Source organism: Stigmatopora argus, chromosome 1 (assembly GCF_051989625.1).
Source record: "Stigmatopora argus isolate UIUO_Sarg chromosome 1, RoL_Sarg_1.0, whole genome shotgun sequence".
Taxonomy (NCBI): Eukaryota; Metazoa; Chordata; class Actinopteri; order Syngnathiformes; family Syngnathidae; genus Stigmatopora; species Stigmatopora argus.
Window position 1 is genome coordinate 8467525 of NC_135387.1, and position 110207 is coordinate 8577731.

Genomic DNA, 110207 nt, shown 5'->3' on the forward strand with positions numbered 1-110207 from the left:
AATTTAAGACCACTGTCCTATAGAATGTAATCAAATGAAATGAAGAGGGAAAAAAGACATCATAACTCGTGCTTGAAAGGGCTAAATGGATAGTTTTTCCATTACTATATCAATACAGTCAGCAAAGTAGTGTGAGAATGTCAACATGAACTGACGTCACTCGTCCGGCAGTGCAGAGGCGAGACCTGCCGTCATAGCTCTTAACCAATCGGCACCGGCGAAAGGCGGAGCGTGAGGCAGCGCAATTAAACAGCGGGCAGCGCAAATGGGAATCGCCAAAACGTCCGTGGACGCCATCGGTGTGGACAAAACGCGCTGATTTCTCAGGCCTTTGGTGTGGGGACCTCGCTGAAAGTTGACAATGGAAGGCGTCTGCGTTCCTCTCACTTGAAGCTTCGCCGCCTCCGTAACCCAAACGTCCCGGCGACTCGACCAAACGCGTCCCGGGTTGATCTGAACCCCGCGGGGCTCCGTGGCCCCTCCGTCGCCGCGCAAAGTGCTCGTCTTCCGGCCACTTTCCTTATGAGTGCGGCGTCCGGCCCACCGTTCGTGGTGATGCAGCGGCCACTCGGAAGCAGCTCCGCCTTCAGCATCGACTCTCTCATCGGGGGGCCTCCGCCGCCCAGTCCGGGACACTTTGTGTACACGGGCTACCCAATGTTCATGCCGTACCGCTCGGTGATGCTGCAGCCGCCGCCGCCACCGCCGCCGCCTCCTCCGCCGCCAGCCTCCATGGGGCCGGCCGGACACCCGCACCCGCACCCGCACTCGCATTCGCACTCGCATCCGCACTCGCACCTGCCCATCCCGGCGCTGCAGGGCGGCTTCTGCTCCAGCCTGGCGCTCACCTCCACGCTCATGGCCTCGCTCCCCGGAGGTTTCTCGCCGGGCCAGCAGCACCAGGACGGGGGCCGCAAGCACGCCGAGGACGCCAAGAGTTTGGCCCCGTCCACGGCAAAGGAAGACGCGGAGGCGTCGGCGCAAACGGCCGCAGGTACGCATCATCATCGGCAATATTTTCTTCAACTTGAAAATGGATGATCAATTAGACAAATTGAACAAAAGTGATTGGAATGTGCATGAAGTCATTGGCCATGGATGTCTGATCGATATTATCAGCAAGAAAACTGTTTTTATTTTGCTGAATCACATCAGTTTTAACTCAATGGCTGCCATTGACGAGCATATACGTTCAATTCATTTTGGCAACACAAAAAAATGTTCTAATTTTAACATTGATTTTAAATTACTTTTTTTAAAACAGTGCTTGACAGCTATAGAAGGTCCAATCAATTTTGGCCACAATTTTCCCTGAAAATCATTTAAAAATCGCCTACCTTTGACTGCAAAACGCGTCCATTTGTTTTGCACAAGAAAAAATGTTTTCCTAAATTCTGAAACGAATCTTTTTATACGCACTGACGGCGCATGAAAGTAAGCATCAATTTATGAAGCACTAAATAGCTCTCTTTATTTTGATTCAAAATCATTTTTAATGATGGATGTAGACATCCAATCCGTCTACAGGCGCAAAAAGCCCTCTTTATTTATTTTTTACTAAAAGTTAGCTTTCTATTTTTTAAATACAAAAGCTGCCATTGACGGTGATAGACGTGGAATCCATGTCGACCTCGTGACTGGACGTCTATCGCCGTCAATGGCAGAGTAGACATTTACTATGTCTTAAACAGACTTTTAATTTTGACGAAAATGAGAGCAACATGACGCCACATTGCAGCATTGTAGTCATTAAATAAAATTTTAGATGAATTACATTAAAATATCATTTTCTCCCCACTGGCCGAGGCCTGCAGCCACATTGAAGTTAATATTCATGACTATTGTAATTAGTTCATTCATTCATTTTCTGAACCGCCTTATCCCCACAAGGGGTCGCGGGGGGTGCTGGAGCCTATCCCAGCTGACGAGGCGGGGAACACCCTGAATCGCAGGTTATTAATATTATAGTGTTCATCTAATTAGGAGACATAGTCTCCGGCCTATTGGAATAATTGTTGGAATGTATCATAAAAAATAAAATACAAAATCATTTGTTTTTTAGTCTTAAACTATGCGTGTGTTGTTCCCTCCCGTGGCAGCGCGAGGACACGCGAATCCGGGCGAGTCCAAAGAGGACGATTGCACGCGCAGGGACGAGAGTTTCTCCATGGACAGCGACGGCGACTACAGCTCGGACGACAACACGCTGGGCTCCGGAGCGGCCGCCCTGGACGAGGGCATGCACCTCCACGGTTCGGCCGGCTCGGGCTCGGGATCCGGCTCCGGCTCGGGTCCACCTGGCGGCGGCGGCGGTGGCAAAAACCGCAGACGTCGGACCGCCTTCACCAGCGAGCAGCTCCTGGAACTGGAGAAGGAGTTCCACTGCAAAAAGTACCTGTCGCTGACCGAGCGCTCTCAGATCGCGCATGCGCTCAAGCTGAGCGAGGTGCAGGTCAAGATCTGGTTCCAGAATCGGCGCGCCAAGTGGAAACGGGTCAAAGCCGGGAACGTCAACAACAAGTCTGGAGAACCCTCCCGGAATCCCAAAATCGTGGTTCCGATCCCGGTGCACGTCAGCCGCTTCGCGATAAGAAGTCAGCACCAGCAGCTGGAGCAGAGCCGACCCTAAAGAGAGAGAGGGAGAGAGAGAGACCCTCGCGCTGCGCTTTGGTGCTCATGAACACTCGATTAATCGGCTCTCCTCAAACAAACAAACAAACAAACAAACAAAAACAAATAAACAGACAAAACGGACCAGGCCAAAGCTTCAAAGTCAACAAATGTAAACGCGTAAGTGCATTTGGATTTCAATCAATTCATTAATGACAAAAAGGACAATAATGCTCGATTTGAAGTGACTGCGTATAAGTAAAAAAAAAATCCATTTTTTTGCTACGAGATTTCGCCGCTTTTCATTTTTTTGCCCCCCAAGACGCTGCTAGTTTATTTAAATCAAGTGTGCTAAGTGGCTTCCAGTGACAATTATTAAATACGTGTCAATGTAGTCTCTTGTTTTTTCCTCTATTGGCAACCGATTTTAGCTTTCGAATTGCAGCAATTTCTGAGTTAAAAAATAGAAATATACATTGAAAGACATAAATTGTGAAGGCCATCGGCTCTAAAGGCCCGAAAAAAAATCAAGAAAGACTTCTTACTTGTTTCACCCCAGATATGAATTCATCAAATTAATTGATGATTGATTAATTTAAGTACATTCAATTGATCGTGTGTTTTTGCTCATTACCCCCAATTACAATTAAGACCTGCCTCAACATGAGAGAATCGATTTTATATCAAGGTACATTTTAAAAAAAATCCAACATATTTTGGACTTTTGTAATTATTCCGAATGCATAATTAAAATATGAAATTGATGAGTGACAGATTTACGAGTTAAAGTTCAAACAGACAACTAATGATATGATAACAATAGAAGCGTGTGAATTTCAAAATAAATTCCATCCCATAAAATTAAAACGTTTTAACATAAGGTGCTGGCATATATTACAATAACATGCAATTTAAGTTTTGGACATTATTTGATTCCCCACTGTAATAATTAATAATAATGAAAATACTATTTTTTCATTGGAAGAGAAGACGTCGTTATTTCTGGGTGACAAAATGACAAAAGAATCAAAGATAAATATACTTAAATAGTTGCCTCATAATGATGTTCCTAAACACATGAACTAATTTGTTCTGTTAAATATATGCAACAGTTTAGGATTTAACATGTGACGTGCTTATTTAAAAAATGGGAGTAATCAAGCCAGAACATCAGTATGATTGGCTGCCATTGAGAGGTTTTGACGTCCAATCCAATTTGAACTGGCAAAAGATGGAAACATGATCATTTATTTCAATCCTTCCCAGTTCGCAGCTTCACTCAATAACAATGATGCAAGTAACCCTACTTACGAACTTTTCAAAATACTGCCTCGCCTCCTTTTTGATATCCTACTTTGACTTACGAATACAAATTCTAAGCATTTTAATGGCCTCTGAACCTGACTCACTTTACAACCTGGTGGAATTTGGCAGACAGCAAATTTAGGCAATCCAGACTGTTTATTGCCAATCCCACATCAGGTTTAATTCAGTCATTCATTCATTTTCTGAACCAATTTATCCACATTATGGTCACGGGGGGTGCTGGAGCCTATCCCAGCTGACTTCGGAGCAGAGGCGAGGGACACCCTGAAATGGTGGCCAGTCAATCGCAGGGCACAATTGAGACAAACAACCATTCACACTCACACTCATACATAGGGGCAATTTATAGTGTCCAATCAGCCTACCATGCATGGTTTTGGAATGTGGGAGGAAACCCACGTAGGCCCGGGGAGAACATGCAAACTCCACACAGGTGGACCGACCTGGATTCGAACCCAAGACCCCAGAGCTGTGAGGCTGACTTGCTAACCACTCAAGTTGCCGGGCCGCCTCACCTCAGGTTTAATGTAAAACTTAATACAAAAATTGGGCATTACGTAGAATGACATAATACTAACATGTAAGCATGTATTCTTTATCCTCTTTGAAGAGAGGACAATATATTTCCACGTGTCCATATGTAGTTCATATCTGTATTCTATTGCCCCCTGGTGGGCAATGAATGTGCATCAGAACAATGTACATGAAAAAACTTATAGATTTTGGAATGATTCAAAAGTTAGTGAGCATCATTCTGGTCTTTATTGAAAAGAGAAATTACAGTCAAGACTCTGTTTTATCTTACTGTACATCCAACTAAACAATAATAATAATAATAATTAGAAGCACAAGAAAACATCAATGTGTCCGAACAAGAAATAAGAATATTAAAAACAAGGATGGACTTGAATGAGTGGTAGAGGGGAACAACTCTCATGTTAGCTTACCTTAAAACTTAACCAAACTTTTCTTTTCCTTTTTGTTTTAACTTGTCATGACATTGTACAGAGGTTAAAAAGCAAAAAAATCGGTTGTACTACAAAAATTCCAGCCAACCACTAGCTGCTAATCAGTTTTGAGAGCTAAAACTCTCACGTTAGCTCACGTGAAAACTAAACCACAGAAAAAATGTTTTTTTACTGATTGAATGCTTTCATTTTTCATTTATTAAATGATTTTTTTAACCCGTGTTAGCCTTGAAAATATTTTTAAATGGCTTCTGAAGATATTTGGGGAAATGACAAGCCAACCGCTGCTAACCTTGGCTAAAATGTAAATAACAGCAAGTAGCCTCAAGGCTAATGCTGAGTGAATTTAGTGCATTTATGTCATAAATAAAATAGCATGTGTCATAAAAATATGACAAAATATTTTTTTTCAGGGGAAATAATCATGAGGTTTACACAAACACAGATTGAAAGAAGGCAGGTGTGTCACAACAAAGGCAAAGATGAAAGTATTTTTTTTCTTTTTAAAAAAGCTTAGATACACGCATAGTGATTATCTGACTCATTGCCACTGACAGGAATAAACATCCAGACCATTTTGACCAGGAGAAGCTCTTACAAATAATCACTTTTGCCCTCGCAGTCTGCAGATTGGATGTCTATCGCTGTCAATGGCAACCCCTAATCCATTTCCTTTTCAAAATCGGAATGCGTGTACCTAGCTAAAGTTTCATACAAATGTGAAAGAGGTTGGCAGACCGACATGTAGTGAGAAAACACAGCGAACTAACCGCACATTCAGTCAAATCAATGAGATATGCCACACTATTAGCATATTTTGTAGCCCTCAATCATCCACTAATACAGCCTCGCTTTCAAGTATCGGCCTTCCCGATGGCAGCCTCGACACTGTCAAGCCAAAGTAGAAAGAGTGTAAATAAATAAATAGTCCTCGGTTTCGAGCGAGGTCTAACTTGAAGCAGTGGAAAAAAAATCAGCACCGCCTTCAGTCGAGGAGGACCACAACATTATATTTCAACTATTTGCACAACAGGAAAAAAAACATCTTTCCTAGTTTAAAGTTGAAAAACGGAGGGGAGCTTACGAGTTCCTGGTGTAAAAACACCCGGAGAAGCGAGTTTCCCTTTTTTCCCCCGTCAGGGAGGAATCAGACAATTGGACAACAAATCATGTGGCCTCATTGTGAGCTTTAAAGGGACGGACGGTGTCGGGTGTTTGCAAGTGGGGTTTAAATGAGTTAGAAGTGGTTATAGCATTTCCTTCCCTTTGATTTCTTCGGACTTTCTGCTCGCTCAGGAGCTATTTGGACACGAACACACGTCTTTAAGCAGAGGTGGGAGGAAGTCACAAAAAGTCTCAACTCATCGGCCGCCATTGGCGTCGACAGACTGACTCTCTTGTCAATGACAGCCAATCGGTTCGACGGGTCCCGTCAAGTCATCATTTTTCTTGATCACAACATACTGTATTCACACGTTGCACTCTCTACCTCCACTCTGTTCTTGCACGAATTCGCAACACATTCAAAATCCCCCATTCCAAAAGCACTCTTTGAAAATCATCCATCCGGCTAGGAGCGCCCGTCACCATCCTTGCTTCTCTCCACACCGTGGCTCCAGCTTGGAGATGGTGGTTGAAAACTGAAATGGTCACGTTCGCTAAGTCCGAGTCAAGCGGAGGCTTTCGTGAGTCCTCAAATTTGAGACGTTCTGACCGACCGTGTCCCTGAGCCTGTTGTCACATTTAACACGGGTAAATTAGTTCACAAAAGTCCGAAATACGTATGCTTAACGATATGCTCGGGCCAGGAAAGTGACGCTGCCTGAGAGAAAACTGGCCTTGTAGCGTGAGAAAAAGAGAAGAAGGAGGACGCCAGCCGTCAGAAGTCTGAGGTGAACGTCACCCAGTACGGTACCCAGCATGCTTTGGGTATTTTTCGCGCTCGTCCAGAGTCGCGGCAGGTAGTGAGCGGTTCCCGAAAGAAAAGAGTTGGCTTCTCCCAATGAGGCTTCAAATGAAGGCCCCGCTGCCCGCGCTGCTGCAGCTGTTGTTGCGGTTGGCGTTGCGGCGCGACAGGTTGGGCGTGGCCATGAGCGGGTAGCGTTCGTCGGGGCAGCCGTACTGTGTCAGCGTGTCCACGCACTCCTGGCTGTTGGCCTGCCGGGCGTACGCCAGGGCGCTGTTGCCGTGGGTGTCCCTCGCCATCAGATCCACGCCGTACTGCAGGTAGATGGACAAAAAGTTAAATTGAGAAACCAGACCTAGAATGAAGGACTGGACTTCACGTGAAAGACGTTTCCGAAATTTTTTCGAGTGAGCAATTTTCAAATTTTATTCACCGCTGAGAAAATCATTTTTTTTACCCTAAAATGTGTTAAACACACGCACATACATAGCAATGGACTCGAGCTCACTTGCATGTAATAATTATAAGTATTAAGGGCGTCACGAGGAAGGGTGGTCATTGTGGGATACTCCTGTTTGATTAATTAAAATAGGAGCTGCAACGTGAGGGTGTTTGCCCTTATGTTGCATGACCACTTTCTAAAAATGCTAGCTTTTATTCACATTTTCTTAACGAATACACATCAGAAAAATGTAAATCTATGTTAATGCAATTTATGAAACAAGATTCATTGTGCTTGGACGCGCATGATAACACCTGAACCAGAAGTATACGGAATTAAAACAAATATTGCGTATTAATTTATTCAATATTTAGTGTTTGTACATTTTACATCTTATTTTAATATTAATAATAAAGATATGGCAGAAATATCGTTGTTGTTGTTTTTTAACCTCCAAACTGGTTTCAAGGACTCACATGAGTAACACTTGTTTATTACAATAACAAGATGAAAATGTATTTTAACATTACTGATGAAAACTTTTCTTGCCAATTACATTTTAACATTTAACAGTATTTTCTATGTTTTTCCACATATGTTACATACATACAGAAAATAAAGCCTGCAACATGCTTTTCAGTTAAAGAGTAGTATCGTTTAAATAACTGGTTTGGACTTTAAGTCAACGATGAAGTGGTATTGATGTTGTTATTGGAGAATTTCTTCCCCAATTCTGAATATTTATTAAAATATTTATACTATAGTTTACCAGAATTTGTCTGTCTATCTTTATTTGTCAAAGGAAGAACAATTTTATATATATTTTTTAAATGTGTTAAAAATAGTACTATAATCAGCAAATATGAATCGGACGCAAATAACTGTTCCCATTGCCATGGGAACCAACTGGTCCTCATTGATTGAAAGGACATTTTTTTATTTTAAGCATTCTGGCGCGCTAGCTTTATTTTTGTTTGTCTATAATGCTGCGGCAAAGGGGGGCCCACAGTTTGAGTGTACGGGCATTAGTTGCGATAATTGATAAGTTACCCAGATGAGAAGCTGTGTGATGACTACGTTGCCTTTGCGGCTGCCCAAGTGCAGTGCGTTGCGTCCGTCTCCCTCGCCGCAGGTCTCGTTGACCTGCTGCCTAGAGCCGTGCGCCAGCAGCAACACCACGGCGCGCAGATCCTCCTCCACAGTTGCCCTCAACAGCTGTTGGCCAAGCGAAAGCTCGGCGCACGGCAGCGACGGCAAAAACACGCGTTGCTCGTACTTGGCCCGGATCCAGCGTTCGCGTTCCTCCCTGTCGAGACACAGAGGCAAATGGCGGAATAATGTCATGCCCTCTTAAGAAAAGAAAGACGGCGTGATTGTGGACACCATTGTTAGCCACCTAAAGTCGTCAACTATGTGTTCAAGTTGGCTGTGATTATGTGCCCAAATCCTACCATGTAAACAGCCATTCATTCAAGCCCTTGGGATTAGTGTGAGGGCGGGCATATTGAGTTTTCCCCCTTTAAGAAAACATGTGCCCGCTGGGGATAATGAGACAACACTAAGTCTGCCAATTATTGTGTAGTCTAGATTTTTAATTTTTTGCCCCAAATGACAGGATTTTGAAAAAGGATTTGTCCCTCCATCCATCTATTGTCAACACCGCTTATCCTTGTCAGGGTCATGGGGTGCTGGAGCCTATGCCAGCAGACATTGGGAACAAGGCAGAATACATTTCACCCTAAACTGGTTGCCAGTCGCACAAACAATGACACCCCTAATGAGTGTGAATTGATTCCACGTTACCTTTGCCAAAGACAGGTCAATGTACTACCAGCTTTTGACTTGCTAGATTTCTATTCTTCCTCTTTACAACTACCTTACCAATGGTCCTGAATCGCTGAAGCCCATGAACACATCACTCTATTGGCCAGTTAGAGAAATGTTCAGAAAGCAGAACTGCTTAAAAATGATAAATATTTGGTGAAACATTGTGATATTTTGAGTTGAAGTGGGCATGAGTATACATTTTTGAGATGATTAATTAATTGGTTTCATTTTCATAAATTACCCCCTCTCCATCCCCCTCTCAGCAGTAATGAAGAGTAAAGCATCGTTTTTCATATTAAAGGTATTGCAGCATCGAAAAGGACACCACTGACTGAATGTTTTCACTGGATTATTTGCAATCAAAAACACGTAAACAACAGATGTAAATCAGAAGTCTTGTCACTCGCCTATCAGCCCATGCCTCACTCCCTCTTTCCAGTCACACAACCTAAAAAATACACGCAACACAATTTATTCCGGTATCTTTTTACAAAGTAGATCCAAGTGACGAAATCCCACAAAATGTAAATACATTTCCTGTATCCATTATTTTATTTTGAAATTGATGCGGTCACTATGCGTTCTGCTTGACAATCTCCCTACACTTCGCTTGGCTATTTAACAAAAACAACTATCCATGTTTTTTTTAAAATTTTATTTTGTTTTAGTTTTTCGAGTGTGGTTAAAGCAACTTTGTTCTTTATTTAAAATTACTAGTGGGAATGAAATGACGACCCAGGCCCTTTTATCCACCCTTGAGTGATATTGCAAGTTCTATTTAATGCTGAGTTGGTTTGAATTCATAATTTGAATTCCTTACAGTTGTACACCTGCACGGATAGAACATGTTTTTGCATGCTTGGTATTCATTTTAATACATCCTTTTCGTATCATTTTCTCTAATTTTTGTGTGTTTCTCACATATTTAATACAAAATTGCAACACTGATCATTTTTGGTAGTTTTTTTTAGGACACGAACGAATTAGAGAGTTTACGTATAAATTACTGCTCTATTTAATTCAAGTTACGAAACAAATTCTGGAGCCAATTAATTTCGTGGGTGGCGGTACCACTGTATATTGTAGAGTTGAGAACTACTATAGTCCTCTGCTTTACTACTCCATCTGAACCTGTCGCTGCCTGAAAAGTATCAACATTGGGACAATTTTTGAAGGACTGTTCAAAATCTGCCCGTATGTATGCATAGGGTGAATTAAATATGAGACACCTGATCTCCAAGGTTAATAAAAAACATGTCAGATCTTATTGATATATCCACTATATCACAATATCACTAATCGATCACTGGCTGAGACCAAAGTCTAGTGCCATTAAAACGTTTTTAAATACATACTAACTACTCCCAAAATACTCTCTTCAAGACTATGCCTATACCCAGGGTGGCAGTGAACGGAGGTAGTAATCCAAGAAGTGAGCTTGTTGACCTTCTCCATGTATAATGTGTCTTCGCATAACTTTCTTTGTTGACCGTCAGTATTTGACTCAAATTGACCTGACTTGTGGAAGCAACACTTAATATGTGCACATGCACAATTTGAGGTGACTTTACGGCAAGCCAAGACCTTGTGTGGGAACTTGCCCCAATCTCATTAACTTCCTGGAGACCAGCAACAGTGGCTAGCATCACGGAATGTCCCAGAGGCTTCTCTTCCGGACCAGAAAAGGCCGGCCAAAAGAGCACGGCCCGTGACCCCCGGACAAAGCCGGGAGGTGTCGCTCAGTGTGTGAGTGTGTGTGCACGCAGCAGGATGCCGAGCTTCTGTCCCTGAGAAGGGAAATCAAGGCCACTGGACCCAAGAAACGCATGCCTTCCTTCCCCCACCACCTCCGTTGCTAAGACTTGGAGTCTGTGTGTGTGCGTGGGTGTGTGGGAGTGCGTGTGTACACAGTGACTCCATCATTACTATCTAACGAGTCTTGAAAACACACAGCTCTCGACAGTGGAGAGGCTAATTGCACTAATTAACCACAGTGTGTGCGTGTGTGCGTGTTTATATATGTGTGTATCTTTGTGAATGCGGAGCCTCACATTTCTGTGTGCTAATGTGTGTCTCTTTTCACATCCCATTAGGCAGAGCGCTGTTTTCCTGCACTCAGGCATGCTGGGTAGATAATTAAACATGAGTACGGGTGAGAAGGCAAGGACGCACACGCACACAAACACACACTCACAGGCCCGTAGGGGTTAAAGTGTGTAATTTAAATTAATGATAAAATTATGTATCCGGAGGATAAACTCCCCATTTTAGGCATTTATTGTATCTTTAGTGAGTCTGATAATACTTCACTGAGTCTCGTTCTGGATCAATTTTTAATGTCTCTATTTTTTGGGATACATTTGTTTTTAGTAACCATGTATTGACTGACAGATTCTTCGCCCCCCATTTGTTCTGAGGAACCGCAATCCTATTTAATATTTTGGGGAGCAACAGTGGAGTCACCAAGATTTTCAGATTTCCTGTTTCTCACTATGTGTGTATGTTCCTTCTGAGCGCCTCTTTTGTCAGGGTGTGTTTATATGCATGCATGCACACACACACGGGCCAGAGGCCATTTGGCTACTCTCAGTGGAATTGAAGAGGTGGTCTATCCTTGACCCCCAATAAGACACTGATAATCACACCCTGATTATTGCCATAATTACACACTAAATTAATTTAACACCACTTCAACTGATGTTTGTAACATGGAGTTGTCAGGTGAGGATTTTTAATTCAAAATTCTTTCATATATATATATATAAAAGAAAAAAAAATCCAGGTGTATCAAACGCGGTTGAACATTTTTCAACTTTTGATATTTTACTCATTTATTTTGATTATGTCAATATATATTTCCTCTCTTGATTGCAAGAACAAATTTGAATTAAACAAATCTCCATAGTAACATTTTGTGAAAAAGCAAAAGCCACAAGGCAGCACGGTTTGGAAATCCTAAAAACATAGTTCACAAACTACATAAGCCCCCTATATATTGATTATCTATGTGTTTGTTTAATGCCGAGTCCATAGACTCAGCGAGTGGTGCGCTCTTAACAACTTGGCGCTGAACGTCTCCCAAAACATGGAACTCATCCTGGACTTCAGACGGAACAAGGCTGCTCCCCTCTGCTAATCTCACTTGGACTAGTTATTTATTTACTTCTTATTTATTGGTGATTTATTTTTCAGTTTGTTGTTGTTATTTGTGTGCTACGTGGTGAAAGCTTTAAATCTCATTATACTTGTATAATGACAATAAAAGCATTCAATTCAATTTCATGTCTTCTATAATTGCCCCTTCTGCCTTAAAATGAGTAAAGTTGTGGCTTTCTTTTGCAACAATGAAAAATAAATTCATCGGGCTAGGGAACACAGTAAATAAGCTTATATCCATCACAGTGTTAGATAAGCATTCAAAAAAAGGTAAATGACATTTTTAAAAGTATTCCTCCTTTCTGCTGCCTCCTGCGGTCTCCTGCCGTCAAATAAGGAATATCGCATAACATCGCTTTGAGGGGGCGACCCAGGGGCTGAGTGGTTAGCGCGTCGGCCTCACAGTGGGGGTCCTGGGTTTCAAATCCAGGTTTGTCCACCAGTGTGGAGTTTGCATGTTCTACCCGGGCCTGAGTGGTTTTTCTCCGGGTACTCGGGTTTCTTCCCACATTCCAAAGACATGCATGGTATGCTGATTGGATAATCTAAATTGCCCCTAGGTATGAGTGTGAGCGTGAATGGTTGTTTCTCTCTGTGCCCTGCGATTGGCTGCCCAACCAATTGAGGGTGTCCCCCGCCTCTGGCCCGAAGTCAGCTGGGATAGGCTCCAGCACCCCCGCAACCCTAATGAAGATAAAGCAGTTCAGAAAATGAGATCGCTTTGTGGACATGAAAAGACTTGATACAAAACTGAGACAATAATGCAAAAGAGAATAAATAATTATATAAAAACACCCAAATATCAATTAAATCATGGAACCCCATTACAAACTCTGGTCTTTAGGTTAGCACATGAAATACTCTTTCAAAGTAAAAGCAAAGGTACAGCTACTACTTGAGCTAATAGGGTTCTGTTCAAGGCGATCATTAATTACAGTCTAATAGGGTGTGTGTATGTGTGTGTCAGAGGTAATGAACGGTAGGAAACAGGGTTAAGAGTGACACAGTGTCAGTGGCTCCTCTTCTGGCCTAATTAGCCATCTAATTAATAGATTAATAGATGGGTAAGAGCATCAGCTAACTGCCGAGCTAATGTGCAGTCAAGATGAATCACCACATCACACTTTTGGGTACAAGGTGAGCTGCAGAATGTTCCACTGAAACCGACTGCACATCCATTTACGGCGCTGGAAAAAAGTCCAGACAAAGAGCAAGGAGAAGAAGCTGAAATCAATTAGCCTTTGCTGGACGGTCGTTAGCTGCCCTCCAATAGGCACAGATAATTAAAGGAGGTGACAGGGGGAGGGGGCCAGTCAGCCGCACGACTCGACTAGACAGTAGCGAATGGGTTAACCCATGCAAATGAGGAGAGACAGTTGAAGGGAAAAAAAGTAGAAAAGGTCTGAAACTAAGGGTCATATCGGCTAAATCTCTTTTAGGGTAATTACAGATGGATTAAGGAGAAACCTAAAACCTTTTGGGATCTGCCAGTGTGACGTGCCGGTGTTACAATTCAGTGCTATGACAAATTATCATTAAAATTTGACCACTTTGTTATTTAAAGTATTTTTTCCCTCTTGCAAAAGAACTAGATGGCCTGGCTAACTAACAAATTTGCCTAAAAGGGTAAAACGGCTAAATAAAAGTGTCTGAAAGGTTTATCAGCAGTGCATGAACCCATTCAATCCAAACATATTACCCACAGAAGCGAGGAGGACCACCACCCCACCACAGTTGTGCTATGAGCTACTCGTTGAGTGGGCCAATCAGCCACAGGGTGGGAGGATGCTAACCGGCGGCATAAATATTATATATTTATATATATAGGCATACATATTCCTATCTTCTCTAGAGGCATGCACGTAGTGACTTTTATTCACTTACTCATTATGATGCTGTGATGACTCAGGCATACAAAAAATGTGCTTTTAGCCTACATTAGCAGAACCTCTCGCTGACGACCAACCATGAAGGGAAGCTGATTGGCTCGTGTCAGCCGGTTTAATGTCAATAGTAAATTGGAGGGCTCATTAGGCGAATCGGAGGACGCGGCTGCGGGCGCCAGCGAGGCAGTCATGTAAAAAATAATGTCTATTAGGACTCATTTAATCAAGGATGAATTAGAATGTAGGCCCAATTATTTGCACTGGCCCGCCTGTCAGGAGGCTTCCTTCTGCCAGCGTGCGCTGCTTAAAATGCAGGCCGAGAGGACGCCACGCATCAGCAGGGGCTGCAGATAATGGCGAAGGGATTAGGGCAGTTGGGGTGGGCTCGGTCAACATTGGTCAAAACTGAGCACACAAGGGAAATGAATATGTTTCAGAAGAGCAAGAAACACATTTTGTTTGTAACTGACATCCTCCAGTGAATGTAACTCCAAATACCTAGACTTTACACGGGTTGCACTGTTTTACCAACTAAAAACCACTGAGGTCCAATGTGCGTTACGATTACAGAACCCGGCCACCAGCAGTATTTCCTCCCCCCCGACACTGTTCTGACCCTGGGGTGCAATTATCTTCTGATCTGGGCCCCCTAACCTTCCCCCTTCTCCTGGCCGCCACATCAAGTCCCTTGAGTCCAATCTCACTGCCCTGCCATGGCGGCCAGCGCACCTGACACCCCAACTCAGATTAAAAGCAGCAGGTCTCATTTGAAATCAGTTGGTGCCCGGCGGGTCTTTGGAGGATCTGGGGTGACGCGTTATTACCCTGAGCTTGTTTTCATCCCTTCGGTCAGAACCACTCTGAATTGATACTGTCTCTCTGTTAAGTGGCGTAGCTGTGTTTATGCCCATCCTTTAAGCATCATCCTTCCCATCTAGAGAGATCATGATCTTTCACATGGAAACTAAAAACAGTAAAAAAGTGTGGCATAATTCCTGGATCTCAGTCTGAACGGGCAAGTCTACGTGTCTGAAAGTGGATGACCTAGGTAATTTTTGTCCGAAATGAATAATTCAGGCAGACCTTAGGTCAAATCACGAGGTAATGTTGCAGTATATAATGACTGTAAGTAATCAAAGCTGCACATTTTCTGGTTTTGAAGCAAACATTTCAAAAGGCACTTGACACCCAAGAAAACATTAGCAGAACCAGGCCAAAGCCAGCCACTGGGAAAATCCGCCAAAGGTCATTATTTGAAAGGAAGAGACGCGGCCGCACAAAACCTCTAGTCTGGAGGCCAGGAGTGCCTTGGCGGCATTGTCACTTGTTGTCCGCCGAGGCCTATTTAACACGCAGCGTCAAGTAGAACTGAAATGGGCCCAGGGTGCTGGGAGTGCTGGTGTTGGCATGTCACTCTGCAGATAATTAAAACAATGAGCTGCGACGCCAACAACACAAGTAGGGGTGCCGCACTAGTGGACGACCCTTCCGGCTGTTCCACCACGGGCAGCGTGCCCAAACTTAGCAGTCCCCTGAGCTGTGGCATCAGCAGCGGCGCTGACAGCAGCAAGCATGCCAGCTGAGGTGAGGACGCTTGACCGTGGGCACCCGAGAGGTTAATGGGAACGTTTAGAGGATGGCTCAGACTTTTTGTGCTCTGGACTGAGACCAAAAATACTTGCAAAGAAACCCTAGGGCGGAGTATATCGTTGCAGCTTTAGCGCGACCACGTCAACAAGTATGCCTTCTCATCTTCGAGTGCTCCTGCACACAGCAAAAATCCTTAAGAGGCTAGCCCTGGTCTCCCTGATGTTAATGAAAGCTGGACTAGACAATGTTGTGGGTGGGCTCACGGCGAGCCGTTAACGGTGGGTACAAACCAGAGGTTGATAAAGAGATGATGACAACAGCTGGAGACTGGCCTGTCACATATCTCATTGGACAGGGGCGTGATCTCCATGAACATAATTCCTCCTTGCGGCCAGACCAGGCAGTCAGAAGGGGAGGAGGAAGTGTTTAATACAGGCGGCCATGCTAATGCACCTCTTTTTCCAACCCTCCTCCATTTTCCCCTGGGCTCCCACCATCCTCTCCCTTTTGCCATCCTTTCTTGCATCATTTAGTTCTATTTTCCCTCTTGCTCTTTCATTAGATGGCTTCTCTCCTAATCTCAGAGCTCTCTCCTTCTCTTGTTTCCTTCCTACAACCTTCTTTCATTTTCTCACTTGCTGCCTTTATTCCTCCCAACCTTCTCTTCCCCTTACACGACCAACTCTTTCCTTATTTTTGCTGAGTCTTTCGGTTTAAACACCTTTCATACCTCCAAACAGGAGGTGTTTGGGAGGTGTGAGTGCGGGGGGACAGACCTTGACAGACAGGAGGTCAGTGTAATTGCTGCTGGCCATATTTAACATTAAGATAATCAGGCCATTAATTACCCTTTGGATCATTAAATCAGCCACTTGCAAAATGAAATTTCGGCCTCTATTACTCACTTGAGAGACCATGTGGAGGGGTGGGGGTGAGCGTTCCATCTATCAGTCTCACCCAACTCTCCCCCCTCTGCCTTCTCTGTAATCCTTTCAACTGGCTGTAAAGAACTGGATTCCTCATCCATGATTTCCATCAAATGTGGCGCTCCAGCAATATGGCTGTGCCCCTTCATTTGCTGACACTAAGACTACATAAAATGTCAATGTGTCTGGTAGAAAAAAAAGGAAACAGCGAGTGCACTTTTTCAAAAGGAGAAATAAGTTCTACCTCCCTAACATATAGTGTACAAATTCAACATCAATGAATATTAGCAAATAAGAATTTGTTTGAACACTAAATATAGTTTAAAAAAATTAAAAATGAAATGACACTTCCTCCTAGGAGGAACTTGTCTGAATTAATCGTTCCGTGCTCGTAGATATTGTTATACACAAAAGATATGCAAAAAAGACCTGGCTTGGTCGCATCACGAAATTTTGATCGCATGACGGGCGAATTATTCTATCGAAATTTCCCTCGTAAGACGATAATTTTGTATGACGAGTGGTCGTATGACGAGGTACCACTGTATAATTATTATTCACTATATTATTGTGTTTTTTAAATATCATATATTAATTAATAATGCATTTAAAAATTAATTCCCTGTTCATAAAAACAATATAAGTAAAAATAGATTGAATAAAAACAGAAACACTAATTGGTTACGCTACCAAGAAAAGAGCCTCGCTTCATTGGTTTTGGGGGGAGGTGGACAGTGTTTCAAGAGCAGATTTCTTGCTCATTTCAAAGGTTTTAGTAGCTCGTAGTTGTGAAATGAGCATTAGGTTCAGCGAGAAGAGACAAAAGTCATGAACGGGGCGTGAGTAAAAATCGAGGCACTTAAGAAATGGTCTGATAAATACTATTGACGGGCCGGGGAGTGATGTAGCGGCAGTGAAGCGTCGCAGCTAAATTGAGATAATATTGACTTGCTCTAATCTCTTCAGGGGGAAACATACATCAGAATAATAAATAAATAGGAACATGAGCAACAATAAAAGCATTAGCACTCTGACGGACTAGGGTTAATGGCACGTCAATATGCTTGGTGCGTGTGTATGTGTGTGTCTGCGTGTGTGTGTATGTGCAGAGACGATGGCTGACTGATTTATGTTCATTTGCATTTTTACTGCAGCCGTTGCACTCTTGTGCTCATTTGTAGTCCTGCTTGTGTGAACATGCCAACACCTCAACATATGCTAGGATGTGTATTTTCCAGAGTTGAGAGTAAAAGTCAGGGATGACTTGGAAATGTTCTGACTAATCTCTTAGTGATGGTGACACAGGCATCTACCTTGTCTTTACCTCCCTGTCTTTTGGGGTTGGTTGGTGCCGTCTGCACCCCTGCACCTTCATGCTGATCTCCTGGCTATTGGCGGTGATGTTGAAAGCGGACCAGTAACTGTCATCATGGGACTTTTACTGTTGTTTATACAGCTGTTGTGGCCATTGTTCGTTTGTCACTCAACTCCTCTATCCTGTTTTCACTCTATTTATCTACCTTCTGTACCGCTCTACTCCACGTTTCAGCATCAACAGACATTAGCCCCCTGAGCCTCATGGTGGGGATGTCAAACTCATATTTGTCGCCCGCCACATCATAGTTTTTATACTTTGCAGGACCATTAGCCTAGATAAATATTTAACTCAGTCACTGCCATTTTGACTTGGAGAGGTGGCAGCGATCGTTCTACTCAAAAAAATGTACTGGACGTCTGGCCTGGCCGCTTATGGCAGTCAATTTGTTAATAGCATGCAGACGTGTGTGTGTGTCTCTCTCTTGAATAACAAAAAAATATGTTGCATTAAGAAGAGACTGATTTGCCATTTAGAGCGACAGTGGGTATGGCAAATGAGTTGACCTCGAAAAAGTTGGTAGTTTGCTATAATATGTTGTGATAGATAGCAGATGTCTTGGGCAATACCATCTGGGGAACAACATGCTTACCCAAACAATGCTCACATATTTGGGAAACTGCAGCGGTGTTTCCTACCTGCTGGCATCTGGACCAGGCTTCAGATGGCCCTGTGAGTTGGCCTCCCAAACGCTGTTAGCAAACTCATTGCCAATGGCCGACATGACCTTGAGGAGTTCAAGCGGCCACTCATCAAGGTCCAGCGAGCGCACCCGGGATAGGTGGGTGCCCAAGTTCCGGTGGATGCCTGAGCACTCAATACATATTAGGGCGCCGAGGTTGAGGCTGGCCCAGTCGGGATCTGGATGTATCAAAGCGACATCATTAGTGGTGGTGGTAGAAACACCTTCAAACATATAGTACAGTGAATCCCTTTGTGTCACATTTGAGACTGGAAACACGGAAACAGATACAAGCACACTTTAAACATCAACATTTAAAAACAATGGGAAAAATGCAAAAATCTCGTTCATTATACACATGAGGAAATTGTTCTCACAGAACAGGTTATCCATTTAAAGCGCAGGATAACATCTAGTGCAAATGTCTTTACCGCTGAAAATGGCTGCTCAATGTTTTTAAAGGGAAAGACAACACACCATCGTATCATGTCCAACACGGCAGAAATCTTGTTTCAATAGATTGAAAAAAAACAACCACATAATTTAATTTTTATAATGTGTAATAGTGGAGAAGAACCTAAATAAAACTATGGACCTTCCTTGTTTGAATCCGCCTTAAGTCAGGCAATACCCTCAGTCCCAACTTAAAATTGAGTCCAGTTTAGCTTGAACTAGTAAACTGAAGTCCAGTTTTATTAAAATGTTGCGTTTAGTTATAACCTGTGTGTTGAAAACAACCAACATTTGAAAATTCAAGTGAAATTGGTTCAAGTTTTTTTTGTACCTATATGTAGATTTATACTACTATAAAAGCAAGAGGTGGCATCTTGCACATAGAAAGACTCAAACAAAAGACAGGTAAAATCAACACAAAATGACTGGCCTTTATTGACATTTTCTCCACTATTACACACCAGAAGAACATAACTGTATTTTCCAATTTACTTAAAGGGTAGCGGCCCGGTGGAGCGAGTGGTTAGCGCGTCGGCCTTACAGCTCTGGGGTCCTGGGTTCAAATCCAGGTCGGTCCACTGTGTGGAGTGTGCATGTTCTCCTGGGCCTGTGTGAGTTTCCTCCGGGTACTCCGGTTTCCTCCCACATTTCCAAAAACATGCATGGTGGGCTGATTGGACACTCTAAATTGCCCCTACGAGTATGAGTGTGACTGTGCATGATTGTCCGCCTCCTTGTGCCCTGCGATCGCCTGGCCACTGATTCAGGGTGTCCCCCGCCTCTGGCCCGGAGTCAGCTGGGATAGGCTCCAGCACCCCAGCGACCCGAATGAGCATAAAGTGGTTCATAAAATGAGATGAGAATTAAAGGGTTTCTTCACACACTGATAAAGGTGTTGTCTTTCCCTCTAAGGTGCCATCTTTCAATCTATCTGGCTTTCACTGTGCAATAAAGGAAATATTTACAACTCACTTTGAGCGTCACAGTCGGCACAGCGGCTATTTCCACGAATATTTCGGATAGACTGGAGCGCCAAGGCCTCTGTCTGGCTGGTCAGACGAGACTGAAAACAGGACATCCCTTCAAATATCTCTACTCAAGATGCTAAGGTGGTCACACCTTAAATATGAAAAAAAACTCTAGCATGAGAGTGACATGATGGGGTACCCACCTTGTTCTTACTGCTCTCACAGGACTGGAGACTGGCCAGAATCTGACCCTCGATGACCTGCACCCAGGCGTCTCGCTCCTCATACGAAGTGGCTTCAAAATGCCACGTCTGACCCGTTAGCGATACAATGATGAATTCAAAGTTCTCCTCTTGCTCTGTTGTTGGTGACAGAGAGGAAAGAGAATCACTTAAATGTCAAACTGTTATTATCATGTAGCATTTTAAAAATATGATCAATACCTTTTGAGCTGTATGAATAATGTTGACTGCTGCTGTTGTGTTTATGTGAAAAAGAGGGTTTGCGCTCGGTGATCTTTAGGCATTGGTGTAACAATTTTATTTGATTCAGTCTGGCGAATGGTCCAAGTCTCTCAAACATAACACGAAAATAAGTTCTAAGTGGGCGTTATGTTTGTGTTGTGAGTGAATTCTCCTGCTTGAGACAGCAAAGCATATATGAGCGTATCCAAGCACTGCCAGACGGCCGGTCGCTTACGCGGTATTGGTAATTACCGCTAGCGCTTTCGGCTACTGTGAGCGACATTCACGCAGAGAGGCGGCGTCGAGGCAATTTGTGAACTCTGACACCGGCAACCTTTAGCGGCGCAAACAGAACAAACCAAATACAGGGGGGAGGGGCCAACATTCATACCACGCCTGTGTGTGTACGTGACAGCGGGCCGCCAGGTGCAATGAGAGGGGAGGTGAGAGGGACACAAACGGGGCCTCGGGAAACACAAATTAAAAGCTTAAATGTCAGCGCGCACAGTATTGCTTTGCGACACAGGTCATTACTCTCCATATCAGCAGCCTTTTATAACTTTAATAACCTGGAAAATGGTGCACGCCACTGTTCACAAAGCACTCTCGCACGGACACAAGCACACCTCGCATAATGTCACCTGACATTCTTGGGATGCCTTTGCACCTCTGAGGGTGTGGAGTGGTCAGGAAAACGGGAGGTGGGACCAATGGGTCAAGTGACTCAAGCTGGGCGATCGGAACCTTTCCGACAGCACAAACATCGTGGATCACGTGATAGTGAACATTTTTGCCTTGAACGCACTTTAATGCGTTGAGGCACAAGTGTCAAACCTAAATGTATTGGACGGCTGGCATTGTCAGTGGCATCCATTAATTTAATGCTTGTCCTATAAAAGGTTAGTCTGTCGCTTTAAGACAATTTGGAAACCACTTCCAATATTTATGCCAATTCCGGGGCAAGATTCCCAGACACTTATTAAAAGTAGATAAATCAGCAACTCCTAAAATTTCAGAAAATTTCTCAGACATAATTTTATGCAAGGGAAACTACTTTCAGAAAACAGGCTGTAATCATCCAAATTTAAAAAAAAAAACGAAGCAAAGAACTTCTCTACCTATGTGGCTATTCACATTGCGGGCGAAAGGCAGCAATCACTGTTGTCATTAGGATTGATTCCACAAACAGTAGAATATAGACAATCGCAACACATGTCACATCTAATGTTATTATGCTAACAAAATCAATTGTTAAGTTTAATTTTGCTTCAAGTGCTGTGGGTCCTATCAGGGGGAGCCGCGAGACAGAGGGCGTTTCTCCCTCATGAATTACGCCGGTCTTCACTCTGACACGGCGATACTTCAGCCACCTGTCCGCCCGCCCGGCATGACAAGCGGCGGTGAGCCGGGGGCCGCCTGAGTGCACTCGTTTCTTAATGGCTAAATTGGGAAGACTGTAACTAATCGCTTATTGAATAATGGAAGTGACAGCGCTGATAAAAGATTTCAATACCACAGATTATTTATAATATTTCACTTAAGCCTCTCTGGCTGACTCACGGGGGCAGGGAATGAAGAGTGGACTGATGAAATGAGAACAAAGAGCAGAAACTGGAGGAGGAGGCACCATGATGAAACTAGCAAATGATGATGAAGGAAGGAGATGAAAATAAAGAAAAGGCAAACTAGTAAATTTGTCTCTCAGACCATAATTTCGCTCGTCAGCTGCTTGATGGAAAAGCCAACGTTACATCTGCTGCGGCTGCTCGCACATCTGTTCTGCATGCGTGTGTGTATGTGTGTAACGGAGAAAATGTGTTTCCCAGGAATTGTGCCAAGCATTTTGAGCTTCATGACAAAATTTGCTCAACAACAATTAGGGACATTAGAGCTGGCGTTACCTTCGGCAGTACCAGAGAGGCCGTCTGCTTTGAAATTGCTGGTGCTTTTCTTCCGTCTATGTTTCTTCCGGTTGGCATGTGGCGATGGGGGTGGCTCCATCTTCGGACTGGTCGTGCTGGAGATGCTGGGACTAGAAGACATGGAGTCCCCCAGGCCTGCATCTAAGAAGAAAAAAGAAAGGCATTATTTGGCTGCAATCGGGTAGAACATTTACGATCAATTTTCATTGGGAGTTAAGCTGGCAGAGTTCCGAAACAAGCTTTCCATGGAAATTAACAGGAAATTGAAGATCTAATGCATCAATATAAAACATTTTGTTAAAATCAGAAATCCATGATATCAGTTTTTCCCATATCAAAAATAATTACAGAAGCCTTACTGCTCCAATTACAAAGTAGAATACAACGAAAAACTGAGAAACTATGCTTTTGATTCAAATTCTCCACAAATTGCTGTTAATTGCTACTAAAAATGTTGCAACTTTAAAAATTCTTGTAATACTAATAGGGAGCCTGGTGAGCTCAGTTCTGAGATCGAGGGTTAAATCCCAGGTTTGGCCCTTCCTGTGTGGAGTTTGCATCTCTGGGTACTCCGGTTTCCTCCCACATCCCAAAAACATGCAGGGTAGGCTGGTTGAACACTCTACATCGCCTCTATGTACGAGGATAAGTAGTGCCCATAATTGGCTGGGATAGGGTCCAACACCCCCCAAGACCCTTGTCAGGATAAGCAGTACGGAAAATGGATAAATGAATGTTATTCTACTTCTGCCTTGGTTCAAAACAATAAGAATGGCTTCAAAATGCTAAAAACTTCACCATAAAGCCACGACAATGTCCAAACTTTTCAACACTGTGATACTGATTGAAAGGTGAAGGTAGGACAAATTTGTAGAACAAGAGCAGCATCTCTCGCCACACTTCATCTCCTTCTCGGGTGCTGACAGCTGTGACTAGCGGCGGAATAAAATAACATTCACTTTCCATCAATATCACAGCGCAGCAGTGACAATGACATGGCCATACTATGAGGGCGCGGGCGTGTGTGTCGATGTAAAAACACACACATGCTCACTGGCCGCCACACGGCAGACAGCCCCAAGGACGGCCATAACTTATTTTACAATCGTTTAGTCTCAGCTCAAGTGGAAAATGTGACAACTTATCTCTGCTGACAAGATGCCATCCCCGAGCGCGCAATTAACGGGCATGGATTAACGGTGCTCCCATCTGCGCGCTGCGCTCCATCCACATCAAACAAAACCACCAAGCCCACCCCCCACACAAGCGGCCTGGAGACTTCCTTCTTGACTTTCTCTATGATTGTTTCCCTTCAGCCTGTCAACAGTTCGGACAAAAGTGGCTCGGGTTGCCATGAATGACCCACAAGTCTCACTAGTGACTTTACTATATCTGCTGTTTTGATGCACTATGAGGTCATAAATATTGGATGTAAAATGTTTATCAATTTGAACATTAGACATCTTGTCTTTGTTGCGCATCAAATTACATAAATGTAATACATTATGTGCAAATCATTGTATTTGTTTTGATTTTTTGTTTAACTCAACATATATGTATGTATGCGTATATATATATATATATATATATATATATATATATATATATATATATATATATATATATACACACACACACACACACACACATACACGCATATAATATGTATACATATATATATATATATTTCAGCAACACGCTTATTAATGTATTTATATATTTATTCATGTATTTATTTATTAACTTACTTATTACCTATCTATTTATGTCTAAAATGCCTTTCCTATATCTGCATTCTCACCCTCTTGCTACTGTGACAACGAAACCCACAATCCACCAGTCTCAAAAAAAGGTACATTTACTTTCAGATAGTCAGTGCGTAAGCAAAAAGGCTGGTGTGGTGCTCACACGTGTTTTCCCAGCACTCACCATCATAATGTGGACAGGTCACAAATAACACGCTGGGAAATAGAGGAGTGAAAGAGCTAAAGAGAAGGCACTCTTTTGTGTGTAAGCACCCTGCTGAAAGCGTTTCACAGCTTTAAACATGATTTGCAGAGGCTAGAAACACAACATTTAGGACATAACTGTCACTGTCAGGGAAGATGATTGTCACTGCAAAGCAACATGTCACTCTAAGCTTTTATTTGAGCGCGGGGCGACATTAAAAAAAGTATCACCATAGGGGGCATTTTAAATGATAATAATGATATGCCACAATATGGTAACTACTGTATATTTTCATTATCAGATGAAAAAATGTATGAAAAATCATTATTACTGTGATCCCTCCCTACTTTGCGGGTTACGTTTCACAAATTCAGTGTGTTCCTGGGGTTTTAAAAAGTATACATAAACAAAATAAATAAATTCAATTTAAAAATATGTGTTGTTTTGGAACATGCCAAAGATGAAAAGTGACAAAGAAACAATACCAATTAGAATATAGACTTATCCAGTTAGCTGATTGGCTGCTCATATCACAGCCTCCGCTATGGAGATGAACAAACAATAGAACCAATGACAGTGGATTTATTTTGGGAGCTGATGGGCTGCGCATAGCACCTTTCCTATATAAGTGAGAGGAGTGAGTGGGGCGGAAGATGATGGCCATTAGCCAAAAGCGGAAACTTTTGGCACAATAAGAAAGGACAGAAGGTATGCGTGTGTGGCATGCGGTTATGGTGTGAATGAATTGAGCTGCTGAATTTGGCAATTGTGTTGATCGGGTCATGTCCTGGTACAGAGGGATTTTGCAGGCAAAGAAAAAAACAAAGTGACAGGGTACCAAGGAGAGGACCTGTCGGAGTGGATGAGGAAGTCTGGGGTAGCATAGAAGTATGTCGGAGTAGTTCGGGACATATATGACAGTTGTACTACAGCAGTGAAGTGTGCAGTTGGCATGACAGAAGAGTTTGTTGTACCAGGGGTCAGCCCTGAGCCCCTTTTTAGTTTGCCATGGTGATGGATAGATTGACAGATACTGTGAGACAGAAACCCTCTTGGAATATGATTGCAGATGATATTGTGATCTGCAGTGAGACCAGGGGATGGGTAGATGAGCACTTAGAGAAATGTAGGTCTGCTCTGGAAAAGAGGAATGAAGATGAGTAGGAGTAAAACAGAAAATGTGTAAATAAGAAAATCCCAGGGGGATGTGAAGAACGTAGAGGACTTCAACAATGCTAATTGATGGAGGATGTGGAAAGGAAATTAAGAGGTTTTGGTCCCCATTATCCATGAAATATGAGGGATAATTTTTTATGTTCTGCCTTTTTAATTGTTTTTTTTTTCAGTGGTAGTCCAGAATCTTCAAATATTAAATTATTATTATTAGGAAAGTCCTAATTGTATTTGTCCTTGAATGTGAGTCTTAACTGCTGTTTGTCAATATGGTGACTCCATGAGCTTGGTGTGATAGACTTATCTTATCATGATGGCAATTATAAAAGCCGTGATGCACTGATAGTTACCCGTTCCAATTCCCGAGTTGGCGATGACGGTGGCATCGGTCCACTGGTCGGCACTGGAGACTGAATACGATCGCTGGTGCCCACTCATGCCGTCTGGGGCACGGCTGCTGAAGGACACCAAGCTAATACCGCTCGCCATCTGAGATACTGACGAGCTGCTGCTCACCGAACCTGCTAGGAGAGAAAAATCAACACGTGAACAAACTATTGATACTCTGAGTCTTTTTCCTGTGGTGATTTTATGGTCTAAAATCTAAATTGTAAAACTTATCTTCATCACAGACCACATCAAAATTCTGTTTTCCTTTGTAAGGCTGTTATGTATAGGTCTTAAGCAAATGGCACATGTGAACTTCCTTTGTAAGTCTAAAATGGGTGACTCCACCATCTCCATTTTGTCTTTAAGCCAGAACCTCACTCCCAGCCTCTCGCATAGTCGCCCCCTAACATCCCATTCATATCCCCCTTTCCTCTCTTGATTGCAACCATTTTGGTAATGGTAGACTGGATTCTCTTTTATTGCATGAATATTCATGAGAATAATTAGTACACGAGTACGCCTCACTGAATATTCATGATATTAGGTAGGCCTCCTGAATGTGTGTGTGCAACAAACAGACTCGTATTTAGTTTATGACATGTTCTGTCATGTGTTAATCAGCATTCTCTGCCTGTCCCCGCTACATTTCATTGTAATCGTTGATTGCACGGACAGTAAGAAATAAAAATGTTGATACATTACGATGTTAAATAATTATTCTCAAATTATCCTGCTCACCTGGATTGTGTCCCAGCTGCAGGCTGCTCAAATCCTTGGTCAGCCCATTGGTTTTGGGGATGACGGCGGAGGTGGACACGGCCCGTGGTGGCCGTTTACCTGGCACCTTGACCGTGGTCCTGAGTAGGTCGATTTCTTTGCCGTGTACGTTCTGCATGTAGTCCTAAGAAGAATTGAGAAAAAAATTAAATACATAAAGTGCTACGGAAAACACTTTTTGATGTAGGAGTATGCAGACAATGATGAAGTAAGCCTTTTAGACCAAGTGGCATGTAGACTCAGAACTGGACTGTAGCCTGTGAATATGATGTAGGAATAAATAGTATATACGGATGAACAACAGGCACTTTTGAAAATCACACTCATATCCCATGTATGATTTGCGGACAATATATGACTGTTCTCAATACTTTCATCTTCTAGGTCTGGGTGAAGAAAATATGATTTATAAATAATTTGGAGTTTTTTTAGTTGTGGATAATTGAAAAAATATTTCAAAAAGTGTTTTGGTTGTTGTTTGTCAGGTGACTTACTATCAGCTACGTGGACCAAGCTCTGAAACTGGTCATACAGAAATCAGAACCCTTGTATAAGGGGTTCTGGTACCCCACAGAACAACCCCCCAGGACTTACTGGGGGGGACAGGTGAACTTTCTCCAAGTCCACAAAATACATGTAGAATGCTTAGGCGAAATACCACGACCCCCAAGAACCCAGCTGAGGGTATAAAGCTGATCCACTGCTCCGTGGCCAGGACGAAAACCATACTGCTCCTTCTAAATCCAACATTCGACTTCCTGATGGACCCTCCTCTCCAGTACCCTTGAAGAGACCTTGAGGAGTGTGATTCCGCTATAGAGTAAACACCCCCTCCAGTACTTTTTAAAAAGTAGGCTGATTTCATGTATTTAAAAAAACTCTTAAAAAACATGATGATTATGATATATTTTCTCAGTTTTCGCCAGGCTCATTAATTGAACCACTTTTAACGTTTTTTTTCCCAGTGCTTTGACTGCTTTAAACCTTTAATCCTCACAGGCCGACACACGCTCCTTTTCTTGTCCAGGCTAACAAAAGGCCAATTCAAAGCCAAGTGCTCTTGATGGTGTCTTAACAAGCCACTAGAGAGCTATTGAGCAGGCAGCCCACTGGGTAAAACCTGAACACACACATTCTCACTCATACACATTCCCCCAACAGATTGACCGAGGTAATTGAATCTCGATTTGCATTGGGGTGCTTTCATCATCGGCCTAGTTGTCCTCTCCTCGTGTGGCATCCAGGACATTATGTCTATCGACTGAACGCTTCCACAGCAGGTGGCCACAGTGAATGAAAGTCGGAAAATGTGTTTTAAGTGTGTCTGCGCAGCAAGGAGTGCTGGCAGAGATGTAAACAAGAATCATACAAAGGATGACTGATGAAAATATCACAGAAAAGATTAGTTAAAAAAAAATACAATTTTAAGAAATTGTTAAAAGACGTGTGTAAAGCTACAGGTGAGGACCAGGGGCTTTTTAAGTGACAGTATCAGGCACTCCAGTTGGCTGCTGCTTAGTGACACAGAAGATAGGAGAACGGGGTTGGTGGTCACTATTTTTACTCTTTCTACATCTTCGAATAGTCATTCACGCATTAGAAAGAATTCTAATGTATTGGGCATGAGTGTACCTCCTTTTCATTCTTTCCCCATTCAAAAAACTCATCGTATTTATTGACTTTTTTTAACCCCAGTGTACGGAACTGAACATCAATATCTTGCACGACATTTATTTGGGGTATAAAAAATAGTGACATAACAGAATTCGGTTTAAAGCGTTTACAATATGCTGCAGAGGGTTATATTGAAAATATGAAAAATAGTAAGCAGCCCTCCATGTGTGGGCTTGCGTGGGTTTTACCAGGTAGTCAAATTTCTTCCCACATCCCAAAAGCATACAACTTAGGCTAGTTGAACACTCTAAATTGCACCTAGGTATGAATGTGAGTGAGGCGTTGTCTGCAAGGCACTTATCAGGATACTACGTTCACATGAAAGGAGGAAGCATCATTTTAATGTGAGTGCACTCAGAACTGACTGAGAACAAAGACCTGTCACAGCCTCTTAGCTCAAGGTTTTGAGATACTAAAGTGAAGGCAATGCAGATTTATTTTTACAGAAATTCTGATGAGTTTGAAATTGATATAGCACAACACCGCGCTGTCATGGTCAAGTGTGAAAACCAACCCCGTTCTACCCTATGACGAAGGCAGAAGTTGGTATATTCTTTCTTAGGCAATAAGGCAGCATTATTTCCATCCACTTAATTAGCGACATTAATGTGATTTCTTTGCACATAGTGTGGCAATTAGCAGCGCTGATTGAGTTTCATCCGATTAGCCTCCGCAAACACGCTAATTGACGGCGAACTGCTTAGGAAAACCAGTGTTTTTGTGCTGGAGGCACTTTGCGTGTGCTCATGTGTTAAGTGATGACTTTTTGCACTAATTTACTGCATCAGCTGTTCTAATTGCTGATGGATGTGCGAGCTTTGCTCAAGTGTGTCACAAGAACTTGCCGGAAGGAATCAAACCCACAACCTCAGGGTGCAGCTGCTCTGAAGCTCCCGGGGTTCACCTTCACTTTACAGTTATGTGGCTCCAACAATAAATTGAAATCAATTCACACGCAGATGAGCACACTAATATAACTTGAGATAGTGGAGAAGTGATGTTTTTAGTCACTTGTGGTGAAAATTGTATGGAGTAGGTCTGTTTTTGCATGAGCATCAGTGTTGATCATATCATACCTGTCAACCTCTGCCGATAACTGCCCTTATAAATGATTATGAGCAGAGTGAGCAAAAAACCTGACAAACACCGTACGAGTCGTACGGTGTTTGTAAGGTTTTTGGGGGGTTTGTAAGGGGAATCATAATCATTTATAAGGGCAGTTATCGGCAGAGGTTGACAGGTATGTCATATTCAAATTATGGCATCATTATGAGCGTGTGGGAGAATGTGTTCCAGCAAGGAATGACTAAAATATGTTGATACGTCAAGCAAAAAGATGATTCGAACATTAATGATAATTCAAACAACACTATTGTGTGTGTGTCTGTGTCTTACATGAAGACTTGGGTGGTAGGTGAGTAGCCCATTGTCACACAGCGTCACATACTTTTTCTTCCACTCCTTGTTGAGGGATTTGCCGCTCCTCTTCAGTAGCATGCCCTGCAAAGTACACATCTTAGTGTAGCAAATCCCGACATACAGTAGCAATATGTAATACAAAGGCAAGCAGGATATGGTCATTCACTGTTAAATCATTCCAGATAAAAATAATGTGATGTCTATTGCAGTCAGAGGTAAGCAACTATTTAAAAATTCAAACAGATGATCAAAGTATTTCTGAATTAAAATGAGGATTAAATAATCTTGGTGCGTAGTGTAGAATTTACTCTATATAGCACTCGACGAGTACTGTACATTCCAAGAATTGGTTATGTTTGTGACAGTCTCGTGTTTTTCAGACAAAACAGTGTTTCCATCCTCCAAAAATCCACTAACGAGTAAAAGTGTGTTTAGTGCCATAATCATGCAATTGTCTGTTTCAGCGTACATGAGTGCCTTAACGAGCTTACGACATTTGCCGGCGTCATTTAATTGTCTGACTTTTTCCCTCTTCAGGCTTGTTAACGTCGCCGCTTCTCTGCTCGCCGCTCCTACGCACATCAGCTGCGGCTGACTGAGCAGCGAGGCCGAGCGACCGCCGCCCACACTTCATTTGTGCTCCATTCATTAGGTGAGAGAGCACGAAGGTCGCGTAGATGGCGGGGAGAAAGGCATGGCGAGGGGAGGAGTGACGGGGGGGTAATGGGAGGCGGCGGCAGCGGATAAAACTGTCCACTGATTAGCAATTAAAGCCGCGCTGCCACGCGTGTCACTTCACTGGACCTCAACAACATTAACACGCCGACACAGGATATTAATAGAGTCCAGCCATAAAGGGAGGGAGCATGCGGCTGCAACACCCAAGAAGGAGGAGACGAGTGAGAAAGGAGGCTGCTGGCTGCGACGGGCTAAAGCACACTCTCCGTTGCTCTCAACGCTCAGTATTGATTAAGACAACTGCTGTTTGAGGGAAGGAACTGAATTAAAATGAGCAGACCAATGGTTGAGGGAAGGCACAGCAAGCCCCAGATGAGCAAACATTTCAGGTAATTGTCAGACAGATAATAGCAGAAATGCTTCATTGTCGTATAACAGCACTGCAATCCGTTGATAACAACTTTAAGCAGTCTCAAGCTACTTCTAACGACCAGTGACAAATAAATTTTTGGGGGGTGAAATTTAGTTTGATTCCAAGACAAATTACAACATAAACCACACAAAACTGAATTTAGCAAAGAGAGATTCAAACCACATGGAGACAGTAATAGGAGATTTCTAAAGATCTCTTATTTTCTGAACCAATTCATCCTCATTAGGGTCGCTGGAGCCTATTCCAGCTGACCCGGGCCAGAGGAAGGGGACACCATAAATCGGTGGCCAGCCGATCGGAGGGCACAAGGGGATGGACAACATTCACACTAACACCCATACCTAGGGGCACTTTAGAGTGTCCATTCAGCCTACCATGCATGTTTTTGGAATGTGGGAGGAAACCGGAGAACCCGGAGGAAACCCACACAGGCCCGGGGAGAACATGCAAACTCTACACAGGTGGACCGACCTGGACTTAAACCCAGGACCCCAGAGCTGTGAGGCCGACGCACTAACCACTTGTGCCACCAGGCCGCCCATTTCCATAGATATCTATTGCTATTTTTTTTTAATGTCTGCAAAACATTCATTAGCGATCGGAAATTCTGCTCAGGTTGAGTCTGTACAATTCCAGAATCAAATGTTCCTCTTTATAAAAACCTTAAATGAAACTTACACCTGTAAGCGATAAAAGGATTGGAATTTTTAAAAATAATTTCTTTAGAGTTAATTTCTTATTGAAGACATTGTGATTGAGGCTTCAATGGTTGACAGTAATGAAGCCATTTATCTGTGCTTCTGTAAGTTGGGAGGTACAGCTTGATGACTGTACTGTAGCCTTGTTGTGCTTGGTGAATCATTATTTTGATATTAGTAATAACGTTCAATTAAAACGTGCAAGATGTTATAGTGCTCCTTTTTTTAAAATCTAAGTTCAAACATCTGACTAGGCAAAGAAACATTAAACCTAAATAGAATTGACTGCCAATATCAAGAAACCTGATACTAATCCAAACCGCAAAGTGTCCAAGAATGTAATAACTTAAGATGGGACCTTTTGTGATAACATTTCGTATGCCAGTATGTCTAAAAAGACTTTTTGGGATTCGCACAATAACCTAAGTCTGTGACACGTCACACAGTGATGGGGCTAACTGAATGCTGATGGCTAATACAGTACGTTTCATTATGTGCATCTGCAGGCTCGGTGACACATGGCGTCTTCGCCTTCAGGAGCGGATGGCTGTCGTGACGGCACACAAGGTCTTCGTCTAAGGAAATAAATATGTCCTCAGATATACTCACTTGGCACTTCTCCGCCCCGTGAAGTATTGTGGCCTAGTGCTTAGGAAAAGGTCGATAGCTGGGGGGAGGTGTGAGAGGCCAGGTTGATGAGGAGATGATGTCATTTGTTAACCGCCCCAAAATGTCCAAAGGCGCTGGCAAGCGTCACGGTTAAACTCCGGTAGGAAAGCTGGATTGTGAATAAAGACTTAAAAGAAGGAATGCTTAGGAAAGGTCGCTTGTTGACGGGAAGATGAGAGATCAGGTCATTCATTAGATGACACATCCGGTTCGTACCTGGGGGTCGTTCAGCAGTCACACGTCAGGCAAGGATGTTAAATAGGCCAGTGCTGTATTCCTGATAAATAGGATTGGTGTATGACTTTGTGCTACTAAAGTCTAGTTAAAGCACTCAACCCGACTTCGTAGTGCAGCGGTTTTTAACAAAATATCGCTGTTAGACAAAGGGTTTTACATGTACTGTAATTACATGATAACGATTTTTTTCCAAAAATAAATTGATAACATACAGGGTGTCTATTATACGTGATTATATGTGCAATTGTAAAAAATCTGTGCATTGTATTGGGTATACTGGAACTTCAGGGATATAGGAGTCTACTTTCATTCCAATATTTGACGTCACACTTGGAATCTGCCGTCAAAAGGTATTCCGCGAAACTGAACTTTTTAGAAAACTCAGAACGTTGTTGAAATGTAATGTGACATGCACACTAATTGCGTGCGCGATTGAATTTTTGAAAATTGAAAGCACCTGCAGAATAGCAATTGACTGTCATTGTATGTAATAAGCACAAAGCAAGATGATATCATTCCAGGTACAGACAACCAAAGAGAACAGATACAACAAAAATACAAGGGTAGAAAAAAGGGCTAATGTAATGCTTAATGTTACGAATTTCTAAATAATTCTGGGACATTTACTTTGCAGCTGACTGATCCTGCAACAAAGGGACTTGGGAGGGCTATAAGTTAATTTTCAAATGCACCCTACATAATGTTATTAAACATGTTGAGGGTGTTCTCCATCATCCAGTCCCAGTTTCCATGATTTGTTCAGCTGGAAGAATTTTTCCACCGAGAACTCATCAGCTAGCTTCGTTTGTGTGAAGCAGTAAAGGAACTTTCGTTGCTTGCTATAAACTAATCGAGCATTTAATCCTCCCATCACACAATAGACCCTCTTAGGTGTGATCCTCGACGTGATACAGGGCCACTCTCAATCTGTGAGACAGGGGAGGACACGCTTACCAAAGAACGGCTAGATCTCTGAGGGGCCACAGCTCTTTTGTTCATGGAAATCCCACAAGAGCAGGAAGCTAAATTAGAGGTGTCACCCTTAGACAGCAGACTGGGGGGGTGACAGTGGGTGTGAGGAAAACTGGACCCTGCCTCCTCTATCGCACTGGCCATCGCGGCTCATCCATCATTCTTTCAGACCGTGTGTGGCTGTACCGAGATTGCAGGCGGTGTTGCCAAACGGTTAGGGCAGCTGATACGTGATCAGTAAAATGCTTCGTGGGATCAAACATTGACAAAAGTTGTCCAATATTTGAAATGTGTTTGTGCTAAAACACACGTTCTGAAGTTGAAAATAAAGTTGACTTTAAGGGTCACTTCCCTCCACAGGAATTGGCAATGAATGACAAGCCCAAAAGCTTTTTTCAGCAGTTAGTTAGTTTTAGCGGATGACCAGACATAAAACATGAAGAGCCTCTGGCCAAAGGCGGTCATCATGTGACAAGCCCGTGGCAAACAAAAACTGGAGATGGGGCGTAATGAGTATGTTCTTTGATTGACGCCTGTGTGCCATGTTTTAATTATTCCTCCGACTAAAATGGGAGTGACGCCCCCTGCAAAATCTCATTTGCAGGGGTGAGTGTGCGTGACAAAAATGTCATCACGGCCAAAATGGCTCCGAGCAGTGACAACCTTTCACAGGGAAATGATATTTTTCGTATCGGGCGAAACGTGGATAGTGTCACCCTCGTTAAAGCCTTGATAGCAGGTCTTTAATATTCACCGTCTTAATTAGGGCCACAGTTAATTTCATTAAATTCTTTGGCTGCTAAATGAAGTAGATTATGAGACATCTTTTATTGCCAAGCGTGAAATTACAGCCTGCAAGCCGCCAATGGCGGCCCAAACTAATGAATTACAGGGTAAATAACATCCGAATTAACCATGCAATTTAACTCCTGACAAAGCAGCCGGCGCCGAGGGGGGACGAGCATACTTGTCAAATCCAGCCAGCCCCGCACTCGTCTACAACCGGGACAGCCAATTACAACACTAATCACCTTCTTACAGGAAGGAGTTCTGCCTAGTGTCCGGAAGTATGCCGTGTAAACAATTTTCCCAGAAACAGTGCGCAGAATCAACCAAAATTCACAAGTGGGTTGTTCCATTTATCTGGTGGCCAGGTGCATTTTAATAACTATTCATCTTATTTGTAAATTTTATATTCTTGCAATTAATGTATCTGATTTTCTTCATCGATATAATCATTTGGGATATGTTAATAAGGCAGTTCCAAATTTACATAGTGGAAAAATAATTGACTCGAATCAAAAACTCATTAAAACGTATATGTCCGCCACAAAATTGTAGTGTTTCATGAGACATAAAAACTGGGAAATTTTAATTGTTCCATCATAATCACTTTTAATGTATTACTTTAAAAAATAATTATTTTTGCATTATAGAAAATATGAAGAACAAATGCTTATTTTATTACATCCCTTTGGTTAGGAACAACCATGGGTTGAAAAAATGTCTGCGTAGGTAAACATCACCCCCCTAAATGTACTATTTCAATGAACAAAAACCCAAATTGAGTAGGCTACAAGCAAAGTAAGACCTTATTGCAGTGGTTCTTAACCTGGGTTCGATCGAACACTAGGGATTCGGTGGAACCTCTGCCACGGAGGTCAAGAGACATCGATTCATCACATCTATTCACGATAACATGCCCCGCTTGACCATCACTGGCTGCAGATGATCACATCAAATTGGTTGGCCAATCAGTGCTGCGAGGAATTTATATATTTTGAATTTGAAAAAAACATTTTTGTATACTAAATAAAGTAGGGTTCGGTGAATACGCATATGAAACTGGTGGGGTTCGGTAGCTACAACCACTGCCTTATTGTAAAAAACGATATGAACAAAACTCACAATATAATCACTATCAATTATAGAGTTTTCTGCATTAATGATTAAACATTTTAAAATTTAAAACCTTTAAACTGTAATGTTCATAGATCACAATTTTTTGTCATTCTGGATTTTTTTTAACCTATGATGTTTGTCTAAAGGCAGCCCAGCGGATGAGTGGTTAGCATGTCGGCCTCACAGTTCTGGGTTCCTGGGTTTGAATCCAGGTCGGTCCACCTTTGTGGCGTTTGCAGTTTAATTATTTATTACTTATTTATTGATTATTTATTTGTCTGTTCACTTATTGTTATTTGTGGACTTTGTGGTGAAAGCTTTATACTTATATAATGAAAATAAAAACATTCAATTCAATTAAATTCAATGTTCTTCCTGCACCTGCGTGGGTTTTATCTGGGTAATCCGGTTTCCTCCCACATTCCAAAAACATGCATGGTAGGCTGATTAAACACTCTAAATTGACACTAGGTATGAGTGTGTGTGTATGGTTTTCCGTCTCCTTGTGCCCTGCGATAAGCTATCAGAGTATCCTCACCCAGAAAAAAATATTTGGCCTTTGTATAGAGGCAATAATAACAAAATAATGAGCAAGCTCAAAACACGCTTTAAAAATAAGTTAAATGTTAAAGATAACTAACCGCTATTCTTATTTAAAACCATTTTGTTTCCCCCATTTGTACTGTCAGGCAACAAAACACGGTCAGGTGTATTCATCTCTTTATAAGTGACTGTTAGACTTTTGATGCATTCACAATAAAAAAATATTCCATATAATTCAAGTTACCACCCTGGCCTAGTAAATGATGAATGTGCGCATCAAATGAGCCTCCATCTAAAAATGGTGTGATTTTTGAGTACCACAAATGATTTACATTTATGCATATACATAGTATAAATTTTGACATGCTTTACAATATTTAGATATTGGAAACTTGGCATCCTCATATTAAACACAATTAGTACACTTCATATAAACCGGATATAAAATTTCAAGCTCCCCAAAAAAATTATACTATTACAGTCTCTCTACCTGTCAGCATTTCCTTCATCAGGCATCATTCATATTCATCCATTACTGCACGCATGCATGCAACTTAACGTAGACTGACACTAGTTTGCTTTCTTCATCATGCCGCAATCTGCTCCTGTCATTATAATTTCAGGTAATCATGTTAACCGAAATGACAATTTTGCTCGAGGGTTAAGGTTACTTTTGCAATGTGAATTTTGGGGGAAAGTCTCAAGCTCTAAGTTTCTAGGTTACCATAATACATGAATTATACATTCAAGAGTTCTGTCATTTTAAACTACTGTTGATATCGTTCTTATTTTTGCTATTTTGTGTGATGCGCTATTTCAATCAGTCTTGAGTTTTGACACATTTGCATACCTGTCAACCTGGGCCAATTCCTCCCCGTATTAATGATTGGAATTCCCCGTATTAAGCAATAGAAAACCGTACAAATGCAACGCGGCACATATTTACTCACATAGGGTGCACGTAAAAGTGTTATGGTCGCGCCGCGTTGTCGTGACGCGACCGTGAATGTATTCGGACCCAAGCGCTATGACTCATAGCTGCTTAAATAACGAAACAGGAAATGATTTAATCATTTCCTGTTTCGTGTGAAAGGTGAATGCGTGTGCGCATATCATGCTTAAAACATGACAATATTAGCAGTTGACGATGACGTTTTCGTCTGCTACCAGTGACCGAGACGATCCGGATTAGAGCCGAAATGCGTAAAACGAGATCCGTTTTACAAAAAACGTACTTAAAAAAAATCCCGTACAAAAGTTGTTATACGGCGTACACAATTTGAAATGATCAAAAAACGTATAAAATACGGGAAAAACGTATAAGTTGACAGGTATGCATTTGTACAATCTTAAATATTGAATGTGTTATGTTTTTTTCATCTGAAATCACGTCTTTATGACCGCAACGTACAACTCTTCAGTCAAACTCCCTGACAAGGAGTTGAGTGAGCCATTGGCTATCTTTGCGCCAATTAGCGACTAATTAGCGGCATGGAGCAGATGTGGAGGAGTAAACAAAGCTGGATGCATCCGTTGCATTCCAGAAAAAAAAAAGAGTGGTTCCAAGGTATATTATTCAGCGGGACATTTCACTCACCATTAGGTTTGCAGAAACTCGTATCGGAATGATGTTTCATCACTTGGCTACACATTTGTGCCAGCATTAAAAGGAAAAACAGCAATAAAAAGTACCAAAAAGAGTAGAATTGATTGAACATATGAACTCTCCTGTGGTTGAGGAAAGCCATGATACTGTGCAACAAAAACAACACCTATTAACCAACATGTATTGCACCATGGAAAAAAATGCCAAGTATAAATGTGATATGTGTACAGGACCAAACAGGCTAGACAGTTCTTGTTACTGCAACCTAACCATTGGCAATGGGTTATTTTAATGAGTGTGCTTTTCACAAAAACGCTCTACTTTAAAAAGAGGCGGGCTGAACCGGCATCACCTCGAGTGGCCAAGAGTCGCTCTAATGAGATCAGGAGTGGCCAGAAAATGGCACTCAGTAAATTCTTTGGAGTTAAAACCCCAATAAACACTCTAGCGCCTACTGATTTCCCCTCTAATCTTTGTGAGTGACAGCTTCCGCGAAGGTTCAAATTCTAACCGTGTCATTTGACCTTACGCAACAGGACGCAAGGATCATAACATGAAGGGGGCACTTTCATTTCTGTGTGACAGATGAGCAGTGAGAAATTTGTTACACACTTGGAAAGAGCTCAACTATTATCGCTACATAATGAGGAATCCTCTTCAAAACAAGTCAAGTGTTTCTGGCACTCCAACTGCTCTCGAAGCAAATTAACGCTACCGAATTCCTGACTCCACCCACTGAGATCCATTTACATTAGGCAATTTTGAAATACACGATGGGAACGTCAAACCCGAGGCAATTAATGCTGCCTCCGCTGCGGCGTCTCGTTCTCGCCGGCTCTCGCTCCCGGTGAGACGGCCCCTAATCAGAGATGCAATTTGTTCATTAAGAGATTACAAACGAGGCTACGGCGCCAACACGAGGGTCATGATTAGCGCTCGCAAATTGCCTGATATGCTTGTCGGGAGGAGACCCGGCCACCGCTGCGACATGTTGGCCGCAAATTAAGAGCCAATTCCGAGGCTCGGCTCACCATCGCGGCATGTCCCTCGCCTTCCCCTTCCTCTCAGCCCCTTTATACCTTGAAAACGCGAGCGTGGCTGCCAAGGCACTGGGCCGCAGATGAGAGAGCAAATGCAAAGGAAGCAGCTTGAAGTGCTACGCAATGACGTAAAGCGTGCGATCAAGTGAGGGAACAGAGGGAGGGGAGGCGCGAGTCTCCTAATGATCCACTCGGAGGACCCTAGAGAGCCTGGTGATCTAATTGATGTCAAGTGTGTGATTTCACTGTTAATGAAGAGCGAGCCGACAGGAAGTCTTACCTGTTTGATGGGAATGGCTCGCCCGCTGCCGATGCTGTCGGCTCGAGCCTCCAGACCTTTCTTATCCTTCTCTGTCTCGCTGGTCTTCCTTGACTGTAGGAGAGATTCCAATGATCAGTTCACAATGATGTCACTGACAATAGGCGAGCTAACATTGACACAAACTGACGGTGAAGAGATTGGAGCGGCGCTTGGATTGCTTGCGGACGGGCGTGGGCGTATTGGTGCTTTGAGGAACGTCGATGCGCAGCTCCTTCTGGCTGGTGCTCGGCGTGGACGGCACCGATGAAGAGTAGTCACTCACACTGCCACCTCCATTACTTGTCTAAAACAATAAAACATTCAGTCTTCTTGCGACAAATAGTGGACTTCTTTTAAAATGGTTGGGATAGTGGGCTTTTGAGGCGAGAAAAAGGATGAAACCAAAATGCAATAATAATCCTTACTCCTATACCTAATTGATACTCTCTTTATCATGCCGTTAATAAATTGTGAGGGCACAAAAGGCTGTAACTTAGCTAAAAATGCAATTAGTAGCAGAAAAATACCAATTATCTGGTAAGACAAATACCACACTGGCCAACAATAAAAACAAATTAAAAAATCAGTTGTTATAGGTCTGACATCTTTTGTACAAATGTTTTTTGGGGAAAGAAAATGAAGTTGATGCCCTAAAAAATTTCGACTGATCAAAATCTGTTGGTTGATTTTGTCATTCTATGTTAATGACAGTGAGGAGTTACCTGATGTTGCATGGCCCCGCTGACTTGGACGTTGGACACTTGAGTGGTGCAGAGGGATGAGTGACTCGGGGAATTGGGGAGTGATTTGCACGGGCCGATCGACAGCTGCTGCTTCTTTCGAGTGGCAACGATCTTCTGAGCAACTACAATACAAAACATCGCTGTTAATAATCGTTCCCATGACAGCAATAATATTGTTTCTTCAAACATTTCTAACACACAATCCTCCAAAACAACACAGGAAAAACTCCTCACAATATTGTTGACAAGGAGAAGGAAGAGTTAAGAGTTCAGTGAGAGTCTATCTCTGAACCAATAAACATAGATGACATTTCTTTTTTTAATTTGAACTCATTAAAATTGGTTAATGAGGAGTCCATCGTAAACATTTACCTTCTAGTGGCAGGGCGAGCCAAGGGCAGTGTGCGAGGAAATGTTTTAGGATTGAAGTAAAAAAAAACCCAGACTGTTTCATTTAGGATTATGACTTCTGTCTGAAACAAAATCCACCCTGCAATAATTTTGCAATCCTGATTATTCATGTCCACGTCCATGGTCCAAAGCACTTTAATCATGTTCACGGAGAAAACCGGTCAACATAACATGACATAATTAATGAGCTTAGACATTAACCACAGTACTGAATCACAATTACTGTTTACAATGACAAATTTACAGTTACAATTAAAGACTTGGGGCGGCCAGGTGGCGTGAGTGGTTAGCATGTCGGCCTCAGAGCTCTGGGGTCCTGGGTTCAAACCCAGGTCAGTCCACCTGAGTGGAATTTGCATGTTCTCCCCGTGGTTTTTTTTCAACTTTTCCACTTTATAAATCTTTCAGAATTCTTATTAAATGAACGAGTGCATTTCACTGATCCCAAAAGTACATTGAGATTGTTATCAGTCTTTTATTCATGCAATGATATTTGAATTTTTTCAGCATGGGTTTCCTCTGGGTACTCCAGTTTCCTCCCACATTCCAAAAACATGCATGGTAGACTGATTGGACACTCTAAATTGCCCCTAGGTATGGCTGTGGTGTTGTGCTGCTCTGTGCCGTGTTAATAAGTGAAGGAGTGGAATTTGTAATCAAGTTCTATATAGTCACTGTGTGGCAACTTGATGTTTGGTTTTGGCATCATTACTCAGTTTTTGTTTGTAAATGAATTCAGTAAAAAATACCCGTTTAGTGAAAGGTTACATTTGGCTCGTATTCAAACAGTTTGAATGAAAAAAGGCATGAAGAGGAGAAAATAGATAGATTCACTTGATTGGAATATTAAAGGCATGGGGCTTATGAAAAAAAAATGGTATGGGCAAAAATCATGAAAGAGTTGGAAAAAGGAGTGACTATAACATGGCCACCAGCCCTTTCCTACCACGTCCCCAAAAACATTATGACGAGATGAATCTGTGCTCAAGAGTTGAAGTGTCTGCAGCCAACAGGAGGTATGGGTTAAGAACAGTTATGGTAAGAATACGCTAAATATTTAAACCTCACATTTAGTTTAATAATTGAATGAAAAATTTAACCGTATAACATCAATCTCAAGGCTGGTATGAGAGGCAGCTACTCATTCTAAAACCGGCGTGCTAAACAGATTTATGGAGGGATGTCACATAAAGATATTGGGTCTGTGTGTTGCTGCAGTCTGCAGTCTGTAAAGTTAAACTGTGGCAGGAGATATTTAAAGTAGGGATGTCCCGATTACATATTTTGGTGTCCGTGTCACCTTTTTTTGTGTAGCAAAATATTTCCATACTGCAGACATCTATCTCACCGTTAGCTAATCTACTGCAGCAAAATTACGTAATTTCAGATCAAGAGACCGAATCGAGGACATCCCTAATTAGGCTTAAAATCTAATATTCTAGGTACGGTCTTGGAAAAGTGTTTTTTAAAGAGCTACATTTCAAAATGTGAGTGCAAGTTGCACCAATAAAATTGAAAGAAGCAAACTACTTAATAAATACTAGTCTAAAATAAAATTGCATTAAAAAAAGGAAAATGGAATGTGAGCATTTTCATTTTGGGGAAGAAGTCCGTTATCATAATTGTGGCAAACACATAAAAAATTGCAACAATTCTTCAATCTTAGGAAGAATTGTCGCCAATTACTTTGAAGTTAATTTGGGAGTCAATTACATTTTTGTCAAAATGATTTTCATGTCGCCTAACGTTTTTTTTTATTTCAACAATGCATGAGATAAAAACAACAGTTCAGGGAAATAGTAAGAATACGCTATTTTACCAATTTATTTGAAAAAGCATATTTTTTGTGTATCCCGTACTTTAAATTGAGCACACACATATTGCAAAAATGATCCATCCATTCAACTTTATTTTGTTTTCATGGTCGACTTCTCTTTAATAGCACGTGTGTAGCCTGCAGGTGAACTTTACGTGTATATGCGTAACTGTGGATGAACATTAGCGAGTGCTCATCTCAGCTTGTTAGAGAGTGTGAACGATGTGCTCTGCTTCCACACATTGACAGATGAGGAAAAAAAACGCAGACGTATGTGTGTGTATGCACTTGCATGCATGTGTGCGTTTGGGGCTGATGTCGCCGTAATTAAGCTAATTAAATTAGCACGCTGATGGACGAGGACCAAAACGTAGACATCCTCGCGCCACCCCGCCCCCATCCCTCACACAGAGGTCACTACTCCCAACTGGACGAGACTTCACTTCTCATTACATGTTTCATTCGTGCTCACATAGACACAAGCACGCACGCACATAGACATGGGTCACATGCCCAGTCACAAAGTAAAACAAATAAGCCAGTCAGTGTTCATCTACAAACCATTAGGGAAAGGAAAACAAACATCTTTCCAATATGATAGACAACATGCGGCTTACAGAAAAGTTGCCATGGCAACTATATTTAAGAAAAAAAATAACGCTGTTCCTAGGCCTGCCGTGATAACTGCCGATATGAGATATTATTGTCAAATGATAAAATGTAACCAATTTAACCACTAATGTAGTGGTTCATAGCAGGCTTAAGTGGTTAGCAAATTATCTATTGTCATTAATGTCAAAATAGCAATGCTAACACTGCACAATGCGTAATAAAGTGTTTTCTTAATTGGTGTGTTTGAACTTTAGTTGGGTGGTCTGTTGATGACCAATAAATATGCAATGAATGGGCTAAGTTTTAACACACACACGAAGCATGTGAAAACACATGAGCGCTTCTAAATCGCAGCCGGGAAAATTACAGGCCTCATTTTCATTTGCCGTGCGATTAATTGGCTTTTTGCATATTGCTAAGCTGTTTCTCTTCCAAATAAAATGTGATCATTTATCATCATCCAGACAGGTACACACAAACTGGTGACAGTTGTTAAACTGTTAACATTGTTTTACGATTTAACAAGATACAGGATCAAACATTCTGGCAAGCATCTTCAAGATAACACAAATATACATACTAACAAATATTCAGTTTTCAGGAAGTTCATTTTTAGCAAATTAGAATGTGCAAAAATGTGAAAAATATGTCTGTTGCATTAGTCTGAGAGCTAAGTTTTTTTTGTATAAAATTCAAAATTGATTATAGATACCCTGGGAAAATGATGTGTAAATTTACTTTTTTTCTTTCATAGAAATAGTTGTATCTGACTCTAGATAATTTTATTATGTTAAATGGACAAATCTGAGTGTAAACATAATAAAATTGAAATAAAAAATTGAACATCCACATAATCTATTTATCCTAAATAACTGAAATTATTTAATGCAACCACTTGACATTAAAAATAATGCTCATTCAATTATTTTTGTTAGTGCACGTTACAACAGCCACACAACTAACCATATGCTTTGTAAAATAACAATAAAAACAATATTGTTAAACAACCTTGCAGTCATGTTTTTTTCGTATTTCACTGCAGATCAATAACTATTTTTTAAATCAAGCAAGCACATATGCTAAGTGCAGTTTATATAAAGAAAACAGGGATCTATAAAAGCTTGACATGATAGAGAATAATTGAGATCAATTTTGGGTTCAGCACCCAAAAAAAAAAGCTAAAAACAGCTCTCAGAACAAAAATAGTGTTGTGCTTTTCTCAATGTTCACCATATCCTTTTAAAACCCACTCATAATAGTTTTGTGTGGATCTACATACCTGTCAACCTCTGCCGATAACTGCCCTTATAAATGATTATGATTCCCCTTACAAACCCCAAAAAAACCTTACAAACACTGTACGACTCGTACGGTGTTTGTAAGGTTTTTTGGGGGTTTGTAAGGGGAATCATAATCATTTATAAGGGCAGTTATCGGCAGTGGTTGAGAGGTATGGGATCACTGTATTGATACACTGAGCGTGATATGACATGCTGCTGGTAAGGGCGCTACCATACTGCAAACCAAAGCTGTAACTACTTAAGTTTAAGTGAAAAATCTGCATATTCTGCTTTCTGAGCAAGTGGGGGCTGTCCATTCAGGACAGGGAACAGTAACCATGTCTGGAACTTGCTAACTGTGGGTGTTGCCTGCCCTTTAATGTATCACACTTTTATGAATCCTCCCCGGGAATGCTCTGCAGTGCCCCTCCTTTCCTTGCTCCCATCGCTATGATAAAACTTAATTGCTGTTCGGTTAGAGCTAAATAGCTGAGCGGGTCAATTTCCCCCCTAATTGACGTGCGATTAAGAGTTGGCGAATGTGCAGCAGGATAATGTGACCTTCCCAGAAGACTGGACTAAGCAATAAAGATTCTTACCATCCTGGAAGACTCGCTCCACATTGAGGCCGTAGGTGGCACAGGTTTCGTAGTAAGTGCAGCGTTTGAGGTCATTGGACAGTTTTCTGGCCCGGCTATCGTCAATCACTCTTGGGTTGGTAGAGTTGATGGCATCTGAGGGGAAAGAAGGGAATGGATTTAAATTCAAAAATATATTTGAGCAATGTGTGTGTGAATCATGACATAAAATAAGACACCAGTTTCAAAGTTCTTGTTGAATAAACACCTCAGCCACAGTCGCGTCACTTTATATGCCGTATAATTTGGGATTTGCCGCCATCTGCTGGCACTCAGTGAAAGTGAGCGCAGTCAAAAAAAAGTCCATAGCAGTGGTTCATCAACATTTTACAGCAAATACTACCCCAAAGACTACTTGGCTCTCCGAGTACCACTATCAGTGCCAACAATAATTCATTAGTTACCATTGACGGCGGTAGACGTCCAATCATTTTTGACTAGGAGAGGCTGGGAGCGAGTGATCACTGCCAGTCCTCTCAGTCAAAGTCAATTGGATGACTATCACCGTCAATGGGTGGCAAGGAGTTCAATCACAACAGTCTAGTAGGCCAATATGTTCAGGGGAAAAAGGCAGAGAGGTTTTAGTCATTTTTATAAGCCACAGTTTGTACATTAACATTGCACTTGGAATTCACACAAAAAAAAGAAATTGTGCCAAGGATTAGTACGTTAAATTGTATGACACCTAAAAGTTGTTCTTAAACAATAAACGTGAATGTTTTGGAGTTGAATACAACTGAAATATATTTGATTGATTAATGCTTTGGAGAACTTCTAATTGAATATTTTGCATACCACTGGTGCTACTTGTCTATATATTTATTCTATTAATTAATAAAACATTCATTCATCATTTTCTGAACAGCTTATCCTCAGAACGGTAAATACATTTGTTGTAATCAAAAGTCATAATACAATACACAAATTTAAACGTATATTTTCTTTAACTTGAATTTTATGCTTCTGAGAAATTATTTTATTCTTCTACCCAACAAAGTTAAAAGGTTCACAGCAGTCAATATACACAGAAGAAAAATTGATTGAAACTACTGTATTGCGCAGATAAAATTCTAAGTCACTCTGCTTACCCCACCTAACTTTCGACACCAGGTGGGGGACACCCTGAATTGGTGGCCACCCAATCACAGAGTTTAAGTTGCCAAGTATTCAAAATGGATGTGGAAATGTGGTAATTTAAAGTGATTTATAGAGTACAAGTTCTTTTACGAGGTTACGCAGTGCTCATGATGGATGGAAGGAGTTCTCTAAATTATTGGCACAATAATCTCTAAATTGCATACACATACAAAGCACTGATTGAGATGCTTTGTTGATTTTAAAGCTGTGCAGCAAGATATTAATTAGGACGTGTAAATATTTTGAATATTATTGATGTAACTATTTGCCCCTAAAACTGGGCGGCAAAATTCATGCCTGTTATTTCAAACCTTTCAGGGCAAAATATACTGGTCCGGTCTCCTGGAGAACATCGCTATGAATTGACTAGCGTGTACAGACATGGACCAAAAAAACTTTCCACTAGATGGCAACAGTATATCAAGTAAAACGGTTGAGAATGGTTTTGTTAGCAAGTGTGTGCTGAGAATGGTTATGTTAGTGTGTGCGCCAAATGGGATCAGACCTTGCGTGCCAACTAAAACCAGAGGGAGGTCTGCAGCGTTCCTGTAGTTGGCAAGGCGGTTGAAATAGTGATAAACTGTCTGGAAGCTGATCTCATCTTCCAAACTGAAGACGAAGATGACTGCATCAACCCACAAAGCGAACTGTAGAGTGTAAAGTCGAAAAGGAAATCAGTGCCCAAACATATACTGTACAAAAAGTACAATTTTTTGCCATTGGGCTCTGTGCAAGCTGTACAGACCTGTGCTTCTGGGGGCCCTCCTTCATCCCTGATGAGAAGCAGGTGACTCTGCCCATCCACCACCATCTCCTTCTTAAAGCGACCACCTGAAGGACACATTCTCCGTGTTACTTCAGGTGATTTGAGAAATCCTCACAACACAACTTGAACTACAGCGTTTCAATTAGATAGACACTACTGGATGAATGAAATTGGGTGCCGACGACCTCCTCTACTAATTAGGAGAAAATTGGCTAAGCAGAATGCTCTAATGTCGGAAAGAGATCATGAATGTTGAAATGAATCTCAGAGAAGTTAGGAAGCAAGAAAAGATTACTTGTATCATTGATGACTGATCAATGATGAGGTGAAGGGAGAAACTAAGATGAAAGTTGTAACAGCCAGGTGAATTAAGCTTGGGTAATTGATTTCAATTGAGTTTTTCCTTGATAGGTGCACCCAAGAGCCAATTAAATGATTTAATGCAGTGTGGTACTGGTGAACTACTAGTGGTGTGCAGGCTGCCTCTAGTGTTATGCAAAAAATTAATGAATTAAAATGACCTTCGTATGAAAGACGGTTGCACAAAATATGCATACATACAAATGGGTAATTTCTGAAACTGGACTTAAACACGTGTGGGTGTCGGCATGGATTTATTTGGCTAAAACAGTATCAGCATTGAAAAAAATCCCGCCCACACTATAAGCAACAATATACAGGAATTACTGGCTTTTATTAACATTTTTCCATCAACATTTAAATTCAGGAAAAAAAAATCATTATGTTATAATTGTATTATTAAATGCGATTCTCAAATGTAGTTGTAATTCGCCATGTACTTAAAGGGACACCTTTAAGTACATGGCCATTTTTTTACCCAAAATATAAGCACAATTTTTTTTCTGAACAACACTAATGTACAGTGGTACCTCGACATACGAGGACCCCGACATACGAGCATTTCGAGATACGAATAAAATTTCGAGCAAATAATTATCTCTAGATACGAGAAAAATTTTGAGATGCGAGAAAGCCAGGTGGCCAAGACGTGAGAGGCTGTTTATGATTTTAGCGCACTGTCTTTTTTGCCGCGTCTCTTTCGTGTATAAAAGATATCTACGAGCACTGGGCGGAGCGTTGCATTTTTTTCAGTGTTTTTTCCATCACTCAGCGCGAATGGCGTCACGATCGCTAGTACAAGGAGTATATATTACTTCTCGTTGGCAAGTGGTCGTGCGTTATCCTATTGTGAGGACATTTGTGTGCATCATTTTCGGAATATTTTGAAGGGAATACAAAAGCAAACAGCCCATCGATAGTGAAAGTCAGGGTGGAGGCGAGGCAAATAGCCAACCCGGCCGGCAGAAGAAAGGTATAAAAATGTAAAACAAAATTAGAATTAAGTTTAGTGTAAGGTTAGATTAAACTTATTTTTGAGTGTGTCTGCATCGTAATCCAAGTTCATTTAAATTTGTTTATGTTATATTACGATTCACCGGTGCAAAAGAAATCCCCGCTCAGCCCCCCTCTATGTCCCTCTCCTCCGCGAAATCTGTCTAATTTTAGTTCTATTAAACACATTTTAGTAATATTAAACCACTAGTTTAACTTTGTTAATAGATGGCGAATTAGAAGAAATAAAACATTTTTTTCCAATCCAATATCCTGTTTTTGGTGTTTTTTCAGAGGGTTGGAACGAATTAATTTGTTTTTAGTTCATTTCATTGGGAAACGTTCGTTCGAGTTACGAGAATATCGACATACGAGCTAATTCTCGGAACGAATTAAGCTCGTATCTCGAGGTACCACTGTAGTTATTTAATCGGCCATTGACAGCTTTAGAATTCAATTTATTTTGACTGGGAGCGGCTGGCAGTAAATGATCGCTCCCTCCCAATCAAAATGAATAGTACGTCTAGAGCCGTCAATAGCAGACAGTAAGGTAATGTTGGCTTTAGTCAAGTTGAGTTCAAGGTGGTACTTGTTGTAAAACGTCTGAGAACCACTGTTTTTATGGAATCCAAGCTGCTTTCACCTGACTGCTGTGTATAATGAACATAAAAAGATGAGGAAAAGAATAGTTACCTGCATCCACGTCAGCTAGTATATCGAGAAGCAAGAAGACAGAGAAGAGGAAAAAAAACACAGGTAAAGGGTGAAGAGAACAAATCTTCCACCTTTTTCTCACCGTTGAGATAGCAAGCAAGAAATTACAGACGAGTCTTTGTGATAAAGCAATCAAATGAACTCGCAAGCAAATGCCTATCAACTTTGAACTACAGTAATCCCTCGAATATCGCGGTTAATGTAGACCAGACATGGCCGAGATAATTTTTAAAAAAATCGCAAAGTAGGGTCACCGCTATTATAACTACCTTTTTTCCCCTTCAGTGCTGAGTCCTAGTAGCAAGTGTCTTTTGCTTACGAGTTTCAGCGTGGATTTTCACATTTTTATTAACTTAAAAAAAAGAAGAAGTAATTAATAGCAGAAAAAGAAGTGAATATGTGATAAGTCAAATCGCGATAATTGAGGGAAGACTGTATGTATCATGCTTCTCTATTTGTGTTCAGTAAATTTATGAATAAGTGATTCCTCCAATGTTCAACGTAAACGTTTGTACATGCTTAGTGGTTAAAGCGCACAATCAGCCATGCACGCCGCTCAACTCTGCGATGACTGCTTGGCTCAAGCCCGTGTGTCCAAGCACCCCTAAACACACCACAGAACCAAGCTGCCTTCTTTGCTTGGGTGTGCAGCCTCAGAATAGTTCTGGCTAGTGGCTTTGTGGTGCTGTGGTCGACAAGCTGTTCCAAAGCCACCGTCTCAGCTCGGAATCAATCGGCATGGGAATCCAGACTAAGGCATATTTTTAGGCTCCAGGAATTTGAAAAAACAAACAAAAAAAACAGCAACTTCTTTAGGACTGCAGCAACACAGCAAGTCAGTCAGTTTAAACCAGCACTCTCTCCAATAAAAACATCAAACTCTTCAGATCAAAGCTTGTACAATGAAAGAAAACAGGAATCAAATCAAGAGGTTGGATGATGATGATGCTCCTCCACTTGATAATTCTAACAGTTCACACAGTAAGAACTTAACCGTGGAGCTAGTATTTATAGCAAAAAAAATCAACTTTTTTTAAAATAGTGCTATGGAAAACAAAAAGCTACCACATAGTATGTGGATGGACAATAAAGTGCAGATTGTGCGGTTGTTGGTTTGTTTTTAAGGGAGTGCTGAGGACACTGAAAATGGCGATCAGAAGTAGGAAAGTTTACACCAAAATATCCACAAGTTTTGGCGAGCTTGTGATGCATGCTCTCATCGGAATGAGTTAAATCTGTTCCAAAAAACAAAGTGCTTCATATGTTTGGACATCCGGCCAATGAGAGGACATCTGTCCAGCACGGACACAAGTACTATTAATGAAACTACTGGAAGTGTCGTAAAAGCTGGACAGATGTTTTGACCTGTCACTGTATTTATTTTTTTTGCCCTGCATTGCAAGAAGTGATAGTTATAATTGAGCATCTTCCATGCACTATATCACGTTTTACTTTTCTATTTATTATAACAGAGAAATATGATTCAATTTTATGAGTATAGTCATGGGACAAATTCATGGTGGGTGGTAGTGAGCCACAAACCATGTAACAAAGTGAATTGGAGGCATAATACACAATTTAGAGAAATCTGTCTTAAAAAATTAAATATGTCTGCAGCACCTTCAGTTAAATATGCAATTTACGTTAAGTCCATGGCACATCTACCAATTTTTTTTAATTGTTTAGTCAGCAGTGATATCTGGTACCCTCCAGCCCTGTTGAGCTTGTTTGTTCAAGGAGATGAATTATAAGCTCATCACAACATGTGGCTCTTTTAGCGTAAAACTTTGTTTCTGATTGACAGGCTCTCTCCAAGGGCACCAAAATGGCCAAAACCTTTTTCAGCAATTTTCGACAACATTTCTGTAGTGTGAACTAGACAAATTCCCGAAGAAGCTCTTTGTAATGAGGCACAGTTCCTATACTGTAGCAGGTGCTTAATGTACTGAAATACATTTTTGCCATTAAGGCTACCGATGGATGAATATCTTATTACATCCAAATTCAGAGATAAAGTGTGTCAATATTTTTTCCTACCTTCAGGTGACTCCTCTTGGACATAGGTTCCTGTGAGGTACCTGTGTACCAGTGCTGACTTCCCACTGGCCAGGTTACCCACAATGCCCTGGAGAGAGTAAATGGCTTTTCAATGAAGAAAAAACTTTGTAAAGTAGATGTAACAGAGTCTAGTCGCATCAGTGAACTCGACTCACCACTTTCAGCTCCGGCACAGAACGACTGAGAGTCCACTCCTGACTGTTCACAAACGCATCTGAATGGGAGAAAAGAAAAAAAACATGTCCAGCATTTTGAAAGCTAAATTATTCACATAGCATCCAGTTTTATAATCCATTTTCTGAAGCAAACTGGTTGTTTTTAACGCCACTAAGAAATGGAGGGACTTTGGTGATACTTCTGAAATAGGCAGCTATCTTGAGAGACTCAACAGTAATGTTTTTAATATAACACTACATTTCCAAAATCATCCAATTTAACTTGTTATGGAAATCTACGGAAAATTTACCAGGCCTTCCTTTGCTTCACTGAAGCATCAGTGAATATGCATGAAGTAGGCTAGTAGGCCACAACCTTCCAGACCTTCTCACTAATTCATTAGCACCAATCTGTAGGCACGCCAGTGTGCTAAAAGCCCTCCAGGTACTGAAGAAGCTTGGCCATCTTGCACTCCCTCTAATCTGTCCATTGCAGGAAATATCTAGAACATGCCTTGACCTACAAATATCCATCATTTATGGGGTGCTGCTGCATGCCAAGATGCTTCAATGAATAGAACTTCCTGCATCGTGGTACACTCAACAATTAATAATAGGGGATACGGGCCTAGCCACGTTATTTATGGTTTCTATTCAAATAATTTAGATTGCTTGCTGTCTCAGAAAGGACATAAATATGCATGTGGTTGTACAAATAAAGAAGTTAACATGCACTTTTAATGTCTAATTACATTTGATTGAATAGTTTAATTTTTTTCACGCACAGAAATGTAATGACTGTCCAAGTTTCCACACTTCCAGGGTTATCAGTCTGGACAGAATCCAAGGGAATCCAAACACATAGGAGGACATTGTAGAGGTTTCCACAGATGCCCGCCTGTATGGAAGCTTGCTGCCACGCAGGATGTTGATTCAGCTGTTTCCTGTTTTTAGGGCTATTCGCATTGGTGTGTACTCTTTTTAGCAACATTGAAGACATTGTGTATTTTTTTTTTACACAATTCAAATCAACTACCTGGAATCTTGATAATCTGTCTAAAACATGCAACAAAATGCCCAATGTGCACTTTAAAATATTGGCTATTGGAGAGGAACAAGGAAGATTGACGTTCTGATTCCATCTCACTGAATAACGTCGAGCTATGAATGCAAATGGAAGAAAGCAGTCACTGCGAATGACTGAGAAATCCATGTGAATAATTGCAACCAGTTTGATAATGACCTGGTGATGATCCTTTCAACAGCTCACAACATCAGGCAATCACAATCAAGCAGACATATTATTACCTCATCTGCTTAGGCAATAAACAACCTCCTCTATTATAGGGTCACAGGAGATCTGTTGTTTGTCCAGGCTAATTATAGTGAAAGGACATGTTAACGGATCACTGGTCATACACAGGACTAACACAGACACAAGAAATGTCCACCCACAGGCAATAGAATCAATGTACATAGGTATAGTAGTACCATATGGCCATAAGAGTTGTTTGGAAACCAGTTCACCACATTTTTACTATGGGTCGCACTCGTTTCACATTCAGATTATTCAAAAGATTTTCCCTTATAACCTATTGGAAGGCGGGGCGCAAAAAAATCGTAGCTCTCACAGGGTAGCTACTCCCCCCAGGGCAAGGTGTGTGCCTTGCATGCTACCTGCCATCTTTCAAACCAAGGTGATATTGCCTCATCAGTCATATGCATCTTTAAAACTTTAGAAGCTTGAAGAGCTAAGATGTGTAACATCTTATTATCCAAACAATAAAATTACAAAGTGGAAGCAAAATCTATGCCTCAAACTATGTAGGAATCATTTTTCCACATGGGCTAATGTTACCGCAGAAGCAAACACAAACCCATGTAGAAATAGTTGAGGCAGAAGAAAAATCTCAACTTTTGTATTAGTGCGCACTTCCTAAAACATGACCTAAGTGCAATCTAACTACTGAAAGTGGAACGAAATGGACATAAATAATACCTTAAATTGTGTTGTTTAGAAGTTCAAAGAGAAGGATTTTGAATTTTTTTAAATTAAAAAATGTCCCCATGCCATCACCAAAGTGTTTTTCGATTAATTTGGTCCTCAATAAACTGTTGATTTGTCATTTAATTGTTGCAGCCCTGGTAAATATTAAAAATGTTTAAGACCTAATTGTGTGTGACCCAACTGCTTTTCAAGGACATTGGGGAAGAAGAATCAATCTTTAAAACATGTTCAAAAATTTCAGACGCAAAACCCAAATCTAAGCATAAAACCTTAGTGTCGTTTAAACAATGATTGGAAAATGCTTTTAGCAGTTCAAATATCCAATGAATTGGCCTAACTCACACTGCCTGCCCCAATTAAAATGGAATGGACGCCTATTACTACCTTCAAAAGGAGCTAGAGGGTTCAAGAAAACACTCAAAAGGACGCATTGTTAAAGTATAAAACAGCTCATATGCATACTTGGCAAATAAACTGCCTGACCTAGATATCATCCTCACACTCCGCACATCCAACCCCCACCAGGTTTGCAGGCGCACAGCTGGCACCATGGTAGCAGTTTTCATTTTATGCAGGGACCGATTACACCAGCTAAATCGTAACTGGTTCATCATGCATATGAATTACGCTGGAGTTGTAAAGGTGTGGTTTGTCTATATTATGGGCTTTTTTTGTAACTCAATTCTTGGTTACTCAACGGCGTAAGCACGTTCGGAGAGTGATCACATTGGATGGATTTGGGTCTTAAATACCGTAAGAGTCTTAATCAGCAGGGGGTGGTTCCCGGTGATGCACTCCTGGCACATCAATATAGAACGGCCTAAGTCAAAAGATTGAGGGAAAAAAAAAACGTAGACCAGTACTGACTAAATCAGGCAGAAGGTGTGTTTATGAGACAGCAGTTGTGGTTGGACAGTCCATTGGTGTTGCAGGTGTGGATGTTTTGCGCCCTCTAAACTACCGTATTTTCCATACTATAAGGCGCGCTTTTGTCATAATTTGGCTGGGCCTAACTGTGCTTATTTTGTCTTTTGTTCCCTATTTTACTATTACTTTAACATATAATGTTTGTTTTTTTAGGTTCTGAATAATTAAAAAACTGCCTCCCAAAAATATACCCTATACTCCAGTGTGAGTTCTATTCATATTCATATTATTCCCTTTCATTGTGCATTTTTGGCTAGTGCGACTTGTAGTCCCCAAAAAACGGTATGAACAGTTTACCACAATTTCCAATTTAGTTCTCAAAATTAAGTGGCACTGAAGGGGGGTGAAAAACACACGCTTTGACCCGTCATATAACCTCTGGCAGCCACTGGAAAACACAGCAGATGGCCATTTGTCATTCAAGTTATTTCACTGCCACTTACACTCAGACAGTAGGCAAGCAAACTGAGAAAGAAAGAATAGCCAGAGGACTGAATGAACGATACAATCATAAGCAAATAAGAAGTATACCCTTATAAGCCCAGGCAACGTACTGCAGGTTTTTGTTAGGAAACGATGTGAGTGTGATAGTGGGAGTCTATTGAGAACAAATAAGACTGTAGATATTTGACTCAAACAGTAGTTTCATTTCAGTGCTTAAGACTGTCCACATTTTGTATAATAAAATAATAATTTAAAAACCTTGTCGTTCTTTTGGTTGTTTGATTTTGACAACACTGGCCAACTTAGCTGGTCTGGAACTAGCGTTCACGTCGCATCAGCGCCCCTTCTTTTCGGTGTTCGGGTGGTGTAATTGCAGTTGAAATTTATCGAGAGTTACCGAATGTTTTTAATATTATTGTTGACAAAAATTATTTGATGTTAATCATGGTTATTGTTTTATCGCCTAGGTCTATATGAATGTATACATTTCTAGCAATAAAGACAAAGTGCGTGTTGAGCACTAGCATCTATAGCAAGCCATCTTGAGATTTGATACACCATGGACAGATTATTTCATTTAGGGTAATATTAAAATGATACATTCAACAAGTTGCGCACAAGCACGAAGATGCTTGCTCGCTGCATGCTCCCACAAATATGGCATTAAAATGGACCTTGAAGCACCTTAAGCCTGAAATATAGATGTAAAGGAGCGTTACGTAAGATTTGCAGTTCCAATATTTCACAAATGGCTCAAACATTTCAATAGAGATTAAGGAAACATGTTTTTTGGAAATGGTTCTAACATGGATCTCAATGGTTAAGACATGATTTTACCATTTTTAGAGTCTATTTTCAATACCAAAAGTTATTGTTTAAAATCTGTTTACAACAGCTATAACGCTCTCCCTCCACCAATAGTGTCAGGTTTTCTCTTACCGTAATTACTCGAATATAACGCGCACTCGAAAATAACACGCAGGTAATTTTGGGCCAAAAAAATCTGGAAAAACGCAGTACTCGAATATAGTGCGCACCTAAAATTTCCCGCTGACGAAAATCAGAAATCTTACCTTTTTTTCTTCGTTTCACGATTGTTTTGTTCAAACAAATTTATTCATTAGAATCCTTCAAATGAAGAGTTCCTCTCTCTCTTTGTCTGTCCTCTCATACATCTCTTCGTTGAGAATCCTATCAACGTCCACGCTTCCTTCATCCACTTCCTCTTCCTCCCACAACACATCATCCGATTGGCTTTACGAGATGACGTAAAATCCGTGCGTCAAAGTGAGTTTGACAATGCTTTTTTCGATCGAAAATTTGTAATTTATTTTAGTTATTGATTATAACACTGAACTGAGAGAGGGTGAACTGAGACGGGTACGAGGCTAGAGGGGGGCAGTGGTGGTCTCGGCTTTACGAGATGACGTAAAATCCGTGCGTCGGCTTCACGAGATGACGTAAAATCCGTGCGTCGGCTCTACGAGATGACGTAAAATCCGTGCGTCAAAGTGAGTTTGACAATGCTTTTTTCGATCGAAAATTTGTAATTTATTTTATTCAATTCAATTTCAATTCAATTTATTTGGCAAGAAAAAGCACCAGGCTAAGGGCCATGTAACAAGACACAAAAAAAAAAAAAAAAAAAAAAATAATAATTAGTTTTTGATTATAACACGCACCCCCAACTATTGGAATTAATTATATAGCAAAAATCTGCGTGTTATATTCGAGTAATTACGGTATTTCATTTTATTACAAATTTGCCTGCAATGAAGTATAAGCTTGGCCTTGCTATTAAAGAATGCTTTGCTCACCTCTTGGTATGAGATCATTATCATACTTGCTTGCAATTAAGTCTAAGCTTTGCTCCTGAAAGACAATTACGAGATAAGTGTCCTGTTTTTGTCTGAGTTGCCGGAGCTGTTGGCTACGTAAACTAAGGTTGCTACCACGTTCACAGTCAGAATCAATGATGCTGCATACTAACAGAGCAAAAAAAATCCCCTTTGATAAGTCAGATGTGTAATGACAAATTCAGAAACAAAACAAGGATATACAATAGAGAGAGATGCCTCCGAATAATGGAGACAACCGAAAGGAAGAAAAACATTGTGGCAAAGTTGAACGACTTCTCCCTGCACTTTTTAGTTTTCCTACATTACTTTCCTGAATGGTAGTTCGAAAATAGGTATATGAACAAAGTTAGCATGTTTGTCCTAACGTTGTTTAGCATCTGGATCCTTTGACCAGGGTAAGGATAGCTTGTAGATATAGTATATAATTGAAATGAATGGAGGAATAAAATCATCTTTTTGGATGCTATCGATGCATTATCAAATGAAATATGTGCCATTGTGCTTATACTATGTTGTTGACGCAAGCACAGGCCTCAGAAAATACAGGAGCATGCTTCCATCTTTCTGATCATGATAGTGTAAATTTTTTGTAAATTTTGACTCAAATTTTGAGGGTAAAGAAATTAGACCAGGCAGTAACATGTTACGAAATGTGGAAAACATGAATCGCTATGGATACTTTCCGGATGCACTCTGTGAGCGCCTCGCATTACTTCTGCATGGCTGTGGATGTAGGTCATACATACACACAGAGTCTGAGTGACTGAGTACACACCCACATATGCACCCTCTTCACACAAGCAAACGCCTATACTGTATTGACACTGACCTCTAAGCCACATGAAGGCACAACAGTGGGGTCACTACTGGGCTCCAACTGTCCAAACATTTTACGGCTAAAATGTTTTAATACTGAATATAGGTCCTTTTGAGTCCCTTTAATAAATTGGGTAAAGCCTCTCACTTGCCAGATTTCCTGTCACTACTTATCAAGTCTTCTGGGAAGAATTTGCAGTCGGGGGTTGACAGAGCAGCACACGCCAGCATAGTGACACTCAAGTGTCACATTCTCTTAACGTATTGTTTTTTTTTCTGGTTTAGATGTCAAAGTGGCGGCCTGAAAGCCAGCGGGTCATGCGAGTCTGACCCGCTGTGGCTCAAGCAGGAGCTGGCCAGACCTCTCTTGCAACATCTTGCCAAAGTAGCTCTGTCGGAGTCATTTAGAAAGGGAATCATCATTATTTAGGGGGATTTCCACTTTAAATCTCCAAAACATGCCTTGTTTGCTTGTATGAGTTCTTCCCTATGAAGAAAAATGTAATATAGTTCAAACATTCCTTAGGAATGCAAAACATCTGACACAACCCAAGCGTCATTCCCACACCTGAACACGTCAGACAACATGAGATGCAGCGATCAACACCCCAGTCAGCACGTGATCGAGTGAGCGAACGGATTAACCTAATCACTGCAACTGTTATAAAAAGTGAGTCCTGATGGGATACTTCTTCTGAAGCCTTAAATAACACAAACAACAATATTTTCCAACTGGGTTTGAGTTTAAACTCAAGCTTAGTGGAGCGTAATTAAAATTAATTTAAAAAAATTGAATAATTTTGAAAATAAATATTCCACTTAAGTTTGTAGAGCCCTTTTTCCAGCTGATTGGTAACAACTATACAGTATGCTCAATCTGAATGACTTTATTAATAGTTTTTTGGCCATTAAATACTGAGATTTGTCAAAATACTCAAACATGATATTTTTTAAACAAATTATTGTTGCAATGTAGAAAAACAGGTTTTTTTAAAAACCTCTATTTAAAGCTTTATAGCATCAAGGTGGTCTATTGTTCACTCCTAAATTCACTATCTATTTTGATGAGGCCGGGCTTGTTTTTACGCATTGAATCATCTGCGCGTTCATGTTGCACACCCATTGGAAGATCTGATATAATACGCAAACCTACGTGATGCCCCTTAGGAGCAAAAGATGGGAATTTCGTCACTCTAACCACAAAGTGTAGATCAACAACACATGCATGCAAAGCCACTTCCTGTCTTTTCATGTTTTCTGCTTGCCATATGGCAGGCACAAGGCCGCTTTAGATTGTTTTTAGCCAAGGATCTTTCCATTTCTATCCAAGTGAGATAATCTGGAACAACATTAAAGAAAGGTTTTTGGAATTTTAGAAATTCTTAAGAGAAATACTTTATTGAAACCTTTAACAGCCCTCTAGCATATTACTTTGGATTCAATGTCATGAGGGGGGAATCTTTTTTTAAAGAAAGAAATGAATAAACTCCATTAATAAATGGCTTTCAAAATAAATAAAAAATGTTACTCAAGTTTTGTGTTGCCATTTAATTGTTGTTGTAAATTTGGAAAACCTCTCAGGAATAATGGCAAGTACATGGTTGATATATTTTTAAATGCTACTTGTGAACTAATTGGAGCAGGATTTTCAAAAAAGCAAATAAAACAGTTGAGGTGATATATTGAAAATTAATTGAGGTGCTAGTTATAATCAAGTTTGAGATTCCCCCCCCCACACACAATTTCTTTTTTTTCTAAAACCACTCAGCCGATATGTGTTTGTTGTACTTATGTGGGTATTCCCCTCAGAGAGATTTTGATAAATGGGAGCAAAATCTCCATTTAATTTCTATTACTAATTCTTCACAGCAGCAATATTTTAAAGCAATTTGGCACGGAAAAAGTTCACCACATTTTCATACTTAGATAGTCAGCAATGCTCACTGCTGCATGGTGGTGGTTCGGAAAACTGGAGTCAAATTCTTTGTAAATACTGTTATACTTTTCTGTGTTTAAAAGGAAGCCTCTTCATTTTGATCTGATGACCTATTCACCAAATGAAGGAAAGGTGGTTCGGAAATTTGACATTCCAACGAGGCCCAATCTCGACCAAAATACACAAGTCCATGTAGGTATCTTCCTTCTGACCTCATCTTTTCCCTCTGTGCTATTTCAGATTGTTTCCACTTCTGGCTAGAAAATACTTGTTATAGCAATGTAGTCACCTGATCAAAATGGATAGCTCCTGGAAAAATGAGTCGACTTCTGTTTGTACTTGGGATATGAACTACATGTAGTAAATGAGTAATGAAAAAAAATGAAGTTAGACAGACATCATTGACCTGGACCGAACATCATCCTACTCTTCTAAACAAACATTAAGCACACAAAAACAAAAACAAATGTTTACCGCTTGTGCTCCCATTCACACTCTCTGTGCTAGATTGCAAAAGAGTGCTCCTGTGGCGGAGGGGGTGGGTCGTGCTGGGGCTTCCCACCGGCGTTGAGGTGCGGGAGAAGATGCCACTGAAGAAGCGTATCAGCCTCCTTTCACTTGAACGTCCACCTTCTCCTCTCCGAAGATGCAGCGCGGCGCCGTCCTTATGTTCAGCCAGATTCTGCAGGTCGCTGTTGTCCAGCGTCCGATTCTTGCCGGCGTGCGCCCTCTCCCAGCGACTGATCTCAAACGCGGGATCCGTCTTGTTCAAGATGGCCCCGACCTCTAGCGTCTGGCTCTTCTCTATGGTACCGAGGCGAGGGCGTCCCGTGGGGCTCTGGAGCTCGCCGTCGGCTTGGACGACCTCCTGGCCCACACGAGCGGAGCTGCTGGAGTGTTTGTCCTTCATTCGCGCTTGCAAACGTAGCCGCTCGCTAGCCGTCCTGTGCCGAAAGCTAAAGCTGCGGCGTAGCATGCTGGAGGGCTCCTCTTGAGGTTGTCGGTTTGAAGTCCCGTTTAAGTGTGGCGTCATCTCACCTTGGTCTAAAGACTGAGGGCTCTGTTCCAAACTTTTGGACTTAAAGAGTTTCTTGATCTTCATCACTCTGTTGCTCACCACATCGCCAGCTGAGTCTCTCCTGGTTGAAACGTTCTCCAATGTGTTTGAAGGTGGCGATTCCTGTGAATTTGTCAATGTGGTGGCTGTCTTCTTGGTCATGTTTTCCTTGCGAGCCAGTTTGAGCCTCCCCAACTCCAGCTGACCTGTGCTATACGCCCTGACGTCCCTCATTTGGTTTTGTGTGGACAAATCATCTGATTCATCGTCCACTTCTTGGACTTGTTCCAGGAGACCACTGCGCTGGGCATCCATGGAGGCTTGTTGCTTGAGAGCCCCCACTTTAAGCTTCTCCAACGTGCCACCTCCATCTTCCACTGTCTCCTTCTTCACCAGCGTGAGGGAGATGCGGTACACCGTTTTCCTCTGAGCTGTCCCTCTCTCCATCCCTTCAGAACAGTTCCCATCCAAAAGGAACATGGCCAAACCTATCAAAAACTCATCGCGTCTCCTAGAAAAGTCTTCATAAATATCCTGTTCGTGGCCTCCATGCAGGCAGCTTAGTCCACATTTCTCAACACGTTAAACTAGTTAAACAGCACCGGTATGGAAAAGTGCAGGACCATTGAGTGACTTTCCGGCATCCAAATGCGCAAAATTCCGACAGGAAATACATTCCAACTAAATCCCAGCAGAACTCATCTGGCCGCTCGAACTCTCTCCCCTAAAAAGGGGGAGAGAACAACCCGCAGGTGTCTCGCCGACTTCAACTCGCAGCTCTTCCCACCTTGGGCGCGTGCTGCGCTGTCAGTCAGCGCCGCAAAAATCCAACATCGGCGGCTTTACATCGCTCGACTCCGGTCTGCGTGCGCACGAGCGGCGCCGCCATACGAGCGACTCTACCTCCGCTCCGCCGGCCGTCTCGTTAAAACAAGCTTCATTTCAAGACGAGGACCGCCGGGAAGCCTTGACAACAATTTCGACGCAGCTTCCATTGAGGTCTGAACTCAGCTGTGCACGGACCGGCACGCATAAAACACGAGCTGGACTTTCTAGCAGGCTCATTTGGAACGACTTTTCCCTGACGTGCCTTTCCCCACACCGCCCGAGTCGGTATGAGCAAGGGAAGTGTATGTTACTTGTTTAATTTTAATGCATTTTTCGCAAAGTGAGGCAGGCCAAATTGCTGCCTGTAAAAGTGGACGCGTTAGATCCATCTCGCGTTTTAGTTCGTGCAAAAAGGGGCGGGGTCAGACGCTCCATCCTGCAGTCAGTCAAGTTAGTCAGTGACGCCCGGGTAGGCATGGAACCCGAGCCAGCTCGCTTGTGTCTCACCACAAACATTGAATGTCTGGCGTGGAGATGCTGCGTGAACTGTGCAATGGGTAGCTCAGTTCACTTAATCTTGAACTTCATGCTTATATTTCATTTAATTCATTGTAAACAATGAAAGGGTTAACAAACGCACAATTGGCAGTATAATAGGAAATAATATACTGTCCTAATATTTTTTCCATTCATTTTATGAACCGCTTTATCCTCACTAGGGTGGTGGGGGATCATGGAGCTTATCCCAGGTGACTTCGGGCCAAAGGCCTGCATCAGTGGCCAGCCGATCGCAGGGCACAAGCAGACGGACAACCTTTCACACTCACACCCATACCTATGTGCAATTTAGAGTGTTCAATCATAGGATGTCTTTCTTGAACACCTTTCTGGAATGTGGGAGGAAACCTGAGTACCGGGAGAAAAGCCACACAGGCCCAGGGAGAACATGCAAACTCCACACAGGTGGACCGACCTAGATTTAGACCCAGTACCCCTGAGCTGTGAGGCTCACCACTCAAGCCGCTGCCCACCCCCTAATATTATTTGTTATAAAACAAATAAAAAATCATTCGACAATCACTTAAATAATGAGTTATAGCAAAATATAACGTACATAAAAACATTTTAGGGTGGCCCGGTGGCATGAGCTGTTACCGCGCCGGCCTCCCAGCTCTGGGGTCCTGGTTTCAAATCCAGCTCGGTAAACCTGTGTGGAGTTTGCATGTTCTCTTGGGCCTGCGTGGGTTTCCTCCGTCTACTCTGGCTTCCTCCCCCATTCCAAAAACATGCATGGTAGGCTGATTGGACACTCTAAATCAATCACATAAGGAGGGAGTTTGGTTCCATCTTTCTTGTGTACAGTAACAGGTATTGGCATGTCAAGAAACACAGGTGTCTGATCAGCATTGCCAGTCTGATCCAGTGGGTAAGAGTGCTTTTTTCCTCAAGTTGAAAAGATGACAGCTTCTCTGACTTTGGAGAGAAGCTGTTGTCTTTTCAAGCGCCGGGCTAGTATTTTTGCTGTTCTGTTGTGCAATAAAAATAAGATAACTCCCTCCTTACATTATGAAAAGTTAAGAATAAAATCTGCAGAAATTTTGACAGGCGTCGTTATTTATACAAATTTGCCTTCGGACCAAAAGTTGCTGTGCAATATGAAATAAATAAAATAACCAACTGAAGACATCACCATTGGCAAGCAGACTATTTCCAGCCTCACAACAAGAAACAAAAGCAAATTTACCTCACATATGTCCATATACAAAAAAATAAAATAAAAGTTGGATGAACTTAACCAATTTTAACCCAGGATAACAAGTTTTAGATTTTTGTAATGTTTTCAGAACATTTAGTAGATCAAATGGGTAAACATATTGATATCAATTAAGAAAAATACTACAGGTCGTCCTGAAATGAGGGCAGTGAGTTAAGGACATTTTCAATTTTTCAATTGTGCTGAAGTGTTTAAGGTCACGTTCAAGGTTTCATTTCAAATTTGTGAGGTCAAGATGAAGCGCAGCGTTCACTCACTCAACCATTTGAATATGACAGTCTAATGATGGTACACGCACACCTGAAAGGCTACTGTGCCAAGGGGTACACCATCTCCCTCCCCCATACTGCCACCCCCACTGGAGACAGTAAAAAAAAATGGGTCAGTATGTTAGCAAAAGGAAGAGGGGGAGGGCAGGTTGAGGAAAGTCCTAAACTGCCAGGAAGATGCTCGCCAATATGAGCACCATCAAAAACCAACCAAAGACATAGATTTTCACTGCAAAAACACACCATTTCTGGAGAAGAATCATTAAATATTGCCTGACGCCCACACAGTTTATGGGCAGGGTAATCTCCATGGTAACCAGTGAGCGCTATGGGTGTAGACTGTGAGGCTTCAAATAGATTTCTGTGAAACACAACTGTCGCACCTCGGGAATGTTCAGCTACATGAAGGCTTTGTGAGATGTTTGATGTGAAATTGTGGTTGACATTTCGTAGTTGATCTGTGTCTACATCAACTCATTGGCTGCCATTGACAGTGATGGATAGCTAATCCAATGGTCCAAATTGAAATAGCGAGAAAGTTGCAGCAATTTTTCAAGCTGCAGCAGCAACAAATACAACAAATACATTAGTAATGTGTTTGACCCACTTTGAATGGCCTACATCTTCCCTCACCTAACTCCCAGAACCCCCCACAGAGTTCAGAATCCCTTGTGAGGTATTATTGATTTCCTCTAGTTTTTGGGTAAAATATTCAAAGAGACATGAAGCTCGTGCCATTTTCCTTACCAACATGCCTGTTTTGGGGGGAAAATTCTGTCAATTGGTGTGCTTACATTAGAACATCAGACCATATCAATTTGAGGTTGAAAATGCTGCAGTCCAAAATGATTTCAGAAAAAAATACAAGATCATAGGTTAACACTAGTTTAGCTTCACATAGTAGGGCAGACACTACAGTTAAATGATATAAATATTGCCACCCACATAGTATGGGGAAGATGCTGAGAAATTCCAGCATTCCCAAGTGGCAAACGCAACCAACTGCTGCCACCTGCTGAGCATCATCTAACTGTGCACTTTAGCAACAAAATATAGCCCACACGCCTCTCACTCACTTGAATGAAGAGTACATCCAGTTTAACTAAAAAGTGTTCATTATTTCAAAGGAACAACAACATATATTGGGGAGCTAAGGTAGCGCATAGAGGGAGAGGAACGCAGTAGGTGCAGATGAACTATGACCGCAAGATGCCATGGCTTCGGCAATTATTTCTTACAAAAAATAAATAGCTGAAACACATGGACGAGGACAGAAGGACGAGACTCAAAACGAGTAATCAGTGTTATATGTTTGAAATGTGGACAAAAAAGTGGAGAATAATACAGTAATCCCTCGAATATCGCGGTTAATGTAGACCAGACATGTCCGCGATAATTGAAAAATCGCAAAGTATAGGGTCACCCCTATTATAACTACCTTTTTTTTCCTTCAGTGCTGAGTCCTAGTAGCGAGAGTGCCTTACGCTTATGAGTTTCAGCGTAGATTTTCAAATCTTTATGAACTTTAAAAAAAAAATTCTTCAGTGCGGAGTCTTAGTAGCAAGCAGAAGAAAGCGCTTGCGAGTTTCAGCATGGAATTTCACATTTTTATGAACTTTAAAAACGTTTTTAAAAATATATTTTTTTTTAAATAATTAATAGCAGAAAAAACAAAGAAATGAATTGGTGATAAGTGAAGTCACGATAATCGAAGGAAGACTGTAACCTTGAGTGAAACAGAAGAGCCAAAGCAAATTGAATTTAAAATGTAGATAATTAATTTCTCACACGAATCAATTAAAGTCTCATCTCATCTCATTTTCTGAACTAGGGCCACGGGGGGTGCTGGAGCCTATCCCATCTGAGGCGGAGGACACCCTGAATTGGTGGCCAGCCTATCGCAAGGCACAAGGAGACAAACAACCATTCACGCTGACACTCATACCTAGGAGCAATTTAGAGTGTCCAATCAGCCTACTATGCATGTCTTTGGAATGTGGGAGGAAACCGAAGTACCCTGAGAAAACCCACACAGAGTGAGAACATGCAAACTCCACACAGGTGGACCGAGCTGGATTTGAACCCAAGTCTATCACTCAGCCGCCGGGCCACCTCAATTAAAGTAGTTTACTAAATTATTTACACAACAAAATATTTGGTAACCCCAAAGAAGAAATTTGCAGGTTTACATTTAAATTTAAGGAGACTATCTTGGATGATTGTCATTTTGAAAAAAACTTGGTATGCATGTATCATCTGCATGTGCATTCCGTCCTGTTTTAATCCGTCTTTCAAAGGCAATGTAATCTTCCCACTTTTTTGGTTCTACCATAATTCTTTGTTGGTGGAGGCGTGGCTCCAGGGATCAGATTTCCCCGCAGTTATGTTTAGAATCACTCCCTATCCACAAAACAGTGAGCTCTTTATAGTGAGCTGGCTCATTTTGAATTTCTGTTAGAATATGAATTGAGCGTAGTCTAGCTCAGGGGATGTCAAACTCAGTTTGGTTGGCGTGCCACATTAATGCTAACTAATTGTCAAAATGGATTGGATGTCTAGCGCCATCAATGGCACGGAAAGATGAGCATTCACAGGCAGTTTAAATGAATTGGAAATCTATCATTGTCAAAGCAGGCAATGAGTTAATTTTGTGTCACTTCTTTTTTTTCCACTTCCATTTTAGGGTACTCACAGGTGGATCATTTCCTATTTATTTTGAGGGATGTGCCCAGATGCTTCTTGTTTGTTTATTGATTCCTGCTGATTTTGGAGCATTTCCTGGTTCCTTCCTGTTGGTTTTGGCTCCCTTGCCGAAAAAAATGAAAGCACTGAATTATTTACGTGCAGTATGAATGAGCCACAAACTACCCGTCAGGTGGAACAACTCTATGGCCTGGATTGGACCTCCTAGTGGGCCTCTTCCAAGCCACGGACCACACCTTAGACCCCCTGGTCTAGCCCTACAAACAGTGGCATGGAAGAGTTTAGGCATACCGAGGGTGGCCAAATTTTTGCAAACAAGAAAAAGACAGATGATAATGAATACAACTTCTACCCTGCATACATAATTAGATGGATCAAACTGCATCACGTGTCCCAAATCACCTTGGTTGGTGTCTGGTTTGGTGGGCTGCCCATTTGCCACCTTCACAGGAAGATAAAAGAGCATTGTTGCGCCGAAGACAGGAAGTCTATTTTTATACCTGCATGTTATCCTTGTGGGACTTGACTCTGCTATTGTTTGGGTCGGCGTCCGGCGCTTCCCTTCAAAGGGGAGTGTTTAGAGAACAGGGAAACAGGCGACCTTGTGCAGCTGCAGCTGCCGATGTCTTAGCATCATGACATTGACACATATGCAACGTTGCATTTATCAGGGAGCCAAAACTAATTTCATCAGGGAGGCCCTGCGAGCACCCCGCTCCACATACACACACACACACACAAACTTCTAACTTCCACTTCTTGCCGAGACTCGCAATCTACTGTCTTTCATGTTTAAAGTAATCACGATGCTCCAGTTTACCTGAATGTGCCAAACTGAACAGCTGCGTGAACATGTATTTAGATTATGGCAATGTTCCATTTTTGTAAGTTCCGTCTGCGTTGACAGATATGAAAGAAATTTGAGATACTGATCAGCCTCAGTCATGTTTGTGTTTTGACTTGTTGGGCGACATTCACACCATCTACTGTAATGTGCTGAATGAGGAAAAAGGGTTGCGGGTCATTCCAGACCAGAGTGAACATTTTGAGTTATACCCTTCAGGTGAAATATTAAAACATGCAGTTTGAGTCAATTGACTTTTTTGAATAACTAAAAGAACAGAATACTTGAAAAAAAAAATACCAAAGAAGTTTGCAGTACCCTCATAAAATGCTATTTTAGTCTTGTACCGCCCGCTTCTCCAGTCACCAAATTGAATCTCAAATAACACTGATAAAAGCAAATATGAACTTAATTTATGGGGCGCATATTTGTTTCATTGCGATTTCTTGTAACTGTGGGACTGAAAATGTGATTGAATTGTCTAACTCTATCGTATAGTTTGGCTCTAGACTATTGTTTTTTCATTTAGCAGCACATTTCTAAGTTAGTCTTTGGAATACCAGCAAGAGCTAGCTAGATTAACACTTACTAGCTTCTACTCCTGAAAAAAAAAAGCTGATGTTAGTACGACGTGGCAACACTGTTACTTTGATTATGTTAAATATCAGAAATATTTATTAAATCAGGGGTGGGCAAATTATTTTACAAAGAGGCGCAATGGATGCAGCTTTGATTCCAACCGATCATGTGGGCACCTTTTCACCAATCTGGTGTATTTCAAATGTATACAAATATATAAGCATATTGTCATAACTGGATCGGTTGGAATAAAAATTTAAAGTCACAGTGGCCTTTGAGGAGCATTCGGACAGCTCTGGAGTAAATCAAGTAATAAAAAGCATTCCCACTAATCTGTAAACAGAATTACTCAAGCCTTTGATAGTTTAGTACCTATTAGTGATGAATACAGTTTGTACACTGTTCAAATGTTTTATCTGAAATAATGATCATTAGATCTCAGCCCGTAGATAAGCAAAAAGTGCCCATTAAGTCGATCCAATTTACAAGAGAGGCTTCCGAAAGCGTGGTCTGAAATTTCTCCAAATTACCCCAACAAAACAACAGTTAGAACGGCAAACCTTTGTAATGGTGTAAATGTAGCATTATTTGCCTAAAATAAAGTTTGAAAGAGAAAATTATTTTTACTATAAAATTCATTATTTGCAACCTTGTCATGAGCTAGCTATATGTTCTATTAATTTTACAGCCCATTTGAAGATTAAAATATGACTTCATGGAAAACACAACTGTCTAGGTGACTGGCTCCTACCTTTTGAACAGTAGTGTAGCAGAGCAGAAAATCAGAGAGGTTTGGGTGTATTCTTAACGAATTTTGAAGCCAAAATGTCTTCTAAAAATGAAATGACCCTTATACTGTTTCTGTCTTCTTCTAAACCAGTGCCCTCTTCATGAATTCACTTGGACCTTTCTCTCACAGTTGCTCAATTTATCATGAAAACATGATCCAACACTGGTCAGGTGGACACTTGATCCCCAGCATTGTGCCGTTCAGGCTCAGCTTACTGTTTGACCATGTGGAGAAGAGTGGAAGTATAACCACTCTGAATGTAAATGCCAATCTATATTCTTGTGTTCTAGCATGTAGTATCTATGTATAGGCTTTCCATTGTCAGTATTAATAATCATCAATTACACCATTGGTCATTGTCATGCAAAACAAAGGGAAGAGAAAGAAAAGAGAACGTCAGTCAAGCTTTGGCCCAATCTAGTCTGAGCTCTTGTTTGGGAACGGAGGAGCATTTGTGATCCCACTGAACACACGGCTTAGAAGACAAAGACAGAGGACACAGCGGGGTGTCTGGAAAGACAGATTAGACAGAGTGGGACATGAACAGCAACCGCAATCTTCAATGTCCATTTTTATATTGCTAAAACCACACACTCATGAACTTCAGACAGAAAATATGCCAACATTCATAACGTCCCTCGTTCTTCTCAGATACTCAGGTCTCGTGAAACTTTACCTGCCATCAGGCGACTGGCAGATGGATTAATAAAAAGGAAAAGTGGTGTTTGTCGCTAATCTCAGCTCCCTTTGACTCACAATCATCTGGTAACAGGAATGAGCGACCTTTGACACTGGTTTGACCCACAGGTTTAGCTAGTGCTGTTTACTCGAGACAGGTCTTGGTACATGACCACACTTTGAAGACCTTGGTCTGATTTGGACTGTACTTCCAAAAGTTTTGATCTCGACTTTGTCACTTTGATTTCTGGGTTAGGGCAAATCTTGGTTTGGCTTTGACTGAGCACTCGGTTTAGCTTCCCCCATTTGATTAAGTCAGGCTGTCGAATGCAGACAAACTGATTACACGTTTGACATTTGCCTGTACCTTTGTGCTGTGTTACCTTGACAACTAATGAGGTTCTCATGAAAGACATTTTACAAGCAGTCAGAGTACATCAAAAACATGAAACAAGGTTGATGTGACTTTTCTGTTCTACTTTGGATGCAATAATTATGTTGCAGCCACTATTGTGATATGATCACTGTGACTCAATAGGTTCTAGATTTTTTTCCATCATGATGATTCTGCCGAGCACTCACTGGGCTTTATCCACGAAGAAAGGGGCCTGCAGGGCACCAGATGATGATGCGCACAAAGTACACAAGCACTTAACTGAGGGGAATTGAATGTCTACTCTTGGCCCTAATCTGCATGGGGGTGGGGCATTATGGACAAATGTGCAGAGATTTTACCCACTGCATTATGTAAGTGATGTAGAACACATACAAATGAAAAAGCATCCATCACTACAAATGTTAAATGACACAGCTCTCCCTTACTTTCTGTATCGGACAAACATGACCAGAATCCAATAACACTCTTACTGCTGTCTGTTCAGCATTTCCAAGCACCCTTAACTACTCACTTTGCAAGATCTGTTATTCACTCAGAGAAGACTGAAGAAAACAAATGAAGCAGCTCTTAATGTCCTCTTGATGGATCTCATGCAAGACCAATCAGGAGATGGAGATGATTCACTGGAAAACTTTATGTTGCTACAGATAACTGAAGCAGAAGTTTTCAAAAAAAAAAAAAAAAGTAAGTTCCCCTAAACTGTCAAAGGGATGACAGAATGACATTATACAAATCACCTTAAAAACTGCAGGCAAAGCTTGAAGTGTGACATTTAAGTCAAAACAACTTAAGAATAGAATTTGACATAAATTACCCTTGTATGACAACTCAGGGGCTAGCAGTACACATTGGGAACATCTCTGTAACTGTGAAGCTTTTGATATTAAAACGCAGTAAGGTAAAAAAAAATACATGTAAAAAACAGAACTTGGCAAAGAACAACATGATACTGAATTGGCTTGAATGTTGTGTGAGTGCCTTCACTTTTACTTAGGTATCCACTACACATCAGGAACATTGCGTGCACACTCACTCTGACCTATCACACCCCTATCCAACCTATCATACCTATTTGGTTACTAGGTGTATCTTTACCCCACATAGTGTCCCCTTGTAGTTGTACTAAAAAGCTTGCAACACCACTTCCAACTAGGTAGCATATATATTCAATCAAATTTTTGTATCACTATTCCATTTTTTTCCTTCTATCCGTCCCCCTAAACACAGCGCAAGCTAAATAGCCACGCCATGTTACCTCAAAACAGTTTCAGCCTTTAAAACCTTTGAAATATTGCAAAACAAAAATGATTAGCACAGAATAGTTAGTTCCCTTTCTTGCATTTCACCATGAAGTACTACTGTATTTCTAAACATGGCATTGTTTATGTTTGATCGTGCTCGATCCTAGATAGCCAACATTTGGCACAATGCGGCTTCCCCCAAAGTTTTCCATCATAATGGAAGATGTTAAAGCAGGTTCTTTCCTACCTTCAATGGCGATGACATGCTCCCGGATCTGGTTCTGAAGCATCGGCTCGTCCACTCGCTCCAGCAACTCATAGATGGAGTAGATGTTGGGATGGACGGACTCGAACCTCTGAATCTCAGACCGGGTGGCGGCCGAATTGGCGAGGTGCTGCTGGTAATTCATCGCCGCAGGGTCCTGATTGCAGGGGGCTGGGATGTTTGCTGAAGAACTGAAATCACGAGATGTTCACCACCACCACACAGATACACACGGCACATGCATGCAAGTCCCATTGAGCGGGACGGTACTCACAGCCGCTGAGCAGTGCCTCAGCTACTGGCCGCTGAGGGGACTTGGTCCCCGGCGTCTCCTGGTTCCTGTCTCGGGGGGGCTGACAGATGCGCAGCAGCCCGAGGAGGACTTCTCCATGTCTCGACGGCCAGGGCAAGGAAGGGGGAGGACGGTGACGCCGATCGGTGGGCTTCAAAACAAGCGTCCAGAGCCAAGTCCAGTCATGGCAAATGCAGCAGCACAGAATACAGTAGAGTACAACGGCCTTGTGGCTAACATGCTACGGTAGCTGCTAGCTGGACCCCGGCTAAAGCGAGATAGTAAGCGGTAGCTTCCTTGTTTGGGGGGGATTATTCCATTAAAGTCGCTTTCGAGGGCAGCAAACGCAGGTCTTGCTGATATTTCAGCGACACAACAACACACCAATGTGCGAACAGCTGGCTGCTTGTCGAGCCCACCGGGGCGCTTGGTTCGTGTCGGCTCCCTTCCGACCCTCGTTTTGTTATGGTTCGTCGTGCAATGCTCAAATTCCAGGAACAAGGTTGCAAAATTCACCTCGGTTCATGCAAAAAAAAGAGGAATTCTCCACGTTTGTTGGGTTCCGTTCGGTGTTTTCTCAGTCCCGTGGACCCCGGTCCATCCCCGATTGACTGGCTCCGCTGCACAACCGAGAGTGGAAACGCATTATACCATGCAATGTGCTTCCTGCGACTGTTGTGCATTTCAAAATAAACCATTCAGCGTGTGTACATCTTCAAAATAAAACAACGGTTCCAAATGAACATTACGTACACACATTCAAACTACTGTTTAGTATATAGAAAAAGTTTTTTCGCGCCTTCCTTCCAATAGACTACTGTTGTCAAACTCAAGGCCCTAGGGCCAGATCTGGCCCCCAATCATGTGGTATGGCCCGAGAGGCATCAGATTGTTTTGTATTGTTCTGTTTTGTTTGTATTTTTCTCTGTTTTTTTTTAAATCATTAATCTGAGGGAGGCCCGGTGGAGCGAGTGGTTAGCACGTCAGCCTCACAGCTTTGGGGTCCTGGGTTCAAGTCTAGGTCGGTCCACCTGTGTGGAGTTTGCATGTTCTCCCCGGGCCTGCCTGGGTTTCCTCTGGGTACTCTGGTTTCCTCCAGCATTCCAAAAATATGCATGGAATGCTAATTGGACACGCTAAATTGCCCGTAGGTATGGGCGTGAGTTTACATAGTCGTCCGTCTCCTTGTGCCCTGCGATTGGCTGGCCACCGATTCAGGGTGTGCCCCGCCTCTGGCCTGAAGTCAGCTGGGATAGTTTCCAGCACCCCTGCCACCCTTGTGATGATAAGTGGTTCAGAAAATGAATGAATAAATTAGTCATCTTTACTGTACATTTTTGTGTTTGTGAATCATTTTAAACATGATTACAAAATGAATAAAAAGCTAAATAAACTCTGGTTAACATTATAGTAATAATTTTTTTCACCATAGTATATAACACATTCCATCCATGGACGGCAAAATACGTCCAATTCATTTAAACGAGGGGAATTGGCGGGCAATGCTCATCTTTCAGTGGTATTGACGGTGCAGGGTCGATTTTGTCCAGGAGGGCTGTGAGAAGGAGTGTTCTTTTGCCCCTCGCAGTTAAAATAGATTGGGTGTCTAGTCCCGTCCATGGGAACAAATAGCTGCCCAGGAGGGGTTATTCAAAATTGAAAAAAGGCATAATTTGTGCATGAAAGTGATAGATGAAAAAGTCGATAAAAAAAGAATATGGCCTTAAAATATTTTTTTAATTCAACAATGATTTCAAACAATTATTCAATTCTCAAAATAATCACTGCTTCATGGTCCAATCCATTAGTTGTCGATTAGTTTATTGACGTAGCAGTATTAGATGGCCCTCCGAAGGAAACCATAACTGCATTTGAGCCAGCAACTAAAATGTGTTTGACACCCCTGCCCGTAGATGAACTCCAACAACATCCACATATTGACCTCCGCTAGTCCGCAGACAGACCCACTACTGGTCCAATGGCAAGTCTGGTTATCGTTGGGATGACAACCAGTCGACTGAGTCATGGCTGGTATGTTCCTGCCTTCCTGTCGGCATGTATCCGTCTCTTCTCTCCTGCTTGCCTCTACTAGCGGAAGTGAGCCCAGAATGTGAAAAACAAGCCCGAGACAATGAAAGCATTTTTGTGACGCATAGAAGGCCAAAGTCATTAATCGCAATCAAAAAATGAGTTGCTAACCACAACGGAGTAACCACACAAGATTGCCTCTCATTTTTCTTCTATACTGACTCATTTTTATTTGTTTGTTTTTCTATTTTTTTAATTATTTTTCCCCAAAGTCTTTAATATGACACTCTGGTTACAGGCCAAAATCTCAAATCATCTGTGCGCAAGGTCAATATAAAAAAAGTTAAAAAGCCTCGACTGTGTCATGTCAAACAAATTAGATTTGTCGGGGTCCACAAACAGACTCACTTGCCATGCAATGATGAGAGTAGTCTGCTCAGTCAAGGATAATGGCTAAAATATCAAAAACTCATTTTACTGCACGTTCACACAAAAAGTTGGAAAGTAATGACTTTACACATTACTTAGAAAAGAAGGAAGTATGAGGAAAATCCCCAAATGTCTATTGTATGCATGTTGCTCTTTGTCCTCCATCCAGCAGTAAAATGTGTAAAAAGGCCGCTTTTCTTCCTCCCACCCCGTGTCGCCTCGATAACATTCTGCCCCGGGATGAAATATGTCTTTGTGGGTCTATTTTTTTCTTCCCTCTTCTGCAAACTCGTGCACTTTAGGCTCGCTAATATGAATATGAATGGAAATTCATCCTCACACATAACCAAGTCTTTGCAAACAAAAGATCTAGACATTTAGTGTACTGTCCTAAAATTTCTGGTGAGTCACGAACAAATAGTATGAAATTTTCAAAGAAGCAGTGGTCACTGGAGCTTCCGAATTTTATGATATTTTGACAGTTGAGATTTCATTCATTCCCTTTCCGTCATTGGATTAAAGAGGGGCTGAGATGCATTTAAATCACATGTGTCAAAGTGGCGGACTGGGGGCCAAATCTGGCCCGCCGCATCATTTTGTGTGGCCCGGGAAAGTAAATCATGAGTGCCGACTTTCTGTTTTAGGATCAAATTAAAATGAAGAGTATATATGTATATTAAATTTCCTGATTTTCCCCCTTTTAAATCAATAATTATAATTTTTCAATCAGTTTTTTCTGTGTTTTTAGTTCAAAAATCATTTTGTAAAATCTAAAAATATATTAAAAAAGCTAAAACAAACATTGTTTTAGATCTATAAAAAAACTGAATATTCAGGGATTTTAATCCATTTATTAAAAAAAAATCTAAATATTATATCTAAAATGGGGTCGGCCCACATGAAATCGAGTTGACGTTAACGCGGCCCGCGAACCAACCCGAGTCTGACACCCTTGAGTTAAGTCGATTTATGTAATTGGTATGGCAAGTAGTGTATGTGATGTGGCATTGCGTGACATTTAAACAATTATGAATTATCCAGTCATAAAGTCCTTCTAGCGTCATTTTAGTCAATGACGATATATATTGCAGAAATACTATGTAATTACCTCTACAGTGGAGATATTTGTTAAAGCAATGCAGCAGAATGGAAACAGTAATACAGGTGTGTGATAAAACACCACACAATGCTAACATATGGTGCATGAATAAAACAAGCTGTTAACTCATTGGTTGCCATTCATGGTAAATGGAGTTTCACTTGAACAGCACTTTTTCAATATGACGTAATCCATCTGAAGTGGAATTATAAATCAGTGGCACCTCATAGAAGAAACCTTTTTTTCTATCACCTCTACTGTGGAGATATCTCTTAAATCTAAAAATAGTAACACAGGTGTGTGATAAAACACCACATAACGCTAACATATGGCACATGAATAAAACAAGCCGTTAACTCATTGGCTACTTGAACAGCACTTTTTCAATATGACGTAATCCATCTGAAGTGGAATTATAAGTCAGTGGCACCTCATTGAAGAAACCCTTTTTTCTATCAATGTGACTGCCAGACAATGTTGAATGAATAATAAAGAAAATGAAAAAAGAAAGAAGAGGAGATAAACACACACACACACAACCACTTTCTATTGGAAAATATTTTCCTACCAATTAAAATTTTACTAAATTGTGACATTTTTTAAATAAATGGCCCATAACGTCTTCTTCAGCCAGTGGTAATGGCAGGTATGAGCAAATGTAAAATCCTTCTCTCATGTAAGTTGAAGACAGCTTTTGTCTTACAGCCAAAAACCACTTAAGCCTCACCACATCATTACAAACAAACTCATACCATATTGTCATAGACTACACAGCTCACGCCACACAACAGTTGGTTACACTCATTATTCATATGCCCATGAATAAAAAAATAAATGATTTCTGAACAGATGGTTGGTTGTTCACATCTTTAGAAATTCATTAGCTTTAGATCCATTTTTTACCCAGACCCAATTCTACCAAAAGGATTGTTTTTTTTTGTGTCATTTGTGTGAAAGTGTTGTTTCTGGTTAACAAATTACATCATTTTGTTTGTTTATCTTCTTTAATCCCCTATAATATTGAGGTGGATTGTTATATAGCACCATCTGGTGGTAAATGTTTCCATAACAGTTGAACAATGAGCTTACAATCAAGGTGGATTTTCTTTTATTATCAAACAATGGTTTTTTTGTCGCGTATAATGTCTGTAGTGAACATATAATGAGTTCATACGTGATCTTTATCATGTTTAGAGGGTAAACACAAAAGCGTGAAGCGAATTTGAATGTTGTTCATACTCCAAAGTGTGATCAGAAATTGTGAAGTGAAGAGAAGCAAGCAAAGGTCCACACGGGTAAGTTGACCCTAACTTTGGCGTGTTTCAGACAACCAGGCTGACAAGGAACAGACATTCCAGCTACTTCCCGTCAAGTGTTGGTCCTGATTAAATGGAGCTGGCATGGTGATTGTCAGGCGTGTGCAGCATTTGTGTTCTTTTGCATGTTAAAGTATGCTGCAGCGCTTTTTCTTCTTCTTCCCACTTGGCCCATTTTTGTCCTTGCTCTCAGCCATTTTCTTCTTCCGCACCTCACGCATAAGGTCAAAGAACACCTGAGAGAAAAATGATCAGTCAAAAATGATCATTCAACACAAACACTCGTGCTTGTGAAAAGTGAATGGGTTTAACTTTGGCACTACATGTCGAGTAATAGGTACATTTCATTTTCACTTTAGAATTAGTATACTGTGGAAAAATGTCTAGCGGTTCAGTTGATTGAATGAACAGATCTTCAAAGTTTTCTTTGATTTCTTTCAATTTTATGTTGGTAAATGACTACCTTTATTATCCTTTTTGTGTTTAAAATGCAAGTGTTATCTTAGACTGTAAACGCACCACATGCGTGACTATAAATCATAAATTTCGACATCTAACATGGATGAATTTCATTTAAAAAAATAAAAAATAAACGGTCAAGAGGTAACATTTCTTTTTATCAAGTTTATGCCTGTCCACCAAGCAGATGGTTGTGGATTAGATCTATATCACTCGTCTACATGCCTAAAACACAACTATGAAACAAACGTTTTAAAATGAGGTAAGGGAAGTCAGTCCGACATTGGATAGTTGCTTGACATTCAGAATGGAATGTTCTAAAATAAAGATATATAACAAGTAATCAATTGTTGGCTACCCCATCCATAAAACCCATGGTAAAATATCTCAGCATTTCCTATTGATTTCTATTTAACAATATGTATATTTTCATCAGACAAATCGGGACCATTCATACAAATATTCCACCACACTGGTGCAATGTGAACCAAATCCATGTGCACATCTGAACTTGATAAAAGTAGAGACTATAGTAGAAAACTTTTGATGCCGATGACGAGATAACTTTCTTTTAGAAATAATTTACGTGACATTTAGCTGTTGTTAATTCCCTGAATGAAACCAATCTAGTACATTCATGGTTTATTCCCGTTAAATCTCATACTGCATTTCCAATTTATTTTTTAATTTAATTGTTGATTCTGCGGAAACAAGCCAATTCTTATCAGTGAGAGAAAAACCTTTCTAACTTTGAAAGTTCCCAGAATATTTGTATGTATGTACCTTATCCACATTGGCTCTGGTCTTGGCTGAAGTCTCCACATACTGAATGCCCCACTCGTTGACTTTAGCCACAGCCTCATCAACAGAAACTTTTCGCCGATCCTCCAGGTCTGCCTTGTTCCCTACTAGCAGCATGGGTATGGCATCTTCTTCTTTCACACGCAAAATCTGCTCCCTACAGACACCAGCCGTTTAACATGCTTGTTTGTAGTCAGGTTACGGCCATGATCAAGGGTGGCAAATTTACTAACACTTATGTGCTTGGACTTAAAGTCCCACTATCGCAAGTTTCTACTCACTAGTTATAGGCTATAATTTTGTCACAGTATTGAAAAATAAATGATCAAGACTCACACAGATCCATAAATATTGAAATTGTGAAATAAAAATAATTTATGTAACGGTTTACCTCTGCATAGTTGAAACTGAGGACGTAATTGAATGTTAGGATTCTAGCAGAGGTCGTATGACTTGATGGAAAACAGTTGTGGGGACTGGTTGTCTTTATAGTGCGACGAGTTGGAATACAAAATGAAAAGTAGGTCGGAGGAGTAAATAAGCCCTGGAGAGCATGATTTTGTGGATTTTTTTTAACCAAATAAGGTCAAACTGGAGGCAGAATCACCATAACATGGAGAGAGTGGATAAGAGAGAAAATGAGAAAAAGAGAGAAGCATCCCGGGCTCCATTAACATCGGATCTGATGAATGGTAAATACAGTGGTACCTCGTCACACGACCGCTCGTCATATAATATTCTCGTCTTACGACGGAAATTTCAATCGAATAATTCGCCCGTCATGCGATCAAAATTTCGTGATGCGACCAAGCCAGGTGGCCATGGCACTGTCTTTTTTGCATATCTTTCGTGTATAACAATATTTACGAGCACCGAATGAGTTATTCAGACCAGGAAACGCACAACGCGCATGCGCGGGGAAAAGAGGGCTTTCTGGATAATAAAGTATACTCGTGCACACAACGCCGACAGGTAATGGCACTCTTTCTCAGAATAAAACTTTACCCACAATCAATACGTGGGTAAGCTCAGCTGCTGCATTTCCTGTTATTTTTTTCTAATACGAGGAGTATTATATTACTTCTCGTTCGCTGCTCATAAGAACATCAGGGGCACTGGCTCGCAACTCCCCGCAATAGCATCCACGGTAGCAACTCTATCATAGGCGCCGTTCGAGGGGATGCGAACACAGATGCTACAAGCTAAAAGGGAGCCGCTAGCCAGCGCCCCCGAAGCTCCCATGAGCAGCGGAGCGATCGCTGATAAAAGACTGCTGCTCGTTGGCAAGTGGTTGTGTGTTATCCGATTATGAGGACATTTGTGTGCATCATTTTCGGAATATTTTGAAGGGAATAGTACAACAGCAAACAGCCCATCGATAGCGAACGTGAGGGTGGAGTGTTTGTTCCGTTTACGAGTGCGTTGTGTGGAAAAAAAAAACGAAGCCCCCCGCCCCTTTTGTGCCCCTCTCCCCTCGGCGAAATCCGCCCAATTTTAGTTAGATTAAACACATTTTATTTCTATTAAACCACTAGTTATGTGTTACTTTGTTAATAGATGGGGAATTAGAAGAAATAAAACATTTTTTCCAATCTAATATCCTGTTTTTGGTGTTTTTTCAGAGGGCTGGCACGAATTATTTTTTTCTTCCATTCATTTCAATGGGAAACGTGCCGCTCGAGTTACGAGAACCTCGTCATACGATCTCAGTCTCGGAACGGATTACGATCGTATGTCGAGGTACCACTGTACCTTACTTTTACGCCTGTTGACTTTACAAGCATAGAAATTGAAAAACTAATAAGCTACTATCGGAAAATATCAAACCGGAAATTTTTTACTGTTGCACTTTTGGCAAAGGTTTTGTTGTCATTGTTTACAACTCTTCATTGGCAACACGTTTTTTGTCAATTTGTTAAAAGGAGTAAAATGTTTTGATCAGAAACAACAGAATTACTTACTCGCAGTTTGGTCGAACAGTCAAAAATAGAGACTTATATTGGCAGTGTTTGTGCTTGGAGAAATTTTCCACAACACACGTATGAACCAGGGCAGCCTGTTGGTGCAAGCGGTTAGGGCGTCGGCCTCACAACTCTGGGTTCAACTCCAGGTCATGTCCATCTGTGTGGAGTTTGTATGTTCTCCCCAGGCCTGCGTGGGTTTCCTCCGGGTACTCCGGTTTCCTCCCACATTCCAAAAACATGCATGGTAGGATGATTGGACACTTTAAATTGCCCCTACGTATGGGTGTTAGTGTGAATGATTGTCTGTCTCCTTGTGCCCTGTGATACGCTGGCCACCAATTCAGCGTGCCTCTGGCCCGGAGACAGCTGAGATTGGTTCCAACACACCCCGCGACCCTAATGAGGATAAAGCCGTTCTGAAAATGAGATGAGATGAAATGTATGAACCAATGATTCAATTTCTTAGAAGAAAAACAACAACAACAACAAATAAAACACTCGTTGCCAACTTAATAAAACTAAACTGATGAGCCTGCCTTTGATTACATTACGTTCAGTGACTGACTCTGGCTACCTGTCCAACAGCCCCATTGGATTAAAACTGTGATTTGCATTTTTTTTTACAACCAAAAGAACTATGAGTTGTGGCTCAGTTAAATTTAATCTATCAAATTTAGTAAAGTACCCTCTGAGATGATAGTGGGACTTTAAATGTACATGGGTGAGTAGTTAATTTCACCTGAACTCTGATGTGGCCACGAAGGACTCATATTCTGTAATAGAAAAGACGAGCAGGAAGCCTTCTCCGCTGCGGAAGTAGTTGTCTCTGATGGCAGCGTAGTCCTCCTGCCCTGCCGTGTCCAGAATGTCGATCTGAACGTCCTCCCCGTCAAGTACCACCTTCTTCCTGTAGCTGTCGGCTTTGGTGGGCTCATAATCTTCCACAAACTGCAAGTAAAGAAGCCAAGGTGAGAAAGGGGAAACACAAGAAAGGATACGGGACAACAAAATGTTGGGATCTCACCTCATCGTACATGAACTGCAGTGTGAGGGCGGATTTTCCCACGCCGCCGCTGCCCACCATGATCACCTTGTGGAGCACCAGAGATGTCTGGTTTTTGTTTTTGCTTGAGGCCATGATGCCTCACAGCTACTACACCTGTGCAGACCGATGCAAACCATCGTGGAGAATTTAGTTTTTGAATCAAGCAGCATTAAACTTTACATTTGAAGTTATTTTGTCCAATAGGTCAATGTTTTAGGGAGACAAATATTTATCACAAAGCCAAACAAGTTCCAATGTAATGTGGCTGTTAGATGAATACATTTTTGAAAGTAATTTTTTAACTCCTTGGCTGCCATTGACAAAGATAGAAATCCAAATCATTTGAAGTGGGAGGGGTGGCAGCGAATAATTGATGAGTTTAACACTTTAACTAAAAAAGCACTATAATAGTAATAATAAGTGTCAGGCATAACTTGACAGTCACATTAAATAATAAGGGGGATGGTAAAAAGTTGAGTATACTGTAAAACAGTGACGGGCCGTGCATTTCACACCTAGGCCTTCAGTAGTGCTGTGTGTGAATCAATTCAACCCTCAATAAGTATTTTATGGCTATAAAACCTTTAATGCAGCTACAGCTGCGACACATAAAAAAGAATCAATAATAACCTAAAAATTTTAAATATTACACACCAAAAATTATTTTTATTCAATAATAATAATTATTGAACCAAATGTTGGAATAATGATTCAAACCTTTTAAATCATTATTAGTAATATTTAATTAAAAAAGGAAAAACATCTTTCAACAAATTCTGCTTACAACTTCGAAGGAGATGCAATGTGACGCCGTCTTAGTCCCCAGTGCATTCTGAATTGCAGTAACTGAATCATTGTATTTAATCGCGACATTCGAAAAACATGGTTATGTAATCAGTACAATAACACTCTCGCTGGTTAGAAAAACAACAGTGTGAGGAATGCTTTCAAGGTAAACAAAGCAGTATTATACTGTAAGCAAAGCCGTATTTTCAAATCTGCTGGTGGAGTCTCGTCATAACATTTGGTAGAAGTGTCCGTAACGCCGTGACCTCTTTTTCTTTGCCCTTGAGGAGTAGACTGTGCAGGAAAAAGTCCATCTTCCCATGACTTGATTTATAGCCTTACTACTTATTGAAAAATGCTTACAACACATATAGAATATTCCATAATAATTCTAACAATACACAAAATCCATCCTCCTTTCTTTCCTCAAGAAGATTTCAATTACTCTGTCGTACAGATTATACGTGCGTTTCAGGTCCATCAAGAAGTTCTTTTCCATCGCCATCAAAGCTAATGCTGACAGTCGAGTCTGTCCTGTTGTATTTCTGGCATAAGTTTTGATTCTGTTTCGGGCTGAAAATGTCCGTTCGACACGGGGATGGTCACTGTCAAACCCACTAATGTGTACAGCCGCCCCATGCTCTCAGTCAGATTTTTCTGCTGAATGAAGTCAAGGAGATCAGTGGGAGATTTTCCTGTAAAATCATCCGTGGCATACATTACAATCAGTTCTGTTCTTAGCTGAGGAGGATCGAAAAGTGTACCGTGGCTCTGCGCTAAGATGGAGAAGGCTGCATGTGGGAAAGTTTTCTGGTATTCCCGAAACTTCTGCGGGTTGAGGAGGGAAAGAAACATCAGTCTTTCGTGGTCTTGAAATCTTGTCCACGTCTGGCAAATAATATTGTCCAGAATCCTGTCGTGGAGTTGGTGGTAGTGCGCGCGAGAATCTTGCGCTTGACCTCTTCGTGCGCTTGGAGCAACTGCACTGCGTTCAGTGGCCTCGTAGATTTCCTCATATCGGCTCCTCTCACGCTCAAATGTGTCACAAAACTCCTTTACCCTTGCAAGACAAAACTGTACATCCAGTTGTTGTTCTGTAGTATTGAAAAAAGCATGTCTGAATGCTCAAAAATGCCATTAAATGTGTGAAGCAAAAAAACAAAATTCAAAATCATCCAGATGTGCTTTAAATCCATCAGCACACCGCACAGACTCATTCACCATTAGAGACAAACAGTACTTTTATTTCCCTTCTGATCTCTTCCTCCATCACTTCAGCAATAGCAGTGATCAGGTTGTTTTGTATTTTGCCCAACGTGCCACTAAACACTTTATTAGTGGACAGTTGGTAATGTAAATCTGTGTTTCTCTCCGCAATGAGGGAAATAAGTTCCACATAATTTCCTTTGTTTGGGGATGCAGCACTTTCATCGTGTCCCCGAAATGAAAGTTCCTGCTTGCCCAAACAAATGAAGTGGTCTATCAAACTTTTTAAGATTACCCTATTTTTCTTTACCTTTTCATTGTGGCGCTCCGTTTCGCTGCACACTTGCTCGCTGAACTGTAAATCCACTCGGGTTTCCCCAAAAGTTTTGGAGAGCACCCTTGCTTATGTCCGGCAGTGCTTTGGTGTTTCCTTGCTGCTTTTGTTAAACAAGTCAAATTTGCAAATCCAGTGTTGCTCCAAACACCATGTTGATCGGTGGCAAATAACAAGCACTCCCAGCAATAACATTTGCAGTGTTCCTCGGAGCCCGTGAGCCAAGGGTAGCGCTCGTAGTTACCGAACTGAAAATGGCGGACAAACCCTTTTCCCGGTTGTAACAGGCTTGCTAGCTTCGGAGTTGACCACCCTTTCTTAATAATGTCCATTTTTTTCTGAAAAATTCAGTCTGGAAATTTGCTTTGTTAGCAAATCTGCAACCAAATCCATTTGTTTTCCTCCGTCGGCCATTGTGGGTGGAGTTTGCGAGCACTAGTTGGCTCACTCTGGCTTTGGCCCGCCTACTCTATCACTAGCCAATAATAGTTGGTGAAAGCGATGCTGTATCCCTACGCCTGCGAGAAGGCAATGACGTAACCCTACGCCTGCGAGAAGGCCTTGGTGTCACCAAATCAAATTCTGCTTGGTTAAAGGAACAGCCTTATCAACGCTTGTTTAATGCAGCAGAGCCTGCAGAACTGATTGTAAAGGCCTTGAGGCAGATTTCTGACCCTTGCAACAAATAATGGCTGAAATAATAATAATCGGGCAAATGTGATTGTTTAAATGCTTCAATATGAAAACACTCATCTGGAAGCAGTGCAACCAGGGGGAAAGCAATGAAAGAAAGCTGACAGACAATTTGGAATTATTTAATAAGTATTCATGGACAAAATATAATTAACATCAGTCTGTGATTCAGATATTTCTTAGGCCAGAAGAGAAGGCCTTGAAGGCCCTGACGGCACACCACTGCTGTAAAATAACAATTAAGATATCGTAGTCTTAATAGTGCGTTCGTGAATCAAACAGACAGCCAATCAACGAGTTCCGACAAGTTGGCAAATAATTATTGTACGTTACCGCCCGCAAACAAATGACCAAATGTTATTGGATTACATTAGTTACGGCAACGCCCCCGTTACTCCTGATTGGCTACAGTCACTGACGCTCACGTGACAAACTGTCTCAGATAGCGCTTTCTTTCCCTCAGGGGGAAGACGCTTGAGTAAAAAACGACGCTGCACCTTGTCAGCAAAGCGAACAAACAAGCAGCGATTCAAAATTGTCAAGTAAATCCATCTTACCTCACCAGTTAGCACTTGTTTCACTTATTTTCAAAGTTATCCATGCAGGGTAACGATAGAAAATCCAGTTGAAGTAGCAGCAGACTTTTTGTGCCCCACCTTGTGTTGTGTCCGAGGCAGTCAAAGAGTTAAGAGTGAAGATGAGGACTTACTCTTACAACTCATAATGCCACCACGCAGCGAACTTGCAACTTTCCTTTTTATGGGCATGCCGCACATTACACAGCTTTAAACTTCCGATTCCGGTGTTACTCATTCGGATTTTACACATGAAGTAGAAATGTTTAAAAGACATGTGACTTTTTTTACGAGGCTCCATTCCCTTCACCACTTCACGAATGTGTGAAAAGGTCGCAGAGTGAGACCTCCTGTTTACGTCTTTGGAAAGAAAAAGGAACTTTAACGGGATATGACGTACAACATTGCGAACTTTGTTCCAATGGCTCACTTCTTCCCTTTGTCATAATTAATTTCTTCATTTGGGAATTTTTCATACCCAGATGCGCATTAGTTGAATGAAAGTGGGACATTTGACTTTTGTTGGGTTTAACCCGTTATAGAGCGCTGATCGGCTGCCAGTGACGGGGCCAGATGTTTGATCCATTTTAAGAGAGGCTGGCAGCAAATGGTCACTTACAAACACCCCAGTTGGACTTTTAATACCGCCCATGGCAATGACAGATATGCATCCGGAATGACCCCTCAGTTTAAATGTATTGAACTTTTATTATTGGCAATGCCAGGCAATTGGTTAAATATCATGTATTTTAAAAAAGCTTTAGTGGTACAGTGATACCTCGAGATACGAGCCTAATTCTTTCCGTACTGCCTCGTATGTCGATATTCTCGTAACTCGAACGAACGTTTCCCATTGAAATGAACTAAAAACAAATTAATTAGTTCCAACCCACTGAAAAAACACCAAAAACAGGATATTGGACTGTAAAAAATGTTTTATTTCTTCTAATCACCATCTATTAACAAAGTAACACATAACTAGTGGTTTAATATTACCAAAATGTATTTAATAGAACTAAAATTAGACGGATTTCGCGGAGGGTCGAGCGGGGCAGACTTTTTACACCGGTGAATCGTAATATAACATAAACAAATTTAAATGAACTTGGATTACGATGCAGACACACTCAAAAATAAGTTTAATCTAACCTTACACTGAACTTGATAAAACGCAACGCTCCGCTCAGTGCTCGCAGAGACATTACAAAGAGGTAGTTGCGACCAAAGATATTACACGAAGAGTTGCGGGGGAGAGAGCCAGTGGCCCTGATGTTCTTATGAGCAGCCAACGAGAAGTAATATATACTGCTCGTATTAGCGATCGCTCCGGCATTCGCGCTGAGTGACGGAAAAAAACACTGAAAAAAATGCAACGCTCCGCCCAGTGCTCGTAGATATCTGTTATACACGAAAGAGATGCGGCAAAAACGACAGTGCGTTATGATGATAAACAGCCTCTCATGTCTTGGCCCCTGGCTTTCTCGTATCTCGAAAATTTTCTCATATGTAGAGATAATTATTTGCTCGAAATTTTATTCGTATCTCGAAATGCTCGTATGTCGGGGTGCTCGTATGTCGAGGTACCACTGTATTGGGGTACATAACCCATTATTATTTGATCAAATTAGTTTCCATTCATTTTCTGGACCGCTTATCAACCCAAGCGTCGTGGGGGTGCTGGAGTCTATACCAGCCAATTATAGGCACTAGACAGGGGACCCTCTGAATTGGGTGCCATCCAATCACGGGGCACAAGGAGACAGACAACAATTCACGGCCTCACTCATGCCAAGGGCAATTAGAGTGTCCAACCCGCCTAGCATGCAGGTTTTGAGAATGTGGGAGGAAAGCGGAGTACCTGAAGTAAACCCATGCAGGCCCCAGGGAGGACATACAAACTTCACACAGGTGGGTCAGAACCCACTGAGGATTGAACCCTCAATCTCAAAACTGTGAGGCGAACGTGCTAACCACTCTTCACCGGGCCCCATAAACATTCATTCTTCTCCCGGTGGTGGAGCCTATCCTACCCAGCTGACTTTGGACAAAAGGCAGACTGTGCCCTAGACTGGTCGCCAGTCAGTCATTAGGGCACACAGAGAGACAGACCACCATCTGCACTCACAATCATACCGCCACTAGCGGAATTGAGCCCACGCCTGCCGGCAGCGAAGTTGGGCGAGTGAACCCCTACACCAGGGGTGGCCAACTCCAGTCCTCGAGAGCCACAATCCGGTCTGTTTTCCATATCTCCCTCCACCAACACACCTGAATCAAATAATCAACTCATCAGCAAGCTGTCCAGAAGCTTGATACCAATCCCGATGATTTGATTCAGGTGTGTTGGTGGAGGGAGATATGGAAAACAGAGCGGATAACGGCTCTCGAGGACCGGACTTGGCCACCCCTGCCCTACACCATCAGCCCATAAACAATATACTAAAATAATACAGTAAAGATGATAAATAAGGATCTATAATACAAAAAAATATGTCCACTTATGTGGTTATCATATTCTGGGTAATTTAAGCCACACTTACCAAATCGTACCAATCGTTAATATTGTGGCCAATGTGAACAGTTTTTATGGAGATAAACTTTTTTATTATTATTATGAATGTTTATTTTTTATTTTTTTAAAGTATAGTCTGTTGCTCTGTAAAATGTTAAGGAGCAAGTGAGCAAGTGCAATTTATTTTTAAGAGAAAAATTATATATTACTAATAGTCCCAATGGCAGCGGCCGCTGCCTCTTAGTTTTAAAATCTCATCTCATTTTCTGAACTGGTTTATTCTCATCAGGGTCACAGGGGGTGCTGAAGCCTATCCCAGCTGACTCTGGGCCAAGGGTGCGGGACACCCTGAATCGGAGGCCAGCCAATCGAAGGGCACAAGGAGACCGACAACCATTCACGTTCACATTCATACCATGCATGTTTTTTTGGAATGAGGGAGGAAACCAGAGTACCCGGAGGAAACCCACGCAGGCCTGGGGAGAACATGCAAACTCCACACAAGTGGACTGACCTGGATTTGAACCCATGTCCCCACTCTGAGAGCCGACGCGCTAACCACTCATCCGCCGCGCCGCCCTGATTGTTGCATATAAAGTACGTAGTATATTTTCAAAATAAAATATCGAAGCAGTTATAGTGATTGAAAGAAAGATGGCACTGTTTCCCCACTTTAATCACTTCTGATGAGTTAACTACAGTAGGTGCCTTGATTAAATTCAATGGATGTATATATATTTTTTATATGTACGGTCAAATGTTAGGAAACATTTGGAGCCACCCAACTTCCAAAGATTGGGTAAAGAACAAAACTCTGCACTTGTGATTAGAAATCTGAGGCGCCCGAATAAAACTAGAAGTTTGTTTTGCATTTTCCCAATGTTTCAAATGTATTTTATTTGTCTAAGACAGGGGTCGGGAACCTTTTTGACGAAGAGAGCCACAAACAATTCATATTTTCCAATGTTATTCCTTGTGAGCCATACTACGAATTTAAAAGTCAAAATACATACATGTAAACGAGTTCCTTTTCATTTTTTTTTTGTAATTTCACCACTTTTAAAGTGGAAAAAAATGAATATTTTTTAAAAGATTCTTATGCTTTTGCTAATCAATGAGAGGATGCATTCCAGAAGAGTCTACTGCAAAAATGAAGATTAAAGCAGTTCTAGATGTAATATCTCAGTTCGGTCACCAGCAATTTCCATATTTTAGCTCACAGGTTAGCAAAGAGCCAGATGCACCCATCAAAAGAGCCACATGTGGCTCCCGTGCCATAGGTTCCCTACCCCTGGTCTAAGACATTCACGTGATTTGAAATCATTCTAAAGCACCCGAGCGTCAAGATGCCATTACATAACTCCCGTGTGCAATTTATTATACCCACTCTGACAAGCATAAAAAGGGGGCAAAGACCCAGGACTTGCGTACGGGGTCTTGTTTCACATTTTAAAAAAAAAGTTGAAGTGAAACGTGAGGAATCATTGAGAAATTCTCCTGAACTCCGCCTGCACGCCATCCCTGGCCCCGCCCACTATGATCTATAAGGACCTGGTGGTGTTGAGCTACAGGGTCCCAGATGCCAGAATGGACCTCTTCGTCCTCCTCCTCGGCCTCTGTGCAGCAGCAGCCGTGTTTGGAAACTTCTCAGATGGTCCAACTTTTCAAATGGATTCACATGTTGTGGGATACGTTGAAAGGTTCGGCTTAGGTTAGGCTAGAATTTCCCCTTTACTGATGAAGCGTGACTCTTTACAGCTGTACGAACACGAGTGGAAAAAGGGTTGACGTGAAATAACATGTAACAAAGTGTTCCCTGGACTTCAATTTGGACTTTCTGGCTTGAAGTGTGACCAAAGCGGGGAACAAAGTTCTTTTATTCCTTTCTCAAATAGAAAATGACTTGTTGGCTCTTCCGATTGGCTGTGCTGTCGACTTGCGTCCTCTGCATCCTGTGCACCGCTGCGCCGAGTCCCGGGAGCGAGGCTGAGGCGGACGCGGTGGTGGCGGTGGAGGCGGACGCGGATGCGGACGCGCGCACGACCCCGTCCCGGGAAAGTTGCGCGTCTTGCGGCGTCGCTCAAGCGGAGGAGCGCGCCGAATACGGCCGGCCCGACGCGGACTTTTTGGAGGCAGTCAAAAGGCACATCCTGAACAGGCTGCAGATGAGGAAGCGGCCCAATATTACGCACCCGGTACCGAAGGCGGCCATGGTGACGGCCTTGAGGAAGCTCCACGCCGGGAAGCTGCGCGAGGACGGCCGGGTGGAGATTCCCAACTTGGACGGCCACCCGATGAGCAATGAGGTGCTGGAGGAGAGCTCGGAGATTATCAGTTTTGCGGAAAAGGGTGAGTCAGTTATCGTATGCGTTTTGTTTCAACGTTCATGAGAAACATTAAAAACGAGACAGCTCTTTGAATACAAAAAAAACACAAACTTGCCTGCCATTGAAAGCGATGGACGTCCAATCTGTTTAAACTGGGAGAGTTGACAGTGCAGTTCACATGGATTGGACAGCCGTCAGTGTTAATGATTGTTGGTTGCCAGCCCTTGCAAATGAATAAAATAAAAGTTCATGCTAATTTAAGAATGCAATTAGAAATTCATATTTTCCTTTTAGCAACCTTTGAGTATTCCTAACTCATTTTATACATTTAATACCATCATCTTGAAACGCTCATTACCACAAGTTTGTGGGCTGCCCTTCAATTTCTGAGTAAACTGAACTCACATTGATACATTTTGTGCAAACTTCACTGTAGTGTAAATTCCGAAGCCTTCAAAATCCCACTTTGTATTTATTCTAACTAAAGTCCAGTTTACTTAAAATTATTATTATAACCAATGTTTTTATTTTTACGTAGGTTTTTATCAAATTGTGAACATTTTAATATTATTGGACGCCACAGTAGCATCTTCAATGCGAACAATGGCAGGACATTCCAGAAAAAATACAAATGTTTCAAAAATCCTTCGTTGATAAAGGATAACCTGAATAAAAGTTGCAAAACAAACCCCTTTAGAGATAAAATGCAAACTACTGGACTGAAAAGTTAAATACAACTGAATTTAGCCAGTAATTCTTTGACGGACCACTAAAGGGAGCTCGTATACTACCGTTAGTAGTTGCGTTGCACTTTTAGAAACACAAAAAGTTTCAGCTTTAGACAAAGTATTGTCTCATCAGCAGATGGAACTTTTTTTTTCTTTTTTAACCTGTATTTATTAGTGTATTTTGTTACATACACCTTCTCATGACACTCACTTTAAGTCACAGTATTAAATTGACACCTCTAATTTGAACCATTCCAGAAGAGAAGTGATGAGTGAAGAGCAATGATGTCAGCTTTGACAAGCTTTTATTGTCAGATGTTTCTGTCTACAATGGCTTAGTCAAATGGCTGCATTAGCACCTCAGTCGGAGTCATAAAGTAGTGAGGTAATATTTGACGTCTTAAAATTTGCTCTACACATCACCCAAACCTGGTTTCTTGTGCCGGCTTGGAACTCTAAGTGTGAAGCTTTAAGTTCTTCTTAGGTTCTCAATGTCAGTCTCAATTGGCTCTTCTTAGAGTTCACAAAGTTCACACCTGAAGAATTGCTCTAATCTTCTTCACCTGACAGCTGTCAATCAGCATGTATACTATACCTGGACTGAACATGTAGTCTTCCATGCTCTGGGTCCACAACCAATGAAATTGTTCTTGAGGTTAAAGCAAGGTTTTAGTGACCTGTATCATAAACTTGCCATTTCATTATGGTCCTGCCTTGAGAAAAGAGTACTCCAGTTCATAGATTTGATCAATTTTCCTGCTCTGCCTTTGGAGTGAAATCTGAGCTACTCAATGCAATTCACTTCACAATAAGTGAGCAGTTCTTCCAAAAAAGGCCTCTCGAGCTTTTATATGTCACTTTAAGTTTAGTGTCACTCAAACAATTAAGCAACATTGGCTAAGGAATGCACTCATTACCTTAACACACAAACGGAATTGCCAAGTGAAGTCACACATCAATAACATGCAAGTGCAATATTATTGCGTCTTACCGAATCAATGCGTATGAGTGACTTTTCAGTTTTTCTGTGTCACTATACCATAGTACTACCTCCAGAGGCTATTATAGGCAAATCAGAGGGCAATCAGCACTATGAATTCATTCATTTATCCTCACAAGGGTCATGGGGGTGCTGGAGTCTATTCCAACCTTGAACATCCTGTCTCACTGCACCCTCCGGTTGGCACGGTCGACGTCCACAATGGCAAAAAAAAACAAGTACCAAGGATGATAGAAATTATTTATTATTATTATAACAACTTGTCTCATTACAAGTAGGAGGGTGAGATTGAAAACGTGAATATTTATTTCTCTGAATGTTCGGCACCAGGTGGCTCGCAGACCGGCACCGGTCCATGAACCGGTGATTGGGGTCCACTGTTCTACAGTACACTAAATGAGGAATTCAATGGGATGCAGGAGATGGAAGTTATTCAGGTTTTACAATGTCCATTACAGGGGACACATTTGAACTATTGCAATTAAGGAGGAATTGCCCATACATTGGATTGTTTTTATACACTATATTTTACTACATCAGTTGCTGTTTGAATCTTCCAATTCAAATAGATGGGACAGGTGTTGTCATCAGCGGAAGCCAATTAAGTAAAGTAGATGAATCAGTTTAATAGGAAAATTGGAAAAAAAGAAAATTGGAATGGAATATTTCTGTACTATGCATTTCTGTTTGGATTTTGAATGGACTTGGTAAAATCAGATGCTTGTGAAACGGCTTGAAAACTAGGGGAAAAAAATCTATATCGGTACGACTTTTCTGTTAGAACAAAAAGGACAAATCCGTTTTTAGAAAAAAGGGGAAGTCGATGCACAGTATTTGCTTTCCTTGGTCATAAATGTATATGGTGGGCCAGTTTTGACCCTTTGGGTCTAGAGTTCAGCAACTGTTTTTAGAGGATGAAGAGACTGTTTTGTCATACATTTTCCTTTCAATGCTCTGTTGCGCTTGCTGTTTCCAGATGACCTGGTGACATCCAAGTCCAGTTTGTTCTTTCTCATCTCCAACGAGGGGAACCAGAACCTAGACATTTCGCAGGCCACACTCTGGCTCTACTTCAAGTTGCTGCCTTCCCCTGTCGAGGTACGCTCACGGCGGAAGGTGACGGTAAAGGTTTATTACCAGGAACCAGGCCTGAGCAGCAAGTGGAACCTGGTGGAGAAATGCGTCGAGCTGAAACGCAGCGGCTGGCACACTTTTATGCTCACCCGCGCCGTGCGCCTGGTATTTGGACAGGGCGAACGCCGCCAGAACCTGGACGTGCGTTGCGAAGGTTGCGAGGGTGCAGGCGTGCTGCCTATTCTCCTCAACCGCAACGACGAATCGCACCGGCCGTTTTTGGTGGTGCAGGCCCGGCAGGTGGACCCCAAGCATCGGATTCGAAAGCGGGGACTGGAATGTGACGGCAGTGCCAGTCTCTGCTGCCGCCAACAGTTCTACATCGACTTCCGACTCATCGGTTGGAACGACTGGATCATTGCGCCGTCCGGTTATTTCGGGAACTACTGCGAAGGGAAATGTCCTGCTTACATGGCGGGCGTTCCCAGCTCGGCGTCGTCCTTCCACACGGCAGTTGTGAACCAATACCGCATGCGCGGCATGAGCCCCGGCTCAATGAACTCCTGTTGCATACCGACCAAGCTGAGCACCATGTCCATGCTCTACTTTGATGACGAGTACAACATTGTGAAACGAGACGTTCCCAACATGATTGTGGATGAGTGCGGCTGTGCTTGACCTTTCAGTGTGGCTGCTCCCCTGCAGAATCAGAGCCAAGAGGACCATGTAAAAAAAAAAGTGGACATCCAAACGTGCACTTCCGTATAAGCCTGTACATATATTTATGTTTGTTGATGTACATTGGTACCTTGACTTACGAGTACTTGGGTCTTCCCTCGATTAAATTGTGAGAAATTTGAGATCCATGCAACCTTCTGGAACCCCGCCACTCGAGTGGAGTAAATTACAAACAAGAAAAATATGTGCCACAATCACAGATGCACTTTGAGCTGTTTGTTGAACAAGTCAAACAACACAATCAAGACAATACACGATGAAAGCGCTCTCAAGCAGCTTGAGGAAGACGCAAACATTAAACTAACTGCATGGTAAACAAGCCATTGAAGCTGGAGATGCAGTTTGTGAAAGCACTTACGAGGCCCCACCCATTAAAGACTCGCACAAATACCAATGTGTGTGTGTGTGTGTACGTAGGTGTGCGTGTGTGTGTGTGTGTGTGTGTGTGTGTGTGTGTGTGTGTGTGTGTGTGTGTGTGTGTGAAACACGGGCTGATTTACACTTTATTTTTCTTTACATGTATTTTATTTTTCTATTTATATTCACAATGCAGTTCGACCTTTCCGAATCAAAAATGTATTTAAACACTGTTTTTGAGGGCGTCCTATGGTTTATTACCAACTCATTTCATTGAGAAAATCAATTTGGTATACAGTGGTGCCTTGAAATTAGATGGGGCTGATTTGGGGGCATCCGGCAGTTTGGCAAATGTAATTTGTCAATACTCTAAAGGTTTTAAGGTGTTGTTTAAACTCAACGCCAGGTAGACTGATTTACAGTTACAACACCAATATAGCACCTGCTAAAAGTGCGAACATACAATGGGAAACATAGGCACCTATGTGGAGATGGAGTTACCCTTTAAGGATAGAAATGGTGGGGAAACACATGCAGACAGACAGTAGCTATGATACTCACAGACGTGTATTCTTTATCCTCTGTGAAGAATGGGAAAGATTTGTGCTATGCTGAAAAACTAAGAGAGGGCCCGAGACTCTCTCTACTGTACTGTATATCCCCATGTCTGTCTTATATTGACCACTGGTGGCCATGATGCACACGACTAATTGAGCAGGACAGTGCGCCTTTAAGCAGAATGTATGTCAAAATGTGTTTATTTCATTTCATTTCAACTGAATTATGTCCATAGGCTGTATTTTCATACAAGTAAAATATAATAGTGTATCTCATCCGTTGATGAATATGATTTGGAAAAAAATGAGTTTTTTTGGTTTACAAGCATCACTACGTAATGACATAGACTCCCAACCCAAGACACCACTCTACGCGTAACTCAAGATACAAGCTTGTAAAGAGAACAAACCAAACTCGTAAGTCAAGATACCTTTGTCTTTGCATGGTCATGTACTGGGAGTCAACCTCGGTGACCTCACAGTTATTTCTCATCAAAATCACAGACCGCGAAAGCACTTGCAATATGAAATGCATCCAGTGAACGTTAGGTGGCGCCTCACCAGTCAAAGACACAAGTGCCACACAAGCTATGCAACATATTGAGCACGACGCAGACAGGCTGAACGCCAGCGACAAACTATCAGTATCAGCAGTTCTTGAAAAGTATGCCTGGTGAGTAGTTACATTGCTTTAGGGCTCTTTAGTTTGCTTGACTGACACTCCCGTGTTTTTCTGCGGCTTAGCTCAATACACCATCATCATGCCTCTTGCAATCCCCACCATTCCCATATTTTAGAATATTTGCACTGGGGAGCTGCAAAGCTGCCAATGTGGAACATCCAATTTTTGAAAAAAGTTATTTTTCTAAAACTGCATTCAAGGAACCAAAGAGGTACTGTATATGAGCGTTATCATGAGAGGCCTAAACACTGTCATGTGAATCATTATCATCATCTTTATCCCTGCCTAGGAGATGTCCCTTTTTTTTCAAAATACACTTTTTACTAGTTCACTTCCTCTTTTCTTAGCCTCATTTAGAATAAAGCACGTGGTCTGTGTACAGTAACATTTCAATGTTTTCTTCATGTTGCAAAATAAATTTCTTATTACCGACTTGTTTGTGCTTCTTGCATCACGTGATATTTACATGCGTCTACAAAATCTCAGACTGGAATGTTGGGATGGTCTGGGGCTTTCCAGCTGCTATAAGAAGACATTTAGGCATCAACATGGATGACATGATTGATTATGTTTGTGTGAAAGCTGAACAAGGAATCGTCCGCTTTTAGACCGTGTGCTCGTGTAACAAAAACATAATGTGTCCAATTAAAACCCATCAAGCAGACTTTTATTAACAGGACATGACACATATTTTCACCACTTGTGAACAAGCCCTTACAAGTCATTTGACCAGACATCACTATTTGGAAAACAAATACTTGAATAATGACTTTAGCATTTTTCTCGACCACTGCAGTTTAACTTATTCAGGGTCAAAAATGTGCTTTTACATCTTTTACGTTTTTCACAAGGAGGGGTGTAGGAATGTTTGAGGCTGCTCTACAGTGAATTCTTAACTCAAAGACAAGGTCAACATGGTCAATGCAGGAATAATTAGGTGACTTTTCGTTCTTCCGTCAGCCAGCTAATTAAAAAAAACGTTTTTATGAGCCCTGCAGATCTACAGTAAATCTAACTTCTATGTAAGAGACTGAAGATTCTAGTTTTGACAACGCACAATGTGCTATGAGTACCACCAGTAGTACGCAGGTGCCTTCTAAAGGTACACGAAAAATGTACTGTAGTTTAACTCTTTAAATAACATTACTCTTTTAATTCACTATAGTCCATCTTGCAAATACAGTTAGATTATATTCAAAATAATCTCCGAACCATTCACATTATTTTTTTTGAACAACCACATGTAATATCGCCTCAGTGCTTTATAAGCCTAGCGGGAAACCAGGATTTTCTTTCCCTTCCAACAGACTAAAATAATGCTAAAAAAAAGCATTAAGAGCAGGAAATTTTTTACCTGCATCTGGTGGTCGATAGGTGATCAAACCTTTCCCAGCTTTGCCATTGCACTAAAAATTCCTGTCTAGCGTAGTGAAATTTCTTGGCTCAGGAGAGGCTGCGTATTTATTTTTCCTAATTTCTGCGAACAGTGTAAGCAGGTATATCAATCTATAAAGTCAGTTATGTGATTAGTTTGCTTGTACTGATCCATCATGCAACATGTACAAGTTGTAGAGGTATTTCTTCAAGCTCTGAGTTACCTGGTTTTACTCGTTGGCCTTATTTGCACTTAAGTTAATTTATCCAAATTTTCAAAATGATCAGCAATGGATCATTTAACCATCAAACTGGATTTAAGTTAAGTGAAAACAATTTATTTTACATTATTTATTTTATTTTAGTTTGTTAAAACATTTTTATTTTGTGTATACACACATACCCCCACACACACAATGGCAGCACCATGTTTGTATATGTATGTGTATATAAACACACATATATATATATATATATATATATATATATATATATATATATATATATATATATATATATATATATGTTTATATACACATACATATACAAACATGGATTGGACGTCCATCCTTGTCAATGGCAGCACCATGTTTGTATATGTATGTGTATATATATATATATATATATATATATATATATATATATATATATATATATATATATATATATATATATATATATATATATATATATATATGTTTATATACACATACATATACAAACATGGTGCTGCCATTGACAAGGATGGACGTCCAATCCGTTCGATTGGTAAAAGCCCTCCCTGTCAAAATGGCTTAATCAATCATGATCCATCAATGGCAGCATTAAATGTTGGCCCTGAGAGTTGAATTAAATTAAATGAAATAAATTAAATGTGGAAACAGTTTTACGTTTTTTCCATGATATATTTTTTCATTTTAACCAGAAATCTGTCAATTCAACAGACATTCAGTATGTGTTGACTTTTTCAAACAACTGTTTGCACATTGGTTAGCCTCAACGTTTTCGACAAGTGGAAACTTAAATGAGGCCCACATCAACTTGACAGTAGCCCAGAACCATAGAGGTTTTTGCCATCACTCATTCTGCCACAGAATGATTGGAATGTTCCAATGCGTGTAAGAAAACATACACTTGATCTTCTTTAGCTCACCCTTCGGGGGCTTTCCTCAGGGGTAGCGCAAAAAGATGATTCACAACCAAATTGTAAAAAGTGCGGGGAAATACCCAGGTATATAATTAGTTGCTTAGTGTACTAAAATAGTTCTTGGTTACTGTATGGTATACGTTTTTTTTCTGCCAACTTTTTAACTGTTACTGTCTACATTTGAAAAGGGGTTTATTTTATGCTATTTACATTGTCAAAATAGGTATGTTACAGTGAAAAAAACTACAAAAGGTTAAATGTCAGGTAAAATTGGCAGCTTTAGTGTCCAGAACTTACTCTATACAATTTTATAGTATCTATTAAAAAATATCCTCAGAATAAATAATGATTTCTTTTATACTTTGGCCCAACTGTAATTGGCCTTGATGGCCTGGTCATTGGACTCTTTTTTTCTATATTCCCCCCATCTCTAAATGTGATTCGAACTATCACCCTCATTTTGTTATTTGGCCTGCTGACTACTTCGCAACTGAAGACCAAATAAAGCAACTGCTGTGCATGTTAAAGGTTGGGTAAAAATTACACCCTGTCTGTGCAGTTCAGGTGAGACATCTTCCAAAAACATTTAAAAAAAAACATGCATTTCACTCTAGAGTCTAAACCAGTGGTTCTCAATTATTTTCTGTACACAATAAAAACATGTACGCTAAAGAAGGATCAATGAGTTAGCAATGGCTAGATAGAAAATTTGCTGACGCTATCTCATAACACTATTTTAGAGTGCTAAAAGAATACTTTAACTTGTCCTTTTGAGCCTCTTGAGTCCTATGATCACACCAATGTGATTAGTCGCTTTGTGTCTGATAAGCAGTGTAAAAATAAACTATTACATATAGAGCGTCAACATTTCTTTTTTGTTTTGCCTTTTTTAACATATGCAGATGTTATCTAACCTCCATATCCCGTTCAGATTTTGTAGCAGAGGAAAAACAATACCCTTATGTAAAACTTTTTCCCTAATTAATATGATCAAAAACCTGTTCAAATCAATCAAATGGAAAGATTTGTTCTAACAATTACTATTTTTTTTAACTCATTATAATTCCTGCTAATTAAAAACATGGGCATGAACAGGAAAATAATCAACACGTAATGCTCCATTGCAATTATCTGTGTTCCTTCGGGCCGGCAGACCCCAAAAGAGTCCCTTATTGGCTCATGAATATTAATGAGAAGGAAAAACTATGCAAGTAACACTGATTAGAATTCACGGGAATGACGTGTGGCCCTAATGACTATTCATGAGAGGAAACATTTTCCTGCTGTCGCCCCCCTACACTGACCACCTCCAGTAACATCTCCTTCATTCATACAAACTGCCACTGTTGATACCTCATTAAGCCCTGTGTTCATCCTCAATTGTGGGACAGATTAGAGTGCATTCTCTGGGACAGGACAACAAGCTGTAAATGCATAGCAAAGTTTACGTTTCACACAACACTGCGGCGTGTCGGACACTGATGCGAAAAGTAGGACGCGTCCTTTGGCAAACATGACAAAAGAGTCAGTTGGTAACTGTCAATTAGACTCATTCCACCTCCCACTGTGTAATATACAGGGTGCCCCCCCAAAATGTACATAGTGTGCAGCAGCCCATTAGCATCGATTTTTTTTCTGATTCAGGTTCAAAACGACTCGTACGGTGTTTGTAAGGTTTTTTGGGGGTTTGTAAGGGGAATCATAATCATTTTTAAGGGCAGTTATCGGCAGAGGTTGACAGGTATGGAAAGTGTACGATTACCTCTTCAGAAATGTTCTGCTGAAAGTATAACAGAAGAATGAGAAGATTGGACACTCAGCAACATAGTGGTCACTTCCCGTGCAAACGAAATGGACTTCTATTGCCGTCAATTGAAGTCAGCAATTTAAATGGGAGTCAGCACACAACCCTTTTACCATTTGTAATGACCTCTAATTAACTATTCTTGTTGCATTTTCCTGACTATTTTTTCTTGCGAAATCAAATTAATCGGGAAATCCAAGACATATTAGATAAAAAAATATAAAAAAATAAACTAAAACAACATTTTACATTTACAAAATTTATTAAAACTACTTTATTCCAGTTAAAAATTGATTATTTTATAATTGAGCTTTAGGGGTTTATTTGAAATTGTATTTATTCCGGTTTTACGACAGCTGTACTGCACCCTATATGTTAGAAAGGTAACAATTGCAATTTCCTTACATACTGTGCATTTTTTTTAAATCTTACAAAAAAGTAAAAATAATATAAAAATAAATAAATACAAACTAACTACATTTGAAAATCAACTAAAATGAAATAAAAACTAACTATAATCAAAAAATCTTAATGAACTAAGTTATAATATAATCAGATTTCCATTTTGGGAAATGTTTTGAGAAAGAATTGAACACCTTTGAAAACTAAATTAACCAAATTTCATAAACAAAAGTCAAAATGTAATAAATTCTATTATAAAAAAAGTAAACTAAATCCATATTATGAACTTAACCAAAATCAAGTATTTAAATGTTTCAAAATACAATGAATACAAAGTTATCAGGGGTGGCCCGGTGGCGAGAGTGGTTATGTTTCATGTTTCTGACAAACAATTTTTTAAACAGAAAAAATATTTGAGTGTCTTGTATCATGGCCCACAAGAACTATAGGAGCTCCTACCATATTTCCTCGCATATACGCTGTATTTGTCACTCAAAAAATGATGACTGAATTGAGGGTACGGATTATACGCGCTCAAATTAGGTGACAAGGACGAAACGTCATAACGCAAGACAATGCGGCCAATACAGTCATTTATTTCAAAATAGAGAAAAGATAAACAGATAAAACGCTTAACAAAATGTATTTTGACGTCTATGAATGAAATTCAAGAAAAAAATAACCGTATCCTTCATAAAACGTGAAAAAACTCACTTACTTGTGCCTGCCATTGCTGGCTCAGGGTGCCGCCATCTTAACTTCGGATGACAAACTAGACTGCTATGGACACACTTCCTGGTTGTACTGCTCATGTGACTTCCTTTTTGAATTTGTCTACGTCCAGGCAACACCCTTTAGGAATGTGCAATCCAGCAGACTATCCTTTCGATTCATGCAGTATATCAGAAATACCACGTGCGATGATTTTCCCTTCAAAGTACCACATTTGTATTCCCTATTAAAACCATGAATATGGAGGTGAAAATTGTGAATCAGGGGATGTCTCATACGAGAGAAATTGTAAATTTCAACGATTTTAAGGCAATTTTAAGGGTACTGCTTATACGCAGAGGAGGCTAATATGCGAGAAAATACGGTAATTTGGGAAACGGATTGATGAACAGAGCAAAGGCTTGCCAAACTAATGAATAACAAAGACGATGAATCCATTAGAGCTGAACATTTCCGTTCTTTTAACCACCACCATATCAATATTATCAAATTACTGAACACATTACAGTAGTTTTGATCAGTGGGATCCTGCAAAGCTCTTCTCTAAATAATGTTTGAGGCTTTAATGATGCTGCATTTGTGGAGCTCCGTTGTGGGTAACAAAAGTGTCCGTCAAAGATGACTCCCGGGAGATGGGACGTGAACCAGCTGCACGAGAGCTATGAAAGGAAGCATTTTGCAAGATAGCAGGTGAGACGCCTCTCAGCTGTCCCCCATGACCCAACGGCAAAGGTCTTTTTGCAGTCAAGCGTCAATTTCCTGTTGCCGGCCAGTTAGCCGTTTCCCATGTCAGATGCATTCACATGTACAGTAGCATGTACCCTGTGGGGAGACGGGTCCGAGTAGAGGGCTGGTGCCCAGATTATAGTTGGACTGGCCTAGGGAGGGAATCGGAAAGGCAGCATGCCGCCAAGGCCGCTCTGTGCTGGGAATACCAAGGGAATTCTTGGAACCGGCTCCCGGCTTCCAAGACAATGGGACCATGGGCGTGTGACAGCAACTTCATTTTCAAAGAGTGAGAGGCGAGCGCGGCCCGTCTCTTTCAGCGCCGAGCAACGGGCACAAACAGCATAAAGGGACATTGTGAAAGTGGCAGAGAGTGAACTGTCGTGCTCAGGTCGCCAAGTATTGGCAATCTGGAAAGACCTCCAAGAGGACTTCAGGGCAAGTGCAGAACGCAGGTCATTGCTTCTGCTGACATCTGCTACCATGCGCGTGTCCTACAGTGACACGGCACTCTGAACGTCTAACGTTTTGTTAGCAAAGTGAACACATTAGCATTCTAATTGGCAGAAGTTGTCACACTAGCCCAGGGATGGGCAGACCATTCCACAATGGGCCGTAGTGGGGGCTCCCATAAAGAAGACACCTTTATTTTTATTTTTTTTAACCAATCTGGTGTCCTACAAGTGAAATTAGGGGATTGCAGTCAGGTGCTTCTTGTTTTCTGCAGAAATCTCATTGGGTAAACTGTCTGTGCCTGACTCAGTTGGAACAAAAAACCTGCACCCACAGCGGCCCTTGAGGACCGGTTTGCCCACCCCTAGACTAGCCACAGCCGTCTCTAAGGAAGTGGCGTTTAACGTGCAATTTATATGCACGCTAACTTGAGTTTGTGTTGATAAAAAGTGGGGCTTTGTTTCTCGTTGGTGTGACAAAGTGAAGGACAAGCATGATTTGTATGGCGCTAGTCTCAGCAGCGGGGTGGGGGCAAAGGGGGGCCATTAGCATAACAAGTGCAGCGCAACCAAAAGCCATTTTGCTCCCTTTGTTTCAGTCAAGCAGCTGTCATTTGCAGAACATTTTGCATTTTGGATTCTTCCATGCTCATTTTCAGGGGGGACAATGTTTAACAATAAGTACTCGGTATCGGACAGAACCCTTTTGATGGCGCAGCTCACAGGCGCACTGCGCCGTGCCAACTCAAACAATGGCTTCACGCTCCCTGCGCCAAAACCCGGCCTTCAATCATGTTGCCAAGCGTAGTGCGCTGCGCATCACCCGCCTACAACTGCCCCCTCACCTTCTCGAGCCCAATGCGTCGTATACAGATCTTGACATTCATCACCCCGTTGACCCCGGGTTTGACATTGGACCACAACTTTGAAGGTTATGCCAGCAACAATTTTGTCTATAATGAACAAGAAATATATGTCACAATCCTTTTTATTGCCTAAAGCTGACAGTGCTTCTAATAATGCAGTTTCATTTACATATAAACCTGGTTGTACTAAATGATCTCAAACTTATTTTGTCGGATACATACCTGTATCATATTTATGCTTAAGATATACATTTATCATTAATGAAACCCACAAATAAAAAGTACAACAATAAAACCAATGAATAAATAAAACAACAACAACAAATGCATGCACTAATGCAAGGGGTCAAACTTATGATCCACAGCCCACTAGGGGGTCCAATCCAGTAGTTGTTCTGACTGACATGTACCTAGTAGCTCATACATACTGCATATACAGAATCACATGCTTCTTTTTTTACATTGACGCTGTATAACCAGAAACTTGTGATCGAGGGCATGCAGTACAATGCTTTCACATTCGTTTATCCGTCCCTTTCCCAGTCAAAATGGAATGAAGGTGGCCCATGAGGCGAACCGAGTTTCACACCCCTACCCTAATGGACCTTATTATTAGGTGCGCCCCATGAACCAACTATTAATACTTTTGCCATCAAATATCTTATACAAATCGAGAATTTCAGTAACACTACTTAGATCATTTTCGATACTTCAACCCTAATCATACCAGCAGAGTTTGATGAGAAAGCTTTCACTCTTATTTTAGAAAGTTTCACTATCAGATGAGCTGAAGTTGACACTTTTCTCCACAAATCTGGGACAATGTCAATCATTTGGGTCAATGTGTAGCCAGAGGAGGTTCCGACATCCAAACTACAGATTCGCTACTTAGTTCCGATGAGTTCTGCTATATTTTGCGAGAGCACCAAGACGAGCAGATGGATACCAGCTGAAATTGTGGGAGCAAATAAACCTTGGCGGTGTCATTTGTCCAATGAAAACGAGAGAGACATTTATAGGTCGAATGTTCTATTGAGGCTTGTAAAAGAAGAAAGAGGTGGATTTCCGCCGTGTGATCGTGTGTGTGCATTGTACCAGTTGAATTGTAACAGTGTATAGCCTCGGGCTGTGGCGCTCCCTCAACGGGAAAAGTCAACTCAAATTGGGTTATTGGAGACCTCGGGCTGAGGAACCGGGCCACCAGGACTCCAAAATAAAGCAGCGTCCTCCTCTTCCATTAAAATAGAGCACAGCTGGAAACCAGGTTATACAGACACGAACCTAGAAGGACTGTGAGGGGAACAGCACCCAACACGTCATGTGGATCTTTGAGATCCAAGCGGAACCAGAGCTGCTTGTATGATCGTTAACAAAAGAAGGGGGTTTGGAGGTCATTTGTTGACACTCCCCAACCCCCTGGGCCAAAATTGATGACATAGTTGTTGTCGAGAAGGAGATTTTAGGAGCTGTATTCACATCTGACGCTCACAATAAAACATCTTGGTACTGGTTGGACCAAGAAAGCCCGAGGGAAGGGCATAACGTGCTCATAAACCTACTGTTCGTCTGTCTCAGGTCTTAAAATTACGCTTCGTTCATGTAAGGGTTCTGTCACTTTCCCACATAGACGGAAACGATACCATGGATCGTTCCGACAGAAACCAAAGAGAACTTCTCCGGTGAGGTCTCGGACCGTCTGGTTCTCTGCAAGAAAATGATCACAATTTCTTATTTTCATAAATTTGGATTCTTTACACCCAAACTCGTAATGTTCCCTGACATATTGCTGCTGGTGGTTACTCGCACACGCTTTCCAGCTACACAGCAGATGTCACTAGTCTGAGAGCAAAGGTCAACACTGAATTTTCGAGAGTCTTCAGCACAACCGTGGCAGGTGTAAGCCGACGGACAGATAAGGAAACCGACATGCCTGTAAATCTGGGTCATCGAAATATTCATAGGTTTTATTTTTTTTTACCGAGTGATGCACCTGGATCTCTCACGTCACAGACAGATAACAGATTCATATCAATACATTTTTACACCATTACCATATTTGACCATTGTTTGACTGGTGCATTTTTGAAGCCTGATTATACAATCTACCAACCAAATGAATAAATGTTATGTGTGAAAACAGTTGCAACAGAGTTACGCGCAGGGCTTCATGATCTGAAGGCCAGTTGCGATGACGGTTGGCTAATTTAGGCCGCCGCTTAGCTCAGAGGAAAAACATAAAGTTGCAGTAATGGTCTCCTCCCAGTAACAAGTGGCAAAAAGAGAAACCTGAACATTACTGATGTCCACCGCACGACCCGATAAAAGAGGCAATCTTCATTAGTCGAAAGAACATCATAAAACATCTGATTGCCAATGTTATGTAAAAAAAAATTCATACTGCCGGAAAGACAGCGCTGATAGTTCCTGTGATCTGCATAATTGGGTCAGCGAATATCAGTCAAAATCTGTGGAATATCAATAAACAAAGACAACATTTCAATGATAACACGATATGCGTTTATTTCACATCTGAAAAAAATTCTAAAAAAAAGATGGTTGCCAATCTCAAGGGGCCATTCATAAAAGTGCTACAATTGTATGAATGAATAATGATCAGATGGCTTTTGAGTGCAGTAGAACGTGTGACCAAGTAAGGTTACAAAAGAATCTAAAATACAGCTGGAGTTTAAAAAAAAAAGTCTTACTGTTATTTTAGCAATGCAACGCTGGTTCCCACTCTATTGCTGGATAATCAAGCATGACTCCAGCATGTGGGTTGAGATCACATCACATGTTGGTGTGTCTGCATGTGTGTGGGTCGGGGAGGGCTTGTCCAAACATCTTGTCCGACCCAGTGACAGTGGGATTAGAAGCACCTGCCAGGCAGACAAAGGCAGGCCTTTAAGCAGATGAATGAAGTGCCACTAAACAGCAGCTCCGCCCCTCAACCAAATAAGCGCGCGTCCCACCCGCCTAACGCCGCGCGTTTTTGACATCCGACTGCCGGCAGATGGAAGAACTCTTTTCTAACACGTTTCCAACTTCTTGTCTGTTAAAATTTTATCGGAAAGCCCACTACTCCAAACTCATTGTGAGTAGTGGATGTGCATGTGAGCTCCACCACAGGTCCTGATCTGTGAGCTAGAGGGTCCTCAACTAAAAGGAGCGTTAGGTTGGCGGTGGAACATAGGGTGGCGGACGTGTTTGATCCCAGCTCTTCCATTGATTTGTGGCATGCCTTTGAACCAGGACGCTTTCATGTCTAGCACCGAGCGGGCTGGGTTTATCTCCAGCTTTAAGTGGGAGAGTCTCGCTCATCTTCTTCATGCACTGATCCATCTCCTACCTAAAGTAAACCCTGATGCGATTCATGAGGTACTTTGCAGGTGTGAGGTGAAGATATGACATATTTTCTTTAATAGCAATTTATATGGCATTCAATCAAATAAGATGAAATGAAATCAACTGTAGAGCTTATTGTTATCCACAATTTATTTATTTGTCAAGGGAATGCCCCAAAATAAACAGGGAGTAAACAGAAAATACAGCAAAATCTACAAAAATGACCCAAATGAACAGAATGTCACCCGGTAATGACCCCAACTCAAACGGAATTGCTCCCAAATCAACAGGAAGCCACTCAAAATGTAGGGAAATATATAAGAAGTTACAAAACTCCATACGAGGTGACCTGGAAATGCCTCAAAAATAGCAAGTGACCTGAAATTGAACCTAAATTCAAAGAAAATAATGAGAACTGACCCAGCAATGCCCCAAAAATCAACTTGAAGTAACCCCAAAATGCACCGAAATATACAGTAATCAATAGGAAGTGACCCAAAATACAGCAAAGCAAATTCTTCAAGAAATTGATTTTTTGTTGTTGTAAATTTAGCTTTTATTAACATTTTTGATGTATTCATGAAAAATATATTTGAAAATTCCAGTTATAATTAATAATAAAACAATAAAATGAATACTATGTACCAATCATAATAACTAATTTGTTAAATTGCCCAAAATAATCACTTGTCCTATATAATGGGTTAACACACTGCCTGCCATTTTGACAACGATAGACAGCGATCATTCACTGCTAGCTCTCCAAATTCAAATGGATTGAACGTCTATCGCTGTCATTGGAAATGTAACATGATCATTTAGTGCCATTGACCAGTGGTGTTGCCTTTTACCAGCATTTGACTTGAGTCATGGTGGTTGACCACCACTATCTGATGACCTTTCTCCTTTTACATGCGCCTTTATGGGCCTGTCACGGGAAACAAAGTGGCCTCACCCGACCCGGGCCGGCCGCGCATGTGTTTTCGGAACAGCTTTGATCCAGAGCCAGCATGATTGTATCCGTGAAATGGAATGGGCTTGTTATATGCATCCTTTTTCAAGTCTATAAATGTTGCTTATGATCTTATATCAGTAGTGCGACACTTGACTGTCATTGACACTGACGGACGTCCAATTCTGTCTTCGACTGTCTATCGTCAATGACACTGAAACATGATCATCCACCGGTAGCTGCCCTTGTTTGAGAACTACTTCAATGAATGTAATCACCTAAAGTTGTCGCTTTAATCATGACAGTGTGGAATATTGTTTGAATTACGTCTGACAGGTACGGGATCCAAAAGTGATCTCTTAACCCAGGGCTGTCAGACTCGGGTTGGTTCGCGGGCCGCTTTAATGTCAACTTGATTTCACGTGGGCTGGACCATTTTAGATATAATATTTAGATTTTTTTTTAAAAAATTGATTAAAATAACTGGATTAAAAGCCCTGAATATTCAGTTTTTATAGATCTAAAACAATGTTTATTTTAGCTTTTTTTATATATATTTTTAGATTTTACAAAATGATTTTTGAACTAAAAACACAGAAAAAAAAGATTAAAAAATTACAATTATTGATTTAAAAGGGGAAAAATCAGGAAATTTAATATGCAGCTATACTCTTCATTTTAATTTGATCCTAAAACAGAAAGTCAGCATTCATGATTTACTTTCCCGGGCCACACAAAATGATGCGGTGGGCCAGATTTGGCCCCCGGGCCGCCACTTTGACACGTCTTGACTTAATCACATTTTTTTTACACATTCACAGCTATAGACATCAAATCCATTTTGAATGGGATGGCTGGCACTGAGTGATTATTTTTAACTGCCAATGATGGCAATACACCTCCAATCCAATTTGACCAGGACCGGACGTCTATCGCCGTTAATGAAATATGAATAATACAGTAGCACATAACATTTTACGCTCCTCTTTTCTAATTCAAAAAATGTACGTATTAATATACACATTATATGGTTAATAAAAATAAAAATTCTTCAGACAATTTCTAGATCGTCTGTAAAAATGTATTTGACTATAAAGGTAGTTGTCGATTCATTTTAAAAAGGAAGGAAGGAAACACAAATTACAATTTGGTATGTGACAAAAACAAGTTTGACACGCCTATAGTACAACATAGAGATGGTCCATTTTTCCAGGAACAAACTCACTTGATTTTTTTTTCCTCAGAAAAATGAAAGTAGACCGAACGTCTATCGCCATTAGTGAAATATGAATAATACTGTAGTACATAACATTTTACGCTCCTCTTTTCTAATTAAAATTTTTTACGTATTGATATACATATTATATGGCTAATAAAAATACAAATAAAAATTCTTTGGACAATTTCTAGATTGTCTGTAAAAATGTATTTGACTATAAAGATAGCTGTCGATTCATTTTAAAAAAGAAGGAAGGAAACACAAAATACAATTTGGCATGTGACAAAAACAAGTTTAGTTTCCCAATCTGCAAATAATGTGCATTCCCTGTTATACTTGGGGTGTTGTTGAAATTCGCAATTGGGTTATTCAGAGTCCCTATCCCGCGTCAATCACACCGTCACACACCAACGTCAACAAAGACCCAGTGTACAAACACAAAGAAGTTCCCGCCATGTCTGATTCCCAGTTTGGGAAGGTTCAACCGGAGGTTGCATTTCACCAGCTCCGTCAAGTCCGATGGCTTTTCTATTCCTGTGAAGTTTTGACTTGTTGGTCACTTGTGAGAACGTCAAGCGCCTAGCTCAAAAATCACTGCGCTGCGGCATGGGAATATCCTCCTGGGACAATCCAACACCATCTTTTGTGCGGCCGTGATTGTCTCCAACTGCGCTCGCTTGTTTCCAACATTGTCCCTGACTGATGGAAATTGGCTCAATTTCAAACACAATGATGAGCGGGGGTCCAGTGACAGAAGAATGATATTTAAGAGCATCTCTTGTGTCCCAGCTGCCACTCGTCGCTGCGGCAAATCAACACATAACAACCATGACTGCCGCCCATTGTTTGGCCTACGTAAACACTTTAAAATGAATTTTAACTGGGCCGCCCTGAGAATACGTCCCATATTATACATGTCAGGCAGCTCCCTTAGAGGGATGAAAAGGGGGACAACGGACGGGCAAAGAAGTCCTAGCGCGTCCCCCTGGAACAAAAGGCCTCCGTCCCACCGCCGCATGCTTCCGCGTTGCCGTGGTTGGATCGGAGAAGGCGGCGGGTGGCGTACGCTTGGAAAGTGTGAGAGGCATCACGTCGAAACTTCCGTCCATCCGTACCTTCCAACCCACCGTGCTGCCCGTGTTACCATGACGACCGTGGCACATTCATTTTGACTGAACATGGGTAACCAACTTTTGTGTATCACCCACTAGCTCCTTCCTCGGGTGTCAAAACGGGGAAAAGTGAATGTGGAGAGCGTGAGAAAATTACCCGGAAAAAAATGTTTGAAAATAAATTTCTCCAGTTAGATTTTGACGCTGATTAAAACTAAACTAAATTGCTCTGCAGATTCCAAAAGGGTTTTCGTTTTTTTCGCCACTAATTCTTTTCTCTACAGTTACATACTTGGTCTGTTATAGGGATATAAACCACCAATTTCTTGAAAATATTATACAATTTTGCTCTTTTGGACAATGAGACAATATTTGCCAATGTTAGAAATTCTTCCATGATTCCCTTCAAGTGCAAATTTGATTTTTTTCAAAATTTTGAAGCTAAAACAGACATTTAAATGAAAATCACATAACTAAAAGAATAAATTATTGATATTTTGATCAATGAACAATTTTGATTCAATTTTTGGGGGAAAAGATACAGATCCATTAGTTGTTGACAAGGGTTCACCGATCACGTTTTTGGTCCATAACCAATTGCCAAATTTTTAAAAGCCTGAACTGCTAATCTCCATTTTTTCTGATCCAGATTATTTTCATAAACAAAAGCATGACCTATAAAATTGCAATTACTAGTCTTGTTCTATTGTCTCATCTCATCTCATTTTCTGAACCGCTTTATCCTCATTAGGGTCGCGGGGGGTGCTGGAACCCATCCCAGCTGACTGGGCCAGAGGCAGGGGACACCCTGAATCGGTGGCCAGCCAATCGCAGGGCATGACAACCATTCACACTCACACTTGTAACTAGGGGCAATTTAGAGTGTCCAATCAGCCTACCATGCATGTTTTTGGAATGTGGGAGGAAACCGGAGTACCCGAAGGAAACCCACGCAGGCCCGGTGAGAACATGCAAACTCCCTTGTTCTATTGTAATTCATTTAACATTCCCCACAAAAAACATGCATTAGTTAACTCAAAAATAAATTCTGAGGATTACAAACTATTCTTAAACCATTAGATTCTAATTTCAAAAATGAAAATGCTGAAGTATTATTGCTTTACAAAAAGAAAGTCACAATTTTTAAGTAAATTGATCAATTAACTTTCTGGGGATGAGGACTAATGAGTTATATCAGGTCTCATGGGCGTTGTTTTAACACATCTTGACACTTTATAACCCTGGAACTATTTGAATGTGAGCCAAATGCAGGCTTTTACTAAAAAGCTATTTTCTGACTGAATGCATTGACAAAAGAAAGAGAGTAATGAGGCCATTTAGGGGCCGCCAAACAATTACCGCACAGTGACTATATGGAACATCAAAACAAATTCCCCTCCTTTGCACATGACCTAACAAAGAGCGACAGACGTTACAATGGTAAACATTACGTTTTGGTATGAAAATACCCAACAGGTGCACTCATACGCTCAAATGACTGACCATGAATATCGGTGACCAAATAACAGCGAGCTAATGTGGCTAACTAACTGTCGACTCAATTGCCAGACCAAATCTGTTGTATTTTTAGTCATCGTACGTTCATCGATCCTCCAGAATGTATGAAATCGGCCCTTTCTAGTAGCCAAATACCATAAGGGTGTTATGTAAACATTGCAGCCTGTGAGCATATAAGTCGCAGGCCAGCCAAACTCTGAATAAATTAGGCAATTCCGTTTCCTCCAATGGGGAAAGATAACCTGTGATACAGGCATTCTGGAAAGAATTCACCCCTGTGCTTCCTAGCTCTTGCCGGCTAAGGCCCAACGATTTGACGTCATCGCGTGACCAGAGGCGAGACCATCATGCCCAGCAGCTTGCCTCAGAAGCACGTTGCATTTGGACTTGACGTGTTCACGCAGTCACGGCGGCATTGATGCGGAGCCCCTCACCCCTCGCGCGCACAGACGAGGAGTAAGAGCTCAGCGGCGAACGTAGGATGTCACGGACCCCCGCCGTGCTTCACACTGAGATTGAGTGATGCAGTGAGATGGGACATTGCATGACTGGGAGCATAATAATGTGTGCGCGCATGCATGTGTGGCACTAATGTACCCCCACGCACACACATTCGCGGGACTGGAGTGGCCCCCTGCTGCGTTCCTATCAGTGTCAGCAGTGAATCAGATCGCTCAAGCAGCAGCAAATCCCCCCAAATCTCACTCCAGTGACCCTGTACGGACAATAGCCCGCATCTAATTAGTGGCACATGCGCTGGCAGCACTCGCGCTCCCCGAGCCCCATGCGCTCCAACTCGGGGCCCACCTTCCCAGAATCTCCCTAAATAATTTGTGTGGGGAAGAAGCGTGAGAGGGGGAAAGAGCGTCTGCCAAGAGCGCCCGCTTGGCACGCACAACCCTCCACGAGCATATTTCCTCACAAATTTCCAGATTGAGCAGTCAAGGTTTGATCAGGTATGCTCAGTCGCCATCTTGAACGTTTGTATAACGGCTTCACGGAGAAAATCACCAAAGTCTATTATATGGGTGGCGAAACCCGCGGCTCCCAGCCAAAATAAATGCTTTGCTTCTAATCATATTTTGTATACGTATACTGTGGCTCTTTGCCTCGCGTCGTGTTTCTCTTATATTTATTCTCTCTTAAAACACACTTAAGTTCATCAGGGCCCATTGAAAAAATGAACACGTTTTGTAAAGGGAAGAAAGTGTTATGGTGAATAATATGGTTTTAATGGTGTGTTTGTGTGTGTGTGTGTGTGTGTGTGTGTGTGTGTGTGTGTGTGTGTGTGTGTGTATCTGTCTGTCCGTTTGGGCAGCTCCCTGTGTAAAATGGCTTTTTTTGCTTGTGTCCAAGTTGTTCGCCACCCCTGGTCTATTACACCAGTTTTAACCCTTGATGCGTTATTTATTGTGGTCAAAAGTTTACATACATTTGTGATGAACATAATGTCATGGCCCTCTTGAGTTTCCAGTTATTTCTACAACTCTGATTTTTC

At 41.3% G+C, this 110207-nt stretch overlaps 4 protein-coding genes across 11 annotated transcripts; 2 read left to right on the forward strand and 2 right to left on the reverse strand.

Moving 5' to 3' along the window:
• Positions 1-252: 252 nt before the first annotated feature.
• On the forward strand, positions 253-2646 carry gbx2 (gastrulation brain homeobox 2). The gene is made up of 2 exons (XM_077586458.1): positions 253-994; positions 2100-2646. Exons 1-2 carry the CDS (start codon positions 523-525, stop codon positions 2627-2629), a joined length of 1002 nt encoding a protein of 333 aa, XP_077442584.1. The 5' UTR covers positions 253-522; the 3' UTR covers positions 2630-2646.
• Positions 2647-4679: 2033 nt separating this feature from the next.
• agap1 (ArfGAP with GTPase domain, ankyrin repeat and PH domain 1) lies at positions 4680-71118 on the reverse strand. 7 transcript variants are annotated; one of them, XM_077626519.1, is made up of 20 exons: positions 70336-71118; positions 70044-70252; positions 50647-50705; positions 50471-50558; positions 48413-48427; positions 46346-46431; positions 46106-46247; positions 44425-44559; positions 39686-39828; positions 39112-39267; positions 38943-39035; positions 29861-29965; positions 26753-26915; positions 25975-26148; positions 22481-22642; positions 20319-20473; positions 20120-20210; positions 18651-18873; positions 8303-8558; positions 4680-7124 (listed from the first exon to the last, which is right to left on the reverse strand). In XM_077626519.1, exons 2-20 carry the CDS (start codon positions 70204-70206, stop codon positions 6915-6917), a joined length of 2619 nt encoding a protein of 872 aa, XP_077482645.1. In that variant the 5' UTR covers positions 70207-70252; positions 70336-71118; the 3' UTR covers positions 4680-6914. The 7 variants fall into 7 exon arrangements, with proteins under 7 accessions (XP_077482645.1, XP_077482879.1, XP_077482716.1 ...); XM_077626753.1 differs by lacking the exon at positions 48413-48427 and having other exon boundaries at positions 25975-26145; XM_077626590.1 differs by lacking the exon at positions 48413-48427.
• Positions 71119-75000: 3882 nt separating this feature from the next.
• Positions 75001-83237, reverse strand: LOC144076276 (ras-related protein ralB-B-like). The gene is made up of 5 exons (XM_077603990.1): positions 83071-83237; positions 79474-79608; positions 79189-79397; positions 76468-76642; positions 75001-75461 (listed from the first exon to the last, which is right to left on the reverse strand). Exons 2-5 carry the CDS (start codon positions 79585-79587, stop codon positions 75354-75356), a joined length of 606 nt encoding a protein of 201 aa, XP_077460116.1. The 5' UTR covers positions 79588-79608; positions 83071-83237; the 3' UTR covers positions 75001-75353.
• Positions 83238-87171: 3934 nt separating this feature from the next.
• LOC144086152 (inhibin beta B chain) lies at positions 87172-91589 on the forward strand. 2 transcript variants are annotated; one of them, XM_077615983.1, is made up of 3 exons: positions 87186-87300; positions 87496-87949; positions 90632-91589. In XM_077615983.1, the coding sequence occupies exons 2-3, from the start codon at positions 87499-87501 to the stop codon at positions 91405-91407; spliced, it is 1227 nt and encodes a 408-aa protein (XP_077472109.1). In that variant the 5' UTR covers positions 87186-87300; positions 87496-87498; the 3' UTR covers positions 91408-91589. The 2 variants fall into 2 exon arrangements, with proteins under 2 accessions (XP_077472100.1, XP_077472109.1); XM_077615974.1 differs by having other exon boundaries at positions 87172-87949.
• The last annotated feature ends 18618 nt before the right edge of the window (positions 91590-110207 follow it).

Coding starts and splice junctions, on each gene's coding strand:
- agap1 (XM_077626283.1), bottom strand. CDS start 60,173: ATGTTCCTTTTGGATGGGAACTGTTCTGAAGGGATGGAGAGAGGGACA. Junction 29,966..38,942: donor GAGCCATTCCCATCAAACAG/GTAAGACTTCCT, acceptor TGTACTTTGCAG/GGCATGCTACTGAAGAGGAG. Junction 20,474..22,480: donor CCTCTCTGGTACTGCCGAAG/GTAACGCCAGCT, acceptor CACCAACAACAG/AGCAAGAGGAGAACTTTGAA.
- gbx2 (XM_077586458.1), top strand. CDS start 523: ATGAGTGCGGCGTCCGGCCCACCGTTCGTGGTGATGCAGCGGCCACTC. Junction 995..2,099: donor GTCGGCGCAAACGGCCGCAG/GTACGCATCATC, acceptor CTCCCGTGGCAG/CGCGAGGACACGCGAATCCG.
- LOC144076276 (XM_077603990.1), bottom strand. CDS start 79,587: ATGGCCTCAAGCAAAAACAAAAACCAGACATCTCTGGTGCTCCACAAG. Junction 79,398..79,473: donor TGCAGTTCATGTACGATGAG/GTGAGATCCCAA, acceptor CTTTACTTGCAG/TTTGTGGAAGATTATGAGCC. Junction 75,462..76,467: donor CCAGAGCCAATGTGGATAAG/GTACATACATAC, acceptor TTTTTCTCTCAG/GTGTTCTTTGACCTTATGCG.
- LOC144086152 (XM_077615974.1), top strand. CDS start 87,499: ATGACTTGTTGGCTCTTCCGATTGGCTGTGCTGTCGACTTGCGTCCTC. Junction 87,950..90,631: donor TATCAGTTTTGCGGAAAAGG/GTGAGTCAGTTA, acceptor TGCTGTTTCCAG/ATGACCTGGTGACATCCAAG.